The 121,896-nt window shown below is 34.7% G+C and overlaps 1 protein-coding gene and 1 non-coding gene across 5 annotated transcripts; both read left to right on the top strand.

The window, feature by feature from the left end:
* Positions 1–580: 580 nt before the first annotated feature.
* CEP128 (centrosomal protein 128) lies at positions 581–95,733 on the top strand. 4 transcript variants are annotated; one of them, XM_052693485.1, is made up of 25 exons: positions 581–746; positions 1,262–1,515; positions 5,273–5,436; positions 7,371–7,457; positions 9,684–9,810; positions 10,733–10,854; positions 11,609–11,700; positions 12,422–12,494; positions 16,411–16,527; positions 25,457–25,543; positions 27,055–27,129; positions 28,066–28,198; positions 29,740–29,900; positions 37,697–38,047; positions 38,672–39,322; positions 44,086–44,250; positions 45,666–45,842; positions 47,176–47,235; positions 49,328–49,520; positions 68,527–68,576; positions 73,780–73,803; positions 82,698–82,775; positions 84,698–84,811; positions 87,879–88,002; positions 93,556–95,733. In XM_052693485.1, exons 3-25 carry the CDS (start codon positions 5,287–5,289, stop codon positions 93,660–93,662), a joined length of 3,318 nt encoding a protein of 1,105 aa, XP_052549445.1. In that variant the 5' UTR covers positions 581–746; positions 1,262–1,515; positions 5,273–5,286; the 3' UTR covers positions 93,663–95,733. The 4 variants fall into 4 exon arrangements, with proteins under 4 accessions (XP_052549445.1, XP_052549448.1, XP_052549444.1 ...); XM_052693488.1 differs by lacking the exon at positions 1,262–1,515 and having other exon boundaries at positions 38,672–38,803; XM_052693484.1 differs by lacking the exon at positions 1,262–1,515.
* TRNAG-CCC (transfer RNA glycine (anticodon CCC)) lies at positions 34,684–34,754 on the top strand. Its single transcript has one exon. It is a non-coding gene; the product is annotated as a tRNA-Gly (tRNA).
* Positions 95,734–121,896: the final 26,163 nt, after the last annotated feature.

Below are 121,896 nucleotides of genomic sequence, written 5' to 3'. Positions count from 1 at the left end.
CATTTAACGTCCATGTTATTTCATTTCTCTCTTCGAGGCTTTGCAGCACAGCAGTCTGTAATATTTTGTTCCTTTTTACTGCACACAGATAGCAGATGCAGCAGCTGTGAACAGTGAGGTGCCTGGCTCGAAAACACAAGTCTGGAAAAGTTGAGGGAGAAGGAAGGAGGTGCCTTCCTTGTCAGACACACAGCCTGCTGGTAGCTCACACACTCATTTTTTCAGTGGATCAGCCAGGCTTCCAGCCTCCTCCTGTATGGAGCATGCATCTGTTTCAGTAGAGCCACAGCTTCTGTTTGTTCTCTTTCTGTTTATTTACATTATGTTTAGAAAATGTAAATGTTTGTAAACATTAATGCGTATTTTGTAAAACTGTATTTTTTAAACACATTTATAAACACCGCCGTACGTCACGGACTGCGCTTCACCATAGCGGCTGCCGCGAGAAGTGGGAAGTGACCCCCAGTTCCCCCCCCGGCAGCCGCGGCCCCACAAGAGCCAACGGCTCCCGGAGGGGCGGGGCCTGGCCTCCAGTTATTCCTCCTGCGGTTGTCCGCCGCTCGCCTGGTCCGGCTGCCTCGCAAGGCTTCTTGGGAGTTGAAGTTCTCCGTTCTTCCTTCCCCAAGGCCGAACCGCAACTCGAGGACTACGTTTCCCATAATAGCCTCGAGGGCTGCTTGAGTTCCCGGAAGGCGGCTCTGCCCTCCGGTATCAAGGCGGCTAGTTCAAGTTGCCATAGCGGCGAGGTGAGGAGGCTGGGAAGCTTGTGTGGGGAAGGGGCTGGCAGCTCCCCGAGGAGGTGGGGCTCAGGCGGCGGCGCGGTGAGGGCTGGGGGCTGCGCCTTGCGCTGCTAGTGGCGCGTGGGGAGGCGCTGTCCTGCGCGGCGACGGCGGCGGGTGGCTCCTGAGGGGCCAATGCGGGGCCTCGGGAGCAGGCGGGCGGCCCGCGGGATTGCAGCGGCGGCGGTGCGTGGAGGGGGTGAGGAGGGAAGGCGGCCGGGGTTCCTCAGGGGTTGGATCGTGTGTCGGTAAAGCTAGGTTACGTGAGTGTGTTTGGTGCGAACGGTATGAAAGAATCGTTTGCTGTGCCGCGGTGTTGAAGAGCTCAGGGGATACGGTGTCACGTGTTGATGTAGTTCTGGTGCCTGGATGCACGGTGCTGGAGTGTCTCCTTGTGGCATCGAGTGTCTGAAATTTTTAGGCACAAACAGAAGCACTACGGGTCTGGAACCGTTCTCAGTCCTTATGTGGTTCACCCTTAGGCTTCACTCACGGCTTTACGCTCAGTTACCTAGTGATGGATTAGCGTATGTGTGGATAAACAAATAGGAGCGCTTGGGAAGCCGTCAGGCTGTGTGTACCTAACTCATCTGCTTGAGGCTGCGCGTCGTGCTGCTGTGCCCTGCGGGTCTCTGCTGGAACGTCCCCGCGGAATGGGCGCACTGTGTGTTAGCAGGGACGGCACCTGGGAGAGCTGGTGTGTTTCTTACTGCAAGAAACGTTACGGCCTGTCTAGGTAAACTAACTGTACTTTAGAAGATCAAAATAAAATGCAAAACTGATCACAAATGTTTCTTACTGTCAAGTAGGTTATATGGTTGTGAGCTGCAATCAGAGAAGGTTTTTGAAAGAAGTGATGATACTCTTTTCTGGTTTAAATTAATACAGCAAATGTCTACACGGAATATTTGCACAGATCTCTACTCTGTATGATTTTGGTGTGGTTTATATTTTTTTTTAAACCTAAAATTAAAATTTTTAGGTTTAAAAAAAACACACCGAAATTACTTCTGTAATTCCTTCAAAAATGAGGATGTTGCTTTATATGAAACAATCCTTCTGCAGCTTAAAAGTGCCTGCAGTTTATCTATGGTTACTTATAATAAGGAGGAGTGCTACATAACTGTAAATGGGAACTTTTCTTGAAGTCTGTGTAGCGTTTCCTTTTAGGTTTCTGTCACTTCCCTTTCTTCAGTACTTTAGTCACTTAGTATCCTAACGAGCTAATTCTGGTCAGCTGAAAACAGCACCATCGGTTGTATTACTGTAAATCTTCATTTCCCTTTTGTTTTCTTCAGTGGTATAACTGTTTTGATTTTGGCTCTTAGGATTGAGGCACTTCTCAGAATTATAGTTTCAGCACATCAGTCAGTTATTCCTTTTCATTGTATTTTATCAGCAGCTTTCTTCTTTTCTTCTTCCCATATTCATCTAACTAGAGGTGTGTGTAGAACTGTGTGCAGAGACCCAGTTCCTTTGAATTTGGGAAAACTTAAAGATTTTGTTCCTGTCAGCTGAGATTCAATAACCAACCTTTCACTAATGTGAAACTGATGATGTTGTAAAATATGTTATTTTGGGATTGTTTGGTTTGGAAAGAAATGTGACATCGTGGAAGACAGAGTTAAGCCTAATCTTTCTCTTGGAGCTGTTGTGCTCGCAGACAAGCTGTATGACTTGCATGAAGTAAGGTTAGTTTTCTTGAACTCTGAATATACTTCTTGTGCAATATTCTACATACAGAGCAAGTGTAACATGCTTTTCTGCATATTTAAGGAGCAAAATAATTTGTTTCCTGTGAACTGCACTTCTGAAGAATCTAATTTTGTTGAAACAACATTTAGTATGACTTTGTAGTTGAGATAAAATGTTGCAGGTACTGATCATGAGCCATTTGCTATGATTATTAAAAATGAATGTGCTTCAAATGTAAGAATGATAGGTGAAAATATAGTGGTACAAAGGCCTTTGGACAAATAAAGAGTAAATTCCCTTGGATTAATGACTCAGGGCTGGGTTTCTGATCTCTCATGGGGCTGGTCTTGTGCTTTATTCTTAGTATGGCCATTAATAGCATCTCTCTATTGCTTGGGGTTTTAAAAATCTTTTCACCAAGTGATTGAAACTGAAAATGTTTGTTGATTTGAGGAAAATGGTTGTTGAATCCACTGTTTACTGCGTTTTGAGTGATTGTGTGTAGTGGGCAAAAACAAAAAGCAAAAAAAAAAAAAGGCCAGAAAGTGCAATTAGAGAGGAGTTAAAAATTGCTCCAAAACAAGTGATAAGACTTTTTTTTTTTTAGAGAGAGAGAGAAAAGTTTCTTTTTATGATTATCAGTGATGCAGGTAGTTTGTGTGCTAGAATACAGATTGTACTGATGTCTGTGTGAGTTTCCAGTAAAGATTGATGGGGAAAATACTGCTTAATATAGTGATTAGCAAGACCTTATGGTAAAAATTAAAATTATTCCACATCGTTATTACTATCTATGCTTTATTTCTTTTCTTATTCTCTCTTTTTAAATATCTAGTATTCCCTTTTTTCCCAGTACTCAGTGTTCATGCTTGTTTAGCCTCATTTAGACTTCATTTCATCTGGCTAGAGTGAGACATACTGGAATAGTGATTGCTGATACTGGCAGCCGGAGTGTGCTTTAGTGAGATAAGGGGAGCAAAGATGAGATAAATTGCTCACTTCAGAAAACAGCTGTGGGGAATATGGGTGTACTTAAGCAGGAACTGATTATACTCATTTATTCTCCTTTCATATTTGAAAAGTTTCTATCCAAGTCTAGCAGACACAAATTTATATCTTTTTAATAAGACTCTGGAAAAACATCAATTGGCATGTGTATAATATACAGTGTAAGAATTAAATCTCATCCATGGTTTCTTTGGGAAACTTCTGTTTTAGTGGCTAGAAGAATAATATCTTTACTTTTCTCCTATCTGCTACAGGACCAAAAGGAATTCAAAAATTTGTCACTTTTTTCCTTTTCCCCCCAAATACTTAGATTCAGACTGTTTCTCCACAAAGATAGTTGGCATAAATCTCAATGGTAGTAACTCCATAAACTCTAGGCAGACTGCTGCATTGTGTGATAATTTGAGGGAAAAAAGCTCTATCTTAACCTAGTTTTACAGGGTTTCAATTTTAATGTTACTACTTGATTTTACTACAGCCGTCATTACTGATCCCAGCTTCTAACAATTTCTTCCAATTTTCTCTCCATTACTCTGCCTTTCTTAATCCCCATTCTTTCCTCACAAGCCTTATATTTTCTACCTCAAATTATTTTTGAGTTTGATGCAAGCAGATTTCTTTAACCTCAGTACAGCAATAGGGTTATGTTGAATGCAGGGTGGGTAAAAGTAGTAGTATTTCACTGTTTTTGAAAGTAGCTTTTTTTTCCCCCATCTTTTTCTTTCTAGGATATTACATTGTCAGTGCATATTGAACTTTGATTGTCTGCTAAATATATTTTATTTTTCTCTTATTCTTCTGCAAATGCAATAAACATTCCATTCTATTATCAGGTCATTTAAAGAAAATATGTAGTAGATTTACTGTAGGTTCTCACTTTATTTCTCTATGTGACACAACTTCTCTTTGAGTTCTTATGTTCAACTTATTATTTTTTTTTTTTTTTAAAGCTTAATTTGATTCATGTTTCTTTAGCTTAATTTTGTATATGTATTGAGTGTTTAATGCTTTGTTTGTTCAAAAGTAACCTCTACTGCCTTTTTCTTCTTTAACAAACTGTAGTTACCCGTTATTGGCTAAATTGATTTGATATCAACTCACACATTGCTTTTCTAGTAAAATAGTTTTTCTCAAATAAAGAAACTTAAAATAGCCTATTTTTTTTTTTTTTTCCCGCATATTAAAATTATTTAGTGTGTCATTTTTGGCCCTGATTTTCTTTCCTGTCTATTCTTTTAAAGACTCTGCATTTGCCTTCTATCATAATGTCTCAAATTCTTCTTGAGTCATTAAAGACACCGCTTCTTAATCTTACTTCACACAATCAGTGGTATTAGTTGAGCAAAGTCAACCTAAATATAGCTTAGAAATGAGGGTGAGGCAAAGGGAGAATGATTCTGATAGGGTAGTTTGGATGGAAAAGATTGCAGTGCCTAGTTGTCTGGTCATATGAGGGCTTCATCAGTTGTTTTGCTCTCCTGATGTATATTTTACAGAGATGATTTGTTTTCAGCTATGATCTTTGCTTGTGTACTGAACACCTACTAGTGTAGAGAATAGGTCTGTTGGTTTAATTCTGTCCAAAAGAGGTCTCCTTGCATGTTGGCCTCTACTTCATGATGTGAACAAGCATAATAACTGAGGAACAATTGATAGATGCGCCTCTAAGATACATCCTGCTAATGTAGTGGTTTGAATAGTCTATGAAGTTGCTTTGGAAATGTTGTATGGCTTGGATTTGTTCAGTTACAATAACGATTTAATGTTCGTTTTCTGATCTTTCAAACTAGGTTTCAAGATACTGATGGCAGATTCATCCAGTGATTCAGACAACTTTTTTAGGGCTCAAATAGGAAGATGGCCACCTTTGAGGAAGGCATCTCACAACAGAGCTTGGAACTATGGTGCTGAAGAAGTTACAGAGAAGATTCATACGTTAGCAAGCACTTTACAGGTTGCTTACGAGATACTGTTTTAAAGTATACAAACAGTTTGTAAAGAAAAGTCAAATTTTCACTTCTGAAGTTGTGCAGTGTATTGTAGTGATAGAAGACACTGCTTTCTGTGTAAGCCAAAATATTTTATGTAACTGATTGTATTGCCTCAGGGGTGAAATTAGGTGGCTTGATGCTATATGGAATAACAACTGTATGAAAGCGTAGTAGAATATTGTTAGAAACAACAATGTGTTTAGTAAAACTATTAATAAAATTAATGAACTGAATAATGCCAAAAATCTTTTCACATCATTACAAGTTATGTTGAATTTTATAGTGGAAACTTCCAGTGTCATCTTTTACAGTACACCTGTACAGTACACCTTTTCAAGTTCTAAATAAAAAAATAGGTAGGCAGTCCAAACTATTTCTCCCAATAGAGGAATAGTAACTCCAATAATTTGTAGATGTGGAACAGCACAGTGAGAAGCAGTACTTGTAAACTTAGAATGGATCTGTACCTGAGCAAGGAAAAGTGTTCGTCTAATTCCTGCTTCTTCAGTGGAGGCAGGAGAGCAGGTGTATGAATCTATTTGCAAGTAGGAGGAGATGTTTAACTGTCTTGATGTCATTTATCACTTGAAGCTATTCATATTCATCAGTATGGAAGAAATAACCTTGTGGTGAGAATCCCCGTTCTAAGCTAACAGTTCTAAGAACTTGGAAGAAGCAGAATTGTGCATTATTGCTTGTGCTTAATTATTGTTTGACCTATAATAAATAAATATGTATATACATATATAAGTATTTAATATGTGAGGAGAGAAAATCTGTAATGAATTTCAATACTGAGTTTAAACTTCAGAACTTCTTGGCTGAAAAGTGATCATCAAGGTAGAAGGTTTAGTTAATAAGAATATGACTGTTTTTTTTTAAACATTGTCTTTGGAGGTTTTTGTTCCAATCTAACCTCTTTCTGGCTGCTCTTCTGAGAATCTGATTTTAAGCTAATGGTTTCTCGCAGACCTACCACCCGATCCTCCCATTTTTCACTTGGTTACAGTATTTGTTGTGTAGAAAAACTGTGCTGAAATGAAGGGTAGGACTGCAGCAGTCCAGCTGAAGACATCTTAAGCTGCCATGAAACTGTTATATAAACTAAATGATGGGATTCTGGTCATGTCACCCCACAGTAAAGAATGCAGTATGTATGTCTTGACACAGTCATCTTCAAGTTGGCATTCCTTCCCATTATTGTATAATTTTATGTAAGCTGTGATAAATGCTGTCCATGCCATAGATAAATGATAAATAAATTGAGGGCTGTGTAATCTTGCCATAAACTTTAAGAAAGTATATTTATATTGACAGTTTTGCCTTTTAAATAGGGTGCTGATTTCCTGCCATAAAGAAAATATTACCTAAGAGCCTTAGTAACAGTTTCTTTAATTTCTTCATGGAAGTTTTAAAGTGTGGCTTTATCTGCTGTATCTCTACTTTCCCTTGTCTGCTTGGTGAACTTCCTTACTTTAGATAAATATGCTGATCTTCAGGAATTTATTTATCTATTTTGCCAGCAAAATACATGTAAGTTACTTTAAGATCTCTGTATAAAAATATTTTTTCCGGTGAGTGGCTGAAAATTTACGCTGTTTTTGTCTGAATTAAATCCTTACTGGTGTGTTGTTTTAAAAAACGAACAAACAACCCACCACATCGTATTTTATTCATTTAGCTCCTCTGTACTTCAGGTTCTGGCTTCTTGAATAGGGTTTGGAATTTTTGAATGCTTAGGCCCTTTAAAAGCAACAACAACAAAAAATGAAACAATTTGTTTCATTAATTTATTCATAAATCAGGAATAGTAAAGACAACAGTGATGTTAGATTTTTGGAGATTTCTATTTGATTTTTCTTCCTCAAACTTTTTTTTTTTTTTTTTTTTTTTTAAGGATACCAACAGAAACCTGAGACATGTTGACCATTTGCTGGGGCAATACAGAGAATATAACAAGGAACAAACAGAAGCAATAGCAACTGTGAGCAACTTTCAGTTTATCTTTTCTTAAATCTTTTCCTAGCAGCATTCACAGTCGAAAACTTGGTGGCAATGGGTAGAATATATCAAGACTTAAGTAGATGATGTTAACTTTTCATAGTTACTTGAGCAGCCTAAGCCAAACTTTAGTTTTCTGTTATACAATGAAACTCTAACCGTTTTTGAAACCTTATTACTTTTCTGGTTTATAGATTCCAAGTAGATGTACTATGATAGTCTGGGAAGCACAATGTGCAAATAGAACACGTGCCTTTTGTTTCAGTAGTTTTTTCTGTGGTTCTGCAATAGCTTCTGAACCTACCAACCAGTTTTCTCTAAGTTTCAGGTGAACAGAAGTTCTCTTACACACCAGGGTTCTGTGAGTTTGAAAGCAGATGTCTGAACAGAGATTGTAAAGTAAATTAATGCCTGTAGGACAAGAGCGGTTTATAACTTTGTTTCAAACAAATTGCAACTGGTGCTTCCTTGAAACTTAGAATACAAGGCAGTATTATTTCATACATGGAGGCGGAGGGAATTGGAGAATAAATCCTAAATCTATAGGAAAGAAAGAAAGAAGGCCTTTCTAGCAGTTTGTTTCTTGGTCAGCAGAGATGAGACTTTCATGGACTTTCTTGTTTGAACTCTGCATCTTTGTAATCTTTTTGTAGTTATTGAATTTCTGGTGGTGACTGAACCCATTTAACATGGTTTTTAATAAATGCTGATTCTAAATGTAGTTCATTATTCTGAAAGTGTTTTCTGTTAGCAGACATCAAGGTGAAACATTACTCAAACATTTTTAGTTTTATAACTCATTCTCTTCTGTTATGTTAGGTGGCTTTTGATTATGACTCAAATTGAAGAGAAATCTAGGGACTAACCATCTACCTGTGTTTGAAGTAGTAAACAAAATACCATCTGATTAGTACTTAAAAAAAAAAAAAAAACTTCCCATTTTCTGCTCCCTTTTTGAAACAGAATTTTTTGCTGTAGTACGTATGTGGAAATGTAGCTGGGATCAGGAAGTATTGCCTCTCTTTCTTCTACTATAGCTGTTTAAGAAAAAACCTTAGTGAATTTCTCATTTAAATGGTGATGAGATAGATACAGGAGTATCAAGGAACGGAGTTTTGATTAGTGATTATTAAGGCTATTTTGTTCAAACACATTCCTTTTAGTATCTCTTTTCAACTAGCCTCTCTTTATTCTGTTAATAACTTTTTTTAAAGTAACACAAGCACCTTGAAATGTGTTTATATATGTATATAACACCTAATTTTTTTAACCAGAGTGTTAATTCTTGACAGTGTCAGTACTTCTTTATTTTTACTTTTTTGTATCTCATTTCATATTGAGGGAATGAAAATTAGTGCTGACAGGGTAAAGCATGCAAATTAAGCACTTGTAGCTTGATTCAGAGTTTATGTTCCCTTGTTAGAGAACCAAGATTAGTCAGTTTCAGGTTAGATTTGACTGAGTTGTTGCTGTTCTTGTTTTGATTGTCTGGTGTCTTCATACAATGTTTTGTTTTTGTTTTTTTAATTACTGAGTGCAGAGGGGATCTTTTTTTTTTTAATGTACTTGCATTGTCTTAATTTTTTCTTGAAGTAACTTCTCTTTTTAAGGAAACTTTAGGAGATCCTATCTCTGGCTTCAGCTTTTCTTAGTGATTGAGTTCTGATAAAATAATATAATGAAAACACTTTAGAAAGAACCTAAGCAAACTTGAAGATCAGTGAAGATTTAAAATAGTGTTTTTAGCTTTAGAAAAAAAGCGCCTCTCAGAAGGAGATCCAACTCTCTTAATTTCTGCAGATTAAAGTAGTAATTTAAGTACTGTTCATATATTTCTCTTAGGGGAGGAGAGATAATCCTCTAGAAATACAGTTTTTTTTGGATTTTCAAATAAAGGTGTAATAAAAGTGGGAGGCTTAAAACCAGATTTGGCTTATAGTAGCCATACTTGTTTTTTTTTCTTTTCAGTATTCCTGGTGCATTACATCTGTATTTTAAGAAACTTAATATCTGAAACTGCCAATGTTGAAAACTTGTTTTACTACAACTAGGAGAATATTATGTGTATGAGAGATAACCAAGAAAAATGCTAGTAATTCATGGTGAAACTTGGCTTAAAAAGAGCTTTTATTATCTTAATGACTGAAGATTACTTGCATGCTATTGTATCTGTCTTTGTTTATATTTCAGTAAACTGATTTCTTTGCAGTTAAAAGAAACTTTGGAACAGTCTATAGGTCAGTTAAAGAGTCAACGACTAACCCGAAATTCTGGAATGAGAAGTGCTTCTCTCTCAAGTTTATACCCTAGTGATTTGGATGGGGAAACTGTGTCAGGTAAAATACTTACGGCGCTTGAATGTACTTAAATATTTATTATTGTATGAAAAGAGGAAATTAGCAATAGAACTGTATAAAGATACTGACATGAAGAGCGATCATTGATTTCTTCAAAAAAATTCAGTGTAGAAATTTGGGTGACCTGTATTAAGTTTAGCAGTTGTTTATTTGGTAAATGTCTATTTTTTTTTTTTCTGGTATCTCAAGAAATCTAAATCAACTGTTGATAGTTTCCATGGAGAAAATTGCATTATTTGCTGCATGAGTTGTAGGTATATGTACGTTAAAGTTAGTCCAAAATGTTGTAGCTTTTGAAGATTACTTAGCAGCAAAAGAAAATGTGAATTTTAAATAGAAACTATGGACATGTACATATTATACACAATTATAGTCTGTGGAAAAGGAGAAAATAAAATGATGAACTTTTCCATAGGTTATACTGTTGCATGTCTCTTGGAAAAATTATTATTTTTAGGAAAATATGTATTTGGGAGGAATATTCATTTCAGGAATAGCATTAAATGCATTTTAGGAGAAACAATTTTTTTTTTTTTTCTAATGTAAGTTCTAAAGGTTCTAGTTCTAGTTTGAAGCTTTATTATATCCAGACAGAAGAGAAGCCACTGCTTGGACAAATAAAATTTGAGGAAATAATTTACCTACCCCCTTACCCTTCCTGTGTATGTGTGTATATGTATAAATATGTCTAACAAAAATATTTCAACTGTAGAAGAATCCTGGGGAGAGCTAAACAAGTATGCCTGTGAATTTTACATAACTTCAGTAATCTACCTGTATGATCCATACTCGCAAGATGAAGCACAAGTTTTTCCCAAAGCAAAACTAAACATTTTCTGTTTGAAAAAAAAAAAAAAAAAAAAAGTCTTTTCTTTTTTTTCTCATCTTTTATCACTTAAAGGGATCCACCACTTCGTGCCTACTTCTCCTCTCAGGGATTATGGAGACTCACAGGGCAATAGACATCGAAGGTCTAGATCTGCAAGTGTTCGATTTGTCAACGAGACTGATAATTTGAATCAGGTACTAATGAGAGTTCTTTTCCCGAGCAGACTGTATGCAGCTATCAAGGTTTTTGATTTTACATCAAATAAAGTTATTTTGATGGTGAAGCTAAGGAGGCTAAGTTTCAGCAATGAAATATTCTGTCAGTGTTCTGTGCAATTTTTAATTAGACGGTAATCTTGTAACAGTCAATGTAATAAGATTCATAAAATTCTGAATTCATAGATTTAAAAGAAAGTGAATAGTGTGATGTCAAAAGTAATGAAAATTTCTGTAGATTCTAGTTTCTGAAAACATCACAGTATTTTGCTTGGTCACTTGCACTTTTACATGCTGTCTTTCTTTAGCAGTACATATAGCTGGGCAGAACTTTTTCTCATTTGTACTAGCATGTATGAACAGGAAATTTTGTCCTGACTTTAACCATTCAGATCTTTCAATTTGCCTTGCATTAAGTTTAAAAGATGATGCAATGTCTGGTAATTAAAATGAAAGCACAGAAAAAAAACATGGTTGGGAGCTTTGTTTAGCAAATAATGGACTGAAAATCAAATGTAAATGAGAAAGTGTTGTGAAAGGTTATAGAAACAGAAGCACAGTGGCTTCATCTAGGCTGATCTGCAGTTCATATAAAGTTGTTTCAGACGTTATTTTTATCTGCTGCTTTCTATTTAATATTTTCTTTTTAAAAGTTTGTATAGGTGTACTTTTGAAATATTATAGATAAAAGCCTTCTTAAGCCTTGGCTTACTTTATGTACTTTAATTTACAGCTGCATTCTTTCCACCAGTCTCTTCGCGATATTAGTAGTGAACAAGTTCGTCTTGGAGATGACATCAGTCGGGAGCTTTCAAGAAGAGATAGGTATAGACCATATAACTTGCATGTGAAGAACAATGGAGAAAATAGTTTATATGCTTCTAAATAATAAATTACTCATCTGTACGCTGTACCAGTACATCTGTACAACTAGTACTATGAATGACCTGTTACATATCCTCTTGTGCAGTATTTTTAAGTGTAAATAGCAAGTACAAGTTCTGATTTGCATAAAATACGTAGCTTCATTCCCTTTTTTTATATGTAGACAGACAGAAAAGGGTTTGGGAGTTTCTGTTAGTAAAACATTCCTTTTATGTTCTTGATACTGGAGTTTCATGAGGACAAGTTCTCATTCAGGCGATAATGATTTGGTTATTTCAGTACATGCTGTCTCAACATATGATGCTTTGTCTAATAACAATAACAGGAATTAGTACTCTTCTTCTCAGTAAGAACTAGTTCTGTTCAAAAGAATTGTGTTGACGTGTTCATAATTTGTACTTGTTGATCTGATGTCTGGTATTTCAAACTAGATAGAATCATTATTAGGTGCTCTGTTATCTTCACTAGAGAAATGGAAATTCTTTCTATTACAAATTTTCCACTTGAGGCTGGTCTCCAATTATGCTAGGAATTTAGAAGCTGTGGAATGAATTCAAGTAGCCTAAAAATCCACAAGAGTATTGCTGCTTAAAATTAACCCAGTTGATCTTTAGCTTTTGCACTGCAGAGTATTAAGGCTTACCTGTATTTTTCTGTGAAGGGCTGATGCAGAAATGAGAGAGGCTCTAGCGGCGTTGTCTGAAAAGCTCTCGGAATCCCAAAAACAAGAAACGGTGAGTGTGCCTACCAAGAAAAGATCATGTATATTTAGTATTCTAAGCAAGATATGGGCTACTGTTTGCTCTGGTACTCAGCAATGTGTATTAGTATGTATGTCTGAACAGGATCCTTTCCAGGCCAGACAAGATTGTTGTAATATTATCCTTCCTTAATAAAATCAGCGGAACAAGTGCTTTTATCTTGGCTATTTGTGTAAAGTCAAAGTGAATGTTTTACAGGTGAGTGTGCAGTGAATTTGTTTAAAAATTTGGTTTTGGCGTAAGCTCCTGTTTGAACATTCTTTTGAACATTTCTATAAGTGCAATAGATACCTTTTGAGAGATAGAAATTAGATTTTTCCATGTTAAAGAAGCTTCTATTACAACCATGAAATCTGAGGTTTCCTTTTCCTCTTCCTTCCCCTCTCCCTATCCTTTTCAATCCTTATGATCTGTGCAGTCTTCTGAAATGAATGAGTCTCTTGAGAGTATGATCTTGGCATCGTGGCAAATGTAGCAAAGGAGACAGTGCAGCTGTGATTCTCTTTTTTGCCTCTTGTATCTGCTGGAAGGAGACTAATTCTAATCTTTTGAGTTGGAAGTCAAATCAGAGTATTGCTGCAGGCACGAGAGAAGATGAGAACACCACTGGTTAGGAAAAGGTAGTTCCACACTCAGACTTGAGTCTATGTTTTTTTGTGCATGCTAATTCTATATCAGAAGCAATACTGACTTTTCGGAGCAAGCGTTGTGTTGAGTGTACTTATTTTCTTCTAGATGGCTGGTCTTGCTCTAAAATTGCATGAGTTAGTAGTAAATGATCTGGCAAGGTCTTTAGTTATGCATTTGTCATTGATACCAGTATTGTAGCAAGAGCAACTTCTTGGCATCAACAGGCTTAATGACTGTACTTGTGCAGATGAAATAGGGCAGAGATTCAAGAGACTATAATCTATCAATACCGCTTAATATGATGGAATTAATCAGCAGAGGAAGACTTGCCTCTTCAGCCTTCTTAGAGGAATTTAGCAGGGTGTCCTTGTTAGAATGTGAGCTCTGTTTATCTGGTAGGGAATTCTTAGATGCTTGCAAGACTGTTTTTGCTGTGGTCTGCTTCTCAGTATACTATTTTTCCCCTCTCTAATGTCACAGGAAATTAACAAGCTCTAAAGTTTTAAGCAGGACTATTCACAAGAAAATGGCTGCTGCAGCTGACCAGGGTACAGCTGTTCTGTGCCTTTGAATGAGAGGAACTAACCCTCCTCTTCAATCTTCTGGAATTCTGGCAGCCACTGTCTTTTCATTTTTGAAAGAAATAAATTGTATTTTGTTTGTGACCTACTATAGCAAGTTTTCAAAACTAGAAATCGGGTGTCACAGATTTTATTTGAATGAAGCAAAAAGTGAGAGATGTACAGTATAACAAGGACACTCTCCTTCGTTTTTTTTTACTTATAAGGGGAATAGAAAAAGAAGAGTAATTCTTTTCAAGGATGATAGTTTCTCTCCCAAATAAAGCTTTAGAAGCTGAAACGTTTAATGATGCACTTCTAATGAAAACAATAATGCTGCAGTTGGCTGCAGAGACATCATTTTCTAGGACAGGCATTGTCACCCTGGTTTTAAATGGGACGTTCTTTACTTTGTGCTTGATTGGCAATGGTAGGGGGGGCTTCTTAGTCAAATCCACTTTTAGAGATATTTGCTGCTAAATGAAAGCCTAACACAGAAGCGGAGCACTTAGCATCATGAGTATTGTTCAGTTAGTCTCTAGTGCTGAAAAGGTATCTTTAGATCATGTTCTTATATAGGGCAAATATGATAATTTAGTTTAGCATTTCATGTTATTATGTAGAAGCTCCATGTTCCTTGTACTGTTCTTGAGTGAATCACTTGTCTACGTTAAGGCTTTTGATCTAGAAGACAAGATACATACTGTTATGGTAGGAATGTTGTCTTGAATTAGGGTCATCTGGGATAAAAAAAGATAATTGAGTTTTAGTCTCTTCTTCGTGTGCTGCTTACTGCTTGCTTACTTATGGCTGTAATCTTTCTTCTGTCTTTATTCCTATTATTGCATGTCATGCGTTCTGTGATACACTGAGGAAGATCAAAAAGGCTACAAAATCAGGAAACGCAATTCTTATGTGTACACCAGTGTAGATTGGGTAACTGTCATTTTGGAGGAACTGCATTTTTGGTACTAATACGTACTTTGTGTGGTGAATAAACAAAAACTGTACCAGAAGAGAGGACATTTGTTATAAATCAAGTCCCATGCATGGCTTTTAATATGTGAAATGCTCAAATAGGCAATGAATGAAGTAAAAGACTTCTAGACAGCGTGGGTTGATGATTGGACTATAGTGAAAAATGACAATTTGTAACTGAGAATTTGCTCTATCAAATAGTGTTATTGTGGTGTTTCTATCTCTTCTCATTTCCATGGCAGTAAATAAGAGGCATTACTTTTAGAGCAACCTATCTAGTTGGAATAGCTTGTGATAGTGCAAATTTTATATTTATGGAATAACATCATGTGCAGAAAAAGCTCCAGTATATGGAGGAAATGAGTTGGACAAATATCCAAAAGTAGTGTATGCAAATTATCTTAAAAAAAAAAACAAAACAAACAAAAAAAAAAACAACAAACACAAGCAAGCAAAATATAGGAAATGCAGGAGCATACTTAAAGTGAGAAGCTCCCAATTTGCTTAAGGCAGAAAGTAAAAAATAAAATATTTTGAAACAACCTCATGCAGATCAGCTGAGATACTTAACTGTCTGAAGTGATTGTAAAGTTGCTGCTGAAGTTTCTTCTTTGCCCTTACCTATTTATCAATCAATTTCTGGAAAAATAATCAGTCTATTTTCTCAATTTTCAATATTTCCTCATTTGAATATTCCTAGAACACTTTTTTAAGTTATAACGGTTTAAGCTGTAACTGACACATTCCTTTTCTAAAGACATAAGGACTGTATTATTTTTTTTATATTACTCATGAAGATCAGAGCATAAGCATGTCATTAATTGTTACTTTTGCTACATAACGGTGTTCTTAAAATTTTCTAGCCATACACATGCATATGCTAGCAGAAGCATGCTTAGTGAGAATTTGTTCACTCCATATATATGAAACTTGTAGTTGAATGGTGTTTTAAATCTTTTTTTATTTGAATATCATTTGGTAATTGAACTGCTTTCTAGTGACTCTTAAAAACCATTAGTTTTGAAGTAGGGAGGAAACAATTATTTTCCTAACTAATCTTCAGCTTAAATGATATAAATGTAATTTGCTGCCCACAAGAGGGTGCTGTCTGCTAGCAGCTTGAAAAGCAAAAATAAGGATTGCCGCTTGATGTTGAATTACAGATTGCTTTAACAAATGACAGACTTTTATTTATATTCCTCTGTATATGAATTGATAAAATATTGGGAAAAAATTCTTAAAGTTATGTAAATATTTTGTGCTATCACACAATTATTCTTCTGTACTTGTTTCTTGTTTACCGCTTGTCACTCATGGGTTTCTGAAAATGAAGCAATTTTTTTGGTTTGCTTTACATAAAGGGGATTGAAGGAATTGACTCTCTAGAGATTGGGCCTGTGGCAGCTGAGAAGCTAAAATTTATGTATTGTGGCTACCAAGCTTTGGTACTGACTTGTTTAATGCTTTATTAGAACTACCACTTTGCAAAAAAGTAATGTAAATGAACGAGGAGGGTATTTCTAGCAAGACAGCAATCTTGAGTACTCGGTGCTGTAACTCTGGTTATTTGCTATACTGTTCCAAATCTTGCTTGCTAAAATAAGTTATTTCATTTTCCTTTCTTTCTGCCCCATACTTTATTTACTATTTTCTCTATTGTTATCTCAGTATGTGGTTGAAATGCACCCTAATTTCCTGCAAGTTTTTTTTTCCTTTTGAAGGTATCAACACGTGTAGAGAGAAGACTTCAGGAGATAGAACAAGAAATGCGTGCTGAAAGACAGCTTATAGAAAGGCGCCAGGACCAACTGGGACAGATGTCTGTTCAATTACAAGAGGTATACAAATGAAAACTTCCCCATAGTCAAGATCAAATGAAAACTCCTGATACTCAGGATCAAATTGAGATCTTGCTGTCTTTATGACCCTGTGTCTGTCAAACTGGCAATCAAATACGCTGCATTCGCTTTTCAGTGCTTTTCAAACAGTTTAGGTCAGAGCAAATATCTGATGAAGTATAAAACATTGTTTAATAGACAAATAAAAATGTTAATACTTTTCTGTAATTTTAATTTGTAATATAATGTCCTTTTGTGCTTACTTTAAGAAATCTAAGACAAGTATGCCTCTGTTTCTGCTTATAGTGCTATTTGGAAAATGTGTGAATCTCAACGTACTGTAATTATTTAATGTTTATAGAATCATTGACTGTCTTAGGTTGGAAGAGACCTTTAAAATCAGGTTGTTCCAATCCTTAAGATATTATTTACAATGTCATCTCTAATATAAAGGTGTAGTTGAAAAGAAATCCATAATTCTGATGTTTTTATTTTTAATGATGGTATATGTGCTTTTTTGGAAAGCAGTTTTATGCTGTGCCATGATATTGAGGAGCCTTAAGGTAGACCTGTGCTTTACATTTCATATGAGACTACAGACTCTTCAAAGAGGTCATATTTAAGAAGATAACATACTTTTTAAAATATGAATTAAAAATGCTAATAAATATGTTCTTAGTATTTCTACTACTGTTTCAAAATCAGTGCATCATTTTTTTTGCCTATTGATACCTTAGTGGGTGAAATGAACTTTTATATGAACAAGTGTACTTTATTACAGTTTTCAGAAGATGCAATATTTCATAGGGATTTTAATCTTCAATATGCCTATGTCTATTACTTGACTTTTTTTTTTTTTGATTGGGCCTTCAATCTGGTAGCAGCATGCGTTATGAGAGGAGTTGCTGTTACCTGATAGTGTTATCTGTTAATTGGAAAAATCTTCCTTTATGCTCTTAATAATGACTTTTATCTATAAAGATATATTGATACTGTGATTATTTCCTTGCAAGGAAAATCTGTTTTCAAGTGAATGAATTCAAATATATTTCAAAGAGTTTCACAATTGGCAGTGTGAATCATAAATCTTTAAGCTAGATATATTTCTTTCAAATAGCTCATCTCTTGTGTTCTATGCAAAATGAATATTAAATGCAAAGTGATTGCCCTAACCTTCCATTCCTTTAAGCTTTCCAGCTGCATGTGAAAATATTTTAATCTTTCCTGCAAATTCTATTTTGTTATACACATTTTTTTTAAATTGTTTTTCCCAAGGAGCCCTTCCTGTTTAAACAAGATTTTATGATACAAAAATTCAGTATTCAGACCCTAACATTTGTGAAGCTAAAAGGAAAGTTCAACCCCTATTAGTTTGCTTGGTAAACTTTCATTATTAAAGGTTAGCCCAACCCAAGATTCAGAGCCAGTCCTGACTGGAACAGACTTATTCCACACCCAGTATTTCATAATTGCAACTTTTCTGAGTCTCATTCTTGGCGAATGTCTTCACTTTCTCAGGAAAGGGCTTGTATCTCTGTATCTGTATCTTCCTTCTGGGTGTTTTTTTTTTTTTTTTTTTTTTCCATCATGGCTTCTGGATTTCTTTGACTAGACGTACTGTTTGGGTCCTAGTGGAAATTAGATTACTGATACTGCAATGAATGGAGGATTTTTTTTTTTTTTTTTTTTTTTCAGGCTCTTCTGACCTTCAGTGGAAGAAATAGGATCTAGTGACAATTTTTTTTTTTTTTTTTTTAAATGAAAGACTCTTTAATGGATTGCAGAAGAAAATGGAGGCAGTTTAGATTTGAAACAAAGGCTTCCAGTAGTACACTTCCAGTAGTAGTAGAACTCTTCCTGCTGCTTATATCAAGGCTGTTATGTTCAACCTCCAAGTAGAAAATTATGTGAATTCTGGAAATTGTTTATATTTCTTAGGAACAGAGCTCTTAGGAACATTTTCTTAGGTTGAGCTCTTCAGTTGACACACTGGCAAATTGGACCAGGTTGGGCCTTAATTTTGGAACTGTTCTCTTTTTAAGAACAAAATAATATGAACTCTGTACGTGTTGTAATACTCTAATACAATCCTCAGTGTAATATAAACTGAGAAGGTGTTGTATGAGAAAACTTTTTGAGGAAAAATATTTTCTACCTTATAGGGAATAGGAATGTAAAAATTTCTACGGAGATAAAAAGTCTAGAAATGATGTTGTCTTGAATTGAAAACAAGGAGGGGGAAAAAATGCCAGCACCAAAACAATCTAAGAATTTGAGTTCTTGAACTGATATTTTTTCACTTTGTGTTTCTTTTGTATGGGGTGATAGAGATAAATAGATTTTTATTCGATAAACCAAATAAAATGAATAATGAAACTTATGACTGTGAAGCATTTAAAATTTGTGAACAGTCTTACATGACTGTCGTTTCAACAATGAATCTGTAAGCTGAGTACCAGTCTTTTTGTTCATTTGTTCATTACTTGCACTGATGTAATTGTATTTTGCTAAGGTATTTATTTTTCTACAGTATAGAAGAATTATGTTTGTCATTCACTTAAGTCCTTCAGCAAAGTTCTTAGAGAAATTTTTCAGTTTACACGGTTTCTTATGAATTCTTTTACATCCTGTATTTGAAGTAGGCAGTCTTTGCAAAACTCCAGTCTTGTGGTGACCACTGCATAGATTTAATGTTCTGAAGTCTCTTTTTTATCTTTTTTTATTTCTCCAACATGCTTTACAAGTAACACTACTGGAAGGGGATAAGGTTTGGACTGAGATCTAAAATCCAGTCATTCAATATGTTATGGATAATTTACAAATAAATACTATTTAAAGTATTTGTGGCAATTTGGTGAGACAGTTTTTTCATTATTTTGCTTGCTGTGCATCTCAAACTAAACCAAATCAAATTTAATTTTGGATTTGATCAGCAGTACTTTGAATTAAAAATTCTGGTGAGGTTTAAATGTTATAGTGATCTGTAAGGGAAAGTGCGATGCCCGTAACTGGCCACTACTTGTCAGTATTTTACCATCTTAAGATGGACATCTTCCTAAATCTAGATTATTTAGTTACATATTTTCAGAGCTTAACTGAACGTGATGACACTTTGCTATTTCTTTTTCTCCATTTGACTTCTCTTTGTCTGTGTTTTTCATGATCATCAAACTTTATTTGTATTTCATTGTTAGCCCCATGAACTGATTATTAATGAAGAATATATCTGGTTATATGTTGGCTATAAAGAAAACTTCAAATATAAAATTTTACATCTTTAAGTTTGCTTTTTTTTTTTTTTTTTGACTCTGTGCTTGGTAATATTTCTTGAGTTGGTGTGTATTTGAGGTCTACTTAAGCAGTGCTTATAAAGAAAACCTGAAATTAGTGTGAGTCACCCATCTTCACTTCTATCTGTGATATAAACTTGTTTCAAATTAGAAACGATATGAAATGTGTTCATCTTGTCAGTGCTGCTGGCATGTGTACATAGGATACTTTACCAAAATGCATTTTTGTCTAAATTAAAATTATTTTGATATTCTTTATTGCTTTGTTTTGAATGTGAAAGCACCATCCACTTAGTAACACTCATTTGCATATATACCTCTATTTTTTTCTAAAGCAAGATCAAATATTCTTAAAAATAGCCTTAAAACACCTTTTATACGTAATGTCTATCCTGGATGACTTTGCTAATTCTTATGCCTGTCTTTATGAATTTTGATGAAATGAGAATTATTTTGATGAAATTCACAGAATCATAGAATGGCTAAGATTGAAAGAGACTTTAATGATCATCTGGGTCCACCCCTCCTACCTTGGGCAGGGTTGCTACCCACTAGATCAGGCTGACCATTCAACCTGGCCTTAACTTTGTTCAGGGATGGGACACCCACATCTTCTCCACAACCTATTTCGCTCTCTGAGAAGAGAATTTCCTACTAACATCTAACCTAAATCTCCCCACTTTTAGTTTAAAAACATTTCCCTTTGCCTGTGTAAAAAGTCAGTCTCCCTCCTGCTTATAAGCTCTCATCAAGTAGTGGAAGTAAGCAATGAAGTCTCCCCAGAACTTTCTGTTCTCCAAGCTGAACAAGCCCAGCTCCCACATCCTGTTCTGCAGGAGAGATTCTCCAGCCCTCTGATCATTTTTGTGGACCTCTTTTTGATCTGCTCCAACAGCTCCACATCTTTCTTGTGTTGGTGGCTGTAGTAGTACTCCGAATGGGGCTTTTGAGTGTGGAGATAATCCCCTCCCTCTATACCTGGTCACCAACCTTTTGATGCTGCCCAGGATACAGCTGGCCTTCTGGGCTACAAGTGCATGCTGCTGGCTTGTTGTCCAGCTTTTTGCCCATCAGGACCACCAAGTTTTTCTCTACAGGGCTGTTCTCAAAAAAATAAAATAAAAAAAAAAAAATCTGTGACTGCCTCCACCCAAGTGCAATAGCTTGCAATTGGCCTTGTTGAACTTCATTGGGTTCTCATGGACTCACTTTTCAAGTCTGTCCAGATCCTTCTGGATGGCATCCCTTCCTTGTATTGTCTCTCTCCCTTCTATTATGTCTCTCTTTCTTAAGAATGAAAATGATGTTTCCCTTTTTCCATTTACCAGGGACTTTTCCTGATGACCAAAAACTTTTGAATGCGATGGAGGGTGGCTTGGCAACTGCATCAGCCAATTCCTTCAGGACCTAAGGAGCATGCATTGTTCACTTTAGGTGTACAGAATTATCTTAATAGAATGTTTTGAATGCACTGATTATATTAAAGTAATGACTATGGGTACATCTTACTGCATGTACTGTGAAGTGCAGAAGAGTTGGTGGACTTTAAATAGAGGATGGGTAGAGCGATGGTCAAAAATGTTGAAAGTTATATTTTTATGTGTCCTTCTCTATGACCCTTTTAAAGAAACATGATCTTTATCTGTACCCTGACACATCTGGATGTTTTAACGTATGACTGATATTTGCCCTTTTGCTGTGTGGTGTGCCACTTGTGGCTAGTAATTTCTGCTTTGATTGCAGTTTGAGTCTGACTCGCTTCTCTGTCTTGGAACATGAGCAGGTCTCATACAAATGTATCTGAAATAGCTAGGCAAGATGTTTAAAGAAATAGTAAAATACTTGGACCAGTGCTAGCTCCTAATGTGGCAGGTTAGGGAAAAAAATTCATTCAGATTAAATTTTTTTTGTTGTTGTTGTTTTTTTAATAAAGCATGAAGCTGGTCTGCTTGCATACTTTGTCTAATATGACTTTATTTCACTGTTCAGTTTCACTTTGGAAGAGCCAATTTCAGTTTGTGGTCTGTGCGCAACTTTCAAATCTTTTTTTATTTGGAAGAAAAGTTGTTTTTTTTTAAAAAGAAACTTTAAACGTCATATCTTGAAGATTTTCTTCTTGGAAAAGATTGCTGAGATCTCTGTAACCACAGTTCTTATACTTTTCCCCTATACTTTCTACTATACTTATAGTAGCAAGTAAATGATTTTCTTATTAATAGTGTGGATTTTAGTGCACTACGGATGAAGTACAGTGAGTGGAGCTATATAACGTATGTTGATATTCTTGTGCTATCTCATGACAGTAAAGTCTATTTAAAAAAATAATAAAAACCTATAAGAATTGCTCCCTTGGGTTAATTCTAAAGTTCATCTAGCCTGTCAGAGATGATAGCCTGTTACTGACTGAGCAGACTGCAGAACATCTAAATGATCCATCCTGAAATTGTGTTATAAAGATGTCTTTACACACAAATTCTCTGCTTCCTTGTGGCTCCCTCCAGGGCCTAACAAGTTTACACAACCTCCTTGCTAGCTATCTACTGGCCAGCCTACACGTTAATCCCTGTAAAGAAAAAGATGTTGTTGGGGGAATTCTAATGACTGCAGACTTACTTCCACTCCTTGGGGCTTCAGTGCTGCTTTGCTAAGTTCCCTGGACCATGCTTGCCTGTTTTTAGGAAACTATCAGGAAGGATATTGGAACTGCTGTACTCAGCATCCACTTCCTACTTGTTATTTTTTTGACCCTTTCGTTCCCCCATTTCCCTCTTTGGTGACAACAAAGAAGGATAAAAGGAGGTTCTGAGGAGACCTTATTGTTCTCTACAGCTACCTGAAAGTAAATTGTGGAGAGATGGGGGTAGGCCTTTTCTCTCAGGTAACTAGTGGTAAGACAAGAAGTAAGTTGTACTAGAGGAGGTTCAGTTTGGATGTTATGAATAATTTATTCTCTGAGAGAGTTGTCAAGTATTGGAACAGGCTGTCCTGGGAGGTGGTAGAGTTGCTGTCCCTGGCGATGGTCAAGAAATGTTCAAGAAACGTAGTACTGAGGCACATGGCATAGTGAGGGAGGATTGGTGGTTGGAATAGATGGTCTTAGAGGTCTTTTCCAACCTTAATGATTCTGTGAAATGAAATTAAAAAAAAAAAGTTGTTGGCTCTTTATATGGTGTCTTTTACATTTTTATGTAAGTCTTCATTTCTGAAGTTAAACCTTTCGCAGAGAAATCTTCAGTGGAGGAGAACAAGATTGGCATAAGCCAGTAAGAGATAATTACAAAGGAGGGCAATAGATAGCATAGTGCTATCTTTTACCTACATAGTTTCTGAGTCATTAGTAAAAGCTATTGGTTGTGGATGACCAAATATTTCCCATTCTTAATGACATTCTAATTGCTTAACTCATGTTCTGTCTGGTACCTATTGGAGAAACCTATGTTTCACAGTTGAAGCAGTGCATGTGAGGTACGTTTTATTTTATTGTACCAGCTCATTTTTTTATAGTATTTTAACTTTGATATATTTGAAGTGTTTTTTCTTAATAATAAAACGATTATGGGTAGTTTTTTTTAAAAAAAACAATATACAGAAAATAAAAGCAAACATTATATTTGTAGTATCAGTGATATGAAAGACTGCCTTTTTGTTTGATGTTATTGCTGTTTAATAGTCTAAATATCATACACTGATTCTAGTAAGTTGAAATGACATATTGATTTCTGTGGTTTTTCTGTGAATTTGGATGTACTAGTGATGCAGAAATGTACTATTGCCTTTTACAGGGGCATCATTGAAAGCTTTCCTAGGATTTCTAATTCAGTTCAGATTTTACTGAGCTACAATTTAGTTTTCCTTAAACTGAATTTTATTATCTTTATATGCTGACTTTCCTAGCAAAATCAGCACATGAAGAAATGTATTTTTTTACAATTAATTACATTTACAATTAATTACTGCAAAAATTAAGGTTGGCAAACAGTTGTCTATATATAGCAGTGCTTCTAATGTTGCTAGAAAAATGAAACAGAATTGTAGCTAGTACATATCACTTAAAAGTAAAACAACAACCACCTTACGTACAGTAATAACATTAGCTGTTATTTTTTCCCTATGCTATAGCTGTAGGGGAGTTCTTCCCAGAGTCCTTATGACCAAGCTGGGAAACTGTCAGATTTGAATGCAACTTTGAGTTATATTGGTAACTCATAAGGACGAATTTCAACATGTACTGAATAGTTAGAAAAATACCTTAAATACTGCAAGATTGTGATTTATCTGATTATGAATCAGTAAAATGAAACCTTAATTCTTTATGTAGCATAATATTTTCAGTGACATTGTAAGTAGCTTCCACAATCTATTTTTTTTAGTATAAACTGTTCAAGCAGGAGAGAAAGCCAAAATATACTGAAATCCATGCATTTTATGATATGAGGATATAAGGTTAAGAGAAATATAGACATCCATTTATTTCTATACAAAGCTACTTATTAAAATAAAGCTTCTACAGTTAAATTTTTAATGAATTGCAAACTTTCCCCAGTATACAGCAAGTAGAAAATGTTCAAAATTGCATGAAATTGCACTAATGGCAGGAATCACTTTTAGGAATATTTGTTTAAGGAAATATTTCTTTACGATGTAAAATAAATATTTAGAAAGAACAGACTAGAAAAAAAGCTTTTTGTTCTGGGCAGGCTATAGACGTATTTATATTTTGTAATATTGGATCAAAATAAAAGCTGTGTGCTAAGATCTCCAATGAATTGATTTTGTGGCTATCCTGGAAACTGCTTGGTCATGTATTATAGCAGAGAAATGAGTTTTTGATGCGATTAGTCAAATTCATAGCAAATGCAGTGGGTGAGTTTGTTATGGCATGCAATACTTAAGATTTTTTTTGTGTTAATATGTCCTGTGATGTCTGCTGCATTTCTTTACAAGTAATTAGCTACATTTTGTAAATAGTGTTGGTTTATAGAAGGACAATATTTCAAAATTAGTAGTCAAAGCAGTTTTATTTTCATAAGATGCTTTATAAAATTTATGTTGGTGGTTTTAGACACTCAGTTCGAAGTGGGACAGGAAAAATCTGTATGCTTTGTCTATTTATTTTTGAAATAAAGCATAACGAGCTTTAGATCAGTAATGATTTAGTTAATCCTGCTCTAACACTACAATTCTAAACATCTGTCAGAATTCAAACAACTTTATAGAAGGGCTTTCCTCACTTCAATGCGTCATATGTAGTGTAATCGCATATTCTGTACTAGAGAATACATTCTCCTCATCTGATATTTTTACAGTTTATCTATAAGGGATCTCTTCAACTTCTTAGTCTTTCACTTCATAGTGTTTGGGGTCAGTCTTGGGCATCTGTGGATCTATAGATCAGAAGGATGTTAATGCTAGTTGTAATATTGTATGTGGCCCAGTATGCCTATGTATGCATGAGCATTTTTTTGTTATTTTTCATGACAATAGGCATTGACTTCACCTGGAAATTTTAGAGACTCGTTTAGTCAAAAAGCACTCGTTTAGTTCTTAAATGTAAGGCAGATTGCTTCATTTTAATGTACTTAAAAGGAAGACTTCTAACTTTTTAAATGAAGTTCACAATATGTTTTTCAATTTTTAAGGCTTTAAAGAAGCAGGATGCTAAAGCAATGGAAACAGAAGAACTTGTGAAAAATAAAGTTGTGAAATATGAAAGTGAAAAGAAACAAGTAAGCCTTGCTTTTATTCTTCTTTGGTTTAAGTTACTGTATAATGTCATATGTTGTAGTATATTCTTTGTCCTTCAGAGAAACCAGCAGTATAAACCTTTCTTTACTCTTTAAGATAATACAGTGGAGTTTTTCTTGTTTGCTTTTTTATATCAGACACACGGAATGCAACTACACTAAACTTATGTCTTTCTTACTAAACTCTTTAGTTACAGTCTCTTTCTTTTACAAGTGCTCCATCTTGCCAGACGGACAAGCTTGTAGATTATCCTTGATTTCTTTTTTGATTTGTCTCTGAATAGTCAAATAGATGTAGTTAACTCTCAAATATTTTCAGCAGCTCTACAGTGTGACTTTTCTTCATCTCAGCAATTAATGCTTGTTTCATTATTTTGCAAACTAGTGATTATTAATACTTTTCTTTCTGAACTATTTTTTTGTTTCTTTTTTACCATCTATAGAAAACAAAGTTGCTTATTTCCTTTTTTTGCAGGTTGCAAGGGCAGTGTTACGTTATTGCTAGCTTTTTCCCCCTCTTATATAAACTTTAAACTTTTTGTCAATAATTTCCATGCTAAACCTTTGCACAAGACAATCGATGTAGTATTTTATATTCTGTTATTCTTTTAATTTCATTAATACTCGTCCTGTTTACTTTGCACATTTGCCAGCCTCCTTAGCATTCACAAAAGAGATATTATGTCTGTGATAACAATTCCCGCTTTGAAAAACTATTTTTATTTCCACATGCATCTTTTCAATCTTTGAGTTATTTTTGACAAGAGTTCTCAAAATATTTCATAGTTTTTGTTTTCTGGCTTTGGAATGGTAATCAGTTTCCTGACTACCCTGATTACACATTCTTACATTCCCTTGACACAGTATTTTAGGGAAAATTCTAATTGTATGAAAGTCCAGGCTCTTCAGTTTCTCAGTCATCTTGTTTGAAAAAAAACTGAAATACAACTTTGAACTTTGAACACAGTACAGAGAAGCACTGAATTTACCAATTACCAGTTGTACAAATTGTCATCTTTGACGTTTTTATGAATAAATTATATGGCAAAGATTCAAATGTTAAGTCATCTTATTTTCTGAGTTTGAAAGTATGCCACAAATCCTGGCATGTTTTTAAAATTTCTTTTAATAGTAGTTTTTTTCTTTTGTTTAAGTTATAGCCCTGTGAAAAGTAGCTTTTATGCTTCTTTGTTTAATTTGTTTCTTTTTGTTTGTTTTGGAGTTTATATACCATCTTCATGTTATGTATATAAGTATGCAAAAAAAACATAGGCTATAAGTTAAACATTCTTTTAATGATTTAAATATATCTGAGATGTAATACAAATGAAAATTTGTGTTAAGGATTTGGATGAATAAAAATATGGCATATATTATACTTTATTTTAAATTATAGTTTGTACCAATTAATTTGTGTCAGGATTAACTAGTTAAATAGAACTTTTGTACTGTGATGCACACATACCTTTTCTTTCTTCATCATTTTCTGTAAGCTTGAGCAAGAATTGGAGCAGTCCCAGAAAAAGCTGAATCAATCAGAAAGCAATAGAGAAGCTCTTTTGCATCAGGTAACTGCTTTGGTGTGATGGAAATACTGAAGTTTTCATATTTGGCTATTTCAGTCTTTTTGATTAATCTTCTTATCTCATATTTGATAATGTTCTTTTGGAAAGGATGGAAGGAGATTCAGAAAGAAAGATTTGAATACAGGTATACACCTTTTTGAATGTATGTTCATGTATTAATAAGAACAGTAATAGCAGTCATGGTGCTTTTCAAGTACATTAACACATTATTTGTAACTGCCCTTCATAGTATGCTCTAGAACAACTTCTATATTAGTGATTATTGTTATGCAAAGTGCATGACTTCATGTACATCAGTGGCATAGCAGTATTTGCTGCATTGTGCACTACCATATGAGGAAAAAATTAAAAAAGAAGGCAAACCATCTTGAAAATGATCCAAAGTGTGTTCTATATGATGCCTACTGATGCAGATAAGGTAGAATCTTAAGGATGCGGGAAGCTGGATGATTATAGCATTAGGAAAAAAGTCCTTTTACCTAAACATTTGTAACTGTATATAAGAGAAAGAGTAAAATATATAAAAGGCTAGTATGTTTCTTGAGAATTGGCATATTATATATTTAATGAGTAGAATTTACATAAAACATAAAACCTTATACATATGTTTTCAATGTAAAAGACAATTAAAACATATAAAATGATATTATTTTGTTTAATCTGGAGAAATTAATGCTCAACCATGGTCGCCATAATGGATTTAAATGATCCTTTTAATTTTGATTGAATAAACACTTTGTGGCTTTAACTAGGAACTAAATTATCTTTTTTTGTTTACTATCTGCAGAACTATTGAGATTTATTTATAAACATTGTGTACAGTTATTGTTTATGTTTGTTACAGTTTAATAAAAGTATATTATTTACACTTTCATTCTGTTTTCTGTCAAATGTCTGATACTTCAATACTTGCTTTAGATTGAAGATCTTCGTTCCCAACTTTTGAGAGCAGAGGAAGATCGTGCAGACTTGCAGCGTCAAATTTCAAGTGTGGTTATGCACCATCAGAGCTCCCAGGATGTGCGAGAAGATGAAAGGAGAATTAGAACAGGTACAGATCTCAAGTTTGGTGCTAGATGCCTGCAAATTAGTTAATCAACTGGAAGTTAATTGAGGTTCCTTTGCTGTTTCAACTAAAACAGCTGATAAAATCCTCACTTTCAAGTTAATAAATACTCTAACAAATAAATATCAATTTTAGAATATAATACCTTGATGTCTGTGGTTAAAACAAATGAAGATTATTAGAGAGAATTGTTTTGGATAGTGTTTTTATGTTATTCCTAAATACTCCTCATTTTTTTTCTTTTTTGAAATTTCCCATTTCATTACATTTGCAGTTTAAAACCTGTCAACTTGAAAATTATAGCAGATGTCCATTTTGTAGCTGGCTTTTGGTAGAAGCTCTTGTGAAGTACTATCATATTCCAGAGTATTTAGGAATATTATCGTTATAATCCAGTATCATTCAGTCATGACTGAAATTGCAGCTTTTTAGAATTCTAGGGAAATGATATTTAGAAGAAAAATATTTTAAACAATTTCAACATGTAATAGTATTTTAAATTATATCCTTAGTGAAGCCTTTGCTGTTTTGTTAGATAACTGTCTGACTTTACACTTTACAAATGTAATCAAAATGCCTTGGAGAATGTCTTTTATCTTTCTCCTCATTAGCAAAGATATGTGGTACTCAGTATCATGGAAGAACAGCCACTCCAAGTCCAGTGTTTTGGTAATGTTAAATTAATTTGGTTAATGAATTTTTATGTTTTCATGTCTCAGCTATTGAATTATCTTGATCATGGAAATGTAAATCAGGTAGTCAGATTCCTAACTCTCATATAGGTTACTACAAAATGATTAATTGTGTACATGGTTTAGGTTCAGAAGTAACACAGGATTGTCATTTTAGTGTTCTTTATTAAGTTACTTCAGTCTTAGTGTACAGGCTTAAAAGAGAACTTCATGTTCAAGAAAATAACTTTGTTTTTTTTTCATTTGTTTTATAAATATAGCAAGTGTGAAAATGTAGGGAAATGTAATGGATGTATAAAACAGACAGAGAGGGAGAAGAAATGAAAAATCAAGCAATTATTTTTGTTTTCTGAATTATTTCTTTTTCTTGGAAGGTGTATGCAAACTGAAATTTTCTTTGCCTCTAAAGACTTTTGAAATTTTGGCCTAGGATATTTACAGCTTATTTTTGTCAAGAACTTTTCCTGTTGTTGTAGTATTGAGACATAATTCACAGAAAACAATGCCATCTTGGAACTCACACTCAGGTTGTTTAAAATCTTTGTCTTGAAACTTGTGGAATTTTTTTTATTTTACTTGTTTTTTTGTTTTATTTTCTCCTTCCCAAGGATTTAGGGAGTGGGGGGGACCCCCTAAAATGATTAGATAACAATAAGCCCTGAAATACTGGTCTTCAGTGGAAGGTTATCATTAATTATAGCCATTTTTCACAGATTCATCAATAGCCTTGTAGTAGTCACATATAGAAAATTGCCAGAAGAAAAATGAGAAAAATAATTTTCCACGAGTCCATGTTTCTACTGGGCATATTATTCTGTTCCCACTGTATTATAGTAGCTGAAAGATATGAGAGAGAAAAGCAAGAACTGGAGAAACATATTTTGGAGCTTAAAGCAAAACTGACTCATAACACAGCAATGTCAGAGATAGAAGAGCTAAAGAGACACATGGAGCATAAGGACAAGGAGAAAGCACAGCTTGTATTACACATAGAGGTAAGTTTTCTTTGTAAATAATTTCCCATATGCTTAAGGTATGTTATAAGCCAGATTAGAGTGTGAGTGGCTCTCAAACTCTACTGAGTTTATTCTGTGAGTAAGTTTGAAAGGTGATCTGAGCTTGCAGAAGTTTTTCTCTCCTGTCTTTTTTAATAAACCAAAGAATTCGCTGTTGCACATGAATTCATGATTTGTATCACTTGCCTTCTTCTCATGTCCAAATAAAAGATGATCTGATTTTTATCTGCTGTTACCATGAATAGCAGTTCATGGAGTTACTTCTGTAAGTTTAATTTCAATCAAACTGAAATACCTTGTTCTATGAGAAGCACATTAACAAAAATAAATCGTAACTTCTCCTCTCACTAATAGATGCAGGGTAATAGTGATGATAAATAAGCATGCTAATAGTAATAATACTGAAAAATCCACAAGATCTATGAGGATGGAAAGAACTGATTGCCCATAGATGATGTAGATGTCCCACCCTGGAAGTACTTGAGGTCAGGTGGAACAGTAGCCTGACAACCTGATGTAGTGAAAGATGATCTTGCCTTTGACTGAAAGTTGGAACTAGGTGATCTTTAAAAGTCCCTTTCAACTCAAACCATTCTATGACTTGACAGTCCCATAAAACATCCTTTCATCTAAGTTAGAGGAACATGGGCTTGAAGAATGCGCTACTTGGTGGATAAAGAATTGTCTGGTTGGCCACAACTAAAGAGTTGTGACCTATGATTCAGTGTCTGAGTGGAGACCACTGATGAGCAGTGTCCCTCAAACATCTATGTCAGTTCTGAGACTGTTTAATATCTTCACTGATGACATGAATTAAATGCCGCCTTCCTTCAGAAGTGTGCACAAGGCACCAAACTGAATAGTGCAGTTGACAGTCCAGAGTGTCCTTGACAGACATTTCAGAAAGGTCCTTCTCTTTGGTTTGGGGCAGTGTCACATGCGAATATAGTCTAAGTGATTTATAGATTGAGAGCAGCCTACGAAACGATTCTGGAGGTATTCATGGATTGAAAAATGCAACATAAGCCAGCAACATGCACTTGCAGCCTGGAAATCCAATTGTATTCTGGGCTGTATCAAATGAAGTGTGGACAACAAGCTGAAGGAAAAAACTCTTTCCCTCTAGCATGTTCTCATGAAACATTACCTGAAGTAGTGACTGAACTACTGCATGTAGTTCTTGGGCCCCTAGCACAAAAGAGAGATGGACCTGTTGGACTGAGTCCCAAGAATGATCAGGGGACTAAAACACCTCTTCTGTGAAGCCAGACTGAGGGAGTTGGAGTTGTTTATCCTGTAGAGGGCTTTGAGGAGCCTTTTTTTGCAGCCTTCCGACACTTAAAGAACAATTACTCTTTTAAGGTGTGGAGAGACTCTTTACGTTTTCTGTATTCATACCATTCTGTTGTCAGCTTCTTTGTTGATTTAAATTAAACGTTATAACTGAAATTGCATTGGGAAAAATTGAAGTCAAAATAAGTTCCAAGATGCTGTTTGAAAATTGCCTATTGTGAGCAGGTTTAAAAAAAAACCTGGGCTGCTCCTGTAAAGGAGAAGGCAAGCAGAATGCATTTCCTACTGCCCATAAAATCGTAGAATTGGGGTTGGAAAAGACCTTCAAGATCATCAAGTCCAACTATAGCCTAACCAAAATATCCTAACTCTAACAACCCTCCACTACATCATGTCCCTGAGCACCATGTCCAAACAGATTTTAAATATAATCAGGGATGGTAGTTCCACCACCTCCCTGGAGAGCCCATCAGCCTTAGTGTTCTGGCTGGGCAACAGATTATTTGAAGCACACCGGGTTTTTTTTTGTTTTGTTTTGTTTGTTTGTTTGCTCATTTTGTAGTGCCCGAGAAATTCCAGTTACCTGGGTGGCAGGAATGAATGGGATACAAACACACGGAAAAATATCTCTTAAAACTTCTTCTCATAGAACATGCCATTTGAATGTCAGAATGATGTTCTAGTACAAATTTCCTGCTCTGTGAAAATATGGATGGAAGAGGACTCAGATAGGGGTCACTGTCATTTCTGCAAGTTAGAAATCTGATTTTTCTGATTAGCTTAACAGAAAACACTTTGTACTTCTTATCTGCTTCCCATTGCCATTCACCTACAGAAGCAGCAACAGGAAAATAGAGGTGGTTTTTTTTCTTATTTTAATGAGACATCAAGGAAACAAGGATGTGAATTTCTAAACTTATGTACTAACAAAGCATTTGTCAAGCCTGTTCCAACAGCTGCTCTTATCAGATAGTCTGATTCTCAGTTGGAAGTTAGCACTCCTGTTTAAATTGAGTTAAACTTATCTTTGATTAGTGGAGAGGATGTAACTGTTTGCTTCTGGTGTACATGTGATATAAGAAGTTTCTTGTCATTTATTTAAATGTCATTGTTTTCAAGAATTTGAATTGTGCCGTACATTTAGTCCCTGTTACCATAAACACACAATGTGATGTAAAATGGAGAGGATGAGAAAGATTATATTCGTGTTCTTAAACTCATGATTAGAAGTGAGTTCTATCTTTAATTTTTAAATTTCGTGGAGAATTTTAATTTTAATTTTTCTGGTTTACCTGATCTTGAAAATAAATGTAATTATTTTAAATATGTTTTTCTTTATGAAACTAAATAGAAAGTGATTCAACCTTACTAATAGGTTTAAGAAGTAAACAAAGTTTGCAAATTGTAAAAGTACAGTAAGCTAGTTTCTCTGTGTATGCTAGTTCATAAACATATACAAACTCTTAAGCTTCTGAAATAATTTGATTTACTCAAGATTTCTCTAATTCTAATTAGATTCTAATTAGGTCTGTGGGGTCTTATAATATTGTTTATTAGAGTGTAATAGCAGACAGTTTGTTTAACATATTTCAAGTTTCCTGAGAAAGAGACAATGATTTGCTTATTTAAGATTAGAATTCTTTAGTAATCAAAATCTTTCAGCGTTAGGAAGATTGAGTGATGTTTTTAGCCTTGTTAAAATCTATTTTATGACTTTTCTTCCATTAAAGATGATGGTGTTAGGCATTATTTTAATTATGCAGGACAACCAAGATATCTGAAAATCATTCAATACAACTTTAATAAATTTATTCTTACAAAATATGAGAAATCCATGCCTTTACCAGCCTGTATCTGTACTGTATCAGTGATTTGTAAACACTGAAGTAATGCTCCAGAAACTTTATGAAAGTGACTAACATGTACACATTTTAAAATGTATCTGAAATCGCATATCTAACTTAAATTCTAAGGTGTTTCAGCTGAATCTTTACATTTACATATGCCTCTGCATATCAGTGCCACTAGCACTTGTGATTGTATGAAGGATTGAAACCTTCTGGATCAATGATTCTTCGTGGTTAGATAGAGTACGAGTCATATGGGATTCAGTTCAGATTGTGATGAAATACTTGCAGCGTGTATTCAGTAAAAATTACATAGGTCACTCTGAAAGCAATGCCTATTTGTTTCCATGAAAACTACATCGGATACAAAGAGCACAGTAACACTATTTTCGTAGTGCAAATTCTCAGCTACAAAATTCTTTTTTCAACACTGTCACCACCGTTAACTCTGCATCTTTGCCAGTGATGAAAAGGAACCTGTATGTTGCACTTGTAAAATTTTGCAGAAGTGGAGATGACCTGCTGTCACCACTGCTGAAATGTACTATGCGCTGCCTCACTTTGCTCACATCTACTGTTTGGTCTCCATAATTGTTCAGCAAGTGCTAATGAATGTCAGTGGGTGTAATTTTTTCTGCATGAAGGAATTCAAAGACACACTTTTGCTTCATACCACTTCCATGTCAGATGCCATTCTATCAGATTACCCTTTGCTGCTGTCTGTGGCATGGAAATAAAATGTAACAGAATATTGGTGGGAAGGTTTCAACCTCTACTGCCATACCACCAATATCCACCTCTGATGCTGTGGGCTAACATCATAAAATAGAAAGCATTAATTTCAAAGCAGCTCTCGTACTTTAGGTGACTAACATAGTAAGCATGGCTGAAGTGAAATATGACTTATTTAGTTCTTATTATAGATTGTTTGCACATAACTGATTTAAAGCATGTCATTGTATGAAATGAGTTATCTTCACTTTCATTTTAAATGTTCATAAATGTTTTAAGGATTATTGCACTGAACACACGATGTGGTTTATTTTCTGTTCCTACCATGAAATTTGGTTTGCTGTTTATGGTGATAGGTTTAAATGAGGTTGAAAATGCAGGTCAAATATACAGTGTGTAGTCAAGCTAGGGGACTGTAAATCTGAACTAATCACATGTTTAAGGCCTATGATGATTAGTTTCTTTTATAGATAAATAACGACCTCTAAGTAGAAAATGTTGATCTTTGCCTACAATTTCTTTTGAAAGTTGGAAGATAAGTCTTATATTGGGATTCTGGATATGTAGTGAACTAGAACTTAAATACACAGCTGTTTTATGTGGAGTTAATGTTGCACCAGTCTTTCAGTTTGTTAATCCCCTTTTTCTTTGCATCATCTCTAGGTGGAGTCTGTTCACTTAAGTATTACTGGTGTTGCATTCTGAGGGCTGATACAAACTTCAATCAGTTTTGAAAATAACACTTGTGTTCAAATCTCCTGAGCATTAAGTTATTGTAGCCCAGGATTAACTAAATAAATGCAATGAATTTTTAAGAATTGCAAGAAAATTAATTCTCTTTTGAAAAAAATCCCTAGGTACTAATGCCAGGAGGAGCATTATTGTCAAATGCGCCGCTGGTGTAGTGGTATCATGCAAGATTCCCATTCTTGCGACCTGGGTTCGATTCCCGGGCGGCGCAGAAAGTTTTGATGATCAGAGGGCTGGAGCACCTCTCCAACGAAGAAAGACTGAAGCAGGTTCTAAGACACTAATAGTAAGATTATAACTAAGACATTAATGATATGTGGTCATGGCAAATACAGGAAGGCATCTCCTTTGAACCATTCAGGGCATTGATCCGGACCTGCTTCTTATTCAAGCAAGTACTTTCTGATCATATAGCAGAACATACAGATAAGTGATTCAGTCAAACTCTATTTTAGAACTTCTAGCTTTTCTTTGTTGTAGACAAGTCAAACACAACGTTGAGGTGTACAGACAGATAATAAAAAGTGGCAAAGAGATTACTTAACTCTAACTGTTACCTTAGAAGTGGTAGCTGAATGTATTTACCACGAATTCTCCTCCATTTTTCAAGGAATGTCTAGAAATTGAGAATGTGCTAGAATTTTCCAAGGAACCAAAACACAGGACCATAACCTGCACTTTTTATAGACACTTCAGTATGGACAGTGGTGTGTGAGGTGTACTACTGCAGATACAAACATCTCTGCTTGATACTTGTATACGCCAATTCCTGTAAAGTGAAGATATACATATGCCACACGAAGAAATTGGACAATTACCAGTAACCAATCTCTCTATGTACATAGATAATAAATATCTTTTCATACAAGATTTTTTACTAAAAGAATTTTACATATCTTACAGCAGTGCATATCTGAAAAATTGCTTATTTAATGTTTTAAATACCAGTAGGGAATACTTCTACAGATTGGGTAGAATTTTGAAATGAACATGAATGTTAACATACAGACAAACATATGGGTCTTGTACATCGCAAAAGGAATTCAGACGTACAGGTCAGTACATTTGGGAGTTCTGTTATATGAGTACGAAAATAAAGGCTGTGGAGAGATAGTCTTTTTCTGTTCACCTTGTTTTACATGAAGAGCTACGTGCAAAGTTGAAATGCTGCAATTTTTCAGCTTATATCCTCTTTGAAAAGTTCTATCTTATTTCCTTAATAGTAAATTAACATTTATATTAGTATATCCTTGTCAAAGTTTATTCTCCCCATGCAAATTAGCTACTGTTGATAAATTAGTTGTTTTAACATAAGCATAGAAAACAAATGTTTCTGATTTTCTATTCATGTTACTAGAAATCAATAATTTGGAGACTAAGACTTCTGTTAAATGAATGTTAACTAATTAATTTAGCATTGCTTTCTGTGTTTAATCTTAGTCTCGTATTCCATTAAAGTGGCTGTGGGAATTGTAGTGTACTAATGAAATGTGTTCTTTGGGGGAATTCTGGTTAAATATATATTTTTATAATGATGCAGATAATTGAATAGCACATTGTTTCAGGCGGATGTTTTCTGTAGTGTCTCCAGAAAAACATGAAATAACCCTAATCTGGTTGTTTTGTTTTTTTTATGAGTCAGTAGTGAAACAAATCATGTATGTCTTTTTCTGATGTATAGAATTGTAAATCAAGGAGATTTTCCTGTTGGTTTTTTTCTGCCACCTGCATAATATTTACTTTATTATTTTTTACTATATTTACTTACTTTATTACCTAAATAATGTGGTGTCAACATATTTATTAATTTAATCTCAGCTGTGTCTAGAGTGAGCATGTTCATCTTACAGGTGAACAACTGATAGGCAAGTGGATCATCCTACTCCAGTTTTACATCATGGGTACAAATAAAAAGCTGAACTGACTTTTCTTGCCTTTAGTGTTAATACATTCCAGTCTGTGGTGTATTCTGGCAGCGCCACAGTCTATCACCTGCTAGTCATCTTGCCAGGACAGTAAATGCTATCCTGGAAAGATATCCAATGTATTGTCTCTCTGGAGGCAATGATGTGTTCAGTTCAGAGGACAGTTCCAATTTGTTTCAGTTGTTCTGAAATCTAATCCTCTTCTCTAACGTTTTTCCATACTTTAAAGCTTGATGATATCTTTGAATGGAGTAGGCCTAATAAATCCATTTAAGTCATTAATAAAAATACTGAATAGCATAAAAGTGGTCTAAGTAGGCCTGAAATACGGAATGCTAATCTTATTGACAACCTTAATAAAATTCATTCTTAATAAAATTCTTACTTACAATCTGAATTTTAATTTGGTTTGGGATAGTGAAGCTTCAGTAACTGATTTCTAAATGTGCCCCTGCAGAATACTTATGAAGAACATTTTTACTAACTTATGAGGCTGTCTTGGAAAATATCACTAGTTTCAAGATAAGCAGCAGTTATTATTTTTAAAATACATGTTTTTTTTTCTTTCCTACTTCATTTCATCTGTCAAATTTAATTCAGTATCGAAACCAATTGATGTCTCCAGAATGTTATGCTGAAATGAAGTGCATGCAAAGAATTGTTTTATTTATTCTAGAAACATCCAGCGAGCTGCTGTATTTTCTTTGTATTTTTCCATTCATAAAACTATTATTCTTTCTGTTGCTCCAATAAAATTGGGTAATACCTAGCTTGTATATAGATTAGTTCTGTTGTGATGACTGGTGTTGTTTCCTGGCTAGTTTTCTTTTTCCTCTCGATATATTGATGTGCATTTCCTTATATCTTACTTTTTGATATATTCTGTTTGTTTAGGGCATATTATACTAGGATCTTGGTCACCAATTTTGTCTCAGACTTGAAATACAAAAAACAACATGAAAAACCAGAAGAAGAATAAATGCCAAAAGTAAAATATAGGAGAAAATGGCCATGTATTTTATATTGAGTGTTGAAATTATTTACTATTTCAGAGGGAGATTCTGTGAGCTAACAGGGTATTTATTCCTAATCAGAGAGATCTTTTAAACAATTCTTTTTTATATAGAAATGTATTTTGAGCATTGCTGTATGATTGTTGTTTTTTATAAGGTTTCATACTGTATATCTTCAGTGTTGAAATTTTTGTATTTTACTGTGGTGATTTTAGGCATTAACATCTGACCTGGAAAACAGGAAGAAGCAGCAGCAAAAAATGCTAGACCAGCTAAAAGAGATGCAGAGTTGCTACAAGGCTAGTGAGAACGGACGTAGGCAAACAGAACTCCAGACTGCTGAGTTAGCTCATCAAGTTCAAGAGAGTACCAAGGAAGCAGAACGGTACCTTACTGAATTCAAGCATTCAGAGACACTCAGGCTGGAAACTGAGAAAAGAAGAGAAGATTTGAAGGTGAGAGCACAGGAAGCCATCCGACAATGGAAACTGAAGTGTAAGAAACTGGATCGTGAGGTGGAAAAACAAAATGAAGCTATAAGTGAACTGATGGATAAAAATAATCAGGTAAGATAGTCTTTATTTGTAACCATCACATTTACTTTCAGAAATGAATATAAGTTTATTTATGCAAGTTGTAACTTAAACTATCACCTTCTTACAGTCTGGACTAAATTTTCTAATGAACTACAAAATAGCAAAAGGAACGCAATATTTTTTTAAATATTACAGAGTTCCAAATTCTGTTCTTTAGCCGGTATTGCAGCACCTTAATCAAACCTTTTTTTTCTTGTAAAGAAGAAAGTTGTGCTATGAAAGTTGCGTTTTTTTTTCTTTTCACATTGCTGTTAATGTAGCTTATTTTTGTAAATTTTTAAATGATGAAGTTATATATTGTTTAATGTAGTATGCTCAGGTCACATATTTGAATATAGTATTTGTTTTTCCTGTGTATGTCAAACTGCTAGTATATCATAGTGCTATATGGATTTTTACACTCTGGGCATATTTTTAATTCCATTATGTTTTTAAGCTTTTCTCAAACTCTAGGCTTATAGTGATACCTTTTATTGTCAAAGTCTACAGATACTGAAATTTTTGCAGAACAAAGCACTCTACTTAGATGTTAGCTTCCAATGATTTTCTTTAAGTACTTTAGGTGGCACTGGATTTCTTTTTTATATTTCCTAGGTCCTCAAGGAGAAAGATGACCTCAGAAAACAACTTCTCTCTGCTATACACCAAGTAGAAAACCTTCAGAAAGAACTGGATAATGTGCTTACAAAAAGAGCCCAGCAGGAAGAACAACTTCACTGCAAAGAGGTAAAACTAAATGAAATGAAATCTCAACAACTATCTCTGGAAGAAGAGATAAAGGAAGTTCGAGGTACTGTAAATAAATTAGAGAATGAGTTGAAAAAGCAAATCTTTCTACAAAATCAGATGCAAGCTGAAAAGGAACATTTGGAGCAAGAGCTTGCAAGTAGTAACTCAATTCATGAAAAAGACCTGGAAAGACTCTTAGAAATGCAAGCAGATGTAAAAAATTTGAGTGCTGTGCGTGTGGAGCTTACAAACAGAATAGCAGAAGAAGAAAAAATCAAAAAGGAATTACATAAGAGCCTCTCAGAACTCCAGAAACATCAGGAATCTAAGCATGAAGAGATGACTTCAGCTAATAAACAGCTGAAGATGGAAAGAGAAGTTCATCAACAGGAGTCAGCAGAACTTCGATTAGAGTTACATAATGCTAAGATCAAACATGAACGAAACATTCAAGAGCTTACAAAACTCCTTAAACAAGAAAAGGATGATGCAGACTCTCAGATCAGAATGCTAAAGGTATCCTGTATAATTCCAAAAGCAATCTATTTTATTTCTTTTGAGGGATTAAAGTAGTAAAATATGTGTTGTAAAACATTTAACACATGTTATTGCAAGTCTTCATAAAAACTGTATTCTTATAGTAGTTTTAGAGCAGAAGTTTTTATTAGTTCAGAAGTAATGGCTACCTATATCTGTGATCAGAACAGGAGGAGATGTGTAAAGCCCTAGTGCTTTAACATCATTAGATCCTTTTTCAACTACTATTTTAATAAGTTATCATCATGGCCCTATTAGATTACTTGCTTTATTTCAGAGATGGTGCATTTTTCTAAAGATTTAAATTGCACAATGTTGGGAGTACTGTCACTGTATTTAGAAACACTTTCAGAATGTAAATAGTGATCAAATAATACTTAAGATCAATTTTGATCATTTCTTTTTTGATGAGTTCTTAGAATTTCTAATTTCTGTACAATTTCTCAAGGAAGTGACACTACATGTGTAGTAATTTCTGAAGTACCAAATTTTATTCAGTAAGAAACAAGTTAATGTCTTGGGGTCACATCCTTTAGTCCTGATTCAAGGCTTATGCATTGGAAAGAAAGCAAGTATTTTAGTGGCTTACATGGTCAAGAATTGAACATGGTCTAGAATTGAGCAAGTTGAAATGGATGCTCTAAACTGCCATTAATTATTGACATTTGTATGAGAACTTCTATATGAGCTATACATTGCACTGTTATTTAAGCAATTTGATTATATGATTGAATACATATAGTATATGTATAGTATTTTCTGTGTTCCATTTTGTGTCTTCATGTCAGTGGAGGCAGTGGTTTTCAGGTTAGGTGGTAGGTTATCAACATAATTTGAGTGTGCTTCAGAAGCACTATAAATATATATTTCTCCTCAGTTCCATCAGATACTTTTAATTAAAAATTTGCCATATAAAAATTAAACTCATTTAACCACAGGAAGCTATAAAATCCTTAAAACTGTAGTGATTGCTGATATACTTCATCATAGGTAATATAAAGAAATTAATTTCTTTTCTCACAAATACACAGAGTAGGTTAAAATGCATGCTTTCCACATCTTGGCAGTTAAGAATTGATGTTTCTTAGAAAAGCGTGGTTAGTTATTCATGGCAGAATTGATAATATGTTAAGCACTGTATAACAGAGCCTTTAATGAAGATAGCAATAAAAACAAAGCAAAACAAACAAAAAAAACAACAAAACAAACAAACAAACAAAAAAACCAAAAAACCAAACACTGGGTTGCTGTTAGTGGAAGGATCATTAGAAACAGAAAATATTTTGACAGGAAATGCTAAATGTTTTGGGAACTTACTTTATAATGTGTCTAGCATTGTTATATGAGTGATCTGTCCAAATAAGATTTTTTTTGCATGAAATTGCAATTGATGTCAAGGGAAATGTATTCTGGATGGTGGTAATCGAAACCTGAACTGATTGTGTCTGTTTTTCCCTTGTATGGAAAGGTCAGTGTTATTGAAGCCTTGATATTGATCCTGACAGTTGTGACTTAGCAGAATATTAAGAGAATTCACTTCCTTTTTTCTTTTTCATTTACAGAGCTGTGACTTTATCCTAGACTTTTTAATCTACATACAATTTTTTACAGCTTCAGCACAGATGAGCAGAGAGCTTGAGGGAAATGAATTTTGTAAGCTACTTGGGTAGGCAGCTGTTTTTAGGAGCACACAATGATAATACACAACAATTTCAAACATTGATTCAAACATTGTGAGAGCAACAAAATAGCTAATCAAAATAGCTAATTTGTGAGAAGATCTGACGAGGTTGTGGTGGTACAGGTGGTATAGTTTCTTAGCCTTTAGATTGTATTTGGGTTTCACTTTTATAGATAGATTTTTCTATAGTTAATAGTGCGCATAGTGCATAGTTAAGCTAAAATTAGCATGATTTTTAAATTCTTTTTTTGTATGCTTTTGTTTGTTTGTTTGTTTTTTTCCCTTCATTGCACTGTTTTTGTGCCCAATAACCAACAGTCTTTTCCTATCACCTGGATAGTCTTGACTTTATTTATAATCTTTTCTCAACCTTTGTTGTAAGCAATTGTAAGCATTTCTGTGAAAAACAGTACAACATAACCCTGTTCAAAAGTTGATCATAGTAAAGTCTGAAATATAAAAGTCAGTTGAGAGGGATGTAGTAGCGGTAAAGGCAAATTTAATGCATTTCTTAAGATCCAAAGCCTAATTTGAAGAGGATTCCTGATGTGAAAAGTTCTTTTATCCTCTCTTCTGCATGATACTTTCTGCTTCATTCTCATCTGATTTGCTGCATTGCTGCATTGGATTGAGAAGTTACAAAGTAGTTAAGAATTTTTGTTTTAATGAGGCGTTAGCATAGGGGGGTAGTGTATGAAATGCTATGTGCTTCTACAGACTACTGCAACATACATGATGTCAGTGGTGAGAAGGATCTTACTGTCTCAGTACTAAGATTCTGGTACTTTAAGATTTTACTTCTGTTTCTTATAGAACCTTTTAAAGGAGGCCCAGCCAATGTCTCTCTGTCTCTCTCTTTTTTTTTTTTTTTTTTAATGGTAGATAAATGAAGCAGAGGAAATGAAGTAGTTTATTTTGCAGTTTCCAACTGTTATGTGTGATCAGAAGCCCTAAATCTCTCCCCTAATTTTGCTACCTGCCCTCGTTTGCTTTTCAGAAGCATTATTGCAACTTCAGAAAAAAGAAATACAAAATTTTCTTGTGACAGGAGTTTCAAATATTAATCTTTAAGATTATAAAGAGATACATATGTATACATAAATATTTATTTATATTTTTGTTTTACTTAATTAACTTCTATATGCATTCAACAAATGGGTGTTTTTTTCTTCCTGAAAGTAATCAGAGGCAGAAAATGGATTCAATCCAGTTCAGTGAAATTATGAACACATCTGACACAAGTGTACTAGAAATTAATAAAAATTAATGTTCTCAATTGTGACGCAAAGGTAACATGATTGAGGAACCTGTTTCTTGGATTGTTTGTTTCATACACTTTATTATACACTTACCTTTAGTAGGAACTGAAAAGAGAAGTGTATAAACGTATTAACTAGAAGTATTCTAGGTGTTGCATGCTTGTCTTTGTGTTTAAATTGAATTGTAAAAAACATTTTTCTAATCTTTTTCCCAACATAATATATCAGGGCTGCTCAGAAAGTAATGCCTCCTATTTTAATATATTGGCCCACGGTGTTAGAGGCAGATGTTGGTGGTGTGGCAGTAGAGGTTGAACCTTCCCAGCAATATTCTGTTATATGTTATTTCTGTGTGACACATGGCAGCAGAGGAGCAGTCTGACAAAATGGTGTCTGACATGGGGGTGTGTGTGAAACCAAGGTGTGTCATTGAATTCCTCCTGCAAAAAAAAACTGCATGCAACACCCATTGATATTCACTGACACTTGCTGAACATTTGTGAAGACCAAACAGTGGATGTGAGCAAAGTGAAGCGGTGGATGGTACATTTCAACAGTGTGACAGTGGGTCACCTCTGCTGCTGCAGATTTTTACGAGTGCTGCATGCAGGCTCTTGTTCGTCACTGGCAAAAATGCACAGTTAATGATAGAGACTATGCTGATAACTTGAGCTCTGTAACTACAAATTTGCTCTATGAAATAGTGTTACTGTGCTCTTCGTATCTGATGTAGTTTTCATGAAAACAAATAAGAGGTATTATTTTCAGAGCAAGCAATGGATATTTATAGTCCTGATTCTCTTCAGGAATTTACAGGTGTGGTTTTGTGTATAACTGCATCTTGCAATTCAACTATATTAAATCTGGTTTTGGATAATGATATGTTTGTGTAATTTTCTTTGCTTTGTTTTGTTGTTGTTTTTTTTTTTAATTTACTATTTTATAGTTCTGGAGAATTTCTCAAATCAGTCAGATGAATGAGAAGCAAATATCTGATTGAAGAAAGGCATGTCTCATCTTTTCCACTGGAAACTGATATATTTTATTCACTCAACTACTTTGGGCTCTTAGGTCCCTTAGATGTTTTTTTCTCCTATTTTTCCTCTATAACATCTTTACGAATAGTGTTAAGAACACACAGTTCTAGAAATGGAAAAGCAACCAAACCTTTGAAGTTATTTCCCTGCAGATATAAATTTAGTATTCTTACAATGAAATGAGCTTTGGTATTTCTAATTCCAAATGATTGCAGTAATGGAAAATTTGCATAAACACTGAGCTTCTTTAAGTGATGTCAGCTGATGAGTGTGACAGACTTGAAATGCAGAGTCTGAGGCTTCTACTTACTTTTTTAAAAAGACTGTACAGTACTGTAGCATCTTACAGAAATTTACAGTGTACTTAGCTTAGAAGAATGTCAATGCTATGTGACCTGGTTTTGCAGTTATATTTGCATTATTGGTAAAGTTCAGGACAACTCTAAATTGCAAAGGAAAAATCTGTATCATTAATTTTTTTTTTTTTGGCAGCACTAATAAATCATAATAATAACAACAAAGTCATATTAAGTCATTGTATATAATAATTTTACTTTCACTGTATGAAATGTATTTCCTTAATTGATATTTTAATCACAAAAATATTATTTTTGTGATATGTTTGCCATATTCAGATAACTGATTGCATTTAATATTGATTATCATTCTGTGATTATGTTCCATAGTCTTGAAACTCAACTGTCTGAGAATGATGGAAAATAGTACATATAGTGACTTTGTCATCTATTTATCTTTTACCTCCAGATGGAACTTGTAGAACAGAAGAGCATAGTCAAGACTCAGAGTCAACAACTGGAGAAGATAAAAATAGAATGTGATAAATTGACAAAAGAATTAACCCAGTGTGAAGAAGAAAATACAGAACTCAGGAAAAAATTTGAGTTTGTAAAACAAGAACTAGAGAAAAAGGTAAACATAATTAGTCTCAATTTTTTTTAACTTGAGATAAATGTCTAAAATAAAAGTGAATTATAAAATTAGATTTAGAATAGAAAATAGAATTAGATGTAGAATTAGCAAAAAAAAAAAAAAAAAAAAAAAGGAACACCCCAACATAGGCACATTCAGTAACAGATGCTGTAGTACATACTTTGTGTATAAATCAGTGCTGAATTATGAATTGTATCCCTCCATAGATATATTGAAACTGCTTATAAGTGAAGTATAAAAAAAAAAAACTTATCAGAGTAGGAATATAAGTTTTTCTTATATATGGGTAACTGAGAAACTAACAAATATCTAATTATGCTCTTCCAATTCTCTTCTGTTCATTAGCTGCATCTACTCTTTGGTTGTGACTAGTATATTTACAAAATTAATGTAATTTGTTTTAGGGGTACAATTGCATAGGCTACAATTTCTGTTGTATGTGACAGCATTTTCATAGTTAGTAGTGAAATATCTACGGATTAAAAAAAATGGAGGCAGAAGTTTAATTGAATTTTAGGATTAGTGTTGAATAAAAATGGTTTTCAATTTCTATTTTTCTGTGAAAAATTTTATTAATGTTATTTTTCATCATTGCAATGATTACATTCATTTCTGAGGTAATCTTAAACTTGCAGGCTATGAACTTGGAAACTGAACTTTGTTTTAGCTTGCTCCTGTTCTAAAAAGAAGTGCTTTAGAAGTTCAACTCCGTCAGGCTAGTACAAAGTACTTCAAATGAAAATTCAATATTTTTTTTGTCTTGGTTGAGATTTTAATCATATAATTTCTACTGGTCAGGAAATGTGGCTGTAGGAGGGTATGTAGTCTTCTGCAGAGAGTTGAAAGCTAGCTCCAACTTTATGTAGTATTAAGAAGATTTATTTTTTAGACAGAGATGATTGCTTATCTTTAAAATGTTTTCCTCATTGCCAATCACTAATAGAGATTCTTTGAATACATTTCATTTGAAGACATGCAGACTGTCAATTCAAGTTTCATTTGGGGTCCTGTGTTTTTGACAAGATGCCTGTTTGAGCTCCAGGACAAGATTAGAAGTTAATTAATAAATATTTTATTAACTTTTTTAAAAAAATTAAAAATAGATTAATGATAGAATACATAGTTTTGTCTGTGAAATCAGGCTTGATGATTGCTGGGGTTGGGTTTAGTGCAGTTTGTTCACAACTGATTTCCAGGAGAATATGGAGGATCAACTGAGGATTTTGAGTAATATGAAAAGGTGTAATATTCCATGGCAAGGAACTATACTCAGTGCCTGGATGTAGCATGATTATAATATTGGAAGATAGTTATATAGCTGCTTATGCAGGTTACATTATTAATATATTAATACATTATTAATGCAATAATTTGTTGTTGCGCTTTAACTGCAGGATAAACAGATCAGCAATGAAGAAGATCATTTGAGAAGGATGGACAAGGCAAGACTGCAATTTAAGGTTCAGCTGCATCATTTAGAAATGGAAAAGGAATCTATTCTCACCACGATCGGATCTGAAATAGATGCTGCTTGTGAGATTTTTTCTCGGGATTGCATGGAGAAATTCAAAGTAATTCTAAGTTTTTCAGTATGCTGCATTTCTCATTGTTTTCTTAATGGGTGATTGTAGCAAAATCTGCTAAGGCAATACCACTCATTTGGTATTGATAATTTAGGGACAGTAGGACTAGGGATAATTAGCTGATACATATACAGCTGCTGGGTACTGGATATTAGAATGAGATATTATGAAGATACCAAGAGGTAATTTTGAATTCATTAGAACTTGTTTTACTTTGTCTCCTGAAAGTAAACCATTTACTGGCAAAAGGCTTTCAAAAGTACCATCAAATGTTGCTTTTTCTTCCACCCTAACAGCCCAGTAAGTCTCTGAAGGCAGTGTGATCAGCAAATGGCTGCTAGTGTCATGAAATTTAGGAGGTGGCATGGTCAAGTTCAGACTGCTTAGGTTAACCTCATTTCTGTTCTGTGTGCATGTTACAAGGCGCAGTGCAACTGTTTTTCCAAGTCTTTACCTTCTGGTTCAGCCAAATCCCATATTTTTCCAAGGATAATATCAGAGAGTCAGATTTCTTAAAAAACAATGCAGCTTTGCTTGCCCTGACTCTCCCCATGTATGTTGGATCTACCTGTGTGTAATAAACTTCATACAGTGGAATCCCAGCATAAGACTGCTGCTTGGGGTGAGTGCCACAATTTTCTTCCCAATGATTCCACAGAGGCAACAAGGCTGGTGAAGGGGTTGAAAAATATGCCCTGTGAGGAGTGTCTAAAGGAACTGGGGCTGTTTAGTCTGGAGAAGAGAAGGCTGAGAAGAGGCTTTATTGCTCTCTTCAAATATCAAATACCTGAAAGGTGATTGCAGAGAGAGTGGGGTTGGTCTCTTCTCACTGGTGACAGATGACAGGACGAGGGGAAATGGCCTTAAGTTGTGCCAGGGTAAGTTTAGGTTAGATATTAGGAAATACTTTACAGAAAAGGAGGTTAAGTACAGGAATAGGCTCCTCAGGGAGGTGGTTGAATCTCCATCCCTGAATGTGTGTTTAAAATGCATTTGGATGTGGTGCTCAAGGACATGATTTAGCAGAGGGTTCATAGGCTAGTATGGTTAGGTTGTGGTTGGATTTGATGATCTTTAAGGTCTTTTCCAATCTGAGCAATTCTATGATTCTATGATTCAGCGAGTTTGCATAATTTACCTTTAAATCTGGCTTGCTTATAGATAAACAGTTCTACTGAACCATATACAGATATGATTTCCCGGCTGGACTTTATGGCAAGGAATATTTATTTGAAGATTTTTCAGTAAGCTGGAAAGAATATTTTCTCTTTTTCTAATACCCTTTTTAATGCATACTTCTTTCTCTCTCCCTACTTTACAGGCAATATCACTTGCACCGACAGTGCTGAATGATCCTCATCGTTGGTTAGCAGAGACAAAGGTAATGGTCAAGTTGTCTGAATTGTTGCTGAGCAATCTAATATCCAGCCTTCATAATCATTTACTAGAAAGTGTGTTTGAAAAGACAGTTAAAAGGGGAAGAATTGCAAAAGCTTTCCTTTGTCAGCAGTTATGATATTCCCAGACTGTTATTTCAGCTAATAATATAATTTTACAGATTTAGTATTGACAAGAAACACTATAGCCAAATAAATAACAATTTACAAAAAAAAAAAAAAAAAAAGTAGCTACAGTGATTTTAGTGATCTGTGTTTCCCACTGTATAAATTGAGACAGTCAGTAGATTATTCTGCAGGTTTATATTTAATGAGACAAGAAATAATTTGGAATAAGGCTCTTTTTTATTAAATCTAGATGTTATTTGATTGAATTCCTGGAATTTCCTTTCCACCTTTGTTTAAAGTTTCTGAATTCTGTAATGTAATTGCATTCATGCTTCAAAACTATTTTGAGGTGATGATTGGTGAATTACAACTATTTGGCAGCTTTCATCCTGTTCCTCCAAGATACGCTTCTTATCCAGTATCTTTTAAAAGGATTCAGCTTTTAATGATCAAAGCAGATCATAAAGAAATTGTGGAATACATAAAAATTTCTGCTTTGTGTAAGGTGTACATGTAAGATAATTTGAGGTTATTGCTGATATATGGTTTAAGTAATACGTGTAGACCAGGAGAGGCTATCGCTATAAATAATAAAGATAAAATCAAAGAAGAGATGTTATGTATTTTTATAATTTAAAAAGTGATATTGTCATATTGAATAGACTTTTCAAAGTGTACATAATAATCATTTGCATACGTTTCTCTTGTATCTTTAGCTAGTAGGGAGCAGTCTAGAATGAATGAGAACTTGAGATGTCATCCCTCTCTTTTTCCTTTTTGTTTTTAATAAGTAAGTTATAAAAGTATTTGTTAAAAACAAAATTAAAACAAAGATAATATAAATCTGGGACAATCATGCCATAATAGTTATCCGCATTTGCATTTCTGCATCATTGCAACTGCTTATGAGTATTCAAAAGTTGAAGTCTTATTTTTTCCCTAAATTTCTGAATGACATTGTTTACACTGAGTCCAAGGAGTGGCAAAATTTGTAATAATAATGGCCTTGGAACTGATATTTTTAATAGTATAATTAAATATTGTAATCACTTTTTCAACTACTTCTGCCAAACTGCCTCTTTTTGAGAATTTTGTTTTTCTCTTGTGAATGCTAGTTTTTTCTCTAGATTACTAGTCTCTAGAAAGTACAAATTATCTTCAATACAAATACTTTTGAACATGATTTCTGAACTTTAATGTTAAATATGGAGTTTGTTTCCTGCATTTTTCTGAACATCTCCTGTTTGTAGCTAAAATTGTTTAAAAACATAGCTTTGAATGTATTAGGGACATTTATTTTAACTTTTTGTTAAAATATAATTTTTCACTGACTTTCATTTTATATAAACTCTCTAAGTGCTGTGTATGTTTCTGGTGTTCCATACTTCAAATGAGGAAAATTTTTTGGGAATGAATAGCAAATTACATTAATAGTGCTGTGGAAATCTCACAAGACTAGATAAAAATGACAGAGATAGATCTTGTGTGGAGGCGGAAAGATGTCTGTGAAGCTCTACCTATTGTGGTTGACCTCCTGGAAGAAGGATGATTTAACAAAGGTGTTTGGAAGAACATTTTGTACTAACTGGGAAATGAAATGCGCATTATTAACATTAAGCTCAGGAGGAGCTCTTGATGTCTGTATAAAGCTCTAAATGTGAATTTCCTTACTTAAGTACAGCAGCAAAAAAAAAAAAAAAAAAAAAAAAAAAAAAAAAAAAAAAAAAAAAAAAAAAAAAAAGGAAAAAATCTGTGTACTGCTTTTGTGCATACAATTATCAGCCTAAATATATCTCTGTTGAGATTCCTTGAGGGTCCTTCTAATATATATGAGTGTTTTCTTCTATTATAGTTATGCAGTAATAGCTACAAATGAGTAAGCTGTGATTCCAATGATAATTTGTTCCATTAAACTTTGTCCTAGTAGTTTTATTGGAATTCTATTTATTGTCCCCATTTTCAATGTAGACTAAGCTGCAGTGGCTGTGCGAAGAGGTGAAGGAGAGAGAAAGTAAAGAAAAAAAGCTGCGACGCTACTTGCTGCAGAGCCAACAACATCTCAAGCACTTTACACAGCTGAAGGAGTCTGAACATCAGTCTCTCTTCAAAAAGATAAAAAAGCAAGAACAACTTTTGGAAGAAGTTTACAGAGAGAGGAGAGGTACGCTGCTAGTTGTCTTTTTGTTAAAAGGAAGAAAGATTTACAAAAGGTACTAGTTATTATTCCTGTGCATTCAGATGTAATAACTAGTTGATAAAATACAAATCCTTCTGTATTGCCAAGTGGAGTAAGACAAGCTTTGATTCTAATTGAATGACACTATATATAGAATAGTACATATACATAGTTTTCCCCCTCTTTTGGCTTGTAATTTTTACTCTGGAGCATGACAGGATTGGTGGCAGCATCTGCACCATCTGTGTTTGTTGTGAAAGGAAAACAATAGTCTAATTTTACTGATCATTGCAAATTTCTGATAAGGATGGACCTCGCTATCTCAAGCCAAGTGCCAGTTTTAAATCTCAATTCAGTACTTGTAGCTTTCTATTTATAGTTTTCTTGGAGATTGAGCAGTATGCTGTTAAGAATAGATAAACATACTTTCAGCATGAGCTCCTTTCTTGAGGTGAGTGCTTTATGAAAATAAGGATATCTTATTCTTTCATCATCCTGCTTTTCATATACCTGCAAGCTCACTTACACTTACTTCTAAGTTAATGAAACATTTATTCAACGAACAGTATTTTGATAATAAAACCAGAATATCATAGCAAACTCAGAACATAAATTTTGTACAGTACACCTTTATTTTCATGTTCAAAAACAGTTTATTTCACTGTCAGAGTACTTTGGTAGTAATGAAGAATGTAAAAGTCGATCTTTGTTATATCAAAACTTAGGTGAAATGGAAAATTCTGAAAAGCAGTCTTGGTCAATAATAATCCACATATTGCTGAGTTGAGTCAGTAGGTTTTATAGACACTTCCTAATTTCTGAAGGTTTTTCTAAAGATATTTGTTGTTTACTGTCATGGCTGCTTTTGAAAGAGAACTCCATGTGTACATTTTTATCAGGAACCCGGAAAATTAACTAGAAATTGCACGCTGTATGCATATTCATACATCATGGATCTTGGCAACACCAGAATCAATCATTAAGAATGCATGCTCCCATAGGAAGTTCAAGAAAGAACTTATCACTCTCTACAACCACATGACAGAAAGTTATAGCAAGGTGGAATTCAGCCTTTTCTCCCACGTGACTAGTGATAGAATGAGAGATAATGGCCTTGAGCTGTTCTAGGGCAGATTCACATTGCATATTAGGATGTGGCATTTAGGGACTTGGTTTAGCGGTGATGAATTGATGACTAGATAATCTTAGTAGTTTTTTCAAACCTTAGTGATTCTAGGATTCCAGTAGTAACTGGTGATAATTGTTTGCCCGTAGGTACCATTTTATAAAGATAATGGTCAAGTAAAAAGTGTAATGTAACTGATGCTGAGAATAAGGTAACAGGAATTGGAGCTAGAAGTTTTGCATGGGAAGAAGACAGGAAGTGCATTTATTATGAAAAAAATAATTCCAACCATTAAGGCTTAATCTTAGCACATTACCAAGGTTGGTGAAGATCACAGAGATCATCTATTCCACCCATCCACCTACGACCAATATTCCCCCACCTAACCCATGTCCCTCAATGGAACATCTAAACATTTCTTGAACACTGTCAGGAATGGTGACTCAACTAACTTCCTGGGAAGCCCATTCCAGTGCTAGACCACCCTTTCAGAGAAGTTTTTCCTAAGATCCAACCTGAATCTCTCCTGTCACAGCTTGAGACCATTACCTCTAGTCTTCTTGCTAGTTACACAAGAGAAGATGCCAAACCCCACCTTGCCACAACCTCCTTTCAGGTAGTTGTAGTGAACAGTAAGGTCTCCCCTAAGATTCCTCTTCTCTAGACTAAACAATTCCAGTTCCCTCAGCTGCTCCTCATAAGGCTTGTGCTACAGAACTCTCACCAGCTTTGTTGCCTTCGTTATCTCAAGACCTGTGCTGAACATTTAGAGAATACTAATTATTTCATATATGTGCGTGTGTATAGTCCTCTTTTTCTAAGGTACTGTCCCAGCAGAGGAGCAAGTCTCATAAGGCATCAAAAAAATGTGGATAGCTTAGAGCTAGGAGGAAAATGATTAAAGAAAAAGAAGTGGTCTCCATAAAGAAAGAAGAATGCAAACAATGAACCCAATGCTTGAGAAAGCATGCTAATTGACACAGGTTTCTGGGATCAGAATTTCCATATTGGAAAAGATTCTTTTTTTCATGTTTTCTCTTAAAACTTTGTTCTGGCCTTTATTCAGAACTCAGTACTGATAATGACGAGCCAATATTTTGTCAAAATACTACATTTTGGTCTGTTTTTTTAGTCATTTTGTATTTAGATTTGGTGTAGATTCACATCAGAGCGAGCTTTTAAGTAAGTTTATTTACAGCTTCTGGTGGCTGTCTTAATTATTGTTGAAAACGTTTTGTGAAATATTGAAACAAAAATAAACAATAGCGAAACAAGAGTAACATTAACAAATAAAAGCAAAGCATTTTTATAAATATTTTGTAGAACTATACAGATTATTTTCTTCACCGGAGCAATAAGATCCTGCCAACGTTTTCTACCTCCGCTTACGGAGAACATTGATAGAGAACATGCTTTGATCTTTCAGGCTTGAATGTTTCCATTGTTGTCTTTCATTTCATTATAGTTTTATTTCCAAGACCCTGCTATAATATTAATACTGTTTTAGTGTTCTCTGAATAATTATCTGCTAAGATAATCTCCCTCGGGCCCATTTTTAATTTAAGTGCATAAAGCAAACCTTATTTAGTTTTTAATTCTGTTGCATATATTTTCTTCAGATTTTCTCAAAAATTGATATCCTGTATTTTAATTTTAAGCTATAAGCAAAGCTATAAGTAAATACTAAGCTGACAAGAATGTTCAAAATTAATGCTATTCAATAAGCACAAAAAGTAGTATGTAATCTTGTGCTTTCCATTTAGAGAGAGCATTTGTTTGTTACTTGCAATTATGCACAATCCAAACTGAGGAGAGATCAAGTGAGCTAACTTGCTTTGGCTGCTTTGAATGATTTTTACCAAAGTATCCCGTTTGCAATCTTCATTTGAAAGTATTCCTAAAAGATTATTAATTTTTTACATGTTTAGAGATAATAGAGCTTTTTAAGTTTGGATATTCTGCTTATGGGGAAATAACCAGCACTGCTTGTAGGTAAATAGAAACTACTTTATCAATTCATTACACTTGTTTTCTTGATATAATTTGATTCCAGATTGTCTAAGATATTTCTGAAGTTCTGAAACTTTGGTTTTGTGGTTTATTGGTATTGCGGTTTGTTTGTTTTTGTTTTATTATGTAGTTTTTGGACAGTGCCACAGAATTTGTGTTGCAGGATTGAAAAAGGGAAGCAGAAATTTCCATTTACAAAGCCAATTAATTAGGTTCACTTTAAGCATAGTCTTCATGAGTGCAAATTTGATTTATTTAATCTTATTCTAATTTAATTGGGTCTTATAGGCAATGAGCTTTATAAATACAGTTTAAATTATGACTTTGCCTAACAGCAATGTATTTATGTAGTTTTAGATGCTGTAGTGACACAGGCCTTCCAGTAAAGTGGGTCCTCCACTTTTAATAGTATTCAGTGCTTTAGAACAGACATATAGAATGAATAATTAGAATCATGGAATTAAAGTACAACAGCGGTTTACCACAGGTAATCTGAGACCAGCTTCCTGGTATTTCTTTCATTTCATGAGGCAGCTGGTGGTTACTAGCTAACAAATAATTTTGGCAGATGGCAGCCTGTATTGCTTTCACCTATGCAGGACATTATTAAATAAAAGAAATATAAATTAGATTAATGAATGTGCTGCTTTGAGGGACAGACGGATAGTTGATGAAAGGGCTGGTTAGTCAGTCCTCCTTCGTAGATATTGTTCTGTGGGCCAACCATTTTTTTTATCATCAGTGAGTTTAGTAAGAAGAGCTAATAATAGGATAACAAAATTTGGAGTGTTAGTGAATTTGTTGATACATAGAGAAAGTGGATCCTGAGATCACTACGTTACTTTTACCTAGTGCCCAAGAACAGACATCGCATTTATTGCTTTTTTGTACCATTATTTATATCAATTTTGAATTTGAATCACTGTGCCATTGATTTTTAATAACAGTGCATGTGACAGTGTATGCAAGATTAATGGACTTACCATCTCCATGTGAATTTAATTTGCCTGCTTCAAAGTCTTGTAAACATAGTCTTTTTTAAAATTTGGGTGACTGACTTTCATTCAACAAATCAATTACTTTCTATGTTGGTAGAAGATAAATAACAGAATTCATGTCTGTTAGTGCAAGATCCAAGAGCATGATTTATGAAGTGATACCTTTAAATGTTTAGAAAGTGTTTTTTGTTTTTTTTTCCCTTAACTATGTTCCAAGACAAAGTGTGGCTATTTAAAATTCAAATGCTTTTACAAAAAGCCCAGTTTTTAACTGTGATGCAGCTAATAGAGTGTAAACTTGTAGATATAAGTGACTTGGAAAAGAAAACTGGAAAAGCTATTTTTCCAAAGGAGAACACAGTACCATAGAAAAGATGTTAAACTGTAAGGAGAAAGCAATGGTTAGAGAATCCAAATGAAGGAGAGATGTTGGTTGGCTGTTATTACTTAAAATAATGGAAGAAGTAGCTCACAGGGAATACAAAGACAATCAGTAATGACATGATGGGTAAAGCAGGAGTAAAGCAAATGAATGAAGAATGAATCTACTCCTATTGTTAAGGTTCTCTGTTCTTTTTTGTTAGAACATTTTTGAATGCATAGTCTGTTGTCTTTTCCCTTCTTCACTAAAGCATTTGTGAAGTGAGGGGGAGCAGAGAGGCAGACGCTGATCTCTCTCTGGTGACCAATGATAGAACTTGAGGGAATGGCATGAAATTGTGACAGAGGTTGTTCAAGTTAGGTATCAGGAAAAGTTTGTCACCAAGAGTGTGGTCAGGCACTAATACATCCTCCCCAGATAAGTGATCATGGCAGTAAGTTTGCCATAGTTAGAGAAGCATCTGAACTAACCTTTCAGACATATGGTGTGATTTTTTTGGATGGAACTGTGTAGAGCCAGGAGTTGGACTTGATGATCCTACTGGGTCCCGTCCAATTTGGGATATTCTGTGATCCTCTGAATAACTAGGAGTTTTCTTGATTTTAGGCTTTTGGCTCTGCTTTATGAATTTCTGTAGAAGTGTCAAATTAATGAAAGTTAATATTTGAGCCTGGGAGCACTAACTGATCTTACAGACTTAGATCTGCTTAAGTTACTAGTTTATTTAATGAAAAGTAAACATCAGCTCTGTCTGTACATCAAAAGCAGAATGGCAATATTTTGGAAAATGTACCCAAACCTTTTAAATATTTTGCCATATTCATTCATTCCTTCTAAATTGTAAATTACTATTGTTTAGACATTAGGTATATTTGTGTGATTTAAATTCTTAATTTCTGGTTATGAATGTTTTAGTGATGTATTTTTCTAGCCTTAGCTCATATGAATAGCTTCAACAGTTTGGGAGCTATTATCTTAGAAAATATCCTGTTTCTTTTAAAAATTGTATATATACATTTACTAGGCAAATAGAATTGTTTGTAGATTTCAGGCCCTGTTTATCTCTCTGTCCTCTTGTGATTTTTTCCATCTTATCTGAGATTTCACTAGTTTTGGTCATATTTGTCAGTGTGCTGGAGTACTTATAATCTTGAATTTATTTCTGAAGGCAGCAAATGCTGTATGTTGTGTTGTTAAAGTAGGTGATTAAAAGAAAAGGCTATCTTTTTCTGGAACATACGCCTTCCAAGAAAATCTTTCCTGGCATATGTTGAAATGTGTAGAAGTTGGAATTCACAGGAAACTCTTTAATATATGATGCTTGTTTAATTAAATACTGTCCTGTATTCCAGAAAATAAAACTGAGCCAAGGGCTCAATGATCCTCCCACATTTTGTAGTTGTCAAAGTTATTTTCAACTAAAATACATGTATGTTGGAATTTGAGCGGAAATCTTGACCTTGACCTTCTAGGAGCTTCAGTACAGCAAAGCTTCTGTTTTTTACATTTTAAACATTGCATGTGCAGTACATTATATTAAATACATTTTTTAAAAGTTAGAACTAATGCTATGTGTATGCCTCAGATTTGTCATGCTATGTTAGAATATACTTTTCAGTGTAGCTTGTTGATTTGTTCAACATCTTTTGTATCCTTTCAGCTGACATTCTCTTTAAAACTCTTTATTCCCCAAAGTTAATGATATTGCATATTTGGAGCACTGAAGTTTCAGTTCTATTTCAGTATGAATAATTTCTCTTTGAATAGAGCTTTGGTCACCAGTACTTACTCTTAATGTTGACTGTAAACAAGAAAATCATTTTAATTAGGAAATAGATTGAGTAACAGAAAGATTTTAAAAAAATGAAAAAATAGACTCTGGAAGATTTATGTACTTTATGCATATCTTTATCAGTGTATGTATTGTACATACTTCATGAAACTAAACAAAAATTCTTCTCTCTGATTTTAATTGGACTCCTTGCCCATTAAATACTATGTCTTTGTTGTTTTGAAGCACTGAGAATAGCATCTTCTGAAAAGGATAGTTAGGTGTACTGAGGGAGAAACATTTCCACTTGCAAAGTATAATCGCAATTTATTGAAGGCCTGGGAGAAAACATTTTAGGAAGTTCCGCACAAATGTGCGCAAGAACTTCTTTACAGTGAGGTGACAGAGCACTGGAACAGGCTGCACAGGGAGGTGGTGGAGTCTCCTTCTCTGGAGATGTTCAAGACCTGCCTGGATGCTTACTTGTGTGACCTGGTGTAGGGAACCTGCTTTGGCAGGGGGTTGGACTCAATGATCTCTGGAGGTCCCTTCCAACCCCTACAATTCTGTGATTCTGTGATTTTATTTGAGTGCAATGTCCTTGGAATCTACAGCACAAGTTTTTCATTGGAGAAGATCTGATAGGACAGAATTAACTTACATAATCTCAAATTTAATAGATTATAAAATGACCACTTTTAAAAGTAATTTCAGAATCAGAAACTGAAAATATTACTCTTTTAAAAAATGCAGCAGAAATTTTCTCCTCTGCATACGCCTTTGTCCCTCATTAGTAATGCATTAAGAGTAGCAGCATTTCTTCTTCAATATTTTTTGTTACGCCTTTGTAACACTTTGTTCGGCATTGTATTTTGCATCCCACTGGTAGGTTAAGAGATGCTGTGACTTTCAAGGAAGATGAGTTTAGAATGTTTTTCTTATCTCTGTTTTGACACAGGATAGTATTAAGGAGGTGGTGTCAATGACAGTCAACTATACTGTTTAGAAGCAACAGAAGCTGTATTTTGTTCACACCTGTGATTCATGAGTAGAAAAATGACTATTTCTGTCAAAAGATTTTCTCTAAGGAAAGAACATTTTTCATAATTATCAAGAGGAGAAATTACAATTCATCAAAAGGAGAAAAGGGAAAAAGGCAGTATGATCTCCAACTGTCAGAGGCTAATAAAGTCTTTTGTCTTTGAACTCATTCTTGCTTGGATCAGTCTAAGGAAGGAAGTGGGTTATGTCGTTATCTTCTAGTTGTTTGGTGATCTATTTTTTCCTATTCAGTTCTTAAGGAATGATACTAGTTGCTGCTTTTACAAAGAGCATGACCTCTGTGATGGACCTTGGAGGAATTTTGCATTGCATACCTTCATGCTTATTTTGGATAAACAAGAGACTTCATTTTCTAAGTTTACTGAGCTGATAGTTTTCAAGAATGTTAAAGGGATTGTGTTGGGTTATGTTTTATTTTGAAGTGAGGGAGGTGAAAGTTCCCCCTCTACTTGGCTCTTATGAAACCTCTTCTGGAGTACTGCATTCAGCCCTGGAGCCCCCAGCACAAAAAAGACACAGAGCTCTTGGAAGGAGTACAGAGGAGGACCACTAAGATGATCAGAGGGCTGGAGCACCTCTCCTATGAGGAAAGGTTAAGGGGACTGGGCTTGTTTAACTTTGAGAAGATTCTGAAGGGGACCTCACTGTGGCCTTCCAGTACTTGAAGGAAGCTTATAAAAAGGAGGGAGAATGACTGTTTACAGGGTGGATAGTGATAGGACAAGGGGAATGGTTTTAAACTGAGATGGGGAGATTTAGATTAGATATTAGGAGGAAGTTTTTGACACAGAGGGTGGTGACGCACTGGAACAGGTTGCCCAAGGAGGTTGTGGATGCCACATTCCTGGAGGCATTCAATGCCAGTCTGAATGTGGATCTGGACAGCCTGGTCTAGAGGTTGGTGATCCTGCCCGTGGCAAATGGGTTGAAGCTAGATGATCTTTATGGTCCTTTTGAACCCAGGTCATTTTATGATTCTGTGATTTTATGATATTATGGTATGTAGCATAACATCTTCAGACCAACTTCTGATATAATATAAGATGTAATAATGAAATAAGTTAACTGTAAGGAGAATAAGTGTATTTTAAAATGTATTGTGTTTATCCTATACTGACACAGGAACTCCTATTCTGACCTGTTCTTAAAACATTTTGGATTGTGATTACTGAAATACCTTGATTAGCTTAAAATAATTTTTTGCAGTCTTGCTGTAATCAACAGATTATGCTTGTTGCAGGGAAGGAAGTTATGATTTTCAAAGAATCATTTATAATAATGCCGCTTTTATTACTATATAACAATGAACATTTTTCATCCTAGTGGTAACTGAGAATCAATGGCATGTCTGAACAGCATTTAACAATATGATTATACAATTTCCACGTTCTAAACTGATATAATAAGATTTGAATCTAATGTAAAATATTTTTAGTTCACAAATTTGTGATTTTTTGTTTCAACAAATGGTAAACTGGAACTAAATATGATTTGGTGCATGTTTTATTTGTTGCTAAACATCTAGTTTTTGAAAATAATTTTTCTTTTTATTGATTTATCTAGGAATTAGTGCAAATTGATTATAATTTGCTGGCTTCTAATAACCTAACTTACATGAGTTGTGCTACTAAAGTGTAGGACAGATACAAGAACTGCTCATACTGCATATGGTATTGAAAGAAAGATCAGCAATAATGATATCAGTCCACTGATATAGGAACCAGCTGTAATTAAGGTGTGCTCATAAGCTCTGACCTTCAGAAGCTGTGTAGCTTCTTCCTTTATCTGAATCACCAATGTGACTGTAGAGTTTTAAGTCTCCGGGTCAAGATCATGTTGTGCCAGGTCTTTGTGCATTAAATTTTGTTGCATAAATTCAGTACTTTTCTGGTGTAGTGCGTATGTGGACCACCTTTGAGTTGCATATCTCACATTATTTTTTTTCCAAAACTTGATATGGGCCTGTAACAGACAATTCTGTCTGTTTTGGATTAAGTAAATGGCTTTAAAGGCATCTTTGCACTGTCTCAGCAAAGGCCAGTAAGATGCAAGAGAAAGGGATTTTATTCCAGAAGAAATAAGAATACTGTTGCTCTTTGGACTAAATTTCCTAACCTACTAAGAAAGATGGCTGTAAGACAGACATTTGCAATGTCAAGCAGTTCTTATTCAGTGGGAAACTCAATAATTGATTGAGTTAGTTAGTAAAGAATAGAGCTGGAGAAGATGCTGTCAGAAAACTTGTTAAGAGTTAGATAAACATAGCAGGATTAACTTTCAAGGTTATTTTGAAACTGAAATTTGTCTGTGTTCATTTGTACATTATTTTTATTGTTTATTGTGTACATTGTCACACAGAGGAATAAAAAACAAAACCAAAATCCTGCTCCTTGTGTTGCATGAAATATATTTTAAAGTAAATTGCTGGCAGCAAAAATGTCACATAACATGAAATTTTGCTAGACAAAGGGGAGAGAAATTATGGAATCTGTGGAAAAGGGTACAGTCTCTCAATTAAAAGCACAAAACAGTTTCTAAAAAGCAAAAGCAACTTTACATTTTCCTTTCTTCCTTGTTTTTTGAAAAAAGTTTCGAACAATATTTTTTCTCAATTTTTATTATTTTATTAAATGCTTTTCTCTGAAAAATTTACTAAAATTTTGTAGTATAGCCTTTTTCTTGTGATTGCATGGAGAGAATAATACGTTATTGCATTTACAATTTTCAAAATAGGATTTTAGATAAAAAGTGAATTGTCACCAGTTGAAAATTAAAATATTTGTCAGTTGAGTTGTTAAATCTGATCAGTTTCCATGTAGCAGTGTAACAACAGGATTGTCTAATCAAGGAAAGGCATTGAAGCCAAGCTAAAGCTTAGAATTCAGGAATTACTGAGGGTTACTGTTAAGGCTTTCTTTCTAGTTCACAGCTTCTTTCTCTAAAACACATTGGGAGATAGGGTGCAATGTAACTGTGAGTTGCATTAACATTGTTTGCTAATGGCTAATTTAATTATGAAGAAAGAATTTCTAAGAATTTTGGAAAGTTCTCTGATGGTGGAGTACTATGTGTTCTAGCTGAAGTAAATGCTTTCTTAGAAGATTTTTGGGGTGTAGTGTTCACATTGGGCTATCAGGTAGAATTAACAGCTTTGTTTCAGTATTTATTTATTAAGGACAAAGTGTCATAAAGCTATAAGTTTTTGAATGCACTTTTTATCCTGACTATTTATTAAATTGCCCAGCCAGCTAAAATGTCTCCGTTTTTCTGAGATGGGTAGGGAAATTTAATATTGGGATCAATACCTTTTGGGCTTTGTATCTTACCTCCTGTCCTTCACTGAAAAAGTTGTGAAGGACTTATTTGATCTTCAAACAGCTCACTAAAGAAATACCTTTCTAAGCTCCAATCATTTACTGACATCAAGTAATAAGTGTCCTCAGCTAGAAAACCTTTCTGTGTTGCAGCTGTTTGCCTTCCTCATTTTGCCTAGTTCCTACAGTTCAAGTGAACTGTGCTAGCTGCTTCAGAAAACTTTTTACCTTTATTTGACTTGCCCTTAGCTGTTAGATCCAAAATCAGTTCTCTGTATTTTTGGGTATTAAAATATGCAGCTGCCTTTCAAATACAGCCAAAAGGAAATTTGTGGATATGCATAAATATGTTTGGGATAATAAACATCAGAAAAAGAAAAACCTAGGATATTAAGTCAGAGAACTCACTCAAGAAAGTAGCATTCAATTTCCTGTTTTGTCATTTATATATGCCATACCATAATTTTTATGTAGCTGCTGTGCCCATAAGCATATCAACATAATTTTCTAAAACAAGAAATGACAAATTATCTTTTCATGCTTGCACTTGGCAAATGAAAACAAATTAAGTTTCTGTTTCTTCCTATGTACTTCAGGGAGGTTTTATTCATCATCAGAAAGGAGATGTTTCTGCATTCAGGAGAAAATTGTAAAAACTTGTTTTGTATGCAGTGACAGAAAACTTTCAACTGTATTTTCTGTCTAAAACAGCAGCAATTCTGATGACATGACTTTGAGAATATTTCTTATCATATTTTGTTTTATGTAATGCTGATTTATTTTCTGCTTAATATGTTTTCAAATAAAAAATATGGAGAAAAAAAGGCCATTGATCAGTCAGTCTGAATAGCTCTGCACTGTATCCAGAGGCATGATTGCAGCTCATCCTGAAATCTAAAATGATCATGAGATAGAATCATAGAATGGCTCTGGTTGAGAGAGACCTTAAAAATCATCTAGTTCCAATCCCACTGCCATGGGCAGGGGCATCCCTCAGTAGATCAGGAGTTAGTGGGTCAGACTACAGTTGCACATTCAGCTAGGCCATTTAATGTCTTGATGCAGACAAAAAGCTAAATTCTTCCTTCCCTACCACTTCAACTGATATTTCTTACTCCTTCCCTTATTTTGTGTTGGCTTATCATTGAGCTCCTTTGCAACTGTGTTTTGCTCACTATTAACCATGTGTTAACCTTTTTTCCTCAGTGTAGATTTTTCCCATCGTAATAAACTCAATTGTCCTATATGGATGTCCAGCAAATATTACAGCTGGAGCGAAGTGTGTAAAAGAAATGCAGGACCAGAAGCAGAGAGCAAAAGCATTCATGCTTTTTAGCAAATGCACTTTATGATGGGATCTGGCTTCATCTTGAGGAATTGGGGCACTTAGAACCAGCAGCACTTCAGCTGAGTTTACAGCTTTTATTCTACACAGTAGAATCAAGTCATTAGTGAAACAGTGTGGCATTAATGCCTTAGAAGCATTGATAATATTCACAAGATGCTTAGTGGTAGTAATTTAGCAAGGAAATGGTATCTGCATTTACTTAAAATTGAATAATTCACAGGTCAGCAAGAGGTTGGTGAATGGAAAGGCAAAACCTAATACATTTATTCACATCCTTTTACAGGTACTTTTTCTGATGTATGGGTGATCACACTTAACTCATCATTAACATTTTTATTTCAGCTTCTACTGGAGATTTTGCTTCTCACAGGTTGTCAAAATCATGCTCCTCCAAACCTGTAGAAGAAAAAGAGCTATTCCTCAGTCTCTTATAGAGCTGAATATATCAGTGTGGTTTCTAAAAACTGTTTACTAACTTGATTTACGGCATCTTCACCTAACAAATTTTCTTAAGTGAAGGAGATCTTGCCCAAATTTAAAAAAAAAAAAAAAAAAAAAAAAAAGACCAGTAGCTGCTTCAATTCACCTTACTATTATTCTCTCCTTCACAGTAAATGTAGTAGATTAGTATCAAAGGGATCTCTTCTTTTTTACTGTGATGTGTCATATTTGACGTTTTCTTAGATTACTTCAGCCAGTAATTTGTGTATTTTAACAGTTTAACTGCAAATAACTGAAAAGATAGTTGGAAATAATCAATTAAGGAGGATATTTTCTATTTACTTAGACATTTTCAGTGTGACTTATGTTGTCTTGAAGTTTTTGGAATGTCAAAGTAATTCTAAATTCCGTTGACCTTAATGTCCTCCTTTGTTTTCCTCAATTACCTTTCTTTTTTAGTGTTCTTCATCTTTTTTTTTTTTGTCTCCAGTGGAAAGCTCTGTGTAGTTTTAAGTGAGAAGACACTTCTCTGACTGCAGTCAGAAAATGCCAGCGTAAGGAGAGTGTGAAGAAAGAGTTAGAGACTTTATAATTTGACATCCACTTCAGTAAAGTTTCGAAATAAGAATTATATTCTTTTCAAATATATGTGTACAAATTAATGTATGTTCTATTGTGGATACATATGCTTGGTGATAAGTAAGGTGAAGTTTGAAATTGCTTTTCCTAGCAGTGAAATTCAAATAATATCTTCATATATTTAATGACACTAAGAATCCTTTCTCATGAAGAAAGCCCATCTTGTACTTAAAATAAATAAATAAATAAATTGTTTGTGGTTTGGATTTTGTGTTGATTAAGTGCTGAAGTGTAACTACACAGGACAATGTTCAAAGCTAAAGCTCTAATCTGAGGGGAAGGCAAAGGCAGCAACAGTATTGATCTTTCATGCTTTCTTCTATCAATTTTACATTCTTAAGTATTTCAAGACAGCCATATTTGGCATGTAAAGGTGTTAACAGCAATTCCACATAATGTTCTGACTATTGAAATATGTATATCGAAAATATAAACTCTAGCATTCAGATACTACTACTATGAACTTTACTGACAACACATTAGAGATCTTCACTACCTATTTTGTAATACATGGAAATTTCATGTGCATTCTTATAGTATTAACTTTCATTTATGAATTTTAAGTCAAACGCTATAATAGTTCAGAAAATGGCAGGTTAGAAGTAATGAGAATAGCTTCTAGGGGCAAATGAAAGGAATTTTTTGTACGAAAAAGAATACAGGGCAGGCAAGCACTGGAGATGTGAACATGGAAAAGTTGCATTAAAAAACAAACAAACAAACAAAAAAAAAATCCAAAACATTCCTAAACTTCAGGAAGTAGAAAGAAAGCACAGTATGTTCAGTTTCCTGAATAGCAATAAGTCTCTTTGTAGGGAATCTGAACTTATCTCTTAACTTCAGATGCCTTTTCTACTTTGTCTGTTATGACTGCGGGTATTGATTCAGGTTCATGCAAACAAACACACCATTGTAGATTTAAGAAACTATTGTCATGTTTCATAGCAAAAATAACACATTGTATACCAAAAAACGAATTCATTTATTAAAAAATATCAGCCAAATTTTCTGTCATCTATATCCATTTCCAAGTTCTTTATTACTAAAGACTACAGCAGCTAATACATTGTGAGAGTTCATCTTTTATACTTACATCCATGTTTATGAGGATGCTGTTGATTTAGACACAGATAACAGGTAGTTTATCCGTGCTCATTATGAGCACTGCAGTCATTACAGTGGTGATATCTGAATTATAATATTTAAAGACTGTCTAATGTGACCAGTGTTAATATAACCATTTGCTTACATGTTAGAAAACTGTAACAAGCATTAAAATTCACTTGAGACTTTTTAGGGTTAGCAGAGCTGCAGTTAAAAAAAAACAAAAAACAACAATCCAATCAAATACAGTGACCATTGAGTTTGGTCACGTCTACTACTAACCTTCTGAATATAATTCCAAAGAAAATATAGTTGAAGTTTCTTCCTGCTTTATCTTCATTCACAAGTTAAAAAAATATATCACCATAATTTTTTTGTTCTTCAGTTCAATGTTTTTAAAAATATGCAATGATTAAACAAAATAGGGAATCTTTGCATAAAAAACCCCTTTATGTTCATGAACAATGTGCCGTTGGAAAGGCTGCTAAAAATCATTTAGATTTTAAGAATTTTTTAAAATTTATTATTACTAGAATATGTACTGTAGATTTGCTAAAATAATTTATGATCTGAAGACTAAATACTGAAAAAAGGGGAAAGTCTATGATAGGTGAAATACTATAGTTTGGAGATGTGGAGAATCTAGTAGGAGTATGATATTTCATTTTCATTCTGTCCACCTTTTATTCGTACTTAAAGGTTTAATATAAATCTAAATAATAAATATGAATATGATGGGGATGAACCAGCAGAATAGTAATACCTTATATTTTAGAAGTACTCTATTTTACATTCAAGTGATACAGTTTCCCATTTAAAAGGGTATCTCACTTAAGATTATACAAGCACAGTAGGGAATGCTTTAAATTTATGGGCCTTGTTCTTTACTAGCAAAAATTAAGTTTCCAATAAAAACGTTTTTCCGTATAGTTCTTTTAAGATGATGTTTTTATATAGAAATTCCCTCAGTGGCTTACACGCACTATTTCAATTAGTCATTTGAAGCGAGTCTCAATACTCTTTTATGTCTCAGGTGTAATTAGTGCCAGGATAATTTGTAGCGTTCAGCTTGGCTGCACAAATGTCCAGATTTGCTGAAACAACTTCTAGTATCCAGTGTTCCTGGACCTGTGTCAGGATTCTGTGAAGCCATACATCAGAACCATGCTAACACAGGTACAGGGCAAAACTGCAGATCTCTCTGGACAAGTGACAAGCAAATTTTTTCACGATACACACGTTTAAAGTAATTCACTTAGAAACAGCTTAATTCACCCCCTCCAAAAATAGTGCCTTAATGTCAGAATCATTATATGAAGACCTTGTAAGTGGCATAATATACGATTAAACTTTGATGTGTAAGTATACTCAAGATAAGTAAATTCTTAGTTGAGGAAAAACTGGTTTATGCAGGTGCTAGAAAATTTCCTCACGCTTGATGGAAATCTGCTTGGCTGCCTTGTGCACCTGCAGGAATGTTGCACTATCTTTTCAGCAGCTCTTTGGGCGATGTATCTGAATGATGATTGAAAACCACAGATTGTGTATTTGAAGTAAAAATCACTGGAAATGTGTGAAATAAATCTACTGCAAATTCTGATAAAAGCAATTTTGAAAGATATCTAATTAAGTGATTTCTCAAGAGCTTGTCCATAAGTTTGAAACATGAAGTACAAATTGCCAAGGTTGCAAACCTGGGAGATCAAAAATATCTTTATTAATGTATGACAAATTCCTGAGGTGTTTTGTGGAAGAGCTCATTTTAGCTTGATGGAACAAAAATATGTGTTGACACTATTCTCTAAACTGCTGTTATTTTCTTACAATAACCTAGATTCCTTGTTCTAGTGCCACATCATAGAAATATTGAGATTACCCTTTGAGTACCATAACATAATTATGCAAAGCTTGCGTAATGGCCTTCCTCATTGACTGACCCACTAATGTTTAAGTCTGTTTCTTCGGCTATGTTCTTTTAAATATGCAGCTTGTTAAAAATGCTTAACATTATATTTGGAAAGTTTTTATTTTTCAAATGAAATTCTATATTTCAAATGAAATATCCTAGTTTCATTAGGTTGCTAATTACATACTTTCCATTTCACAGATGGTAAAACTAATGCAGAGAATCAAATTCCCAATATACAATATATATGTTCTTGTTATTATTCCATCAGAGATAAATTTTATTCAGGGAAATTAGTGGTGAGATTCATTTTGAAATTACTATCTAAATGGAGATGACTACATTTAAGCTACTTGGCTGAACTTCCACTACAGTCAGTCAAAATCTAGTGGGACTTAGGAAGCTATTCTGCCAACCACAGTGTCTCATGGACAGATGTTTTTTAGTGCTGTATGAATTTCTGTACAGCTTTCTGTGTAATCTGTTGCTTTTTCAGATGGCTGAAACTATCTTACTTAGCTTACAGTATCTTAGTTATGTATCAGGAACTGAACTGAAGTGCGAATGTCAACTTCAGAGTAAACAAGTCTTATACATTTGAGAGTCCTTTGTTTCTACAGCTATATGCTTGTGACTATGAGAATAACTAATTTTGTGTACATGTGCCACATGTACACAATTTTTTGTTAGTGCCTTCTTCTTTGATGTGAGAGGTTGTGAATTGACAGATACCAAATTATAATTTATTCAGTGTCTTTCTGAAATAAACCTCTGATTTTTAATTCAAATTGTCAGGGTTTTATAGATTCAATATCTTGTTTCCCAGCTTATTGCTTCCAGTGTAAAGGAGTTGAACTACGTTTTCTTTTTATATTTTAGTCTAAGTTCTGAATAACAGCAAATCCTAACTTTCTATAGAATATATTTAATAGTGTCTAGTTCAGTATTTGCAAAATTTTGCAATTTTTTTATGTTTCTGTATCAGACAGACTGTGAAAGGAGGTCATTGGTATGGAATGTTTTAAATCGTAACTTTTGTATTTCCTGGAATTTTTATTGGATAAATCTAAACCTGCGGTATGATGTCAGGGAACTCATCCTGTGTTCACTGATGCTCCAGCTAAATGAGATAGGAAGATTTGTCATGTAACCATTGTTAATTCTGTAGAACTATGCAAAAGTATGATCCTTAATTTTTCACAAGGTATTCTGACAAGCTCTTGATTTTGACTATTAATAATGCAACTAATGTTTGATTTTTTGAATGACTTTAGCTTATAACTGATCATAGGATTTTGTGCATCTTATTGAGCTAGAAATAAAAAATAGGAAATAGTTGATTAATATATTTATTTTTAAAAAACATTTCTCTCATCTTTTTCCATTTTTGAGAAGAAACATTGATGCCCAAGGTAGCTTCTGTAATGCTTTTCCTTTACTGCTGATTATTCCAGACTATCTATAAATTGATGTGTTCTGTGCTCCATGAAAATGAAGATATATTACTTGGAACCCTGTGGTTACCTTGGACTGAAAGGTAGTTACAGCAGGATTGCTGAGAAATGTAGAAACTCATGGCGCAGAGCCACTGCCTTTAAGAAAGAAAGGTGTCATTAGAGAAACTCAGAGAGTGTTCAGTGCATGAATTTAAGGAGCCTTCACTGGGGATAATGATTATCTTTGTTAATGTTATCTTTTTCTTATGGCACAACATTTCTCTATCTTTTGACTGTAATGTTATTTTCCAAAACTGAATATTTTTGGTTGGTGTTTTTTATTTTTTTTCCATAAGTATTTAAATATGGGAAATATTTTACATTTCATGCAATTTGTAAAACTGAACTTTTGAGGTCAACTAGGCAAAAATATTTTGTCCTTAAGAGTAGGCATATTTAAAAGAATGTTGAAGTATGCTGCATTTTTAAGAGACACTTTTACAAAGCTGCTTAATATATGTTGCTTTAATTTAATTTAATCTATTTTTTGCTTTATCTTTGTTTTCTTACATGAGGCATTAAATGGAATCATGAGTTTTGATACAAAACTTGTTTCTAAAATATATGGTCATAAAGGGCAAATTTATAATGTAGGAACATATTATCAGTTAAATTACATCACCTTAACACCTATCTGCCTTTCTTGTGCAGAATTCTATGAAGTGTTCTGCAGGATCGACAATTTAGGCAGTGGTACAGTATAGGGAGTTCATTCTGAAGATAAATAATTTCAGATACAGACCTTTCAAGTCTAGAGACCATTAGCAGAAGTTTCTTCAGTTTACCTTTCTTAAAACTTATTTGAAAAGAACCTTGTAGTAATATTCTTTTTGCTTAGAACAATAATGTCATTAAAATGGAATGTCAAATGGTGCATTATAATTCAAATAAAGCTAAGTTGAATACATGAATCTTTTTTGGTCAAGTGGAGGAATCTTCTATTTCACACACCCTTTACACATATGTGTTCCTTTTTTTTTTCTCTCTCTTTTGTTTTTTAAAGCTAGTATTATGACATTAATTTTTACCAACTCAATTATGAGTATACTCAAGGAAATCATGCAAGGCTACCACTTGTCCAAACCCACACTCAGAATTTGAAATTCTGCAGAGTGAATTTCTTCTTTTTTAAAATTCAAATCTATATACTAAAAGATTGATTTAACTACAGGGAAATAAGTCTTATAATTACTTAAACTATCATCTTTTGAGTGTTTATTAGTGTCATGCTTGAAAATAACTGTATCACTGATACACTTCTTCAGTTAGTATAATCAGATTAAAAGAAATGTTATACAAAACAAAACACCTCACTGACTATTTTACATAGTACCTTTTCTGTCAGGCTATAAGACAAGAAGGGGAATTTATGAGTTTCATTTTTTATTTTACAGAGCTACGAGAGAAGTTGCTCAGAAGAGAGGAAGAAATGGGAGCTCTCCAGGTATGCCTTTTATATAATTAAGGAGCTACATTTTTTATTGCCCTTGAAATTAATAAGCTGTATTCTGTATCTTAAATTCAGCATGGGAATACATTTAACCAAACAAGGACCTGGTTGCTTATAAAACTCACAGTTGAGTTTCTCCGCACATTTAAGTTGCACATTAGAAAAGATTAAAGTAATTAGCACTCTCCAATTAATAAATCTAGTCTTCTGTGAAAAGAATGGTTCTTTTATGTCACAGCGTTTACTGAAGTTCTGTTCTTACTTCTGTCTTCACTGAAACTACATGGAAATAGTTGTGGTGCAACTCTACATACAGAATTGCAGAAATGCTTTAAATTCTACTTCATTGGTTGAGTTAGATTCTGTGGGTATGTTGCTTTCTTCTGTATCTCCAGATAAAACTGAAAGTAAAATATTTGAGGTGTTTAAAACCTCTGAAACATTCAGTGTTCATCATTACTTTTCTGAGAAAGAAAAGATTAGTTGATATATGCTCGAGCTTGATGCAATATATTAAATTCTCATTGTGTAGCATCTGTAACATTTACTTTACATTTGTGCTTTCACAGTGAGAGCCTAGTCTCAGTTCTGGAATAGTATTAAAGCATTACAGTCAAAGAAAACATATACTCCTTTGAAATGAAAATGTCTAGGAATGCAAAACCAAACTGGAATGTCTCAGTAGTGAGACTTGGGAAGTTATAAGGGTAATACATGTTTTGTTCAGAATGTGGAGGGGAAAAAAAAAATTAACAAAAAATTAGAGCAAACAATACACAGTGTAAGAAAGTTTATATACAACGTGAAGAATATATCAGTGGAGGAGGATCCTGTAAGGTTAGTGGGAACAGAATTTTTATGAGGAAGCTGAATGACTATTAAGGAAAATGAAATTATTTATTGACCTGAGTTTTGACCATAGGAGTTTTAAGGTATGCTGACTCTGCTCATATAATAAATATAATGTGTTTTGTGGGCTAGAAATATCAAAAGCTTAGTGTAGAAACAGCTTGATCCGGTAAAAAGAGACAAGTTGCAAGACCCAAAGGTTACACAACACACCAATCCAGCTGTTTCCTGCTCAAACAAAAAATTTGGCTTAGCTTTCTGGCAGCTCAAGTTCAACAGGGCTGAGAGCTTGTCTGCGCAAGCAGTTTACACAGGTGCATATCTAGTTACATCAGTGTAAAATGATCGTCTTTCATATGAAGCAATTCTGTATCTACTTTCCTGTGAAGCACTATAGTTGACAAATTGTTCTAATTATGTTCCTTCCAACTGAATAAGGAGTAATGTTATACTGGAGAAATGTTCCATCAAATGAACGTCTTGTGTGCACGTGTGTATTTATGATGGTTGTCAACTATGTCCTTCACTAACTGGCCATTCTGTTTAGGTGTGTCACTTGTACTGCTCTGTCTGCTCTATTTGTACTTGAGTGCTTCATAGCAGGTTTTAATTCTTCAAATGCACATGCTTTCACGAAGTACTTAGCAAGAGCATAAATTATTTTTGTAGATAGTAATTTGTCCAGAACCATCAGTATGTTTCAAAATGGTTTCCCAATCTGGTGTACTTCATTCTTCTGTATTCTAATTTTATAGTGGTGGAATATTTACAGCTTTGCTAGTGCCAACACAAGAAGAATGTAGAGCTGTTGGAGTAAGTCAAGAGGAGGTGATCAAAGGGCTGGAGCACCTCTCCTATGAAGAAAGGCTGAAGGAGTTTAGTTTATTTAGCTTGGAGAAGAGTAGGCTCTGGGGAGACCTCATTGTGGCCTTCCAGTACTTAAAGGGAGTTTATAGAAAAAATGATGGAAGCTATTTTTTTACACAGGCATACAGTAATAGGGCAAGGGGAAATGGTTTAAAACTAAGAGGAGATTTAGATTCAGTATTAAGAGGAAAGTTTTTATCTGGGTTGGGGAGGTGCTGGAGGAGACCGCCCAGAGAAGCTGTGAATGCCTTATACCTGAAAGCTTTCCAAGGCCAGGCTGGATGGGGCTCTGGGCCCGATGTAGTGTGTGGCAAGTTGGCTCAGGCAGGCATTTGGAACTAGATGTTTTTTAAGATTCAGCCCAAACCATTATATGATTCAATTTTATAATCCCCATGCTATTGTACCTCAGTATACAAAGCATAGGAAGTGGAGGTGAGAGTTCCTTTAACTGTAGCATTTCCTAAAGCTGAAACTTGCACTCTTGTAGGCCAGGTGGCATGGCTCTTCTTTTTTTTTTTCCCGAGTCCCAGTTCAGCAAAGCATATGTTTAGTTAGTAATGAATGAAAGCTTTAATTGAAGTAGACTGCTGGAAGGTAGTTATTTCGCATATGAATGACCACTAGTGTATAAATAATACTCTTGCTCCAGAGGCTTATAGCCTGCTTGAATAAGATTTCTCAGATATTATGGCCTGACCAGTTCATTCTTCTCTAGGAGATTGCTGATATCTTTTTGTGTACAATTTCTATGATCCTGTCTTAATAAGCATCTTATATATACAGAGAATTGTATGAAGAATATAAATTCTTTATGCTTTTTTTTTTTTTTTTTTTTTTTTTGTATCTAAATAGACTCTATGTAAAAAGTATGTTGAGGAAACAGGTAGGCAGAAAAATTATCATTTATACTATGGACAAACAATTGCGATCAGTCAGTACCATGACTGAGAGAGTTATTTCTTCATACTTGAACCTTGAACACTGACCACAGTCATAGAAAGCTGGAGGTGTAAGGAAAAGTATGAGAAATTAGTGCATTGCTGTGGGCAAATTATGATCAAGGATATCTTTAGGTTCTTTGCAATGTCTCTGCATCAGTTACCTAGAATATTACCCAGAGTTAGAGATGTGGTTTTCATTGTATTTTTAGTTTACTCATTTTTGAGGGGATTTTAATGAAGCTTAACAGGTTCTAAATAAATAGAATTAATTTTGCTCCCATTTCCTTTTGAGGAAGCAATATGTTTACAGTTACCTAAAGATCCAGAAAATAACCAATATTTCTCATTCAAATATAGAGAAGTAAAATTAGTGCTTCTGCAATGCCCTCAGCTGACAGTGAGAAAGGAACACTTTTATGAAGATTCTTGAACATGCAGTTTTCACTTTGGCTTCCACTTAGGGAATATGTTGGATTGCAACATGGCAAAGGCAAAATAATACTTCATAAAGTGGAAGATAAGAATCTTTTTATATTTCAATACAATATTCATTGTGGTCTTGTATTATGTGGTGAGGATTGAGTTTTTTATGTAAATATATGCTGTTCTTTGATATAGGGATTAAAAGGTCAGAGACCAATACAAGAATATATCACTGTATTCTTAGTTCTGCATCTTGAAATGATTTCATATTTTTTATTAGAGTTTCCGTGTTATACGCAAATTTGGGTGAGTTTATATAATTAAATATGAAAATATCTATGCTCTCATTACACGTATGCTCACTCTGTTGTTACATGTACTCTCATATTCATATATATATTTTTTTCTTCGGAGGAGTCTGGAACATTTTCAATATTCTCACTTTCAAATAACCTCACTTCTTTTATTATGTCATTCGATGTTAAGGCCTATGATTTTAAGGTTTTCTCCTTCCTTTTTGTGTAAGTTGTTCCATGGTTCAAACTATGGCTTTCTTGAAAATATTGTAATATGCATGATTGCAATATTCAACTGCATGCATGTTCTCTGTGAAAACAATTGCAAGCCATTTTAATTTGCTTTGAAATTAGTGACACACAAATATAAAAAATTTGACAAAATAGTCTTAATTTGGACATATATATATATTGATAATGCATAAATAATCTGTGATAGATTTCCAAATACATTACATGGTGGTTTAGAGAATGTGCTGAGATTCTAAGAATTTACTCTGTTTTCAGAGTTTTGGTACCCTCGAGTCATTCTGAAAACTAAATTTATTTTATCACTGGAATCATCCTACTTATGCCATGCTGATTCTAAGACTATTATTCAACTAGTTATTCTTAACTGAAAACATTTATATCTGAACCGCTGTTTACTATCACCACAAATTTGAAATCTGTAAATGCCTTTTTTTTTTTTTTTACAGTAATTAGTTTGGTTTCTCTTCTCCCAGAATCTTTAAATAAATGTATGCAATGCCCAGTGTGTTTTTATGTAGACACGGACATCTCAAAATAAGTTATATTTAGTTTTTTGTATAATATTTTATCATAATTTTTTGTCCGTCTTTGGATGTCTTAGGAATAAATCCAGGTTATTATAATAATTGTCATTATTAAGAGGAAAACAACAGGAAAAATATTAAGAATCCACCCAGAAAGTAAAAACAAAAAACAAAAAACAAAAAAACCCACACCAAAAAAAACCTCCTATACTTTTATAAGGTAATATTTTAAGGAAGTAAGGATTCTTGTGATGTTTTAATGGTCACATTTTCAACTGAATAGTCAGGTGAGCTCAACTAAACACTTTACATATATTTATTCTCAAATTCCTTGAAATACAGCATTAAGTCAGGACATAATGACAGAATCTTTTTTTATCTTGATTTTAATAGCTTGCTATTTCTCAAAGATACTTTTCAATGGGAAATGATGTTACAATATACATAAGTTCTATCTTCTGCATATTTTGTGCTAAAGCCGACACAAACTCATTTTACTTTTGTTTTTGTCCGATATTAGGCTTTATTTAAGCAGCAACAAGATGTTGTTAGTTGTTCTTCAAAGCAATTTCTGGTAACAGAATAATGCTCTGGAACTTATATTTTACTTTTCTAAATAAATACCTTAAAGAAAACTAAAGAAAATTAAAATAGATGCTACTGTGGCATAAGCTCCAAAGCACTCTAGATTTACAGCCACTGGTGATCAGAAAGGAAAGCCAAACTCTGGGGTGTGTGAGTAAAATCTACAACATTGAAAATCTAGCTGTTTTTTTTTAAAATATACTATTTTGAAAAAAAAAAAATGTTGGTATAAATAAATTTTGTTCAAATTCTTCTTTTCTGGGAAGTTGCTTTTTAATTTCTTTTAGTGCAGAGTTTTAAGTGAGATAGTTTGATAAATGGGTTAGAGGTTGAGTTAGATACAGCAGTTTCTCTCTAAGTAACAATTTCATGAAAACTAAAAGTAGCATTTCCTTCTTATTCAACTTATGTTTCATTTATATTCTTAGCTTTCTAACTTGTTCTACTTTATTTGTAGGAACGAATTATGTCCTTAGAAAAGGTAAGTTTCTTAAATTTATTTTCAGACCAATCATAATGAAACTACTTGATTCAAAATGTAATTTTTACATATTTTTTTAAAAAAGGTTGCCATTTGGATTTTTTATTGCCATTGAAGATGCATGATATTTTTGCACTGCACCTTTCTATTTAGGTTTTCATTACAGTATTTGAGCACCAGTTATATAAAATTTAAAGTAGTATACTTTTCTGTATAGTTCATTTCACATTTGTCGGGAGTTAATACTCAAAGTGAGAGTCCCGATGCTTCACATAATGCTGTGTGAATTAGTTCTGCTCAGAAGTGTATACTCTGCCAACAATTTGTCATGAACTGAGGTAAGCTGCCTGGTGAACTACTTCACAGTCTTTGTCAGTTCCCTCCACCTTGGTAGAAACTGAGAAATTTTCTTGGAAATCAACCAGTTATTCCTGTGAATACGTGCCTTATATATGCTTTGATAGTAAGAAAACTTGCTGTTTTCCGTAGAGAACCCAAAAGAGAGGGTATCACCTGCATAGATTATTTGGATTGGACTTTTCTGGATTTTATTTGGCTTTTTGTTATAATGTCATAAATTCAGAATAACTCCATTAATATTGTAAGTATTCTGCAAGATTGTTTTTTTGACTGAAATTTCCTTTTCACTGTGAACATCTACGTTTCAATTTAAGTCATATTTTATGTTAATGAAATTAAGGCTTTGAATAACAGTAAAACAAATTTCTATTTGAACACACTCAGCAGTGTGAAAGCTCCCAGATTCCTCTATTGTAGTAGCAGGCTCAAAGTTGCATCAGTTTTCTGATTTTTAGGTGCAGAATTGAAAGGGTGACAGTCCCCAATGCAGAGAGATTACATGACTGCCTGACACTGTCCAAGTTCGGGCTCTTTTTCTTTCTTTCTGTGTGGCTTCTATCAATAAGCAAAGTCTGCTCTTGTGATTATTTCATGGCTGTCCCACTTTGCATGCATGAATATTTAGTAATTTTTAAAATCTAAGGGTTAATACTTCTGTGCTTGGTTTGCTTCTGTAGTGTCTTGCCAAGACTACCATTACATCAAAGGCCTTCTGATCCTCCCAGAACACAGCGGCTCTTTGATCTTATACAAATGCCTGGGAGAGGAGCAGCGTCATCCTGCCTGCCTCTCCCTTTCCTTTCCTTTCATCAGTGAGCCAGTGTGTCACTTCCTTTCACTGGGGGTACAGAATTTTCCCAAGGGTCTCCAGTTCCTTCTGCTCACTCTCACCAATAACTTTGGCTGCTCATAGCCAGGTGCATCTTTTCTCCTAATGCTCTCCTTACCTTCTTCCTTGCTGCTGTCTGCTCCTCCGATGTGGCTATTCCACTTACTATTTAGCTATTCTCTTCTCCCTGCTCTTTGATATTTTACTTATTCTTTTTCTTTTTTTTTTTTTTGCTAAAACTGCCACCTTTAATTTTTTCTTCACTAGCATTCTGTATCTTTTTTTCTGTTAAAGAACATTGTTAAAATATGATTTTTTTTTTTTTTTTTTTGCATTGCTCTCCCATTTATACTTATTTGTCATCTTTTGCCTAGTTTTTGAATTTAGAGTAGGAATCAAAAATAGTGGAATTCACATCTTTCTAACTTACATATTCCAATTAGTCTGCACAAATTCCACAGACTAAAGATGTATGCGTATATTTCTAACATTCTTATCACTCTTCCCTCAGAAACTGACATAATTATTTTTAAAATGACTGTTTAGTAAAACTGTTTTTCACTATTTTGAAAAAAATGAGTTACTAAAATAATTTAAGGCATAACATTGGAAAGAATATACTTGTGTTGAGGCTGAATAGAAAAATTGCATATAAGCATGATCAGAATATCTTAATGTATATTTTTAAACAAATGTTTAAAATATTGATGTATGTATTTATTGCTAAAGTTCCTTAAAGAAAGAAACACTGCAAAATGTGGAGAATTCTGTAAACTTTATTAAACTGTGCTGTTCTTGGAAGTCAGGATGAGTTGTTTCATATTTACTGACCCTCTCCTGTTTCATATTTATTTATAAATAGTTATTGCATGTGGTTTGCAACTTGATCTAATAACTTTATGTTCTGCCATGGTGATATTAATAATATAATGCTTCACAGAATCGTGAAACAGTTGAAGTTAGAAGGCGTCTCCGGAGGTCACTTTGCCCAACCACTGCTCAGGGGGCTTTTGAAAATCTCCCAGGAAGAAGCTCTACAACTCTTTTCTCTTGCCAGTGCTCAGCCGCCCATACAGTACAGAATTGCTTCTTGATAGTCAGACAATTTCTGGTGTTCCAGTTTGTACCCATTACCTCTTGTCCTGTAACCAGGCACTACTGAAAAGAGCCTCACTCCATCTTCTTTACACCCTTCCTGTAGATATTTGTACACATTGATGATATCCCTCCTGAGCTTTCCCTTTCCTGGGGTGAACAGTCCCAACTCTCTCAGCCTTTCTTCATAGGAGAGATGCTTCAGTCCAGTCCCTTTAACAATGTTATTTGCTCTTTGCTGGATTCTTTATGGTATGTCTATGTCTCTTATGTAGAACACTAGATGTGTCTCATCAGTGGAGTGTAGGGGATGGATCATGTCATTTATTTAAGAGATGCATGGACATGACACTAAGGGACAATGTTTAACGACGGAACTCAGTAGGTCAGATTGACAGTGGACTTGATGAGCTTGAAGGTCTTCTCCAACCTAAATTTTCTGTTCCTACTCTTATCCCTCTTCATTTTTTTCCTGTTCTTTTATTCCTATTCCTATTCTGACTAACCTACTGGCAACACTCTTCCTAACATAGCCCTTAGATTCTCTGGACAGAGAGTTTCTTTCGGTATTGTGAAGTTACTGTAACATTTTCTAGATATAGAAAATACTGAATAGTTTTGCCATATTTTGATAAAACAAAATAAGCTTGATATTCTATTAGGAAAAGTAAAAAACTTTATTACATTGTGCTACTATAGTTGCTGTGGTTTTTTTAATTCTTTCATTGTCATTCAACATTTGATTAAAATGAGGAAATCTATAAGCCAAATTCCTATTTTTTTTCCTATTCTGACACTAATTTGGTTAAAACACTTCTTTGTATTTCATTTTTTCTCAGCTGTAAGAGAGAACGCTATTTCTTCTTTCCTGTGAGGGCTGTGTGATTTAATTTTTTGTAATGCATTCAGAAAGGCTTAATGAAATAATGTTAGTGACAAAAAAATTAAATTACATGTAAATGTACGTGTCTAGCCTGCAAAGCTTCATAAAATTGAAGTAACCATTTTGAATGGCAAGGAAGCTGTTTTACCTTTTATGAATGTGTACTACTAACATTATGTTACACCCACTGCCTCTTGAGCTATATTTTTTTTAATTTCCTGTAATGATTCCTGGGTGTCTTTTGATAAAATCTTAGTAAATGATAAGGAATTGATTCTCAAAAACATTTTCTGTTTACCCCTGGTAGCAATCAGAATGCTGGTTGATGATTCACATAGATCTGCCAAAAGGTTTCACTCACTACCTCCTCCACATTTCCAGCTGCTAGTATGCATCAAACAACTGAAAATTCATGAAATACTTTCCTAATACTTTTCCATGTAAACAATTCTTGTCGTTACCATAGGGATGATGAGTGATCATGAATGTGAAAAGTAATGGTTCATGTTCCTGTGAATGGGAAAGGAAGCATCCATGAAGCTCTCTTAATTAAAATGTTGCCCACCCTCTGCAAAAACATCTGGAGTCTGAATTGAAAGTTCAGTTAGTTTGACATTTGCAATGCTTTCTTAACAAAGATATGCTGGTTTTGATTAGTATAAGTGCAGTTTTTGCTTAAAAAATCTTAGGACTTTGAACCTCAATGAAACAATGTGGTTTAATGAAAACCAATTGAACATGCATGTTGTATAACTGGGTTTTACGTTTATCTTTGTAAAGGTAAATTTATTTCTTAATGTGCTGAAATCACCAAAACAACGGCATAGATAAGAAGCAATAAAATGATACAAAATATATATTTTCCTTTGTGTGGAAGATGTTCTAGATCACAGAATGACCCAGTTAGAGTGAAATTTTCCTGGCATATAGAGGTCAACAATGAATCTAGGAACTCTTAAAGAAAACCACACTTGCGTTAAAAGATCATAAGATGTATGATCAGTATACTGCTGGAGATGGAAGCTGACATTACAGAGTTTTGTAGATTAACAAGGAAATCAAAAAATATCTTTAAACATGCTGGAAACATCCTACTCTTGTTATTTAGTTATTCAATTTGCAAAGTTGATTTAAGAATAAGATATCATAGGTCACTTTCAACATTCTTTATAGGTCATCTTCAGCTTTCATCTGAATTGCATGTAATTCCCTGATGAAATACATTACAGTCAGTTAAAATTACAGTTGCAGTTAATCTTTTTTATGGATATTCTTTGGGGACTGGCTAAATGTTACTGAAGTCAGATCTAATGTTCAAAAATATGTGTTATTCTAATAGACATTTATTTTTACCTCAAAAAAAGAAACCGACACTAATGTGAAAGTCAATGAAGTTTGGTTTCTGGTTTGTGCTTGTGTTTTCAATATATTGACTATAAAGCTAAACTTTATGAGAACTATGCACAAATCTGCTTCGATTTATTTGAATTTAGCATTGCGGCTTTGAGACTAAAAATAATACGTGTATCTGATCTTGATTTAGATCTGTCTCTTGAGACAGCGTGTGACATTTGCATCAGTATAGGAGGAGGATTAGCTGTTCACATGCAGTTTAAATATAAAAGTGTTTGTATGGTGTCATGGAAAATGAGTAATTTGTTTTATTCTTCTTTAAGAATATAAAACACCCCCTTTCAAAGCAAATAGCCTTTATTTTAAAAACACAAAGATAAATAGCACGCACTCTATGGAGGAGTCTGCTGTTAAATAAAATATTATGAATACAGCTTCACTCAATACAATTGGTTTTCCTCTTATCAGTACAATCAGTTCACTGTATCAGTACCTTCTGTTCCCCTTTAAATAATGAGCAGACAGATGCATTTGCTTGCTTTAGGATTGTTTGTATGTATTAGGGCATATAGCTTTCCAGTTTCTTGGAAAAAAGTTAACAATGCTTAATTGCCTTCTGTGTCAGGTGCATTCAATATCCTTTTTTACATTTTATCTTGTGTGGCTAAATCCATCTCTCTTAATAGAATGGAGTGTAGTCATTAATGATACAAGTGTGGCATTTAATCCATGCTGAAGAGATTGCTGTGTGTTTCACTAAATTGCTGGACAAATTTCTGTCGGTCAGCTAAAAGTTGTTTCGTTACCTCTCCCTCTCATTGTTTAAGATATTGTTGCCACCTTCTTCATCCAAATTCCCCTAAGAAATATTGATTTTTCTTTTTCCATTTTGGTTTGTTCATTGCCACAGTTCTATTCATTAGTTTTATGAAAAAGGAATATATTTTTCCTCTGAATACGCTTATGTATGTTATTCTGATCATAGAATAAGAATTGCTCAGGTTGGAAAAGACCCTCAAGATCATCAAGTATTTTAGAATGTAAATGCAGGCAAAGTACAACAATGACCAAAATGTAATGCTTAGGGAATCATGTATGTACAGGAGCAGCATATATTTTACTTTCAGTCATTTGGTCAGATTGCAGCCATTCAAAGGTCAGTGAGGCTTCTTAGTCATGAATGGACACATATTCTTTCAAAATTGATATAAACATTTCTATCATTATGTGATTTGTGATTTTAAGCAAATTGGTCATTTCTTCCTTCAGGTACCTGCGTTCTTTGCTGAAGAATCCTGCTTTATTGAATGTTTCTATTTATTCACTCCTTGCATGGAAAAAACATTCAGTAATTTTGGTCATTCTTGTTGCTCTTCTCTAAGCTTTCTCCATTTCTGTTTCTCTTCTGACACAAATTCCCACTGCTGTACTCAGTAGGCAAGGTGTTGCAAACACACTGTGAATTAATAATCAGCTTTTTTATTTGTTATTTTTAATTATGATCAGTGTTGATTTATCTTTTCTGATAGTTATTAAGCACTGAATTAGCAAATTATTTTGTATCATTTTCCTTATGATCTGGATCATGATCAGTAGTGGTTAGCTCAAAGCCAATTACTTTATAGGAATCCAAAAAAACTATCAGAAATTCAAGCTGCATTTATTGTCCCTTATCCACTGTTGATAAGACCCTGAAACTAAGCACTGAGTATGCCCATAGCACAGAGGTTGATCTTCTGCTTTCCAGATGAGAATTAATAAAGTAACAGTAGTTTCACATTTCTAATGGGAGCAAGCTGAGGCACAACTAAATTTTTTCACAAGTAGTACGTGAAATAGAGGGGATGTATTTTGGAGGTACCTAAAAAGCACAAATGATGAGCATCCTCCTTCTCTTAGTGGCAGTGTTGACATTGGGTCTTGGCACAGAAATTTTGAGAAGGAGCTGAATGTTGAATGGCTTAAGGGATGGACTTACACTTATGGTCTGAGTTCCTTTCATATGAGTAGATCACAGGTTAAAAAAAAAATATTCTGGTTGGAAGAGGAATATTCTATAAATTGAAAGTATTTAATTGGATCCTGAGGCACCATTACATTAATTGTGTCCTGTCTCCCCTACAGTTTTATTTCAACTTTGTATCACATACCTAATGTTTGTTTTCCTACAGTTCACAAGTAAAATCTTTCAGCAAAATTATTTACGGTTTAATTTGGTGCTGGACAAAGAAAAGATACAGAGTTCTATTACGGTTTTGTTGTTGTTTCCCTGTGAGGAAAAAGTGTGTTTCTGAAGGACTAGGGGAATTGCTTTTTGGAATCAAAAATTTCACAGACTGTCAGATCTGTGTGATACCAGGAATAACTGCTGAATGCTGTGAATCAGTATTTTAATTTACTTATAATTAAGATTATGTTTACGAGAGCAGGTAGAGATTTTTATTGCTTAAAGTCTGTTGTATCTCCTGTATTTCCCAGCCTTAAAATTGCACATGCAGGCCAGTACCAGGGGAAGAAGCAGCATACATTACAGTTCATCATAAGTTAATGGAGTTGAAAACCGGCGCTTTGATGAACATAAGTAAATGAATCATGAAATATGAATTATTACTTCCTTTCTGTTGTAGAAGTTATACTTACAAGAGGAAAACATCAGAGTGATAGATACCTCTAGGCAATTTTACTTTGAAGTAGAGAGGTATAGTAACATTTGAGAAAAACAGACAGGTATTTTACAACTTTAAAAACAATTATGTGCTATAATCTGTGAAAACACATCAATGTTATATTTAGTCCTCCTGCCAGATTGCACCATTTTAACACTCCTTGTTAATACATACGTGAAAGTTCTGTAATTCCTTTCTAGTAAAGAACCAGGTATGTTACAGGAAACACTATTATTCCCCTTAAGATCTCTCTAGATTAGGTTTGTAAGCTGGGAAAAAAAAAAAAAAAAGAAAGGAAAAAAAAAGGAAAAAAAAAACCCTACATGATTGCAAATTGTCACATATTAAAATACAGAATTTCTTATGAAAATTAAAAAAATATGTATGATTTTGATCTAAGCACAGCTAGCCAAATGGAAAATCTACTAATCAACTCACGTGAGAAAGAAGGGTGTACTATTTTCTTGTTACAAGTAATAACCCTTATTAGTTCTGACTTTAAAATTTTGTGAATTTGGATTGCCCTGCTTTCTTCACTAGAGACTGGCACAAGTATGCACTTTCCTGTCCCTAAAAGGTTTTTTCATCATTTGTCAAAATCGGATGACAGCTTTGCAAAAGTGCTGCCCATGTCAGGAAATGGTTTACTCATCTTCCAGGCATGTCTTCATATATTCATTCTTACATAATTTCTGTACAGTTTTTAAAAAACTAAGATGTTAAATTATTGCTTTAGTATAAAGGCAAAAGTCATTATGTTTTAGGTTCATACCTAGGTAATTTCTACCTTACTTTCCCTCTCTTTGTATTTTCTTGTTCTGACCAAATGTCTAAGGCTTCTTTGTTTTACTCTGTTTCACTTCTGACAATTCTTCCTGTGGTTCTTGAAATCTTAAAAATCCTTTCTGGTCAATGCTTTTTTTTCCCATTTGGTTTTTTACTCTTTATATTGTTCTTGAAGAAACTATTTGTCCAGCCCTCGCAAAGTTTGTTCTTCTTAGCTGTGATAACTAATTTTTTTGACTCTAGTTGACTACACTCTAAAAACTAGACTCTAGTCTAGTTTGACTCATAATATTCTGTTATATGTTATGTGAAGAATAAAATCTAATCTGAAACAAGAGGCAGATTCTAGACTTCATCTTCTTGCTAAGCCTTTGTTTTTTCTCCTACTGAGTCTTCCATTCCTTGTTCAGGATTTAACAATGGAGTGAGAGCCCTTTTTTAGCTAAGTGTGCAGCGGAAGGATAAAAAATATTTCCTGGAACGTGAGAAGCCCCATTAGTCTCATAAATAAAAAGAACTCTGTAGAACTGATTTAGCCAGGTGATTATTTAATAGAAATAAATCCTAATATCTTTTTCCAGTATCACTTTTGGTCTAATTAAACTAAATAATCAGTAAAACAGAGAAATCAGTATCTTATGTCAACAGTCTAATATAGTTTATATTAACTGTGTATTGGCTTCAGGTTCAGTTTTGTGAGACATTGCAGAGAGAAGATGAAAAGAGATTGATTATTCATTGTTATGTGTACAAGTCAGCATGTAATTAAGCTAACAAGTACTACACTTTTCATGTACTATATTATAGTAGTTTAAAAAATTGCTTATAAATTATAGTAGCAATGGCATGTTTAGTTGACTGTTGGTTATTTATTTATTTATCTATTTATTTCTAATGTTTTCTCTTGCGTTCTCTTCTTTAGAGTACTCGAGTAGCTTTAGACCATCTGGAGTCTGTTCCTGAGAAACTGAGCCTCTTAGAAGATTTCAAAGATATTGGAGTGAGAACGACTTCACTTGACTCTTTTAGTAGTTCTAAATTATTTCAATTAACTAATGTTAGCCCCATATGTATAGATAAATCCGTTAACAAGATATATGAAATTACATATGACAAAAACATACAGTAAGCCATTTTTTTTTGCCTCAGCTTTACTGAGGCCATGAATTTAGTAGTAGGTAGTAATATAGGTGAGGTGTTCCGTAATGCAAGCAAACGTTTAGTACTATGTGTAGGTTGCTCAGAAAGTAATACTAATTATTTCCATGGAAACTGCAGCAGATACAAAGAGCACAACACTGTTTGACAGAGCAAATTCTCAGCTACAAAGCAGTATTTTTCAATGTAGTCACCACCAATAGATGTGTGTTTTTGCCAGCAATAAATAGGAGCCTGCATGCAGTGCTTGTCAGGGGAAATGACCCACTATTTCACAGCTGCCATGATGGGCTGTTGCTGAAAAATATTGCCTATGCAATATTTCATGTTTCACCTACCCAAGCATGGGGAAGTCAGAATATGCCAAATCCAGAGTGTACAGTGGGCATGGCAGGACTGTCCAGACAAGACTGGCAACATGTTGTATGGTCTTCAAACTGATACAGAGCCTGCTCTTTTCATGTTGCAAGAAAAAGGTTGTCACCTTCTCTGGCCTGACTCTGGAAATTTGAGCTTCATTGAGCAGCAGACAGTTGATGGTTTGTCTGAATTCCAGGAAATCCAGAAGGATCACCCCTTTCTTATTGCAAAAGACAGTGCACATCAGTTTACACCCTTACAGCTGCATCTTGAATGTTTTCTTCAATGGGAAATTCACATGTGGCTCCTCCATGGACTGCTTTTTTGTCTCCAGCTAATAATGGTGACACTCATCACTGATAATGACATGATGCAGGAAACTGTCACCTTTAGCTTCATGTCAATTAAATAGGTTGTGACAAACTTGCATACAGTGCTCTTTCTGTTTCTCTGTGAGCATTTGTGCAACCCACTTGGCACAAACTTTGTGATATTCCTACAATACTGCTGTCATTTCCAAAACACCGAAGACAATATTCAGCTCCACACACAGTTCTCTGGTCAAATAAGCTAAGTTCTGCTAAGATACTGATTGACGTGCTCTGTATTTCATGGTTTGGCAGCTGTGCATAGCTGTTTGGAATGAGGTTTGTCTTTCACTTCATTGTTGCCACTGCTGACAGCAGTTGCCACATCACCCACTGCCTCAGCTGTGCTCACACCCACTGTTTGAACTCTAGACTTTCACGAAGCATCCACAAATGTGAAAAGATGTAGTTTTTTTTCCGCATGAGGGAATTCCATGACATCCCTTTGCTTCATCTGCAATTCCAAGTCATATGCCATTCTATCAGACTGCCCCTCTGCTACCATCTGTTGCACAGCAACAACATGTAATGGAATATTGGTGGGAAGGTTCGATCTCTGTTGCCATGCCACCGACATCCACCTCTGACACTGTGGGCAAACATAATAAAATAAAAAATCATTACTTCCAGAGCAAATGTCGGAATAGGTCAAAACGTAATTAGCAACTCAGAATATATGTAGAGAGTGTCACATTATAATAGTCATTAGAAGAGTTGTTACTTTTTTCTAAAAAACTGTAATTGATTTTTATACATTGCAAAATTCCTTTGTTAGAAGCTATGAAATTTTGGAAAGAGTTACGAGACAATCAATCACCAATGAAGGATTACTTTTTAATATTTAATATTAGTCTTTTGTACATAAAAAACATCATACTTTCCATATGGCCCTTGTATTTCAGCCTCTGAAAGTTAGTGATTCTCTCACCTGAACTGCATGGAAAATCCTGGATACCCATATAGGCAGTAGCCAACCAATTTTTGCTAACTGATTTTCAAATTACAATATCATTTATATATTTCAATGCTTTTCTAGGAGTCCCATTGCAAGAGGGAGATGATTGAGGAGAGGTATACAAAGTATAAAGAAATAGTGACTTCTTTGCAGCAGCAGCTGGAAGGCTCAAAACAAAGAGCCCAAGAATTCAAGGTAAGTGTGTGTACTACACTTTGGTTTTGTGATTGCTTTAATCAGCAACGTAAGGTTATTTAGTGTATATTAACTCATGATGCAAAAACAGACTAAAAATGTATGTGAATGTTGCTGTTTCTTTCCTGGAATGGCAAAGTTTTGTGTAACTGCTATAGTAGTTGTAAAATTTGGTGACATTTTGTTGTCTTTGTTATAAACTGAAATATTCCAAAAACTCTTAAAAATTCCATGGAAAAGCAAATCTGTACTTTACTATTCTCAAGTCTTAGGTTGTACCACTGCTTTGCCAAATTATGTTCGCAGTTTTTTGATTGGTTTGTTTGCTTTTCCCTTGTCCTTTTAGGTTTAAGAGAGCTATTGAATTTTTTTTTTTTAATTGATTTATAGACTGCAAATAGTGTTGGTTTTTTTTTAGTACTTCATCTCTGTATTCTTTACAATCATGTCTATTTCATACACAAACAAAATTGAGGCAGAGTAGTGATTTGCTAAAGGTAATGTTGAAATTCAAGTAATGTAAAAAAGTAAGAAATAACGTTGTTGTTCAAGTAGTGCTGAAATAAATGTTCAGAATTGAGAACTGATAATTTTCTGCTATTGCAATCAGGATTCATTGACAGTGTCAGGTGTGTCTCTTGGCAATTGAGGTCCCAATGTAGGATCATGCCCCACGTTACAAAAAAAACTTCAGGCTGTTTGTGTCGCCACTTCCTCCACAGCAGTCTTCTTCTAAAATATGAGCCTACCTAACAGTAGGTTTTTTAACAAGAGGAAAAGATAAAATAGAGTATTTTAGCTGAACAAGTCGCTGCTGTAAGACAACACTGTGAAACTACCTGAGCCATGTTCTTCTGTATGAAAAGAACAGGGCAGATTCACTTTCATACTATTGCTACTAGTAATCTGCAGTTTCTGGAATTTCTCTTGCCTTTACAAGAGTTAATAATTCAGTGGCCATTGAAATCTGGAAAATTCTGAAAATCTAAGTGGAATGCAATCAACTTAGAACAGAATATAGTATTGATCTAAACTGACTGAGCTTACTGATGTGATGTGTTCAAAATCTGGGAAAGGCTGATTCCAAAATGATGTTTCCTCTATCTTTAGACAAGAAGGAGCATTTAACGACTTCCTTTTAGTCAGTTCTAATTGTTTTTTTGCATGACGTACAGTCCTCTTTGCTGTCACAGCTGTTACAAATAGAACAGAATGTTCTAAAACAAGTAACATACGGGTGCTAATCTGATTGCAGTGGTCAGGCTGGCTTAGTCTAAAAAATCCGTTTTTAATGCTTGCCTTTCTTACCCTCCCTTGGAACTGACTCAAATGCATTGTTGTTTCATTTTTAAAAAGTGTTTACTGTTAGTTAGTAGGGAGTCTTTAAATTGATTGGTGAAGGATTGTAATCTGGAGGACATCAAAGTTCATTGTTTGTGATGGTTTTGATTCATGCTCTGCACAGCGTTATGTTTCTCCTGTGTGAAGTTGACAGATATTTGGTAGATAATATTGCTTGAAGACACTGGCTGTGAAATATCTGTTGCTTAGAATGTCAGCAATGTCAGCAAAATCATAATTTGCGTTCCTATAGGTTAAAGTGTAACTTTTCAGCTAATAAAGGACGTCAGACGTTGAGGGTGATTTTTCAACTAACGAGCTAATTGTTAGTAGCTAAAGAAGAAATTAGGGAAGAAGGAGGTAAATATAACCAGTAATAATAAAATAAGGAGTAAAGAATACCAACTAATGCAAAATCAAAAGAAAAAGCTAGAAGAAACCTAAAGATTGTTATTTTGAACATATTAAAATATTCTGGGACAGTTTCCCTGCTAAAAACAACTGACCACTTAGTTAAATGCATGTAAGTATTAAAAAAATCACATGAGAAAGATACAGTATGTAAATGCAAATTTCTGTAAAGAAAAAGCACATTGTAGTTTACATGCCTTGTTTTTTTTTTTAAAGCTCTACTATAACAAAGCATTTCTGGAAGCAGAATGGAAAGACTAAATTTTTATTTTCTTTTAAAGTTGTTGTGCTGTGTGCATTTTGTGTACTAAGTCTCTCATCAGCACATAGGGTAGCACAGTAGTAATTCCTATTAATCTTAATAGGAGTAAATATCTCTTCACTGATGGGACAAAAGCTTATTGTATCTCTAAATTAACATTGAAATTTATTTCCTGTTCGGTTTTCAAATCTTAGCATCAGTATTAACAGTAATTTGAAATCTGTTGTAACAAAATTCCCTTGGGGTGTTTATCATAAGAATTCAGAAGCAAAGCTGTATGGTTTATATACTGATGCATTTGTGCATTATTATCTTTTCTCATTTCAAGAAACTGAGTAATTAGGATACCAAAGCAAGCTTTTAATCTTATATTAGAAGCTATTGATTACAACTGTGGACTACCTGTTGCATTGTTACTAAGGATTCAAATAGGCTTTTAAAAAATACATTCTTTTCATAGCTTGCAAACCAAATGACTTTTCTCACTGAAAAGCTATGTTGTACAGGTCTAGCCATAAATATTAACATTGGACTTCAAACTTTATTAAATGATTAAAAGAAAACAAAAGTGAAAAAAACATCTTCAGGTACTTTGATATGAAAAATCAGTGAAGTTGGAGTTTCCTCAGAGGCATGGAAAATGGATTTAAATTTTATTATTACTAAATTGTTGAACTTTAGCAAATTGATGTAGACCATTCATTGGTGGAAACTTCATTATTTGTTGATGCCTGTCTTGCCAATATGCTTTGCCTTGCACTGTGGATGTGAGGTAGATAGAGAAAAGAACATTATTGCAACTGATGATAGTAACAACAACAGTGCTCCCAGTGGTTTTCTCAGCTGAAGATTTTCAAAGATTTTGCAGTGATAAAACCTATTGTCTGCCTACAGAATTCATAAGCAAATATCTATTATAACACGTATTGGAGAATTCAAATCAGTGTTCTCCAGAATGTGTGAAATCAGAGCATAGATATGTATAAAAGCATGTATTTTGTAAAATTTTACAGCTTAATGATATGAAATAGTATTTTGTTTAATTGGCCATAGGATGGATGCAGCAGCCATGTGGAAATGGATGCCGAAATTTCTGGTATACAAGTGGCTGCTTCTTCTTCTAGTTGGCAAACTCAAAACAACTTTTTGTCCAGCTCACTGCTCTCAGATTCTAGTTGTAAGTATTGTTTCATGGGGAAAAAAAAAACAACCCACAACAGGTAATATATTTTCCTCTTTTAAAGTTGTTTTACTTGAACAAGTATTAAGAAAAAGTGCTAGAACTTTCTGAAGAGTTCTTCTATATTTCTGCATTAGGTACCAGATAGATGTCTGTTTCTATGAATAACTTTGTAACATCATAATTATACCTTTATTTTTAACTAGAAAATAAAATATGTATGTTTGTCAGCCAGACCTTTTCCAAAGAATTTGGTTTTGCAATCTCTACGTGAACAATCATGCATGTGTAAGCTGTGCATCTTCTCAGAGGCTAAAGATATGTTCTAAGTCTCATGACTGTGCAGCAACTTAATAATAAGAGTTGAATTCACTAATTTTGCCTCTACTTCAAAAGTTTTTAACAATTCTTTCTAGTGCATGTGTATAACTTGTGGTCATTAGAGGTAACCTGATCTCTGATACAGATGGGAACTGCACAAAAAAAGTTAAGATATATTAGGTCCTTATCTGGTGCAAGAATATCTTTCCATGAGTGTCAGAACTGATTTAGAAAAAAATGAGTATACATACAGAAAAGAAAACATGTATATACATATATAAAAGCACACATATACCTATATGTGTATATATACAATTCTCAGCATACCAGATATCAGCATAAGGATGTCAAAAACTTTTATTCTGAAGGATACTACCTTCCATTTCTTTTCAATATAACCAGTTTGTGCTTTGGCAACCTAGTGCATTCTGTGTAATGGAAAGTCCTATTTCAGGCTTCATAGCACTTCCAAACATCTTTGTCATGGAATGAATGCTGTAGTAAATCACTGCTCACCAACAGTAAGTCCTGAGTTGATCTGGTAAGGTTGAAGACAGTTGCTTTCTTTTCCTCTCAAATTCTGTAGCTTGTGATTAAATATCTTTTTGCAGAATTTTCTGAATAACAACAGTGGAAACAAAGCATATGGGTGAAAGCCTCGATCTCATCTGTACTTCAGGAACAATTTTCCCTGATTCAAAGTTGTTCTCCCATTTTTCTTTAATACCTGTCAATGTTTTTCCAAGTTAAATACAGCTCAATTGTTAAGGGTATGTTTTAAAAAAAGGACAACCCATACCTTGCAGGCATGTTGAACAAGTTCATCTCCAAAAGATCTACCTTAGCAGTTTCCTGCTGCTTTTCTGCAATTCCACTGCAAAAACTTGTTGAAATTTGAAGATGCAGCACGAATGTCACAAAATACTATAAATATGTTTATATTGCTTAATCTGAATGAAACTTGATGGGATTTCAGTACTTTTAAATTTATTTTGGGCTGGATCTCAGTTTTTGCTCTTCCACTTCTGAAAAAGAATGCAGAACATATGGAGAAACTCCATTTGTTGCAACTGGCGTGCACTAATTGAGAACATGGTGGGTGAAGGAGCATTGTTGTAAAAGTGCAGTTTATAAGAACAGAGGTGCTGAATGAGGTGCAGTAAGCTCCGTGCAACATATTTCTAACATGTTCAAATTAGTCAATTAAGGAATAGTGTTGTTAGACTTAATTTTTTATACAGCTGATCACTTAAAGGCATTAATTGAATAAGGAAAAATAATTTCCATTTCAACTAAGGCTGTTCTGTTCTACTCTGTTCTACTATATTCTATTTCAATTTTCTTCTAGCAAAGAGCATTAGATTTGATAGAATTAATGCCAGTGACTTACAAATGCTAAAGATGTTCTGCCTCACACAGGAGTGGATGATGGTAGGTTATAGTTTTGAAACTGAAAGTATGAAACTGAATTGTATTTGGATAAAACATAGATTATCTTTCTCAAGCATCTTCTTAACAAAGGAGACAGTATTATTATTATCAAGAACAGGCATGCAGCTGAGGGTTGAATGCTGTAGTGTATGCAGTCGATTATTATTTTGCTTATTTTCTTTCAAATTTTAAAAGTAATCACAATTACCCACGTTGCTTTTATGCTTTAATGAGACTTAATGCTATATTGAGGCCTGGTAGTAGGATTAAAACTTCTTTTCTATCTTATTCTATAGGTAAGATGCTCCTAACTCTTGAAGTTGCAATACTTGCAGAGCATTCTTGGCTAAGACATAAATTGAAAAAGCCCTTGAAAGAGGCATATTTCTAATATGTCTTCTAATAGTCTAATATTTCTACACTGGGGGAGGAAAGAGAAGAGCTCCAGTTCTGATAAGGAATATATGAGGAACCTGAATACCAATCTAGCAAGCCAGTTTTGGATATTTTTTTCTCTCCCTCAACTGGAAAAGTTTTCTGGAGATGAAAAATAAATTATGGAAGACAGTAATGATTCAGTGTTGATCATTATGAAATATTTGCAAAATCTTCAAAAGTTCTGAAAGGCTTCTTCTGAAACCATGTTTAGATGTGATTAAGGGACTGTTGTATTTTTTCTTCTGGAAAGTGTTTTCTAAATCATAAATTAATCATATCTTCATAGTTCATATATTCCAAGTCTCACAATGGTGCTGGAAAGGTTTTACAGCACATGTCTTTTACCTTTTTCTATTAATTTTTAAGGGAAAGAAATTGGTTATGAAAATACTTGGTGTTTTATTTCCTTATTTGCATTCTATTATAAATCCATTTGTCAGATTTTCTGGGAGCTAAAACCAGGCAGTAGTCTAAAGAGATTTCTATCCCTGATTTTATTTAATTCTGATGGAATGAAAGTGTTTTTAATTTCTCATTTTGCTAATTCTTTTCGCACAAGTGCTTTTAGATATTTCTTATGCTTAATTAATAAGTAGGAGAGCAAGTCAGGTGCCTGTCTAAGATTTTTCATGTAATTCTAGATGTCCTAGTGTATGCTTCCACCTGTCATTGCAGGAAGGCAGAGGTTTCCCATAGGTTTCATCACATATTTTGCATCCCTTTGTGATGCCTCAGAGCACTAATGCATTTGAGTTACTCCCTGAACACTTATTAGTGATTGAATGTTTTATGCTGAACCACTTCTCCATCAGTCAAATTTTGAAGTATATTTTAAAGTTGTTGATGTAGTTTCAAGTGAAAATTTTGCAGTGATTCTAACATTTGGGAGCTTTTCTTGTAATTACTAGTAAGTGTTAAATGATAAAATCAACTACTTCACTCATCTTAGTCACATAAACTCCATGAACTTTTAATTTCAGTAATGATATTAATTAATTATAACTTGAGGCTTTGACAGTGAAGTCTAGATCGAGGTCTTTTGCTCCCAAACCTCCTGTAGCTTTTAATAAATCTACCTGTAAGTGTCATCAGCTATTTGCTATGACTAATTCATCTTTTTTCAGAAATAGAAGACCTTTCTTTTCAATTCATTTTTCCAGAGCAGTTTGCAAGCCTTTGTGTTACAGTGTATCCCTACTCTCTTAGACACATGAAAACTAACAGATTATAGTCAATAGCTAGTACAAAAAAGTTACTTCCTAACACCAGCTTTGTGTGACATTTAAAGAGCATCAGGGTAGAGGGCAGATGCATACTTTATCTTTGGAGGGAAACCTGGGATTTAGGTTCAAAATTGGTTGAAGAAAGGGAAAAAATATGAAAGAATAAGTAAGAAAAAAACAATCCGCATCTCTCTCTCTATGTATTTAACATAGTGTTGCCAATTCAGCATGCGGGTGAAAAGTAATTAGCATTCTGTTTTCTTTGGTCTACATCTTTCTACCTGAAGGATTACTACAACTATAATGATTTTTCTTTAAAAAAGAAAAAAAGCTATTATAAAAATGTTGTGGAAATTTAAGCTTTTATTTCTATACTCATGTTCTTAAAAAGGAAGATGTGTAAGCTATAATATAATTTATACAAGGAACTTCATTAGATACAGCTTGCAGTCTGCAATGTTATCAGACCAAACAGTTGGTCTAAAAACTCAGCACTGGTTGTTATCTAAAGAATAATCCTCAGAAACGGTTTTTCATGATCACTGTAATTTTCTATAATTTTATATTATGAAGGTCCTAGGAGTTGCAGATGCTTTACATTAGCTTTGAAAGTTGGATCCTGCCTTTCTCTTTGTACAGTTGATCACTTCAAGGCTTTAGCCTGGATAGTTTCCCAGCAGCCACATGTCTATCTGGCTTTCTGTTGTTTTTGGGAATTCATTTTCCAGGGCTTCATTAGCTGTGACTTTATGGAGAATAAAATAGCCACCAGTTTTCCCAATCTGTAGCTAAGATCACAGTCTTCTCTGACTCTTTGGATCTAGTGATAAACAATACTTTTGTTTTGACGTGGTCTATAGTACAATTGATATCATGGTTGAATAAAAGCAATTTGTCCTAAAAGTTGATTTTTATTGCCATGACAATTAATTCCTGCAATGTATCCTGATGCCTCTCTTTATCCCTCCATATATACTTTTTCATAAGCTTTTAAGACAATTTGAATTGAGATTTATAAATAAGTAGCTTAATTAAAATTAAAAAGACATTATAATGTCATGATGCTGTAAGACAACCTTGTGTTGCTCAGTGGTAAGAAGCATGGACAGTTGGAAACTGTAAAATGAAAATTCATTCAGTACAGCAATTCTATGTATGATTTTTCATTTTTTTCTTAATTTGAAAGGCCATACAGTAGTGTAATTCTGGACAAATGCTGAAGGTTTTATGCTCAAAAATGTTTACTCACTGTTTTACTGATGTTGCAAACACAGTGATTTTGTTTTCCATCTGGACATGAAAACATCTCACTCCTCTTAATTAAAGTATGAGGACGTGATCCCTACTAAATGATTATATATGTCTACAATTTTACTGCACTCTTCAGAAATTGCCCTTTGATATTTGTAATAAACAATCAAGAAGTACCACAATTCTTACATTTGTATGATTGAGGAGAGGCCATTGAAGAAAATTATATTTTATGTAACATCTACTTTGTTCCCCTTCATTTCTGCCTTTGTCAAATAATTGCCAGTTGTCTGGATATTTGGATTTTTTTCGTCCAGCACTTTATTATAAGATGGTTTCCCAATTTATATTTTCTAGATTTTGATACAATATAATGTATTTAGCATTTTATATGTGTCCAGTTGCAAAAAAATATGCATGGTATGGCATCCTGTGAATGTTCAGAGTCACTTGCTGACTTTATGCTATTGAACATGGCATTTCCTCAAGAATTTTTTGAGTGGTTTGTTTTGTCTTATATAAATGGAAGCGTTGTAAAATTAGATGGAAATGAGATGTTGTTAAAAGTTCTGAATATCAGAAAATGCAGAAGTTTATGGTTTGTTTTTTTTTGTTTGTTTTTTTTGTTTTTTGTTTTTTGTGTAAGGAAGATATGTTGTCCACATCCATATTAAACAGCTTTGGATTGTATTTCTCTGAAAAAATGAGTCTGTTTTGTCAATTTGTAGCATTACTAGTATTGAATACTTATTAATGACATGTATTCTGCTCTGTAAAATATATTACTGCATCATGAAACATAGTCATGCTCTGCAAAGTATGTCTTTTTCTGAAGGTGTTCAATTGTTTTGATTTTTTTTGTTTCTATTTTTGTCTGATTTTTTAGCACATATGCAGAGAATAATCCCTTTTGATACAAATGCTACCAAGGAAGATTCTGTTAATGCTGCCATCAGTGAAATGAAGCTGCAAGCAGGAAGAGGGAAACAGTAGCACATTTTACAAAAACTCAGAAGACTTTTTTTGAACTGGTAATTCCATCCACTGTAGGAAGAAACATCCGTAACAATTCAATGATTGCCAAACACTTCAATGAAGAGTCCCAAAAGAGATTCTGATCAGCTCCTGTAACCTGTACACCAAAGGTTTTCTGAGACTGTGATATTCTTTTGCATTTTGCTCTGCAGTTCTAAACTAAATTTATTGTATCCCTGAAATATTATGAATTTAAAGAACTGTGACATTAATCTTTGATATTTACCCATGTACAGGACTTGTGCTGACGTGTTATTTAAAAAGATTTAATAGTATTATTAACAATCAGAACTATTCATAAAAAATATTTGTCCTAATATTTATTGAGTTATTATAGTGTTATACAAGTACATTTATGAATCTAAGTCCATCACTTTGCAACAATTATTTATGAAAGAAGCAATAAATATTAATGCCTAATTTCCTCTAAATCATATCATGTTTTCAAGCTCAGCATGTGTCACTTATAAGCTGTTTAGAATTATTCTTCTGAATAGTTTTATCAGATGCTGTGGCGAATTTGTTCTTGTGGGACCTCTAGTAAAGCACTCATAGCACCTGAAATCTCAACTCATCTGTATTAAGTGTACGAAGGGCATTGCTAAGTGGCTGTGAAAGTTTTACTAGCAGGGCTTAATGATCACTTATTTATTCTATTTTCTTCTCAGTTAGAAAAGACATGTCATGCTGACAGTATTGCATGATTGTATTTGTTTGGATGATTCTATTTTAAACAGTAATGGTATAATACTGCATTACTGTGATCTCAAGCAGCACATCACAGAAGAATTTGCTGTCAAAAGAAATAACAGTTCTTCTGATGGTCCTGATTTTATTTTCCATTTTTTTTTAGTGCTTCTGATTGAATCACTACTGCTGTGCCTTAAAAATTTACCAAATCTATTAGAGTACTGTGTAACATGAATACCATTGCAATAATTATTTTGTACACTTCTTTCATGCTTAGGAAGTGTTTCTCTAGAACACTGTTTTTTAGCGCCATAGGCATCTCAGGTCATTATGTGCCACCTTAAAACAGGAATTATTTTTTTTTTTCTTTTTAAGTTTCTGAAGTTTTCTGACATCCCAGTGGACTCCATAGCCTTTACAGAGTCCATATGGATTCTGTCTGTTTCAAACAGAACTTCTTGCTGAGAATATCAAAATGGTAGAGAAAAAAAAAAAATTGCTTTCATTTTCTATGGACTTGATTTTTTTCTTATTTATTTTGTAAAGTTTTCTTTACCTTCCACATGTATATAATGCATGTGCATTGTTGTGTTGTCATTGGCTTTTTATACGTCTGTTAATTCAAAAGGTTTGGAAAGCAATGCAGTCATGTCCATCTCTTCTAATCTCAACAGCGATGGAAGGGCAGGACAAACATATAGCCAAATAATCCCTTCTGGAGAAGACAGGACAAATGGAATCCAATTTCTGTCATTGTCTATGACAAAGACTATGGACGTAATGAAGTTGTGCTTAACTCAGGCCACAGGAACCATAAACTAAACCAAGTGTATGGTATATCCAACATTTGTAATTTATTTGTTTAATTAGATCAGAGCACAGTTAGAAATGTTTAAAGTGTTTTTTTTTTCTTCTGTTTAAACATTAGAAAACTGCAAAAAAGTCTCCAGCCTGCAGATTTTATAATACTTAAAAATTATGACAAAAATATTTTAAAAAGTCATTTTAAAATATATTATAAAACAGCAAATCATGCTCTCTTAAATCTGAGGGATGGTTTGAAAGTAATGCCTCCTATTTTATTATGTTGTCCCATAATGTCAGAAGTGGATATTGGTGGTATGGCAGTAGATGTTGAACTCTTTCACCAATATTCAATTCCATGTTGTTGCTGAGGGACAGTCTGACAGGATGGTGTCTGACATGGAAATGTGGATGAAGTAAAGGGGTGTCACGGAATTCCTCTATGGAGAAAAAACTGCGTCCATTCATATTCATGGATACTTCCTGAAAGTTCAGAGAGACCAAACTGGGTGTGAGCACGGGGAGGCGCAGTGGGTGTTGTGTTTCAATAGTGGAATAGTGAGGAGCAGCAGTGACAGCGACTGTACATCAACTTACACTGGTGCAGGTTTTTATGAGTGTGACATGCAGGCTCGTGTTCATTGCTGATGAAAATGTATGACTGAAGGTGGTGACCATGTTGAAGAATAGTGTATTATAGCCGAGAATTTGCTCTATGAAGTAGTGATTGTGATCTTTGTTGTAGTTTCCATGAAAATAAACAGGAGGCATTACTTTTGGAGCAAGCTATGTATATCATTTTGGAAAGAGTCTGCTGCTGATGGATAAAAATGTGTGCTCTACTCACTTTACTGAAGCTGGAATGTTTTTTGAAGTAAATCACTTGCTGGAAAATCAGTGGAACTTAAATGTCTCAGCTGAGAAGCAATATGTTGAGAAATAACATCCTCTCTATTTCCTGAGGTATTTGTAAAAATCTGGATGTTCATTGTTTTTACCATTTTATGTATTTGTACATTGTTCATCACTTGTTACTCAAAAATCTGGTGTCTTTCTTTATGCAGCGTCACTTCTGCTTTACAGTATCTAACAGTGATGGATAAGCAGTCTAATCTCCCTTGCTACTATGTAAAATTCTGGATTATTTTTTAAAAGTGCAGGTGAATAAATTTAGTAAGTTTAGTGCTCAGTATATTTGCCTTTGACTGTGTGATTGGGTTTACAGTAGAATTCTTTTTCCTTCTTTAACATTTTCTAAAAGGGTTGAGGGAACAGAAGAAAAGAAATAAAACCACACACACACACAGACACACACATTAATGAGAGGGGTTATGGTTTCCAAAGCCAGGAAATTGTTTCTTAAATTTACCCTCTTGGCATGGCAGTTCAGATAGCATGTAATATTTGTCTCTCTTCCACCTTTGATAGAGGTTCATATTACAAAGTGAATTTTGTTTCCTTTCTACTGAAGGCTAAATGTCCTTTAATGACATTATGTGAAACTGTCCCTTCGTGGTTTAAGCAACAATATTTTTTCCATATTGGCCTGAAATAATATTCCTTTGACCAGTTTTATTTTTTAAAGTAGAAAACCAGATTATTTTTGTATAAAGCATACTGTATATGTCATATCTTAAAAATTACTGTCCTTTCTGGTTATCAGGATGGATTTTAACCCTTCAGTGACTCATTCCTACATTCTTTCCTATAACAGAAGTTTTCAACAATGAAAAAAATGTCCTACCCCACCTAAATTTGTTTTATTTCTTTGTTCTGTTTAGTATTTGGTAAATCAGGCTACTTTACTTGTATATATTAAATAATGGCTATAATCAGCTAAGACCAGGTATCTGTGCTTATAAAGCTGTTCTGGAATACAGGGTTTAAATATAGGGCTTTCAGAAATGCACTGGGCCTTTATTTTGGCATCAAATAATTTTCACTTAACCTTCACATTTTGTAATGTCCTTCAGTTTTTTAATAATTTACAGGAAACACAAGAGTATTTATCTGAATTACTTTGGAGAAGGTAATTACTAAATATTCAAGAGAGTAGATTTGTATTATATACACTTCAAATTAAAAATAGATCTCAGTGTAACAAGGAGTTTCCATCCCTTTGTGGAGTGGAATAGAGCAGAACTGAATCACAAAGCAAAACAAAGCAATTTTCTTATTTTTCTCAAAATTTTCATGAAAGCCATGTTTTGGTGATGGTGAAAGTATTCCTTGAATATTCAGAGCTCAGTCACATTATAGGTCTTTCTTTTCAGCTGTCTCACTGACAGCTGAAGATGAAATTCCATAGAACAATGAAAATACTCTTCTTATATTCTTTGAAATCCATTTGTGAGGAAAGAAGTCTACTTATCAGTTCATCTCTGGCTTAGAGACATAGTCTCTCACCAAGGAGCACTGAATATATTTTTCATGAATGAAAATGCCAATACTACCATTACAGTAAAGAACTAGCTATTATTGTAACACTGATACCATTTATTTGTTACAGTCAAATGTTAACTGTGGTTCTCTAAATCTCCTCACATTCAAACTGCATACCTAGTATATCTGTACCTCTTTAAGGCCTATATTCCCAGTACTGAAGTCAGTTGCAGACCAGTTATCTGGAAATGGAGGAGAATGCAACACAGATTCCTGAGGTGTTTGTTTTTTATTTTTATTTTTATCTAACTGTAAAATTTAGAAATAGATGAAGAAAAAATCTGGTAGATTTTTCCTAGGAGGAATAGGAGGAACAGCTATTTTTGCTGCTTTTCAGAACAGCTTATTTTTGGTGTTTTAATTTCAAAACGTTGGTATTTCCATCTAAATCAAAGCAATCCCTAAATAAAAGTCCATCTTGGGCTTTATTTATTTATTTGTTTATTACATACAAAAATATTTTTCACTCTAGCAGAAGTCATTGCAGCCCTTTACTTGGAAGCATAACTGGGCTGTTAGGAGTACTTTGCTTTTCTGTGTAAAGAACTAAATGAGATTTTAAATCTGAAATGCATGTTAGCACTGTATGCAGAGGTACAGCAGAACAGAATGTGATAACCTCAGTCTTTCAAAAATCTGTAATCTAATGTCTCTGGGAATGCTGACAACATTGAAAGAGGTTACTGTGATTGAACTAAAGCAACATTCAGCATTTATCATTTGTACTAACAACAATAGCGACCATGTTTCCAAAGCTAAAGTTGCAAATCTGCCCTTACTCAGCCTGTAAGAAGGAGATACCTGTTTTTTTGCCTTAATACCATAGAATTTTTGGTATCTTGTATGTGAGAAAATATGTGACGATTTTTTTTAGTATCAAGGAGGTACCTTCTTGTTGCTATTTAGAGCTAAATATTCTTGGAAATCAATTACTAGTGTATTTTCATTAAGGTACTATATTTAAATACAAGAGCTGCATAAATAAGCCTGTTTTAGGTTTATTTCTGCTATCTTTATTTAGGCAAGTGGCTGCTCAGTATGTGTTTTTCTTCAGTAGGCACAGTGATTCTTTTGCCGTCTGTTATTTCATCTGTCTTCAGATCAGAATCGTTTTTATCTTAGACTGCTTTTCTCATCTGTCATCTACATTGCACTAGGGTGTCAAAAAGCATTTCTACACTTAACTCCACATTAATAATTTTAGTAGTTGATATGCCCAGTGAATGACAGTAATTATGAAGGCAGTTGTTGCCACTAACATAATCTCTTTTAATGTGAATTCTGCCACTCTTAATTTGTTTATTAAAATAAAGCCTACTTGCTAAGCTACCCTCAGATCACATGTGCCTAATTGTAACGATTATTGCTCCTGCAAAGGCAAATTTATCTAACTAAGTTTGTTGGGATGTTTTAATTGCTTTTACTCAATCTACTATGAGTCCGTAGTGAAAATAATAAAGGATAAGTACTGTTGCAGTAATGCTGAAATATTATAAACTTCAGGCAGAGGAAAAGGCTACAAACTGATTTAGGAGATCTGCTGAAATATGCAGTGGAACAAAAAAATCAAGTATTACGAAGTGTATTTCTTCAAATTACCCTCAGTTGAAACAGTTGCTGATATCTAAAATACTTCTGAGAAGTAATACTGAAATTTGCTAAAGATGGTCACATGGTATCATTCTGATAACCTGGATTTCTGTGTCACTCACCTTGTTAAATAAGCACTGAACTGGGATGTCAGCCCAAATTACGTCCTGGCAATAGGCTTTTCACAGAAACCACCAGTAACCCACTTTTGGACTTACTGTGGAAAAAGATCAGCATCAGCTGTGCTTTACTGCTGGCCAAGGGAACAGTTTGCATCTTTCGCATAAGCTATTTCATCTATGCAGCTCAATATGTGCACCATTTTAAAAGAAGCCTTCAGTGCTATTTCCAGCACAGACAACACAATCTCATCCAAACATCTGTAACTATGGAGTTTGCAGATTTTTTGTCATGTATTTTGACTCTCAGAGTATCCGTAAATCCATCAGAAACCATGGAGTTGTTTGTTTTGTCTTCACCAGAGAGATAGGTAAAAAAAAATCTCTGTGAAAACAGAACAATCAAGTATCCAAGTCAAGAAACTCTTCATTTTTCCAGAATGAGAGTCATTACTGAAACTTCACGAGAGTGGCTGCCTTATACAAAGTGTCTTTGAAGCCCCTGAAAAAATCTACCTATCTCATTTCAAGTCATCTCTTATTGTGAGAGATTTGCTTAGTTTTCTCCTGTAATTTGGAAATTCTCTTATTTGCAATATAGACTGAATATCAGACTTGAAAAAATTTCATACATACTGCTGGCTGGCTTGATGCATTTTAATAAATGCATCAGATGTTCAAATTTCAACCTTGCTATGGCCTTAGTGGAAGAAAGTAACAAATAGGCATTTAGCCTATACGTGATAGAAGGGCATCTATTCTGTGTAATGCTGTTTTTGAAGGTGGATCTCTTCTGAAGCTGAAATTTCTGTATGTGCTTACTAGTAAATGCTGGGTGGTTTTTGCTTTTGTTTTGTTTCCCCCTGGGAATGTGAGAAAAAATCAGTCACTGGAGTTCTGTTTTATCATTTCATGCTGCCGGTTCCTGCTTAATTTAGGGATAACTAAAAGACCTGCTAATCCCAATACCTCATTAAAAGCATTTCTAAGTTAATTACTGCATGAGTAATTTTCACCCAGTTATTTTATTTTTATTTAATTCAAATAAAATACAGTGCCTTTCCCATTTAGCATTCTAAAACTGAAACAAAGTGGATCTTGTGATGTAACATTTTGATTGGGAAATTCTCAAACTCAGGTTGCCTTGGCATCTAATACACGTGTCAGTGGACATATTGCATCATATTTCCCAGTCCACAGTTGCTGCTGCAGTTCACTGTAACATGACTTTACAAAACTCTCAGGCTTCCAATGAATTGAATGTGTGCAAGATGCTCCGTACTGGTTTAAAGTCAAAAAGGTCAGTTTGATACCTCTAAACTGCCTACCTGCAAATGAAATGGAGACTGGTATACAGGAATGAAATTCCTCAGCATGTGATTATTTCCAGACATTAAATCTTGAAAGACTTTTTCCAGCAATTCAGCAAGGAGTCCATCCCCTGATTTAATGTAAAAGGCTCACTGACTACGTTCCCACATGAATTCAACTTTCAGCAGAGAAAAGGAATATCTATGTGAAAAAACTGTGTATCTGTCTTTTCTTAATTTTCCTGCCTCATAGGTTTTATTTTGTGTGTCTGTATAAACATATTGCTATTTTTCATTCCTCTAAAATGTGCTAGAGAGGCAGCTTGCTGAATGTGATATTGCTGAACTAGCAGAGATATTGCAGGTTCCTCCGAATTTGATTACCAAATGGTAAAGGTGTGTTCAGACTTTTAATGGCTGTAGAGACATTATGTGAACTCAGCTCTGATTTTTTTTCGAAACTAGAATTTTCCTCAAAAATTCTCAGAATTAGGATTTGAGGTTTATTTGGCCTCATGTATATATATACTATAATCTTCAGGCTTGTACTGGTTCAATAGATCCTGACAAACTTACACGTGCTGTTCTTTCTGTTCCTATGTGAGCATTTGTCACACCTGGAACAAATTTTGCATTATTCCAATGTTGCCACCATCATTTCCAACACGTTGAAGATGATATTCATCTCCATACACTGTTCCCTGGTTGTAATTCAACACTTCTCACAGAATGAACTGATTGAGACATTCTTCATTCCATGGTGTTACAGCTATGCGTGGCTGTCCAGAATGTGTTTTATCTTCCATATTGCTGTGTCCACAGCTGAAACACACCACCCATCACCTCACTGTACTCACATCCACTGTTTGGCTACCATAAATATTCAGCAAGCAATGTGACACAGCTTTTCTTCATATGTACTTCCATGTCAGACGCTGTTTTGGCAGATTGTCCTTATAGGAGTCATTACTTTTGGAGTAGCTTGCATATAATGAAAAGTATTGAACTTAAAATAGCTTTTCTAGAAAATTATGAAATTTGTGATATTCAGAGTTATTGCACCTTTGGCCCTCTCTAATGTTGGCCACTATGGTGTTTTCAAATAATGGTTCACCTGTTAAGATGTATCAGCTGTATTTCACACTCACTGCTAAATGTTTTGTTTCAGATTAGTTTTTCCACAAAATCATGTACTTAATAAAGTACCAGAAGTGAGAATTTTCATATATGTAGGCAGAAGCTCATTGTATCTTTCATTTCAATAATGTGATTTATTTTATTCTTAAAAATATATCGAGGCGTACCGCTTTGACTACTTGTCAGATATTTTCTAACTTCTGCAGCAAGTCCTTCAGCTTTTTTATCATATGGCAGTTTCATTCCAAGATAACTTACCAAGATGTTTTTATTCCTTTTTTTTTTTTTCCTAGCAGCCACCTTTCATAATGAAAAAACACACTGTGTTGAGAACTACATAATGAATTACGCTTAGCTGTTACTTTTGCAAATTGTGTGGATACACATACAACTAAGCCTACAATTTGATTTTCAGAACGCCTCTCACACATTTAGGAACAAATTTTTATGATGTGTAGAAATTTCTTACAATGATATTCCAGAGCATGGAACTTTGTCAATCTGTGAAGTTTGTGTTGCTGTGACATGCATGAGGTTTGATTCACGTCACACTAGCATACCGATCTTATTGTGTGTGGCTGCACCGAGTTCAGCATGCCTGTGTCTAATTTATGCCAATGTGAAGTAGGAATCAACTCTTGCTTTGAATACCAGTCAGAATACTAAATGCTGAGATCATCTAGATTACAAAATACATGAAAGCAATGTATGGAGCTTCGAGTACGTTGCTGCAAACTGACGCCTTGACATTGAGTCTGAAGGTATGTTTATGTATAAGTTCGGTTAAGGCTCTGCCTGGATAGTTCATATGATAATTTGGTGTCAACATTTGTACTTACTTTCTCCAATCGGAACACAAAATGTTAAGTACAAATGAAGTACTAAAAATATCAATCATTAATTTTTGTGGACTTGGGATGTATTCCAAGCTACTCACAAAAGTAAGCTCTCAAGTTTATCATATCTCAGGAGATAGTCTCTTTGCAGGTTCAAAGTTGCTAGTGTTACTCACTGTTTAGTTTAACATAAAATGTAAATTTCTTAAGCTAAATAAATTATTTTTCTAAGCAGCACATAGCATTTGTATTCATTTGTGAGACACTGTCATTTTTTTTTGAAGTCCTGTTTGATGTAATAGATCTTTTTTGTTTTGTGTGAAGACTATGCGATTGATGTGAATTTTTTTGTCCAATTCTGCTTTTTAAGTCTGTTTCTGAGAACAATAAATGCTCTTGGATTTTTTATTTCTTTTCCTTCTTCCACTATAAAACTTGCTCAAAAAATAAAATAGCATTTTTGAGGTGAAGCTTAATAGTTTTCTTCAAAAGTGTGTGTTTAAAGCACATATTCAGTTAAAAGATTTATTTACTTTTATTGATTAAAAAAAAAAAATCTAGCAAGGTACTACAGCCTTACAATAGGCATGGATATTTATGTTTGCCATTAATCACTGAATGGTTTCAGAGGTGTCCTTGAATGAATGGGACAAGCCCTCTAGTCAGATGGGATGAATGAGGTTCATCTGACTACGTTTGGGTTTGTGCAGGATACATGCTTCCATCTAAACAAACCTACATCTATATTCAATAGAATATCTGGGACCCATGACATAATTAATTTTGCCCCAAAGTAAATACCGAAGGTTTGATAAAATTAATTGTTGCCAACTGCACTAACTCTATTGACTGGATCTCCATTTGGAGATAAAAGAGGAAACCAGCTGACTACCTTCCATTCATAGGCCCATATTATGGGCACTTGAGTCAGGTGCCCATGTCCACCTGAGGAGTGTCTCAATTCCAGGGTAAACAATTTATTGTCTTCAATAATTTTTATAAGCACTGCTCAGGAACAACTAGTACACTGGTGGGCTATCAAAATTATTCCCATCCTAAATCCACGATATAGCACTATACCAGATACTAGGAAGAAAATTACCTTTACTCCAGCAGAAATACAACAATTTTCTAATATACAGTAAAAAAATAGAGAGAGAGTTTCTTATCATTGAATCATTCTATACAAAGAAAACTTCTCATGACAAGGTGGCCAAAATACAGTTGCTTAATATCCCAAGAAATCAGTCATCAAAAGCCTGTAATTATTTTACTAATTACATTCTCAATTCTGTATTCCATTGCCTGCTGAACTTACCAGCTTTTGCATGTTTTTTACATGGTTGTGATCTATGAGGTTGTTCATGGCAAACATCTTGCTTGCTTTACAGACCACTTGTTATCTATTGTCAGTACGTCAGTTCTATCTGCAGAAATACGGTAACATTGAAAACAAAGTTATTAGTTCATTGTGTCCTTTAGTGATGTTCACTGAAATTATGAATTTACAAGTTTCCATTCATGTGAGCTGTACAACAGTAGGAGTAGTCACAGAAACAGCATAGCAGACACATTATACTATGTTTTGGAATATGTTTGAGCAGATAGATGCTATTTTACCAGAATGTATTTTAAAAACATTCTTGCATTAAAAGCATGTTTCAAAGGAACATTTAGCAACTGACATTAACTAATGGTATCTTTTAACTGAATACAAAAAAGTGACTTCTGGCTGCTACTATTCACTGCTAATCCCATTTTATGGAGCTCTAGGGGTGGGCTGTGCCTAGATGTTGAGTTGGAAAGACTCTCATCCGAGCTTATTAAAAAAATAATAATAAATCTCTTTTCTTTACAGGTTTCTCTTGAGGTTTCACAAGTTTCTAAAATTTAACCTGTAAGTTCTGGATGAATTCTGGTTTAATTTGCTGCATCTGTTCTGTCTACCCCCTGGCATTTTTCTGAGATAAGGAATTCTTTGTTCTTATCTGTGTCATGTTTTTTGTGCTATTGTTTTTTTTTTTGTGGGAGAAAAAATAGATTAAAGGTGATCAGGGCAGGAAAATACAACAGAAAATCTGAGTGATGTGAACTTAGAGCTGTCCTATGCCCTATATATCTGACAAAAGCATAATTTTTAATATAATTTTTTACATCTCACAGAACTGATTTCTGAAACACAGGAACATTAATTTGGTTATAAAACCAAATGTAATGTTGACATCTATTATAACATGTATATTCTATAATAAAATCCGTAGTTGTATCTGTTGGCCTACATTTTAATCACATTACTTACATATAAATTATATGGTCTTACAGAAGTAGCCATATGGAGAAGAAGATGAGGGTGTTGCATTTCAACTGTAAGGCACAGAGCTGTAGGAAACCTGATTTTATTAATGCCAGAATTGCCTGAATTTTTTCAGAATATTTTCTCTAATATTAGATTGTAGTTGATAATGAACATGTGAGCATAAATCTGTTTTCAAGTGCTCGTAAAGAAGAGGGGAAAAACCTCTGCTCAAATAATTATTTTCAAAATCTTCCCAGTGCTTCTGAAAGTCAGATTTCAAGTGCAAAGCTGTTTTGTTTTTGTTTTATGTAATGTGTGTTTGGTATTTTTACTTTGCAATAGAGCAAGATGCAGCTTCAGTTCTCAGATACTTGATTTTTCCAGGTATTTTTAAAGAGATAAAAATTAAAAGATGTTATTGTTACATATTCCCTTCGTATATGCTGCAACTTCTTAAATGCTTTTTATGCTTTATGCTTTTTATGCTTATAAGATATTATATTATATATTATATATTAATATATATATTTCTTAGTGGTACATAATTTCAGTGGATGTTTCATGCACGTGCAAATGAGCTGGAGTGTTCCCTATTTCCATCTGTAGGTTCTACCATTCATGTTAAGAGCAAAGCGGCTACATTACATTTTAAAATGATGTTTATGATCAGTACGTACTTGAATCTACAGGTGCTTCAGAGAGCATGATGACATTTTACTGGCATGTTATAAGAAGAAATGGTTACAAAATGAATAATAAATAATTTAGGAGGCCACAATGGGAAGGAAAAAAAAAAGAAAAAGAAATAAAAAACTAGGAGCATTCCATTATGCAGTGTTTACATTATTAAATCAGTTAGTTGCTGGACTCACATTGTTTTAAAACCACAAAAAGAAGAAAGCTTACAATAGTTGTCTTTAGAAAGCTTTCAAAAGTAGAAATGTATTTCCAAATTTTGTATTAATTTGTTTCAGCTCATCTTTCTTAAAGAATAGGATTCTCCCAGTTGTCAATAGTGTGGAAGAAACGTTGTCAGAACTACTGGCAATTTTTTAATTTTTGCATTAACTGGGGAAGCCTTGAACATGACTGTTCTGTAGCATTGTGGAGTGGCCTCATGTATTGTCCTGAAGTAATGAGATGTCTTTTCTTTGCCTCTGAAGTGATGACTTTCAAAAAGGCGATGATATGTGTTAGCACTACAGCTAGCACAGGCTGCTGCAACCAGCATTAGCAAGAGACATAGTAAAGCCAGTCTTAGTTTTTTGTAAGGTGTGGTTCAAAAAGATTACCCCACATCAGTGTTATTCCTCTTAGTCTAATGTAAACTCTGTTTTATGGTAGAAATTGTTGAATAATTCAACCATTCCACTAAATACAGATGTAACAAAACTTGCCAGCATTAATCAAGTTGAGAGAATAGTTTTTCAGGTTTTATATCTAGGCTTTTAATCATCTTTTCAGAGTTCATGAGCGTTGCATTTCTTGATCTTACCTCAGGGCACAGGCAACTTTCCATTACCAAAATCTTTTTGTCATGTAATTTTTGTGCAATGGGTCATATTTGCTTTATTTGTTTGAGGTTGTATGTCATGCTTCTTTAAAAAGAAACTGAGGAGGTCAGGAACCTTTGAGAAAGGCAGGAATGCTTCTCCCTAAGTAACTGAGTGAATGTGTGTAGGGAGCCTTTTCAGAATGCGGTACGGGGCTTTCAGAGGAGAGCTCAGCAAGAGGAGAAGCTGAGACATTGTGGAGAAAAGCAGTGAACAAGCCAAGCTGAAATTTTGGGGACTTAGAGGGAAGTGTTTGGCATTTGCTGCAACTTAGAAATCCACCATATTGCTGGTGGTATTAGACCAGCTTTGGAAGAAAGAGCCCATTTGAAAGCAGGAGTAAAAAAATTTGTTTATAGATAATTTTAATCTTCCCCTATTTTACTTAAAGATTTTAAGGTCTCTCTCTTTTTTTTTTTTCCTGAGAGAGAATTCATCTAACCTATGCTTTGTCAAACCTTTTTTTCCTGCTTAAAACCTGTGTAGACCTTGAAGGGGAATTAGCTCTAACTTTTGGTTCACGGGTTAAGGCTCCATCATGCTGTCTCTTCAAGATATTTTTCAAATTTCTGTCTCCCATAGAAGAGTTGAAATCCAAGTCCTATACTGCTTATACTCCTATACTGCTTATACTCCTATACTCCTTTACCTCAGCACCGCAGTACACAGGTTTCCTGCTCAGCAGCATTGTCTGCTTGCACCTGTGCCAGCACACTCATTTGCTTTTTCCTGTTTCTTATCTGTCAGCCATTCTAATTTGTTCCCCTAATTCTTTTCCCTGCCCCCTGTTATTAGCTGCAACTTCTGCCCTTGGAGAAGCCAGCTACTCTTCTTTTATGAGCAGTCAATCAACTAATCACAAGTCAATTAGAGATTTTTTTTTTCATTCACATCATTACTTAATTTTCACATACTCTCACTGGCAGGGAAATTACTTGTTAATCCAGGGAAATTTACATATCCCTGCTCTTTTTGAATACTTTGTGGTTAGACTCATGAAGATTTCTTGCCCAGTTCTAGCTATCCCGTATGTTTGATCACTGCCTGTTCATACCTTCCTGGTATGACTGCAGTTGGCACTGGTTGGCAGTAACCTCTGATCAATACAAATTTCATCATACATTTATTGGCAAGCACTGACCTCAGAGAAAACTACTCAAGGATCAAGCAAAGTTATAAAGAAAAAGAAACTTACTGCAAAGCAAGGCAGTACACTTTCAGGAAAGTAAACAGCAAGAAAAGTGCTATAGTTCTATGCAAAGACTTCATTACTATAGAATCCTGTCTCAGAAGGTGAAGGAACAGTACTGAGAACTGTGCAGATTTCTCATCATGTTTTTTCCTAGCATCTAACACTTTTTGTTTTATGGATGTCCTGCACCTGTGGTAATTGCTTCGCATTTAATAATGTTCTCAGGCTTTCTTCTTTCTTCCATGAAACTATGCTGACATATTTTGAGTTTATATCAATATATCCATAAGAATTCTGCTACATGACCATGCTGTATGCATACAGATACCATTCTGAATGTGCCTCCTTCAAGTTAATGATTCCAGTGATGTAATTCTTAATGGAATAAAAGATAATTTGTATTCAGATGACCCTTATTTCATCCTAAAATGTGCTCATTTAAAATTAATACAGGAAGTACACTATATAAGTTGTGTGTTTCCTGGTCAATCTCTATTGTGGCTCTTCAGTGTTAGAAATGCACCAGCAGCAATTATCCCATCTGGATGGGGATTTTTTAACAAATATGTTTTTCTGAGAAGTAGTAGTTAGGTATTTTTTGTGTGTCTTTTTTCCCACTTAGGCTGCTCTGGTGAAAGATAAGTTCAGAAAATAAAACAGATGAGACTGGCTGATTTAGTAGCTGAAAGGGAGTGAATGGACAGCTGAATCCTAGCAAAACCATTTTCTTCAAAGTGAATTTTCTGAATGAAGGTGGGATGAAAAGGCCCAGTCTAGTCAGGTGTGTAACTGTGTCCTCTCATGCATCAGTAGAAGACTGCTGATTTCTGTTCAGCTCTTTCACACTGAGATTCAAAGCCCATGTAATTTCTACAAATAAAATTTGTAGAAGGAGTTTCCTTCTGTGAGATATTACTTTGCAGGTAAACCTACAATACCTCCACAGTTTTGTTCAAGCATATACAAAACGTAAGCTGCAAAACACTGGCCACTGCTGCAGGCAACGGGGCTCAGCTCTGTCTGCAAGTGTTTTCCTTCTTGTCTGACCCTGAGAAGTCCAAATCTTTTAAAAGGCTGGTAATTCTGGGGGAAGTCCATTGTTTGAAGGGATACAGGAGTGTTTTTCCTTAACAATTGCTGTGACCACCAGAGTCTTGGCCTGCTGCTAGCAGTATCTATGCTACAGGCAGAAGAAAGGGTGTTGCAGGGAGGAGCTGTACTTCTCTAAAGCCAGTGCTGACAGCAGGATCCTATGTGGTGCCAGACTGACTGATGTGGGTGACTCAACAGCAGTTGCTCTTCCATCCGTGTTGGTACCGAAACAATGTCCCAGCATGAGGCTGGAAGCTACACTGGGGTTGAGATGTAAAAGCCTGTTTCTCAATGCTCCATTATTCTGTTTAGTATTTGCTTGCCTTCTCTATTGTGTCTTTGATGAAATTTTAATTATTATTTATTACTTTTAATGCTGCATGCCAAATACTGAGCACACATGAAGATGGTTGATAAATAACAGAGTTAGTATTATGCAAAAGAAGAGTTTACTGAAAATTGGCCACTCAGAATAAGTTACTTCAGTAAGCAGGTACTTTTCTAAAATATTTTACTATCCACACTTTTTCTGCAGCTTTTTTTTTCCTACATGCCAAAACTGTAATTAGATCTGCCCTCTTGTAACTCATGTGGTAGGTAGACAGTGATATCCACTTTTGGCTTAATTTCCAGGGAAATTAAGTGCCTTGGCCAAAATAAAGCTACAAGCCTGTGGCTAAACAGGGAAAAATCCTGGTCCCAAGTCTCCTTGCTCTAGCTGTAAAATTCTATAGTAATCTACTTACAGTGTTTACGGGTAAAGTTCTTTAGCTGCACTAAAAATGACATTAACTAATATAACAAGTTGCCATTGTTAGTAGGCTAAGCAGAGAGAAAGTGTGCAGTGGCACACTTTCACCAGAAAATGTAAGATATCTTTCTACTGTTCAATTTTCATTTTTCTTATTAAGAAAAGAAAATGGCAAGATGCTTGCTCCACAGATTTGCATTGCTAATTTTGAATCCATATAATTGAACATTGGTGTGAACATATGCCAAGCATAGAGGAAAATTAGATATGAGTTAGGGGAACAAAGGAGAAAATCAGCACAGGAAGATTCTGAAAGAAAATGTACAAATTGTGGCAGGAAAACAGTACTTCAAAAGGCACATGCCTGAGATTTGTTATGGCTATCAGGAAACATCAGATCTGCTCCCAGTTCCATCTCTATTTAAAGAAAGAAAAGAAATCTGAATAATTTAATTTTAATTATGTAAAATAACATGCCAGAGAAGCTGAGCATGCCAGAGCCGACCCTGTATCTAATATTTAACAGAACTTGCCTGCTGCCCTGGCTGCGAACTTCTATACATGCCTGTCATGTGAGTTGCCGTTCCTCAAGGCTTTGGGATTATTTTCTTTTTTTGTGCCATAACATTCTGTTCTTGTTGCTTTAAACCTGATTAATGGTAATGAATTGGAAGTTGAGCTGAGGTACCAACATAAAATTAATAGTTGTACAGCTTTCTCAGATCCTAGCGCCTTACTCTTCCTGTTATCTTCAAAGAAAGGAGAGGAATAGGAGAGGTTGAGTTTTAATCTAACTTTGTTTCATTAAGCCCTAGATCAGATGTGAATAGGAACAGGAATAGAGTGAAGTGTTCAGGTAGTGTCAGAGTAGCTACACTAGCTGCAAAGACATGCAAAATTGTTTCTGTATGTTATTTGCCTTCCAGCTAGGAAAGCATTCTTTCCCCCTTTAACAACAACATAAAATATCAAAGGTCTCCCCAAGTAAGAGCAAATGCCTTCCTTATCCTTCTTGGTGCTGCCTGGCATGAGTGTGGTTGGGTGTCTCCGCTACTCTGGAGGGAGTTCAGAGCACAGCACGGCCTGGGAACAGGAAGTGGGCCTGGGGACTCAGAGCACTCCTGCTGCTATGCCAAATTGTCACAGAGCACTACTGTGTTCTCCGTGCCCCCAGCTTAAAGGGAAAGTTTTGTTCCATCTCTTCTGGCAACTTCACAATTCCCCTTCTGAAACTGAAGTCTGATTGAGTCAAAGGAGATATGCTGTGCTAGGAAAACTGGACAAAAATCTCAAAACACAAGTGAAGCTAAAGGGCTATCACATGCTTTTATGTTGCCCATTGCATAGGAACAGCAAACAAAATAAGTGACCGTGGAAAAAAAAAACTGCACTGAAAGCACCAAAAGTGTGCAATTGTGATAGATTTCTAGAAAGATCTCACAAAAGGAGATCTGTTCATGCCCAAACATACTCTACAACAACATTTACAAAGACAAGAAAGTACTGTTTCTTTCTCCTCTGGAAATCAAACATAGTTTTATTTTCTAACCTTTTCCACTCCTGACAGTCAGTGCTGATAAAAGCTAAAGACAGCAGAGAGTGTAAAGTTCATTGTGGTGCTAACTGATAAACTGGCTCTGTATGTTACTGGTCCTGAATCTGTTTTAAATTTTCAATAAATGGCACAGAATTTTAAAATGTCTCAGGTTATTGACAGCACAGTATTAGTATGTTCCAAATTTTGAGTTTGTCTTACAGATACAGTACATCTACTGAATGAAAATCATATGAACTAAACAAACCCAAGTAAAGCCAGGGGCTTATGGAGGACGCTATCTCAACTTCAGATGTTTCAAACTTTGTGTGTTCATTTCCTTTAACACAAGTCTCCAAATGTCTGTAGTTTAAGGAGGGAAGAAAGCATTTGTGCTTAAGTAACACTGTGTACAGTTTATGCTATTAGTGATGGTGGTCCAGGCACTTGTATCATTCTTTATATCTGACTTTGATACTTGGATATCTACCATTGGATTGGCTGTTAGTTACAAAAGACCATTGCTTTGGTTATTGCTTGAAACACTGGAAAAAAACCTGAGTTTCCTGAACATTTTAAGTGGCTGGTTTATTTGTCTTTGCAAAGCAATTTGTCTAAATAGGCCAACATGATCAAATAACACAGGATTCTAAATATTGCCTAGTCTGATATCTTAATTAGAACTCTTAAAAAATAATGGTATTATTTTTCAGCTCCCAAAATGTCACAGATGTTTCTTAAGAATTGGCCAGTGAACATCAGCTGCAGCCACACAAAGCTATTTGTTTTTCAAAGCTGAACAGACTTTCCATTGGCACATATCCTGTCAAAAAAACCACAAGGAGAAAAACAATTTATGCTGGTTTGAAAACACAAGAGCAGAAGATCGCTGGTAGTTCTAATTATGATATTTATTCTTCACTAAGACTTTCTTATTCACCTTTGTCTTTAAAATACTGTCTTATAAAAACATTTTCTTCAAATGGATTGTAACCTAATTGGGTTACACAATGTTGTGAGTAATCTAAAATACCATGATGATTACACTGCCTTTTCCACAGTGCTTCCAGCTGAACTTTGTTTCCACGGAGAATGTAGAAGTGGAGCAATTGCTGTAACTTTGGCTTTTTCTATTTTCACAGAGAGATTGCCAGATGTGCTTCAGAGTAGGATATCATTTGTGAATGAATGAGAAGAAATATTCCATGTTACTAGGGATGATTAAAGTTAAACTAAAAAATGTTAGATACCTCAGCATATTGCAGATGCACAGCCAGCTGTTCTGCACTAATTTTTAAAAACATAAATCTCAGAATTTCAGGGTACTTTACAGAGTTGCAAGTAATTCTTTGAATATTTAATTCCAGTTGTGCATGTTTGAGGATCTAGATATTAGGCTTGAAATAGGAGGGACATTTTCTTTTAAAACAGCCATATCTTGCCATGAACTTATTTCAAATATCTGTTGGTCAAGGCAAGGTCAGTTTAATTCTCTAGAGCTTAAAACTTGTTAAATACTAGAACAGTTAGCAGGTTGTGGTTTTTTGTTGTTGTTGTTTGGATTAGGGGTGGTTTTTTTTGTTTGTTTTTTTCTCATAAGAAAACAAAGCTTCATTTAGTGGAAACTAAATGCAAGATTTCATTTTAGCATACCAAACCTACACCAAAACCTTACCAGGGACAAGATCAGAACCAAGTAGGTTACTTCCCAAATAGGCCAACATGAAGCTTGTCTGACTTTCCTTTTTGGATAGGCTTACCCACAGCTATTGAGCAATTTAACTAATAAGAGTTGTACATGTTTTACTAGCAATTCAACTGAAATGGCACACAAAGAAAAATGAGGCTGGATCAAAACTTCAAGAACAATAAAAGCACATCAGTTTACACAGTTGAAACAGAAGAAAACAGAATTCTTCCAAGCATTAATGATTTTTTAAAAATCATTTTCTTTGGGAATACCAAATACCTTTGGAAATTTGTCAGCTTACTCTAACCAACCAATGGATGCTTGCACAGGTACTGAACAAACAACGTGCTGGAGAAATCTGTACATTACGTTCAGACACCAGTAAACACAGAGAGTTGCCAAGCTGAGCAAATGTTAGCTTTCCAGTTGAGTGAACAAAAAAAAAACCTGATGTGCTTAATTCAAACTGATTAGGCTGTGCTTGAATTTGTACTTTTATGTAACTTCTTTATTAGGGCAGTTATGTTGGCCAATGTTTTTAACCCCTGCTAGTTTGTTACTTAAATGATTGAAGATAATTGATATCTGTAAAGAAGGAAGAGGAGTCTAATAAATCTAAAAGATAAAAAGTGGAACTTGTCTGCAAAATTAGTTAGAAAAGACATTGCCTATGTTACCTCTCTGCAGTTTAAAAAAAAAAAAAGAAAAGAAAAGAAAAAAAGCAGGACATAGGACATAAAGGAATCAAAGTTCAGTTTCTGGAAGTTGTATATAGACCATAAGTGAAATTACATTCCGGTCAAGTGGAATTGCCATTGCCAACATTGCCATGTTTCCATGAATGTCAGGAAGAAAAATCAACTAGGATTCGCCTTCTTTGTTTTGACTCTATCTGCTCTTCTTGTGACTTTAAAGAGCCTTGCAATCTCCAGTCTTGATTCTTATAAGTCAGTAGGAATAAATTCACTGACAGTGCCCATGTATAGGATCTATATACTAAGTTCCATCTTTGATCACATAGGAAAAATTTTAGATGTCCCAGAGCAGTAACATGAAATTCAAGTAATATTTAATGCTACTGCCTGGAAGATATCTCCAGATTACAAGACTCCTAGCTCTTTGCAAGTTTTGGCCATACCAAAAATTTAAGACTGGAACCTTAAATCTTCTGTAATTCAGACATATCTGAGTTTGAGTTCACAGAATTGTAGGGGTTGGAAGGGACCTCCAGAGATCATCGAGTCCAACCCCCTGCCAAAGCAGGTTCCCTACAGCAGGTCGCACAGGTAGGCATCCAGGCAGGTCTTGAACATCTCCAGAGAAGGAGACTCCACCACCTCCCTGGGCAGCCTGTTCCAGTGCTCCGTCACCTCACTGTAAAGAAGTTCATGTGCACATTTGTGCAGAACTTCCTATGCTGCAGTTTCTGGCCATTTCCCCTTGTCCTGTCTCCACTCACCACTGAAAAGAGTCCAGCCTCACCATTCTGCCCCCCACACCTTAGGTATTTATAGACCTGGATCAGGTCCTCTCTCAGCCTTCTTTTCTCAAGGCTGAACAGACCCAGTTCGCTCAGCCTTTCCTCATAGGAGAGATGCTCCAGGCCCTTCACCATCTTTGAGGCCCTCCGCTGGACTCTTTCCAAGAGATCCCCATCTTTTTTGTACTGGGGAGCCCAGAACTGGACGCAGTACTCCAGATGAGGCCTCACCAGGGCAGAGTAGAGGGGGAGGATCACCTCCCTCGACCTGCTGGCCACGCTCTTTTTAATGCATCCCAGAATGCCATTGGCCCTCTTGGCCACAAGGGCACACTGATGGCTCAGTTCTTACAAGTTCTTACAAGTTACTCAGTAATATTACTATACTCATTATTTTTATGTTTTTATATAAATAAAGCCCTGTAAAAACAAATCCACTGCTCTGAGGAGCTTATATCTATAATGAAGTGGATAACTATTTGGTGACATAGAGGAAATGCTAAGTCATGACTTGAAACAGTGATTGAGCACCTGGTGGAAAGGCAGAGCCAACTCAGGGGAGCTCAGCTGTGTACACTTGAGTGACCAGAAGGAATGGAATCAGGATCCACCCCTTCCCAGACCTCATTTAAGGGTTGATAGTGGAGGTAAAGGTATTTTACTGGAGATCCCTACCCATGTAAAGCCTTCTGAAGGTAAGTGGTTTTGTTTTTGTTTTTTTTTTTCCTTTGTTTCTATGTCCGCTGCTGCTGTTGTGTTTGGGCTTATCCTTGCTTGCTGCAGCCTTACTGTCCTGCAATTATTCCTGTGCTTTCTATTGCATTATAACATTATGGGTGATTGATTCAAAATACATGACTCAGGAATTGGTTATTGGTTTTTAGATGAAGCTAGTAAAACTTTAATGTTATATAGATCTTGAAGTATTCTGAATATTGCTATCAATTCTGTTTTGTGTTTGTACTATAACACAAATAATCTTGAGTACTATCCCATGGTATGTACAGGACAACCAAGTGATCTAACCCAGTCAGAATGTCTTCATGAAAGGCAGGTCATGCTTGACTAACCTGATCTCTTTTTATGAAAAGATGACCCAAGTAAGAGCTAAGGGGAATGCTGTAGATATTGTTTTTCTTGTAGGTTCTTGTAGCAAGGTGTTCAACACTGTTTCTCACAGCCTTCTCCTGGAGAAACTAATTGCTCATGTCTTAGACAGAATATACTGTTTACTGGGTAAAAGACTGCCTGGATGTTTGTGCCCATAGTATCATTATGAATGGAGTTAAATTTAGTTTATGTCCTGTCATAAGTGATGTTCCCCAAGGTTCAGAATTGGAGGCAGCTTGAAGGTAGGAAGACTTTGTAGGTGGAACTAGATAGACTGGATTAATAGCCCACATCCAATTGCATGGCATTCAACAGGGCTGAATGCTGTGTGCTGCACTTGGGTTGTAATGACCCTGAGCAGTGGTTATAGGCTTGGGGAAGAATGGCTCAAAAGCTACCTGGCAGAAAGGGATGTGGAGATGCTAATTGACAGCTGGCTGTATGTGAAACAGTGTGCCTAGGTGTCTGAGAATGCTGATGGCATCTTGGCTTGTATCAGAAATAGCATGGTCAGTAGGACTAGGGAAATGACTATCCCTCTGTACTCAACACAGGTGAGATCATACCTTCAGTACTGTGGGGTTTTTGGCCCCCTCACTACAAGGAAATTGAGATGCTCAAGTGTGTGCAAAGCGGAGAAACAAAGCTGATGAAGGGACTACAAAACAAAACACGTGAGGGAAACGAAGCTGTTTAGTCTGAGGAGAGAAACTGTGACTCTCTACAACAACATGAGAGAAGGTTGCAGTGAAAACAATAATAGAATCCTTAAAGCTGGAAGGGATCCTTAAAGGTCATTAAGTCTAACTCTCCTGCAATGAATAGGGACATATATTGGTAATCAAGGTTGCTCACAGCCTGGTCTAGCCTGGCCTTGAATATCTCCAGGGACAAGGAGAATCCCGCAAAATCTCTGGGAAACCTGTTCCTGTGCCTCACCACTCACTGTTAAAGACATTTCCCTTGTCCAACTTAAATCTATCCTCTTTCAATTTGAAACTATTTCCCCTCATTCATTACCACAGGCTCTGCTAAAGAGTCTATCCTCTTCTTTCCCGTAGCTCCCCTTCAGATACTGAAAGGCCACTATCAGGTCACCTTGGAGCCTTCTCTTCTCCAAGTTGAAGAGCCCCAGCTCCCTCAATCCATCTGCACAAGAGATGTGCTCCCTCACGTGGATTATTTTTGTGGCCTTCCTTTGGATGTTCTCCAACAGGTCTATATCCAGAGGATACCACATCTGGATAGAGTACTTCAAGTGAGGCCTTGCCAGTGCAGAATAGAAGGGCTGTGAGAGCACACTGTTGGCTCATGTCCAGCTTCTTATCCATCAGTACTGCCAGGCAATACTCAATCCTTTCATCCTCCAGCTTGCACTTATTAGTGGGACTTGCCTCAACACAGGTGCAAGACCTTGTACTTGGCTTTGTTGAATCTTAGAAGGTTCACCTGGATGCACTGATTGTGCCTGTCTAGATCTCTGAATGGCATCCTATCCCTTGGATGTGTTGACAGAATATTCAACAGGTTGGTTTTGATAGCAGTTTCATTTGTTATCTCATAGCTGTGTGGAGACATGAGCTGGTAGGTTTTCCCAGTCTGAAAAGCCATTGAGTGCTATAAATAATGTTAGTATTACTGTGATTCACTGCTGTTTATTTTTTTGTGCCATGAAATAGGGTGGTGATCACGAAAAAGAATATTTATATTAAAATCATATGATTCACAAGGAAAAGCATTTTTTTGTTGTAACTAGTCTTCTGTCTGCAGTCTGAAGTGACAATATCTCTGTATTCACCTGACAGTTTTGTGGATCAGTTGTTGCTGCTGAGGAAGCAGCTCACATTTTTACTTCTTTCAAAGAGATGAACTGTCATTTACAGTTCATAAGTTATGCCAGTTAGTGCTTAAGGGAAACATAAAAAGCTTTACTTTGTATCTGTAGGCACAGAAATGAAAGACTTCCAGTACTTCTTCCACCTTGAACAATTCTTTCCATTCAAAATGAGTTGCAAATCTATTCTAATGTCACTGCTGATATCTCACATCAAGTATGATTTAGCTCATGAAATTTGTAAATACTTTCTCTAGTATGAGGTTAATGAAAATTAAAATGAGGATATATGACTGTGTGTGTATACATATATATTTAGAAGATCAATCAGTCTGCTTTTCTTGCTAGGGAGAGAGAAAGCTTGATGAAGCTGTCGTGTTCTGGAGATTTTTGAACTGGAATTTAGGAAGGCTGTTCTGCAGCTTGTGGTTGAGGAAAAAAGATGAAAACACTGTAACTTTTTTTGAGGACTTGTGTTTCCCTGTCTCATCCACCCTTTGGAAACTAGAGTGTTCTGCCAGCTTTGTTATTAAGATGATTTCAATCCATAGACATTAAGTCTTCTGGAGGTTAAAAAAAAAAAAAAAAAAAGCTGAATATGAAGAATATTGCCTTTTGACATATACCTTTCCTGTAGTCTTGTTTCCTATCAGTTAAAATATGGACTTCTAGTATTTTTACTTTTTCTTTTTTTATTGTATTTTCTTTCTATATCTCTAAGTCTCATAAAAGTTCAAGGAACTGTTGGGGCTTTTATTTGTGGATTAAAAACACATTTTCAGTACAAAGTTGGGAACCAGAGCAGATCTTGAGGCCAGAGGCCACACCTAAGCAAATTATACTGAAAGTCTGCAAGATTATATCTGTAGAGCTACTAACGAATTTTAGAATTATTACTTATTTCTTTGCCTCTCCCATAATTAAGTCTGTTGGCTGAACGAAACAATAAAATGTTTCATAGAATGAAAAACCATAGTTTTTCATTTTTTAATTGCAAATTAAGATGGACAGTTACTGACAGGGTTAGAAAACATTTGTTGTTTTATATAAGTATCTATAAGTATCTAAGGTGTGGGGAGCAGAATGGCGAGGCTGGACTCTTTTCAGTGGTGAATGGTGACAGGACAAGGGGAAATGGCCAGAAATTGCAACATAGGAAGTTCCACACAAATGTGCACAAGAACTTCTTTACAGTGAGGTGACGGAGCACTGGAACAGGCTGCCCAGGGAGGTGGTGGAGTCTCCTTCTCTGGAGATGTTCAAGACCTGCCTGGATGCCTACTTGTGTGACCTGGTGTAGGGAACCTGCTTTAGCAGGGTGTTGGACTCGATGATCTCTGGAGGTCCCTTCCAACCCCTACAATTCTGTGTGATTCTGTGTGTGATATTCCATACAGATCTCTTCCAAGTACATTAGGAAGAATTAAAACTGTACAATCTACTTCATGATAAGAAAAAAGAAAACTGGTAACTGTAAACCAGAGAAACTGAAGAACTGGGGGTCTGTAGATTAGCATCAGTGCAGCAGGATCTGGATGCATTTGTTTGAAAGCTACAGAAGAAATTGGTATCATGGCTTTTGGTATTCAGCTATATGTATATATTTTTCAAGAAAGATTCTAGAGAACAATCTCTGTCTTTTCATTGTGATTTTTTTTCATATTTGGAGATGACAATGAAATTACTTCTTAGTTTTCCTAACATGTAAGTCAGCTCCTTAGGTAGTACCATACAGTATTAGCTTAGCACATAACTAAAACAATGGAACTATGAAGCTGAAAATAGCTTTTGTAGTGTAGCTGGTAGAGCAGATCCTGCTTATGAGCATTGTGTTTAATTTGCATTGTTTTTCACCCTGTAATTGAAAAGAGTCTGTAAGATGCTGGAATTCAGACCACACTCTCTGTTTCTATTGTTGCAGAATTCAGTCCTGTGGAGGCAAATGCAGTTGTCATCTTTGCTTTAGTATTAGCCAGTCCAGTGCTCCGTAGTGACATTTCAGAGCTGCAGGCACAGTTTTGGGCTGTGACTGCAAATTGTTTCTTGGATGGTAAAAATCATGAGGGAGATGTTAGAACCATTGTCTGAAGTTTGTTTTTGAATGCATTCCTTCTAAAAGGCAAGATAGCAATTTCATCACTGTTTTTTTTTTTTTTATCTGAGTTTCCATAATAGAGAGCCATCTTCTAATCTGGGAAAAGCTAGAGGTTTTTGTCATCATCATCAGATTTCTCTCTCAGTTTAGGGTCTCCAGTCATACGCAAGTTAGATACACACAATTACCTAGCCTTCAAGGAGAGGTCAGATTGTACTCACTGATGAACTCTCATTTAGGGATGAGGAATCTATGCTGAACCTCCTGGACTTATCAAATACCTTTAATATTGCTTACCTAAGGTGCTTTTGATACTTATCAAGACCTCAACAGGAGTAATTAGAGTCCACTCTTTGTTCCTGAATATTCACTGTGTGTAGGAGTGCACAGCAGCCCGTGCAGGAATAATTGACTATTTAAATTTGATGTTCACAAAAATATTTTATCTGGCTGCTTCACTGCCTTCTCATCTCTTGTACACTCTGTGCTTTCCTAGGCCATAAACTTTGTAGTGCAGTACTGTCTTTTTAAAGATCTTTGCAACATTCATGTTGTGAATACAGTGAATCTTGGTACTGCCGGAGATCTTAGGAGGGTATTCCAGTCCAAGTGCTAGTTATTAATATACTAGTATATTAATAGCTATTATTTTTCCCTATATGTAGCTAAAGTAAAAAAATTTAGTTTTTTTTAAATATCAGAAGAAAAATTGTGGGTAGTGCATGCAGATTTTGAACTTTTGGGTCTTTTAAATAGGAAAGAGTTTTACTTACTAATGCAGTCAGAGTAGTTGCTGAAGTAATCTTACCTTCTCTTGCAGGCATTACTAGATTCAGTATGAATCTGTTCACATATCTGCTCTGTCTGCTAGAAATGCCCAGTATAATAAACATTAATGACTGACATTTACAATGGCATCAGTCTCAAACTGTGTTCTACCAAAGGTTACGTTACTAGCCAGTCCACCCTTCACTTCCTTTCCTCACTGAAATGCTATTAGACATCAGTCAATTACAGAAATGTCAGTATAAGAATATGTGAAAAGCTCTTTCTTGTCTAACCGATGATCCATCCACAATGCCTGTGATGCTGTTCAGCAGAAGATTCTTAGAGAGGAATATAATGAGTGAAGTCTATATTCAGTTTCCTATAAGCAGTGGTTTAGAGACTGCATCCAGAGCTCTAAACTTAGTCATGAGAAAAGACCTGCTTTACCTTAGTCTATTTCCTGGACTCTGTGTTTATTTAGTGCTCACATTCTGTAACTCTGAATTCCCTTTTTTTGACAGTGTGTTGAGGGGAAAACTTGTGGTTTTATATCTGTTTCCAGATCACTTATTTTGCTGCCCAATCCCAGAATGTTACGAAGGACAGCAGAATGGGGTCGGGAAGATCCATCCCAGATCCAATTAGTAAAAGGATGAATGTCAAGCCTGAATGACCATAGCTACTAAGCTTTTCTGCAGCAGGAGCACTTGCAAGTAGCAAGGTTCTTTTGTGCAAACTGTGGTGTAGAATTCTGAGGAAAAAAAAAAAAAACAAAAACAAAACAACAACAACCTGATAGACTAAACTGAGGTATTTGTCAAAGGTAGGAGTACTGAAAAAATAGGAGTCTGATACTAGACTTGTCTCTTTGGAAAAAGATAGAAAGTCACTATGACTGAGTCTATAACTTCAACAGGCACAGTGGTGAAGAAATATTTCCTGTAGGTACTTTTGAACTTAGCTCTGATCATTTTGCTTACTCTTGTCTAGTTTTTATATTGAAAGAGATTCTGAAAAATATTTTCTATTTTATTCAGCATAATTTAAACTGGTATTTTGGATTAAATATTTTCTGTTCCAAACTGGAGATTCTTATTCAGTTAGGACAACAGAATGTGGTCAGACACTGAAACAAGCTCACCAGGAAAGTGATCGTGGCCACAAATCCATCAGTGTTCAAGCAGCATTTGGACAATCATCTTAGGTATATGGTTTGATGTGTGATTGACTGATTGGGTCTTCTGAATTCTCTGGGATTTTTGAAAAATGCTGATGTTATGTTGGTCTTCTGGTACCAAAACAATTTTATGCAGGAAGATCTGTTCCACAGTTAGCGCTTCTCTATTTCATCTTGAGTTCCTTTAGAACTTTGGGGTGAAAAGCAGTAGCTGATGGCTTATTTGTTTCCTAGAATTTTGCAAGTTTCTTCCCATTAATATTATTATTTTGGCTTGTCTTACTGTGCTTTTTTTACTTAATATGCCAGCACTTGTTTTCCAATGAGCGTTTTCTTGTTTTAGAAGCTGACTGTCCTACTTTTTAGTCATGGTGGCATTCTTCTGGTCCTTTTTCAGTCTTCCTCTGTGTAGTACTAGTTCGTACTGAGAATCTAGTAAATAGTGGCCATTCCAAGCTATTGGAGGAAGTTGATGATAGAAATGGTAGCTGTAGAACAGAACATAGCAAATAGAAAGAGAAGAAGGGAAAGAAAAGGGAAAGAAAAAGAAGGGAGTCTACTTCTTGTGATGGAGCTATTTGATGTGGCTGTATAAGACAGTGAGAAACCATTACCTATACTTCACCAATACAGAATGTATCATAACTCTTTGCCTAAAAGGCATACAGGATGTTTGCTGTAGAGCAGAAAAC

Source organism: Tympanuchus pallidicinctus, unplaced genomic scaffold, assembly GCF_026119805.1.
Source record: "Tympanuchus pallidicinctus isolate F22 unplaced genomic scaffold, pur_lepc_1.0 scaffold3, whole genome shotgun sequence".
NCBI lineage: Eukaryota > Metazoa > Chordata > Aves > Galliformes > Phasianidae > Tympanuchus > Tympanuchus pallidicinctus.
This window is presented reverse-complemented; position numbering and strand designations above follow the sequence as displayed.

Coding starts and splice junctions, on each gene's coding strand:
- CEP128 (XM_052693484.1), top strand. CDS start 5,287: ATGGCAGATTCATCCAGTGATTCAGACAACTTTTTTAGGGCTCAAATA. Junction 27,130..28,065: donor GAGAAGCTCTTTTGCATCAG/GTAACTGCTTTG, acceptor TACTTGCTTTAG/ATTGAAGATCTTCGTTCCCA. Junction 88,003..93,555: donor ACTGCTCTCAGATTCTAGTT/GTAAGTATTGTT, acceptor CTGATTTTTTAG/CACATATGCAGAGAATAATC.